This window comes from Aricia agestis, chromosome 5, assembly GCF_905147365.1.
Source record: "Aricia agestis chromosome 5, ilAriAges1.1, whole genome shotgun sequence".
Classification (NCBI taxonomy): Eukaryota; Metazoa; Arthropoda; class Insecta; order Lepidoptera; family Lycaenidae; genus Aricia; species Aricia agestis.
This window is the reverse complement of record NC_056410.1, coordinates 13,374,202-13,496,097: the sequence shown is the minus strand read 5'-3', so window position 1 is coordinate 13,496,097 and position 121,896 is coordinate 13,374,202. Positions and strand designations below refer to the sequence as shown.

At 36.0% G+C, this 121,896-nt stretch overlaps 1 protein-coding gene and 1 long non-coding RNA gene across 2 annotated transcripts; both read right to left on the bottom strand.

The window, feature by feature from the left end:
• Positions 1 to 2,351: 2,351 nt before the first annotated feature.
• On the bottom strand, positions 2,352 to 8,790 carry LOC121727519. Its single transcript, XR_006035685.1, has 3 exons — positions 8,659 to 8,790; positions 4,782 to 4,783; positions 2,352 to 2,362 (listed from the first exon to the last, which is right to left on the bottom strand). It is a non-coding gene; the product is annotated as an uncharacterized LOC121727519 (long non-coding RNA).
• A 4,323-nt stretch (positions 8,791 to 13,113) lies between these two features.
• Positions 13,114 to 65,533, bottom strand: LOC121727489 (protein timeless homolog). Its single transcript, XM_042115370.1, has 23 exons — positions 65,528 to 65,533; positions 53,821 to 54,105; positions 53,543 to 53,726; positions 53,280 to 53,414; positions 52,851 to 53,107; positions 52,327 to 52,524; positions 49,234 to 49,416; positions 48,761 to 49,048; positions 46,291 to 46,409; positions 41,866 to 42,025; positions 38,966 to 39,046; positions 37,461 to 37,570; positions 36,863 to 36,904; positions 32,373 to 32,454; positions 31,892 to 32,090; positions 31,383 to 31,531; positions 28,818 to 28,912; positions 22,887 to 23,087; positions 20,758 to 20,901; positions 17,966 to 18,154; positions 16,282 to 16,478; positions 15,096 to 15,549; positions 13,114 to 13,364 (listed from the first exon to the last, which is right to left on the bottom strand). The coding sequence occupies exons 2-23, from the start codon at positions 54,072 to 54,074 to the stop codon at positions 13,288 to 13,290; spliced, it is 3,798 nt and encodes a 1,265-aa protein (XP_041971304.1). The 5' UTR covers positions 54,075 to 54,105; positions 65,528 to 65,533; the 3' UTR covers positions 13,114 to 13,287.
• Between the last annotated feature and the right edge of the window lie 56,363 nt (positions 65,534 to 121,896).

Sequence of the window (121,896 nt, the reverse complement as noted above, 5' to 3'; positions counted from 1 at the left end):
TGATGATGATGACCTTATACTGATGTTCGGCAAATCTGTGCTAAGTTCGGTTTTCATAGAGGGTGCATATGTAACCGGCATAATAATAAAGTAATGGGTTAATAATTGTTTTTGAACTGCTATTATAAACTTCGTAATATGTGATATTGTGCAATGTAATGCTACGTTGATTTTTAAGTATCAATCATACTAATATTATAAATTCGAAAATTTTCAAGTGTGTTTTGTCTTCAAGCAGAACAATTTAAACACAATTTAATAAAATTTGGTATGTTTAGGTATGGTAATGCTCTAATTAGTATCATGTGACGGGTTACCTCTTTCGTTTCTCATGTTAATGAAAAAAAAGACATGACATTTTAACAAGCTGTTAACACAAACAGACGTTGGTGAAATTGAGCCTTAGGCACTGAATTTATATCTAGACTATATTTTGCTAAAAAACGTACAGTTTTACTAACGATATTGCAACAACTAGAAAAATTAAATTATATGAAATATCTGCATTTGTCTGTACTATTCTAAGGCAGCTGGTGGCGTATCTTCACGGACGATAAGGCGCTGTCCGGCACAATATCTGACACACCACTGCACTGCACAGAGCATTCACAGTCATATTACCTTTACATCCAAAGAAGTGACTCCTATGTCGTTGGCATAGAGGTTATTTAGAACATATTATGGTGTATACTCTGTAAGCGAGGCAATCCGGGTCGAGTCTTAGATACAGGTTGTAGATATTCTATTTTACTACACTGAACACAAGCCTTCCCGTGAATAGAGACACTTTAGCTATGAATATTATAACAGACTGGCATTCGAGATGTGGCTATTTAAAAGTAAAGTGTATCAAAATTTACTTAATAACACAAAATTAGATGTAGGTTTGTTACCTCTTCACGCCCAAACTGCAGAACTGATTTTGCTGTAACTTGGTATGGAAATACTTCGAGTCCCGGGGAAGGACATACCATATTTTTTATGCCGAAAAAAAATTGACGGTTCCCGCGCGATAAACGAATTTTGGCGCTACAGAGTTGCGGGTGGCATCTGTTTGAAAATAAAATTGTTATTATTTAAAAAATACCAATAGGTGCCATTTACTTTCATAAACACAATTTATTCACATACTCGTAAATACTCGTAATACGTCTACGTCAAACGTCAAACAAAACACATCGACCAAATGTTGGAGCACTTTGCTGATTCGAGCGAAAGTTGAGCGCTGTTTGAGCTGGGAGGGCGTGATCCCTTTCGCATTACTTTTATAGACGACCTTCGGCGACCGCCCTATGTAAATGTTATTGCGTCCTCCGAAACACCGCTCGAGGAGATATTCCGAACTCGCCCGCCCGAGATTCCATGAAGTTTTCCACTATTATTGATCATCGGTCGCTGTGATGGAATAAACGAATTGCTCGATTTGATCACGTTTTTCGTAACTTGTGTCTGTTTCTTTGGTGTCTATTAAGATGAAATAAGTAGAAGGAAATATTTTCTTTATACACTACGCTGTGTTTAAGTGGAGCTTTCATAAGGAGAAAACTTTGAAATTACTTATTTCAAGGTACCTTCTTAAAATTTTTGAAATTACCTAACCTCTTTAACAGGAAGCATTTAAGCAGGAGCACAAAACTGGAAGCCAGACTAAAGACTATAGAGATAAAACTACAGTTCACAAGTTATTCGAAATTAATTTGAAAATTAAAACGGTTTTGTTTGTGACGAGCGGCTGGCATGAGTGGCTGGGCGGCAGAGATAAGTCTGCCGCAGCCAGGGCGGGCGGCTGGGCGGCAGGGCGGGCGGCGGTGCGGCCGGTACTAATGAATCAAGTTGGCGAGAGCCGGCTCGCGCCTGCCAAATTCAACTTTTAATTGATTTGACATTATTCCGTTTGTGGCGCCGCCGATTGCGACGTCCCTTTCAATTATAACTCATCTCCCGATGAAATGATCAAATGAATATTAATTCGCTAACTTAAATTAAGTTATTTAAATCGGTAATTGGCCTGTTGAAACGCAAAAGATACTAGTCAAACAGAATTGAGCACCTAATAATTTTATTTGCGTGCTTTGCATTCATTTTATACCAAACCTATATCCAATACATGTTTTTTGATTTTAAGCACCTTGATATAATTGTCATATTAAGCCGAATTCAGTTTCATAACTCTAATTTCGCTTCAAAACAGAATGTCTTCCTCGCGCGTGTACATGTACTCGTATATGCACGAATGTATAGGTACCCTACGATCGAAGCGTCTTTCGATTCGTGAGAATAATACCCCAGGACGCAATCATTGTCGTGATGACGTAACAGTGCGCTATGTCGAGCGAGTTTTCAGCTGAAGTAGACGTTAGCACTTTCGCCGGATAAGGGCGATGGCGTGGCAGTTATTAGACAATATTTCTCGTGTAATCGCCGCGTGGCCACGTGCCCGGAGGCGCTGGCACCTCGCCAGGTACCACTTATGCAACGTTAATTGAAATTAAACACCAGTTAGGTAAAAGGCGATACTACATTTTGTCGTAGATTATTAAACATCCAATATGTAAAGTGGGTTCGGAAAAACCTTCGTAAGGTTGTAATAAAGTAGAAGCCATCGGAATATCGTGCATGTAAATTAATCCGTTGGCGACGGCGTCGAATACTCCACATCGCAACTTTATGGAGCTAGAAATTTCAAGAAAGCGCGCCGGAGCCACATCTTAAACTTGTAAATGAAAAGTTAACTCGAAAGCGTTTTTAGAGCAGATGTGGTCGCGATCGAACCGCTGAAAAACTCCAACTTCCGATGTGTTTCGGATACGTCGTGTATTCGAATTTTGTCTGCAGACGGTCCCGAGTATAAAGGGAAGTAATTTTTTGTTAAAAGTTAATAAAAGTTAAAAGTTTAGATCTCATTTCGAGCTATTCTTGCGCGACTGTCAGAAATACGTGTCGGTAAAATTTATGTTTGCGAATGAGTTCTGTCGTAGTCGTTAAAACTTTGCCTTGCGCTTCGGAAAAGAAAATAAGTTTTTATTAATAGTTTTTATTTCCTAGCAGTGTAAGTTAAACGTGATACACAATTATAATACTCCTAAGTTTTAATAGCGCGTACGCTTTTTGATAAGTATGTTTTATTACTATGTCACTAACTTACAGGAAAATGGTCATTAAAAACCTTACGAACCCTTTAGTTTCCTTGAATACATCAAATTATTATTATTAGATCTATCTATGCTACTTACAGGCGACTGACAAGTGAGTACTATAACGATCATTAACGTAATAGACCGGAAAGATTCAACAATATATTTCATATGGCACGGTACACAACACATCTGGAAGGCAACGTAGAGATGACGCTCGCAGGCGTGGCACGGGGGTAGCCGGGTAGGTCGCAGCCACTAGATACATCAATCTCAATAAAATACGTCACTCTTCTATTATGTGAGCTGAAAACCTTTCTAAAACCTTTTACGTATTTTGGTATTATATCCAATTGATTCATATTGTCTCTATTTGGCGTCCTTATTTTATCAATTTTTGCAACATATTCTTTTTGTCAATGACGGATGATTAATTATTATTATAATTTTGTTTCATGTGAACCGAAATTAACACGCCGCACGTGTCAACCAGATATTATATAAAATACCTAAACGGAAGCAAAAATAGTAATTCCATCAAATTAATAACGTTTAATACATGACATTTAAATAATTTGCATAAAGCTCACGTACCTACACTGAGCTTTATTTTGGATTAATTTAAAATTAATTAAAAAAGAGTAAAGTGTCCAAAGGTAACATTATGTAAGGCAACTCTAAGGAGTTAATACGTTTCACTTACGAAGCGAGAGCTCCGAATTATTTAAATGAAACCTAATTTTATCTTATACTTACATAAAACCCGGGTCGTGGTTAGTAACAAACATTAAGGCCCATACGGAGATAATTACTCGTCGGTATATAATGGGTTTACGGTAACCTCAGAGGGGAACATCGGTTGATGTCTTTCGCAAGCGCTACTTTAATAAATTGCTTTAATGAGGGTTAAGAGAATCGTTTCTGTTGATGTTGAGCATAAATTATGTTAAGTACACCGTACACGTCGTATGTCACTGTGTTCCAATGATACGTGTAAAGGAAGCTTTGGTCTGGCTTGAAGAAAAGCGAATTTTATGATTGAATTGCATATCTGTAGATATGAAATCATAAAATTCGTAGTCTGATATTGGCTAACTGATCATTGACTCTCTCAAATTTCTATATTTTGTTGTAAGGTCTATTTGTAATAAAAACTTAGATAGTAAAAATACATTTAGTCAATAGTCATGCAATAATGCATTGAATGCATGAAATCGTTCCCAACGTCCATAATATGACCGCAATGGTTTTCGCGGTTTTACTAATGGTTTCGGGGTAATCCCGAGCTTACTAGCAGTATTTGTGTGAAAAACGAGAAATCTTTTGAATAACACGTATATTTCGAACCAAGTAATTTAATACCTGTTAATCAAAGTCGTTCAGAACAGAATACAAATAAAATTTGATGATTCGCGTACATTATTACAAACTTGTTTTAATTATTTAATTAATTACGGCTCGCTAGAGTTATGCTCCATAAAGTTTATTGTACGGGAGTCGAGAGGTAGCAAATGTAAAGGCGAGATATTTTGCAAGTAAAATGTCGAAAGTTTAACATCGAGTGTTTTCCCTCTATTTACTTTCCTATTAAACTTTGTTTGCCATCTGTAGATATAGGACGAGATTCGAGATTTATCTTTGCAATACCGCTCTATCGAGGCGGAATTCAATTTGGTTTTTACCTGAATTGCCCGAAGGCATTAGGCCGCATTCGACTAACATATCTAGGCCGTAATGGTTCCAGACCTTTCCGAAAGAAAATGCTGAGTATCTTTTTGTTTTATAAGAACTTACGTGCGTAACTTTGCTCTATACGTATGTTCGCTTCGATATTCGCTTAACTTACATTTATCAAGCCAAAAAAAAAAAATGCTTTAATGTTTTTCTTCTATATTATAAATCGGTTGATGTATCAAAGTTACTTACGTACTTTTGGAATGGTGATATTAAAAGAGGAGAACTGTTAACAAAAAAGGGATTTTTCTGTTTTCATTTACTTTCCATTATTCTTCCGACTCGTTTGTCATTCTTTTCTCAGCTTGACGAGTGTAAAGAAGAAGAATGACTGTTTGTATTTACGTAGTTAAGTGACTGAAACAAAAATAAAGTGATAGCAGAGATTCTTCCAAATCGTTTCCCGCACACATCACAGTCTTCAGTGACGAGTGTGTTTCAATAATACGGAATATGGTGGAATAAGTCTGCTACAATAATGACGACCTCTGTGGCTCAATTGGTTGAGTGTGTGGCAGCTCAAGCCGGGGGTCGCGGGTTCGAATCCCGCCGACGGAACAAAAAGTTTTCATTGTTCCCGGGTCTGGATGTGTATTAAATATGTGTATGATATAATAAAAATCTTAAATATATGTATAGAATAAACGTATTAAATATATTTCCGTTGTCTGGTACCCGTAACACAAGTCCTTCAGGTACTAATTAGCACGGGGCCAGACTGACGTGGTGTAATATATATTATTATTATAATAAATGAGCATGAAACCTTTCTTGTACCTAATGATAGTCTAAAACATAATATTACTAGGGACCCGCCCCGGCTTCGCACGGGTATAAAATATATATCCACTGAAAAAATTATTAAAATCGATTCAGCAGATTTGATTTATATTCATTATTACTACCCATGGCCCGCATTGATCGGTACCGCCGCAAAAGCTACTTCCCGCAATTTTTAAATCTGTAATATCTTCGAAAATATTCATTTAAATCATATGCTGTAAAGGGTCATCTATTTTAAATCAACAATGTATTAATGGTATTTAATTGGATAAGGATTAATGCTGTATTTTTTAAAATTGCTTCGAAAATTAGGCATTATTTGTCGTAAAAAGTAAATAACAAAAAATGTTATTGTCGGATATCCATAAGAGATAGAGTATAGACATACCATCGCGGAGTTTTCTGTAGACCTTTTCATTGTGTACAATACTGGGAACATTATTTTGATAAATCTCGTAGGGTTCAGCCTGCGTTTGCAATGTAAGCGGAAAAAAATGTAATTATTTACGACATCACATTAGAAACCCCTACAATAACAGTATTTCTCCACTATGAATGTTATTATACTTATAGTTATAAACCTTCCTCTTTAATCACTCTATCTATTAAAGAAAACCACATCAAAATCCGTTGCGTAGGTAGTTTTAAAGATCGAAGGGAACAAAGGGACATGAGGGAAAAAATAGCGACTTTGTTTTATAATATGTAGTGATAGTGATATTGTAGTCTGTACCTGTTACAAAATATTATAGTAAACTGAGGGCCTGTTTCACCACTTTCTGATAAAGTGCCGAATAGGCTATTCACAACATTAGGCTATATTAGGCTATTCATCTGTCGAGTTAAGTGGTGGATAGCCTATTCGGCACTTATCAGGAAGTGGCGAAATAGGCCCTTAATGTCTATATTATTTTCATAATATTTATCAGCGACTTTTAATATTATAAATGCTTAAGGGCCTGTTTCACCACTTCCTGATAAGGCTATCCACCAATTAACTTGACAGATCAAGTATGGAGAATCTGTCAAAAAAGTTGTGTATAGCCTATTGGTCACTTTATCAGAAAGTGGTGAAACAGGCCCTTAGTAAAATACATTTAAACGCAGTTTCGAGAGTCATTATTTATTAATGTATAATTAAGTCGAAAACTGTGTGATTAAAGCGTCATACTCGTAGCTCGTAGCTTATGCGGCGAAATACGACGGCCATTCTACGGATTCAGTTCACGGGAATAATGGCCGAATATTAACTAAGGATTTTGTTTTAATAGTCAGATGGACTATTACTACTTAATGAAACACTATGTTATAGATGTTGCCTGTAATAATTACTTGAGTAGTGAGTAATGAGTATATCTACTTCATGTGGTTCTTGTCTATATTCTAAGTGAAGAATATTAAAAAAAACTAGTTTATATAGTGTAGTATTCGCGCGGGACGTACATTTTTCCGGGATGAAAGGTATCCTATGTCCTTTCCCGGGACTCCAAGTATCTCCATACCAAATTTCAGCAAAATCGGTTCAGCGATTTGGGCGTGAAGAGGAAACAGACAGACAGACACACTTTCGCATTTATAATATTAGTATGGATAGTATGGATTAAAATCAAAATACACTCTGACCTAATTGTAAACATTTATTTTGGGTGTTTATTGAAATGGCGACATCGTATTGATTTATATTCACCTCTTTGTTACACGGCGCTCCGAGTCCTTTGTGAACACACCGAAATCAGAGATTTCGTTCGAATCGGGGACTTCCTTTGTTAATTATACGGTGGGGAAGCGCTAATCAGGGGTCGGAACCGGTATTTTTTAACCAGGTTAAAATGCTCTTTAACCAGGTTTTTGGATAAGTGATATCTTCTATCCCTTTCTAGTGCACTATCTAATAGCCAATAGAGCATAACTTGTTTATGTGTGGACAATGGGTGATGGTCGTGGTGTGTGTGAGTGGGCGGGGCGAACATAACCGCGAACGGTTATAACCGGTATTTTGAGCAGTGAGCAATTTCATTTTGCTCTTAGAACAAAACCAGAAATAATTTCGGTCCGTTCAGAGCGGAATCGAAATGAAAACGCTGTTTTGGAAATGTATGGCGTTTCTAACGAACAGGATCGCGAACATTAACCAGGTTTCCGAGCCCTGGCGCTAATGCGTTATATTTTTGTTTACAAATAAACTTGCTTTATAACGGCGTCATTAGTGAGGTAATCACTTACTGAGCTAAGTCCCGCTGAGTTATCGTTAATTTAACACTTAAAACGTTTTTATTCGAGTGGATAATTGCGCGAGGGCGTAATGCCGCACGTTCAGCCCGCCAAGATTGATGACGTGCCGCACACGAGCTCGCCGAATATTTGAATAAGAAAAAGTGAATCCGCGGCGTTACCGGCGCGGGACTATAATCGCTTGTTTTTTGTGAAACGCTTTAATGATTGGGTCGGGGCGTTGTTATCCCGATTACGCGGTATTAAGTCCCATTATGCCGTTATGCGCCCTTTTTCTGATGACCTATTTCGGCTCTGACTTTATAGATTTTCTGTTTACAAACGGAAAATCGATAAAGTCACATATAGTACCAGAATATTTGATATCCGCCAGGATCGCAAATATTTTGATACTAGCCCCTTGTCTAATAGTTTTAGGGAGGCGAATAGGGGAATTTTCGGTAATACTCGAGCGTGGCAGTTTAAGATATGAGAGATACCTTGGACCTAATAGAACAACCTTGTAAAGTATTTAGCTCTATATGTAGTGACGCGCGCCTAGGATATACGATCAGATTGGTAAAAAAAAAATCGATAGTCTGAAATACTCGAGCGCGTCAGATTAAGATATTGGGGGTTGATTTTAGTGTTTTAAGACTAAATTTAACTAATCTGACGATAAGTCCTTGACGCCGCCGAGTTATAGGGTCGCAAACTTGTAAAAAAAACGTTAATCCAGCATTCTCGAGCGCGATTTTTTTATTTTTGATTTTGAAGAATATAATCTAAAACTTACTAAAAATACAAAATCTGCCGGTTTCCTCATGACCGGAAGTGTGGCGGAGCCATTTCGTCTTCCGAAAAACGCGTTGCGGCATATAAGTCGCGAACGATACATTTTACAAAAAAAAAAAAGTTTAAATAAAAAAAAAAGGTAATTTTATTTTACACAAAAAAGGTCTCTTTACATTTTTGTCCAAAGTTAAAACTATTTGACTTGAAGCATCATAAAAACTCAAACTCCCGGTTTTTTGAGTATATATATCTCGAAAACTGAGGGTGTTAAAAAATTTGATATGAAATAACGATGATTAAATTATGTGACTCATGTCCAAGGAACCAACCTTCCCTGTATGATATCCTCCCCCCTACCATTCCTCGTCCTATCAATCTAAAATCTGTTTTGTCCTTTGTAAATACTCCATTTGTTGAAAGGATTATTATTTATGTTCATATATTCATACTAACAAAATAAAAGTGTGAGGTGTATAGTACTAACCCTAAATGTTTGTGCTTGTTTTAGATTTTTCAACATCCGTACGCGTCTCAAATCATACCTTGTTTGTTCATAAAGCCAACCCATCCTAGAGCAGAGTCACATCAACCACTTTGACATTAGCAACTCACTACGGGGCCATTTTTAAATAAGAAGAAGAAGAAGAAATTATGTGACTTTTGTTATATCTCAAAAAATTTTTTTTCTAAATCTTCTCGACAATTTTCGTGGACTCGGAAAGAGTAACTCGTATCTGTATACAAAAGTATTATTAACATGTACAGTTTCATGTATGTATATTATTCAATAGCCTGTTGATCTATCGCTTATAATCTAAGCGATAGATACAACGTTGGTTGTAGATATCTATCGCTTTATTGTCATTCTTAAATTCCCCGTTTTATCAAGGAGAAAGAAAGGAGAAACAGAAACCAAAAAACCTTTCCGGTCAGATTAAGAGAACCCACCAACATTTTTGTCAGATTAAGAAAATATGCTTTCAGGATACCGAGATAAACCTCCCCTATGAAAATCTGACGCGCTCGAGTATTTCAAAAAAACTTTTTTTTTACATTTTCAAAAATTCATCGTAACTTATCGTCACGCCGAAATCGTCAGTTTTTTTAAAGGGCCTACTTAACACCCCTTCCGAAAATCTGACGCGCTCGAGTAAATTTTTTTTTTTGCATTTTTGACTACTTTATATGCCTACCCCCACCACGCAAACCGGCAGATTAGTATACCGATGTTATCAGAGGCACTTGGGGCATACGTAGTATGAATATCTGACGCGCTCGAGAATGCCCAAGTAACTGTTTTTTTAAACATTTTTGAAAAACCGTACACGCCAAACCCACCGCTAAAATGGTTTTTACCATACGAGCTTTTCTTTTCGAAATTATTTTATTTTTCGATTTTGATAGGTCTCGACTGCGCCGTTGAATTACGCCATTTAGGTAGCTACCTCGCCTCCCTAACTATAAAATTAAAGACGGAATTATACATAGCTACTCAGCGGGCGAAGGTATTAAACAACGGAGGTAGTCCGGGGCACTAAATTAAACGGTTAAGTGTGCGAGAAAATATGTAAATTGGAACACAAACGAGGAGATGATATTTCGGGTTCGGCGGTCCGTTGCGGCCTCCAATGTTGCATATTATAATGTAAGAAAAACAGGCCCGCAGTAATCTGATGCGGAGTGAAAAGATTTAATATTCGCCCCTCGGAATTAATCTCGCGATGTTTCTGCTGTTTCACATTACGTCTTTGTCGGGGCATCGAGTTTGAAGCACTTGTTATATTACTTTCGGATTTGAAAGTAAATGTGATTGGGGAGGCGGGGTGGCAAATGTGCCTTTGATTCGCGCTGCAACAACAGATCTCTTTGTGTCCTCGAGACGTATTGACACGACGGATGTAATAAACAAAAACGCTCTCGAGTGACGAAAATAGTTTCGTCACCGCATTTGTGTTACTTAAATATTATCGTTTATGTTTCTTCAGATGCGAGTAAAATTCTTAGAGAATATATAGATGTTTGGCCCCCCTAGGACGGCATAGGACGTTGCCGCCCATAGGCCATGGCCTATACAAAAATCCAGAGGTGAATATAGGCTCGAGAGAAAACTAAAATACCAATATGAAAAACACATTATTGAAATTAATGGTAAATATGCCTTTAAATAAATTTGTACTAAGTACTACCGTAGTCAAATTAGTGATATGCTAGTTAATTTAGTGATGAGTGATGACTATTGATTATAGTACTGTGGGAGTATACATACGTGGCCGGCTGGCCGCCACAAAGGAAGATCTTCCGACCGAGCGAGGTGTTATGCCCGGTCACGCCGAAGCCCACGTGATACATTTCAGCTGTCGTATATGTCGCAGCCAACTGGTTTAAATAGCCGTTCAATCAAACAACTAGCCCTTTGACTGAACAACGCCATTCAATCAAACATCTAGCTTTTTATTTGAATATTTAAGTCGCTCAAAATATTCAACACTACAGCTGATTCAAAAGCCGCCGTGTGATTGAATTAGTTCAGCGCTCACCACCGCGGCGTTAGGCGCGTTTTGTTTACAATATGGCGTCAACTAGCCGGTGTTTTGTGGTTGTTTAAGATATTTTTTGTACATAATATACGTTACAAGTATTATTAAAGAGACAGAAAATATGGGGGCACATACGAGTGAATCAAAATTTAAACTAATATTCGAGGAGAAATTACGGGTAATGAAATGCATCACCAAGGTATTTATTGCAATTGTGTTCAAAATGAGTTAGAATACAATTTAATCTGCTTGTTATCATTACGCTTGTGTAATAATAGCACTAAACTAATGGTCACCTTAGTTAATTTACCATTTAACCAGTTGGCTAAGCGTCATATAGCTGTAGTATTGAACGTTACAGTCAACAAGTCGGCTAAACGACGTATAGCCGTGTGATTAAATGGCGTTGTTCAGTCAAAGGGCTGGTTGTTTGATTGAATGGCTTTTTCAACCAGTCGACTGCGACATATATACCGACGCGCTCAGAAAACTTCGATAGCGCGATGCAGGAATGTTAGGCGAATTGTGGGTACTGCCACAGTACCATATCAGAACATGCATAATAATAAGGTTCCGGGGGAGACTCCGCAATTTTTATTTAATTAAGTGTATATAATTTATATGTATGTTAGTCATTAAGGTATATATTGTATGGGCCTATGTAGCCTGATATAAATAAATAAAATAAATAATATTTACATATTATATAGAAACATTCCACAACACAGCGAAGCAAATGAAAATCTTTGAAAGTTATATTTGAATCGAGAGCAGTTGGTAGTAAATATGTATTCAGTTCTCGTTTAGTAATAATACACAATATTTACGATATTGAATGCATGGTACTGCGATACGAAGTCGGCGAGAAAGAAAATACCGACAAGTGCACCATAAGAGAGTATTGCTATTGGCCGCTCGAATATTGAAATTCCTGCAACGACGCACACCGACTTGTTTGTCTCTATATCGATAATATTCATCATTGGACTCATTTTTATATTTGGTCGAGTTATATTATAAAAAAACTGATGAAGATAGTTTTTTTTTTAATTTTCAGAATCACGTTTTGACTGCACTTTGAAATGCTAGGTATATCTATACTCCACTCGGGCTAACTTGTCGCTAGCGGTCATTGACTCGCTTGCAAAAACTTGTCATTTTCCATATATACCGCGATTGACAATTAAGTGTCAGATATTGTTTATCGTGGTTTTATATGGAAAATGACGAGTTTTTGACAGGGAGTCAACGACCGCTAGCGACAAGTTAGCCCGAATGGAGTATAGTTGTTAGTATTATGTCATTCGAGATCTTTGCTAAATCAAAATTAAAAACAATTTTCCAGATATTACATCCGACTAAGGGCCTGTTTCATCACTTCCTGATAAGTGCTGAATAGGCTATCCACCACTTAACTTGACAGATGAAGTATAGAGAATCTGTTTAAAAGTTATGAATAGCCTATTCGGCACTTTATCAGGAAGTGGTGCTTTGTACCATTTTATTGCATCTATCATATTTTTGCAAATACGTTATTTTTAATTCGAAATGAAAATATAATAAAATGAAAGTACGATACTCTATGAATCCGAGAATAAAAATAAGTATTTTGTTGCTCATTAAAACAAGTATTTGTTGAAAAATATAGTTCATTTCTGTAGCTTTGTCGCATCGCAAATTATGATGACCCAAATAATATTATCGAAATAAATCAATCCGCACGGCGAAAAGTCGAAATTGAAAAGTCGTAAATAATGATCGCGAATTCGGAAAATAAAACTTAAAATATCCGTTGAAATTACACCGAGTTCATAAATTGTTCTGCGCTGACGTCTCCAACAAATTCAGGATATTTTAATAAAATTCAATTGCACTACTTTGAGGATTTATTGCTTATAAATTACAATTTACAATGTATTCCTTGTTTCATTGCATTTTGACCGAAATGTAAACAGCGCTCAGCCTATTATGCGACCAATTTAAATGACACTTATTCACCTCGTAAGAACGAATTAACAGGAGCACAATATTTAGTCGAATTACATTTTTTTTACATTACGATCAAAATGAATCGAAACAGTAAACTTACCGTTTTAGTCAGAGTCCTCGCTGATCAGTCGCATCTTTTTACGTTTTGCCGGCAAAACTACGTCCTCTGCGTCACTGTCATCTAAAAACAAAAAAAATATGCACTTTAAAGCAACTATTGTTGACTGTGTAGTCCATTACGCCGGCTACTAAATGCTGAATAGTGAGTATTTTACTGTCAATAAAATCCTAACGCCATCCCACATCCGAACAATAGGTGACCGATTTTTGTCGGCGCGAAATCAAAAAATGAGTTTTTGGCGACAAAAATGTTTTATAACATTATTTTATTGCATACATGGACGGGTAACATTATTAAATATGTATCCATCAACAAAATATTAAATTTGAAACTTTTTTAGCCTGTCACTACCATATTATTTTATTACAGGGGCGTGTAGACGCAATATCAAAATTAATATCCATCAACAAATAATAAAATTCTCTCTTTTTTACTAAAATATTATTTTATTGGACACAGTGGCGTAAAGGTGCAATGTCCATTAACAAATAATTAAATTTCAAACTCTTTTAGACTGTTACACTCCAAAATTATAATTTTTATACAAGGTCATGTACAATTTCAAAAATTCATCAGCAGATAATTAAATTTACAAACTCTTTTAGATAATGTAATGGATATTTTCGGAAAGTTCTTTTGACGTTACCGAGATAGGTAGGGTACGTTTGGAAATCTGGTCCCGTCAGTCGGTAATCTGCGCTCAGGTGGACGGCGGCGGCCGGCGAGCGCCGGTTCACGCCAAATTAATTCCAAATTAATAACTCCCGAAATAGACAGCCTTTCACTCGCTCCCCAAAAAATCTATTCAAATGACTCTTTTAAATACGTTTTACGCATCGCGTCGCGCTCATTCCGCGACGAATGTATAAAAGTACAACATTATCAAATTTTTGGGAGTGTTTGTCGCAAAAGTCAATATAAAGTATAATATTTGTGCTTTAAATCTAGCAAAGCGGGAAATTGTTGTTTCTATACGTTAACTATGTAGCGTTCATATAATTGTAGTAAAATAATATTCATGTAAATCAATATTATAAAAATATTAACTGATTGATTAATGCACAAAACAGACCCTAAGGCTAGAAACTTAAATTTTCGTAAAGTGTTCCTCTAAGGGTTGATTCAGACCGCAACGCGACGCGTAGATGCATTTCTAAATTTATATGGATTTAACAGATTTCAATTGCGTCAGACGTCTTGCGAATCTGTCAAATCCATACTAATTTAGAAATGCATCTACGCGTGGCGTTGCGGTCTGAATCAACCCTTATTATAGAGGTATAGGCATTTACGAAAGGTTACTTAGTTCTTGCAATCTACGAGCGCGCGTGGCCTTTATTTGTAGTTGTAATTGCAAACATACATTTTCGTTAGTGTGCGTACCTGACGGAGCAGTCAGTAGCGAGCGACCCATGTACGCGTGTATATGGTCACTCACACAACTAAGGGCACCGCGAGCTCGTAGATTGCAAGAACTATACAGGCTGTAACAAAATAAGTAATAATACTTTAGGGTGTGTACGTGTTCCTTGTAGAGAGTTCACTGTGAAAGTAGCAGCGCTGAAAGACCAAATTTTTTTTTCACTTTTTTATGGCGAAACTCGTGACGCTCGGGCCCTTGCCCATACAAAAGTAAAAAAAAATTCGTCTTTCAGCGCTCTACTTTCACAGTGAACTCTCTACAAGGAACACGTACACACTTTAAAGTATTATCACTTATTTTTGTTACACACTGTATAAACTTTAGGCGGGCGAATGCTAGCCAATAAATAAATGATAAATAAAACTTACTAGAGTCATGTTCAGGTAGGCCGCTCAGTATATCTTCAGTGTCGGGCAGATATTCTGTCTGTAGAGTTTTTTTGGCGAAGCTCAGGATGTCATCGTCATCGTTTTCCTCGACTTCATCGATTTTGGGCATTTTGTCGCGACTGTTGTCGTCCTCGGAGGTCGCGCTGCGACTTCGCTTGCGACTATTAATATTAGGAGTGTTAGGAGCGGTATTACTATTGGAATTATTAGGAGTTTCTCCAGTATTAGGAGCTTCTGTAATATTAGCGTCCCGCATCTTACGCAAGTTGTCAAACAAATCATCGTCGTCACTCGATTCCTTTCCATTTTCGACTCGATCGTCGTTCTCATTGGAATCGATTATGAGCTCTTTGTTAATCGCTTTGAGAATTATCTCTCGTCGCTTCCTGATCGTTTCGAAGTGAAGATCTCCAGGAATCCTCCAGTAAGTTTCCTGGGAAAGAATAAACGTTAACTGTTCAAAGGACGTATTTGCGTGGTATTGTAGAAAACATTAAAGATTCACCGTTATTTTTGCGTATAATCATCAAAGCTTTCATAGATTTATCAAAAAGATTGTATGTAACCAAGCGAGTCACTAACATCAAAATACGAATATTATGAATACAACAAAAACATGGTTGTTTATCGTAACTTCCACATCTAAACCGCTGAAAGGATCTTTTAATAAAAATTCTCAGAATATTGTAAATAATGTATAGACTTATCACTATGATGTATGAATACGCGTATATTTTGCGGGCTTTGATATATTCAGTGGATGTGACCGCTATAAATTACTCATAGCCGGTTGCGCCGCCGTAAAGGACGCAGTTTTGCGAACTACCCGCACCCGCGGCGCAAAATATTACCTCCGAATTTATATCCCAACTTGCGCCTACGGATTATTTAAAATTGTAGTCTGGGTTAGTTTCTATACTACGTCTACCGTATGTATGTATAAGTACGGCGGTTCTGTGGATAAGGGTTTTGATCACACCGAAGAGAGTCGCGATCACGCGACGTTACACTATGAAATCAGTGACAACACAATCGTTTCGAAGCGTATTTTGAATTCAGCATATTATCGTCTTGTTTTGTAGTAAATTAAAATGCCTTTAGCGTTTAGAACTATGTAAGTGCATAGGAATATTATGAATTAACTGGCTGAGATAACCGTTCTTACCTGCTCATCTAATGGTGGCATTACACCAACACTCCTCAAAACTTCCTGAAGGGTGTTGCTGTCCATGGCCTCCACACAGGCTCGCGCTATGGGCACCAGGGGCGTGCCGTCGGCTGTGGGATCGAAGCCCTCCGCCTCTTGGTCTAGGGCTACCTCTTCTAAATTCTCTGCCAACCATTCCAGAGCTTCCGTGTAACCTGTAAAGAGCGGTTTAGTTATTTTCTGGAATGTTCTTAAGGTCACTTTTGGGTTTTAAGATAATGTGAAATCTAAGGTTTAATTACACGTATATTAAACGCGCAGAGCAAACGTTTATTCAGTCTAAAAGTGTCATAAACACAAGCGCAAACTTCAGAATATACGGCAAAACATTAGCGCGCTAAAAATGCTATGTGTTTATAGCCTTGTGTTGGCATATTTATTGTTTTATTAATGTTACAAATACACAAAAGCACTCGATTTATTAATGCAATAATTGAAGCGTATGATTACTACAATATAAAATTCACAAACCATCAAACAATCGAAATTCACGGGAGAGCAGTTTGAAGTTTTTGATTCGATTGTTGTTATATTGGGAAGGAATCGTTCACCGAATTCGAACAAGCGGTACTAATTTGAAGTATCCTTCAGTAATCCGGTTAATTCGCTCAAATACTGGCGGCGTTGTGCAACTATGAGAGATTGTTCAATTCGTATTCCAAATTTCAATATACAATTACCGTCGGTTGGAAACGGCGGATGCGAACTATCGATATCAGTCGTATTGTTGCGAACGTTCGGGAATTATTTAGAATAGTGGAAGTTGTTACTTTTATGCCCTACTGGTTGTACATAACTTGTTTGTTGCACTGAGTTTGTTTATTGCGAATTTGTCTAGCTATAACAACTATTTTACTAAAGCATCAAAACATTAAGATAGGTTCAGCGTTCCAAGTATTAATAGCTTACGGCCAAACTCACTTTCCCATTGAACATATTATTTTGTATGGATGTGACTATTAAAGGATTTCTGTAGAATCTAAATTAATAAACATCTTGAAAAACGTCGAAACGTTCAATACATAGAAATAAACGGCTTCGTCGGAAGTGGATCTTGAAAATTCCATAGCCTGTCTACTAAATTCCTAAAACAAATTTGTCGAATTTGAAATTGGAATTTTTCCCATTTTTCACCGGGGCGGGATTGGAAGTGTCAAGAGGTGCTTTCCGCTCGGCGAGTGCTCAATCCTAAATAACGATACATCCATGGTCTAAACCGAAGGCTTGCAGTATGTGGACTTGTTGGAAAAAAAGTTTTTGCCGCATCTCGAGTTGCGGTAAAAAACAAGAACCTAGTTCGACTATCGATATTATGCATCATTTACGCAGATTCACTAGTTTTTCGATCTATTCCTTTTCCTATAAGCCTGTATAATATTCAGGTTTCTTTTGGACGGTTCTTCTCGCTGGAACAGTTCCCGAACCGGTGCAGGTGGAGTCACGTATACTTAATGTTAAAAGTCTTTATCGAGTAAAAATAATATTTTTGAAATTGAACTGGTATTTTCATGAAAATCTAGGCATTTATTTTTTATATTGTAGTTTGCTAGAAAGCAGACGGAATCAAACCAGGAACAAGTTGCAAGTAGAATCAGGGTACAAGTTTTTTTGCCGCATGAAGTAATTGTAAAAAAAAACTCACCATCGTCGACGGCCCGCACGAGTAGTTTGGCAATCTCGTTCGCACTTAACTCTACTTTCTTGGGTTTGGTCCTGCGGTTAGTTTGTTTGGTCGGCTTATGTTTGTTTGTTTGTTTAACTGGTTTAGCGGGCTTGGCGGGTTTAGCGGAGTTGTCACTCTCGTCGTCTGAACTGGACGATTCCGATGAACCTGTTTAAATATAAGGATATTAATAAATAGGCGTAGGCACAGAATATAATATATTAGTAGGCGTAGGTTTCAAAACAATTTGCAGTTTCTTTCATTTTATTTAAAATATGTACTTAATCAAAAAATATTCGACCAAATCAATGCGATATTGTGATTCTTTATTGAGTGGCGGAAATAACGCCCCATATTGAGTTCTATTTATGTTTGGATCAAAACAAATTGAAACGAATTATTATATATTCCTATCACAAATAGTTTTGTTTCTATTGCCCGAATATAAGAAAAATACTACATTATTAAAAAGTAATATTTACTGCAGGAAACAGTAATTTATAATTAACATCCTTCGTGCCTAAGATTAACATACTTTGTAACTTTAACATTCTTAGCAAACAACGAGATTTTAAAACAAGCGACGCGAGCGACCTAGTTTTTAATTATTCACAAAGTTACACGAGTTAATATTAAAATGATATTGACAATGTAATATTGCGCAGTGTATTGGCGCGTGAAACTCGCAATTATTCGATTAGGAAATTATTTTCCTCCTCCGTATTGGAAATATCGAATCGGCAATTCGAATTGTTTTAGACGAGAAAATTAATATGTAAAGCCGGTAAATTATAATTAATATAGAATTTATCCAGTAAACAATAATGTGTTCGCCACAATAATTATAATTTACGATTGTAAACGATCATAAATTATTTCATGTACACAAATACGTATTTATAACTATTTTCAATACAAAGGCACAAAGATGTTTTGTACTATTAATAGACTAGAATGGTTAGTCAAAAATAATAATAACATACAGTAGACTACTTCATAAGATAAATAAATGGCTCTAGCTCGTGACAAAGGCGAAGACATACATTGGGTCGTTGAGCCATTTTAGTAGAAATAGTCCATCTTTATAAATTACTAGCTGTCCCGGCAACGTTGTTTTGCCATAAAATGATTTTCCCTGTTTTCCTGCTTTTCTCTTGAAGTTTTTTCTGATATTTTTTTCTATAGACCTCACGGAGCCCGAGACCTTTCCAACGAATGCAAAACCGTGGAAATCGGTTCGTGCGTTCTGGAGTTATAGCGCCAGGAAGGAAAACCCGACTTTTATATACTGTACCGATTTTTATATATTAGATAATATAACATTATCGATACCGGAAATTTCAACTGTCGTGGAATATGCCCGGTATCGTTATACTGCCCAAATGAGACGCAACACCCATTATAATGTTTTAGGAACTTGAGTTAGCATAACAACGTAGCGTGCATAACGTGCGCGTATTTTTTGTCTGATGTCTAAGAGCGTTCGCTGCGTTGAGCGTGTGCCCGCCGCGGCTGCCTGTCGCGGCCGCCCGCGCCGTGCGCTCGCCATAGCAATCGAGAGACGGCTGACCCGCTCAACGCAGCGCTGCTCTGTGGGATGACATGAAACAAGCACGCCTCGCGGGTGGCCGCGCCGGGCGCACGCTTAACGCAGCGAACGCCCTAAGCTGTGAATGTTAAATCTTTAAGGATACCTTCAAGTTACCCTATTATACGGATTCATACCGTGACAAATGACTATGCTCTGTATCTTGTGTCAAGTGAATTGGATATCCATGACAGTTGTGTTTCTCTACTGCAAGTATTTACACTGTAACAAGTGAATTCGTAGCTCGGTGCTACGGCGTAGAGCCTCTACGCATGGAGTGCTACGCCTTTGATGTCGTGTGGCGTAGCTCGTAGCGCTACGCACTATTCACGGTACGGTACTTGTAGACGAGTGTGGTGCCGACAATCCTTTTACTACTGCGGCTGTTGTTATATTTTTCACAGTATATCATTGTTTATAGCTAAATGTGAAGATATTTATGACGTTAATTAGGCAAACAAATGTTACATTTCATAGTAAGTGTGGGAATTTGCGTGGACGCAAAGAAAGATCTTCCGACCGAGCAAGATAGCTCGGTCATGCCGAAGCCCACCGATGTCATTTCAGACGATGCGTTATTTATTTTGATCTCAGAAATTTCGGTAGCGCGATGCAGCATGTATCGCAAAATGAGCATGATAATTATTTTTCATATATTAATCTTTTATAGTAAAGCAAAAGAAAATTATATTATGCCACACATTTCCTTAATACATTTATTCCAAAACTTTCTTTTATTACCTACTAAAACATCGATAGGAGAAAAAAATCTTTTATAACAAACAGAGCGAACTTTTAATTCAATGTACGTTAAATCACGACCATTAAGTCAAAAGTATCGAGTTCACAAAGTCCATTTCATTTGTGAGGACACGAGTCCCGGGGGGAGAGGGGTATACAGTCTGGCAAAGTTCAATTGCTTGGAACACCGGTTCCCAACCAGCGGGCCGCAGGAGCCAAACATGGTCAGCAAATTTTAATTAGTTAATTTAATTTAAATGGCTTTCCTAGTGAAGAAGATGCAAGCTCAGAAATCACATTTATGTATTAATATTTCTACCAAAGTTTCTGTCGTTATTTTATATCGAGTTTTTGTTCTCTTCATAGTAGCAAGTTAACAAGACAAATATAAAAGTGGTCCCTGGCCTATAAAAGGTTGGAAGCCCCTGGTTTTTAAACTCACGGTTCGATTTATCGGGCCGGCGCGGCTTGCGGCACTCGCGAGCGTCCCCCACCACGCCGAGCGACACGAGACGCGACACGACGCTGCGCCGCGACCGCGAAACGCCGCGCTTCTTCAGCTCCGATAGGATGGCGGACGTTGGATCTGTGTGAACAAAAATATACGTGTAAATGTTAATCGGAAGTTAAAAACTTTAACCCGAGTAGATAAGTAGTACCTAGATGCCATTTACGACAATATTACGAATGCATTGACAACTCATTGTAGGTGTAAGTGGTGTATCCAGCGGGCTTGTAGTGACATGAACACATTAGAAATGCGATAGAATTGAAATACGGACAGTTTTAGCACAAGGCGGCGTATGTTCTACGTCCAACTCTCATAATGTCTATTCGTATTCCGTCCGTAGAAATAAACTTTTACAATAGTGGACGAACTAAACATTTTGCAAACATTTTACAATACCCAAAATCTATACGTGGGAGAGCCATGCTTCGGCACGAATGGGCCGGCTCGACCGGAGAAATACCACATTCTCACAGAAAACCGGCGTGAAACAGCGCTTGCGCTGTGTTTCGCCGAGTGAGTGAGTTTACCAGAGGCCCAATCCTCTACCCTATTCCCTTCCCTACCCTCCCCTATTCCCTTCCCTTCCTTTCCCTACCCTCCCCTAGTTCCTTCCCTTCCTTTCCCTACCCTCCCCTATTACCCTATTCCCTCTTAAAAGGCCGGCAACGCACCTGCAGCTATTCTGATGCTGCGAGTGTCCATGGGCGACGGAAGTTGCTTTCCATCAGGTGACCCGTTTGCTCGTTTGCCCCCTTATTTCATAAAAAAAAAAAGAATCGGGTACACAATATAGTGATTAATATCGGTTCGAAACTAAAATCTTCTGAAAAAATAATTAATCCATTAATTAACAAACTTACTGAGAAAAGTAAAAACTATATCTGAGTTCAATAAATTTTGCAACAAATTTACTGCGAAATAAATGAAAAATAAATTAAATCAGGCAAATTAATGAAACATGGACCGATGTAACCCAAAACAGGTTACCCGGATTCGCACCGTACACACAACATTTCCTGAAGGCCGGCCCTTTGTTAAACGATTTCAGTGATACGAATAATTGCGACCGGTGTACCATCGAAGAAATTGAGTCACAAGTAGTTAGCAGACCTACGTCAGGTGGTCGGACTATGGGGTCCCACACAAAATGCGAATTCACATCTCAACACAATGTCACTTATATTATGAGTTTTGTCGCAGATATTTGCGATGCGATACGAATTCGCAGTTATATGTGGAAGCCCTATGTCAATATAATGTGATTTCTTTAATGTCGGCTGGGTTTGACGTAACGCGACCAAATTACGTAGGTCCGCCATCTGCCTACGAATCAACTTCTCTGATAGTATAATGTAAGAATCGATTTTCAATGTTCGGGCAGCTTCAACCAATAGAGTAAAGACGACTATTTTCTCTATGTTTGTTGAGGCCGTTATATTTTCTTTGTAAATACTAAAGTCAAGTAAAAAAATAAGCCCTTTATAACTTTCAAATTGCTTTAGTTGAAAAAAGTTTCCTAATTCTTTATTCTAGAAACTAGTTTGTGGTAAATCTTCTTAGACTCTTAAAACATTGGATTTTATGAAATAATCAAGGATAAAATAATAACCAGATAGTTATCGCACATTATAGAGCCTAGAGGTATGTTTTTACATAGTAAGGTTCTCCTTTGTTTATATTATAGTTCCATAGTAATAATATTATAAACGCGAACTGTTTGCGAAAATCTTCATGCCGAAAATGGTTTGGTTGGTAGAGATATTTTAGTCCCCGGCAAAGGACATAGGATAGATTCACGCGCGATAAAGGAAGTTATGGGCAGCGTCTTCTAATGAAATATTATTATATTATAGTTTAAAAAAAACGCCTTTTTTAACTATAAAAAAATACAAATTATTGCATTGTCATTGGCTCTTAATACGTATACAAAGTTTCAAGTTAATTAGACTACTGGAAATAGGTAAAAAATCGTGCTCAAAGATTCCGTTACATACATACAGCCCAAGCTAATAAAAGTGCGTTAAAAACTGAAAATTCAAGTGGCAACATAATAAAAATACCTTGTGTTTCGGCGTCTTGCTGCCACAACTCCTTCAACAGACTATCGTCTTCCTCGGTGAATGTGCCTTTGTCCTTTCTCTCGCGGTTGGCGCGTTTCGTCGGCGCGCGGAAAATCAGCCCCAGCTCCTTCAGTTTTTTGATGACGCTGCGCCGGGTTCGCGTCTGGTCGATCAGGTTGTCCAGGATCCAGTCGATTACGTCTGAATATAAAAGAGGTTAAAAAAAACTGGGAAAGGCTTACGTCATGTGGGGTCATTAACGGCCGCACACAGAGACACTTTATAATGATTAAGCTTCAATTAATGAAGAGTTTGACAGATAAAGTATGAGCCTTATGTCAAATATTGTAATTAATGTTCGACTCTGAGTGCGACAGTTATAGTAAGTACTCACATACAATTTTGCTCGATCGAGCAATCACGTACCTAGAGCAAAAACCACGGCTTGGGCTTTCGTCCACACATTCAGCATTGCTCGATAGTTTTATTCTAAATCCATATATTTAATTCCATGGAGCCGGCTAGATGCGAGACTTCGAGCTGTGAGTTTTGCGGTCCACACAGTAATTATTACTCGATTTGGAGAAAAACTATCGAGCAAAACCGCATGTGAGTACTTAGCATTAGAGACGAATGTTTTGTAGCAAACGGTATGAAGGTCAAGAAAGGTACGGGACACTAGTTAAGTCCGGATCACACTTCTTTACAACTGTACCTGTTTGTCATCCCACCTTAAAGCCCTACACACTGTGACGTGATTAACGAAGTAACAATACGGAATCAGGACTGGCAGCGGGTAAGCCGGATTTATCCGGAATCTGGCTCACTGTCCGGCTAAATTACTGTCCGGCTCTGCTAAGCTTTTTGGCCGGTCATGTGGCCGTGCACCAAGTCTAGTGGTTCCCTTTTGGACCGTATTACCATGAAATAAGGTAGTACATTGGTACATCGGATCTGTCTGTCACTGTACATACGCTTCAGATGGCGTTTCCTAGTAGTTTTAATGTCAGAACTAATTACTACTCCATGATAGAGAATTAACCAGGCAGAGTTTTAAATTTTAAAGCTGGAAACGGTTAAAATATTAGTAATACTCGATTGTGATGATTAAATATTTAAAGTTTTATTCGACGTCTGAAACAGACTCCCTGCGTCGAAATAGCAGACTGTCTGCGAAAAATTTTTAAACGTCATGAATATTTAAAGTCAACAAAGGATTTTTATATTAAGTTTATTCTTCTCGTATATTCAAACACGTTGTAAAGACACACGAGCAATCGTTTATTATTCTATGATTCTGTAAAGCCAGAGCAGTGAATGTAGGGAACAAATTTTGTGAAGCTCGCAGCTATTGGAGCGAGTATAATAACATATAAAGAACATTACACGGGACTCGGCAGCGACGAAATCTAAAAGACGACGGAAAATTCTAGAACAAACGCGGGGATTCTCCGACTGAAATAGCTTAGGTATATACCTTAATAACAATACTGATTACCGATTTTTCTATTTCTTTCATGTTAACTCAACGATATAAGTATAATAAAAGTTTCAATAAAGTCAGTCACAATTATTATATTATGTATTCCGAACTTTTAAATTATGCAAGCAAGGCCGTAAAGAATTGAATTTATAAAAGGCACAGGAGAAATGAAATGCACGTTAATTTTCTCTCGATAAATGAAACAACTAAAAATCTACAATTGCTCACATTTCCACATGCAATCAAACCGCAAAGTTCAAATGTAAATCCTAGAATTTAATATAGAGAGTTGAAACGTGAGCCCGCTTATTCGCGCATAAAAGAAAATACCCCGTAATGCCGCAGTTACATTAAAATAATATTAAACCGGGAGCGGCGCGGAAATTGTTATGAATAGAAGGTTATTTTCTCAATTATTTGTGTCGACTCTCGCCTAAAGTACGCGTTCAAAAGCGCTTACTCCCATAAAAAGTATTAAAATATCATCAAATGACATTCCTGCTCCTCACCATCTCCACAATAATACCACTCAACAATATACGGTCTTACGAATTAAAGTAAAAATCTGCCTTCATTAATTTAAAATTGTAATTGGATTCCTTGTAAATAAACTCATATCATGTCATATTATACAAATAATTGTATATTAATTATATATGTGCAAAAAGTAACGTAAACATGGTACGCAATCAAAATGGGTTCTAGTTCACTAGTTACATGGTATTACTGAAAATTTAATGAATCATATTTACAGTGGGGTTATACGCCGTCTGTAGAGGTATTAAAAGCTACTAGATAAATGAAATAAAAACGGTAGTTTTAATTAAAATTTTAACGGGAAGGTTTCTTTTCAAAGTTTTGGCATTCAGTCGGCTCTAAACTTAGCCGATTGAAAATATCAGACAGAGTAAACTTAGTGCTAATTAATTGAAAAACAACACGATCTTAATTAATTACTTCAAATACTCTTTGAGGAAAATATTGATGCTTTGAAATTTTTATTCCCACACCACAACCTCTCGATTAAAAATAAAACATTTACACGGTGAAAAACTATACAAGGTGTGTCACGTGACTTTCCTAATGTATCAGCGAGACAAAGCCCTCCGTACAGTCATTCGTTGTTTTAGTGAGCTCATAATCAGTCAATTTTATTGGGCAATATCATTGAACAATATTTTTGAACAATTTATTTGACAATAAGATTGAAATGCGGGCGCGTTCAATATCAACCCTAGAAGGTCAATAATATTGCACAAGACGTGATATTGCACAATAAAATTAATCGTCTAGGGGCCCACTAAAATTCGTTCATGAAATTATTATAAAGATCTGTATTCTGTTAAGCACTTTATCTATAAAAAAAACTTTTTTTAAATAATATGCCGATTGCCTTCCGTGGCGATCTTATTACCCGTTCGCAGCCCGACACACAACAATAAATACGTCATATCGTGTTTTTACAACTGTAGTAAAAATATTTTTATTCATCTTGCAGTAAAAGCATGCCGTATTTTATTCCTACATGGGACTTTTTTTTTCCTTTTTTAATATAAAATTATATAAGACAATTTGTTAAACTTTATTGCATTACTTTTTGACGACGGTTTTATTACATTAAATAATATCTAGTCGTAAACTTTACTGAATATAATATGTGTGGAGATGAAATAAAATTACACGTATGACGTAAATGATCTTATTATCATTTGCCTGGCAAATATGATCTACTAAAATATATTTTCTAGAAGCAGCTATACAGGGGCCCGTCAAAATAACTTTTTCTATGAGAACAATGCTGAGAACTTAAAAAAATCCGTCCCCAACCCATACAAATTGCCAATCCGGACAACCTGTATAAATGTTGACAACAATTCGCCTATAAAGAAATCGTGAACATATACGTATTCTTCTATGATACGAGTAAGTTAAGCGCTTCAAATCTTGTTCAGTAGTTTATCTCTAACATCAGTTACCTATCTTTTGTCTATAAAATAGGAAACAATAAAATGTTGGTTTTTATATTACGCTTATCTATTGCTTTCTTGTTTCTTTTGTTCTTATCTATCTAATAAATATTTTGTAAGGAAAGTTTTTCAAGTTACGTTTCCTTTGACTTTTGAATTCTAATGTTACAGTAAAATCCGGTCAATAAGACTTTTTTTAAATTGCGTATGAAATTTTTTTACAAATCGAATTAAAAAGAAGGACAACTTGTTCTTTACGTCGATGCAAGGAAACAAGAAAGCGTTAAAATCGTGCGCGAATGACCGAGACAAGGAGCTTTAAGCGCCTGTCCAGATGAGGCGTTTTACGCGCGAAGTCCAGACGCGCGTTTCAATTTTTATTGCATCCAGATACCACGTTTTATACGCGTTTTTACACTACAAACATGGACTCCAAATTATCACGCTCCAATCAATTACGTCCATTTGCAACGGACTCGCGCGTAGTTCTGGACGCTGCAATGGCACCAAGTATCCCGACCATGAAGCTAATAAGCTTCATGATCCCGACTCGCGCGTTATACGGGCGAGTCGAGAGTTCCGCTCATTACAAGCGTTTTACGCGCGAGTAAGAAAACGCGCGTAGGCATCTGGACGCGCTATATGTAGGTCTAGTATCTCGGGTACGCGCGTAAAACGCGCGAGTCTCTCACTCTCGTGTAAAACGCCTCATCTGGACAGGCTCTAAGGCATACTTAATCAAAATGTATGTATATTTATCCGGTGTCTGGGCTTTTTTTAAGATAAGAATAAATTAATTATTCAAATTATATAGATTATTAAACGGAACGCTCAAGAACAAAGGTTAGACACTCCAGTCTGGAGGGCATCAAAATACGGCTTTGTACTGGAAACGCTCAGTGTTAGTTATTTTAATTAACAGTACTAATTGCCTAGCTCTGCGTTAAATGGTGTGATCTTATAACGCTTGTCTAAAGACCTATTCTCCGATAGAGACTAATATTTGTTTTAAACACAAGGTCTGTTATTTATAATAATACATTTAATCATGAAGTGTAGCGCCTCACTGATGGCGAGGTTTCGGGATAGCACCAACACCATCCTGAGGGCGTTTGCGGACAGGTGGGATTCTGCATTGCTCAGACACTGGATTCGGCTTCATGCACCTGTAGGCCCTGTAGCACGGTGCAGCTCGTTATTTAATTAAGTAGTGTCGAGCAATTCAAATTACTTAATTAAAATTAATTTCTAACCCACTAACATAAATTAAGGAAAAATTGTTACTTATCTACTAATAATTCATATGGGTTGTATTTTTTAGCCTGAAATAAAGCATTATTATTGTTTACAGTGACATACTGACACTGACAAATAATTAATTATTTTGGTGTCGATATTAAAATAATATCGACACCAAAATAAATAAATTACATCACATCAATAGGACTTCAACCTGCCACTCACACTATAATAGCATAAAATAGGTTACATTATTTTATCATAAATCGATAAGGGTCAGTTCACATGAGAATGCGTAAATCTATTTTTTATGGCGATACAGGTGGGACCACACTAAGGCCGGGCGCGCACTAGCGGCCAAGCTGCGGCGGCCATCGAGATAGATACCTTAATATGAAATCGCCATAGACGACGCGCACCTGCTTGCCGATTCTGTATCGTACATTTGTGAGTCACTGAGTTAGTAACGAAACGGAGGAGTGAGCAACGGAAAGTCTCACTTTTGTATGCAAGTGAATACAAAAAGTGGCACTTTCCGTTACTCACTCCTCCGTTTCGTTACTAACTCAGTTATTAACTCACAAATGTATGATACAGAATCGGCCAGCTGACCGCAACGCGATCAGCGGCCGCCGGCCACACCATACTTTCGATGGCCGCTAGTGCGCGCCCGGGCTAAGCGTGACTACGGAGGCTACGTAGCTGCAGAGCGACGCGATACATTACAGACAAAGATTCATTGTATATGTATGAGAGATATCGCACTATGAGGAAGCGGTACTCCGCGGCGCTTCATTGCGCTGCAGTGTAGTTAGGTTTGATTTATATGCGTCCGCGCAAACAGCGAGATCTCGAGCGATAGTATGTAACGATTTATTTAAATAAGCCACTACACCGCGAGATCTCAAGCGATATAATCCAGCCTTAGCCGGTTCCTATAGACGATCAATTGTATTGTGCAATATCACGCTTTAATTTTATAGAACAGTTTATTTGACGGTTAGATTGAAGGCGCGCGATATTTAATAGCAACCCTAGACGGTCAATAATATTACACAATACGTCATATTGCGCAATAAAGTTGCTCGACTAGGGGCCGGTTGACACCTAGTGCGGTTTCATTATAAAAATTTAAACTGAACGCTGCGACCAGCAACATAGCGCAGCATTAACTTATTGCAGCATCACAGACGCGTTTTTCGATATGAGCTGACCCGCAAATGACACACAAAATGTACTCACCCTGGTTGGTCTGCGGGTTGGATTGATTTTCCATATACAAGGAGCGGAGTTCCTCTTCCTGTTCCGGGGTCCAGGCGCCCTTGCCCGCCTTATCCCTGCCGAACCTCCATTAATCATAATTTATCCTTTCAAAGAGTATCCTACTTGGAAATTTTCGCTTCAAAGACCGAGAACAAAATCGATAATTCAATTAAAACGTTTTGTTAAGTTGGTTGCGTTTGATAATGTTACTTCATGAAGTTTAGTTACGTAGGAACCCTGTTAGAGTATTGTATCATTGAAATTGTATTGTATCATTGAAATTGTATTGTATCATTGAAATTGTATTGTATCATTGAAATTGTTCCATTTTGGTTGTATTTTTCACCGTCGATTTTATTTTGTAGTAGACGTTAGCAGCATCTTTTTCTTATTACTCGGAACCGTAAACATTTCCGGAATGAAAACTAATATGAGCCTACTGTTCGAGACTCGAGTATCTTCATACCCATGTCAACAAAATCGGTTTAGCGGTAATTGTAGTCTGACAGACAGGACACATTTTCGCATATTTTATAATATCAGTATGGACGCAAAACATACCATTTCATTACAATATTACTATAATATGAAGCTTCATAAAGCTTTGTCCACCGCTCTCGGGAATTTACAATATCTTATGTAAACAGAATTTGAACATATTTTACGATTTCGAATCCTCCATAAAACGGATTTAATAAAAACATTGTAGGGATACTCGAAGTATTAAAGTGAGTAAGTTGTAAAATTCTGCAGCCATTTCGTAGCATTGGCGTTCGTTGTGTCTGCTTTATTACTTTCGAGTTATACGAGATAATTGAGTTCGGAGAAAACTATGATATAATTAATTTGAGACTGTATATTATAAATTGTATATCATATAAATTATGTGAAGCATGTTATAGACAGAAATCTAGTTCTTATGGATACATACAGTAATAATACAGAGGCCGTAGCCAAAGTCAGCAGCAGAAAAGCAGTAGCGTTAAAAACAATGAAGAAATTCGTTATCAAAATGTATGGGATTTGACATTAATCTTCACGAGCGAAATGTCATTTAGCGATGGCTTATGCCAAAACGCATACATTTTGATAACGAATTTCGTCATCGTTTTTAACGAAAGATACTTTGTCTAAGGGGGCTGGACTGTAATAATATTGTATGATATTTTTTTATTTTGGAATTAGTTAAACCAACCACACTCAACCACATAATTTAAACCAAAATTTAAACTAGATAAACAAAGTGATGATTAATATTATGTCTGTTTGTAATTTCAATTTTAAATTCCAATTTAAAAATCCTAATTTGAATTTTTAAATTGAAGTTTAAAGTAAATACTAAAGGCATTATAATTCTACGGGAATTCAAACCCAGCTGTACGCATTTCGAGTTAATCTCATGTTTATGTGAAATTTAAGAGGCTTCCACGTTCAGAGAGCTTCATTATTTGTAATTAAATCAAAGCCGGAACATATACAGTTAAAGGAAATGTACGTTTCAATTATCTTCACAATCTAGTTCGAGCGCAGAACGGAGCGGCGATTAATATAATCGTATATATCTACTAAGAATCGATATAGCAAACTTCTACGATAGTAAATTTCTAAAGCATATCGATGCTTTAGTTTGCTCCTTTGACCGTAAGCCTTTGCAATGGGCATTGTCTAAAAAAAATCACATGTACTTTTTATATTTTTTTTCGTTAAAATAGGGTATTTTAAGAATATAAATTTAATAATTTTGAAATTCATTGGCTAGTTTTTTCTCAATAAATTTTTAAAGTTTCGCTCTGACGTCATCATCGGCGGACAATTGACCTCTGAGTATGTTTAAATTTCCTTTCAATCTTATTTATAATGGCAGGTTCGTCAAATGCAAGTTCTCATTATGTGAAAGCGATGATACGAGAAGCTTACCAAAAGTTCGAAACGTAATGTTGGTCGAATTTATTGCTAATTTAACGCCATTGAAGGTCAAACAAATGTTAAACATATTTGTTCAAAAATATAAGTAACTAATGGGTATTTTTTTCGTTTATATGCAGAAAAACGATCACTGACCTTATTCCTCGAAATGTTTTTGTAATGAGCAAAATTTAAAAAAAATGGACAATCCCCACTATTTAGAGCCAGTAGCAAGTATTTTTCTATTATTAGTAATTGTGAGACTATACACTTATTGCAAAAATAATTATACCAGTATTTTCATTCTCTACATTAAATACTTAATAATATTTTGTAGTTTTTAATTAATATAAAATATAAAACTGTATGGTGAATGGGACGATGGATTAAGATCTTAGGTTTATAAGTTATATCTATAGCTATAAAAGCTATAACATTATACTACTAGTTATAAGATACGTAAGTTAGTATAAAAGTTAGTATTATTAGATACTTAAGTATCTAATAATACTAACTTGCTATCTTGCTCCACCATCTCTTGTGATCTCGGTATTCATTACTTAATAATATTAAGTATAATCTATCATGTTTCTCGGAATTTAATCAGTTTCGACTTTAGAGTGGACCTTAATGGTTTACCTTTGATCGTTATAGAGGTCGTATCCGAGCTCGATCTCGACGGAGTCTTTCGAGTTCTTCCAGAATAGCAGCTCGATGAAAACTTTCCCGTTGGCGGCGGCGATCTCAGCGAATTTCCTTATTATAAATATCGCAAACTTCTCCAGCTCCTACGGAAATATTTTACGTTGATTCGAGAGGTGGATAACATTCCACGAAGGCTAAAGTTACTATAGCTTATTTGTAGATACGACATTAATAATAATCAAAATGTCAAAGTAAATACAGAAGGGGAGTAATAGAATTCCCTTTTGATAAAATATATATGCTAATAATAAAAACATTTTCTACAAAATTAATTTTCATTAAGATAGACATCTTCTATCTTCATTGAAGTTTTTGTTCACTTTTTGCACATCATAGTAAGTACAATAATTATTATTTGCATCTTCTATCTTTTATGACGACGTCGGTAGATATCAAGCGACAGTACCGTATACAGAAACTCAAACACACAAACTCTAACATACCTTAAAATGCGAGATGGGGTTGGCGAGAATCTTCTGGAAGGTAACGAAGAGCGTGGCCTGAAACATCATGGCGGGGCGCTTGCAGTCCCAGGCCACGCGGTGCAGCATTTTGACAATGCAGTGGTTGATGTGAGGTAGGTTCTGGTCGAAGCGCTCCAGGAGAGCTGCGCACGCGCTTACAACTCGTGGGTGGCAGAACCTGCAGATGGTTACTGAGGTTTTGGGTAGGAGTTTTAAAGCTAGTGTTGATGCATAATCAAGATAGTAAAATTTCTATAACAGAATGAAAGTTTAGCAGCACAGTTGGTTACCTTTTTTAATTTCTATTATTATTTCTATTATTTAGTTACCGTATTCTTTAAGAGTTTTTAGTTAAAGAAAATATTAAGTGTATACTACTCTATCAATACCCATTCGAATCTGCTCGTAATTGAGTTGTAACTGCGATAATAATTTATCATAATATATTATATTTTATTACCTTTGTACGAAGTCTTGAAAATCGAAATCAGTTTCCACGACGGCTGTTGTTCTCTCTTCTTCCTCTTCCTCGTCTTCTTCATCTATTACATATAAAAAGTTTTAAAATATTATTATCAAATAAAAAATTAAATTGTGAGTACTATGATATAAAATAATTATTTATTTTTTTGAGTATTATGCACCAAATATTATTGCTTCAGATATGCTTTACAATTTATTACGATAAAATTTATGCAATGCACACTGTGGTGTGGCATACATTAACGACGAAAATATATTCGTTTAATTTCGAGATATTTCCCGTAACGAACTACCTACGGCATGACAGCGTAAGCCGCTTTCAGTCTACAAAGTTATTTAGTTTTAAATAATCTATCGGGGTTTACCTGAGAGTTATCCTCCGCAGCGCTGAGCAAAAAATATATTTAGACTTCGCTTCAGATTCATACTTAGCTCGATTGGAATTAATTTTTAATTAGTTAAAGAATACTATTGGCCGCACTTGGAGACGAATATAAATTTCTTAACGGTAATTAATTAAATATTTTCACATAAGCCCCATACGTATTATCAGCCATACTATTAATTAAAGTGATGTTATCTATATATTAATACGCGAGCGAAAAACTTTGGAACCCTTTTTACTAAAAATGGGGAAACGTAGGTGCATGAAATTTCGCACAGTTATAGTTTATATGGTGCAGGAGTGCATCGAGCTAATATTATTTTGAAATTATGCTTTTATCATACATTTTTTTAACAAAAAAAAAAACATCACACACACTACAATGTGCACACTACGATATTTTGAATGACAAGCCAATACATACACACGAATTATACTCCTTTGTTTATGGTTGAAGTCTACGATCAAATTGACAATGGATTGTTTTTTTTATTAAATCTGAAGATTTTAAACGGGGAGCCAAAAGAAGTAAATAATTAAATTTAAGGTCGAATTTCAACCATTAGGCGATCTCTAGTCATAATAATTAATTATTAAAGGCCCCTGAGTGCGGCTTTATATTATGTGTTATTTATTTCACTTTGTGCGCACCTAAGAATACATGGAATTTCACCGACATAATCTTTCAGAGTATGTCGGTAACTTTACAAATTACTATACAAATAATACAAACAATACAGAATAGTTTCTACTAACTATATTATAGTAACTTTACTTTGAGCAAGTAAGGATACAAAACAGATAGCTTTTTAAGCCTAAAACACTTCAAGTTTGATGTTATTGCCTTAGTAAAGAGCTCGTCGCCCATGTTCTTAAAAATTAATTAGCACTTAGACGTCCAGTGTCCTTTATTATTAAGTCATTACTTAGCGACTCTGAGCGACCGCCTTACTTAACCCTATGACTCGCACTTATCAAACTTCTTTATTCTATATAAATACTTTACCTCCTTTATTATTGAAAGATAAAGAATAGAAGAGACGATTATGATATATACATCAGATTACAGATAACACATAGTTCCATGTTTTGTCTTACCTTAGAAAACTGGCTGACAAGAACAAAACATAAATAGTTATTACTCGATCGCATTAATATTGCGAATCTTTTTAATATGAAAGGTCTCGTAATAATATTATAAATGCGAAAGTCCGTTTTTTTGTTAACTGATGAGGCATTAAAACCGTTTTTGCTGAAATTTGGTATGGTTTACTTAAGAGTCCCGAGTAAGGATATAGGATACTTTTAATCCCGGAAAAATGTACTGTTTAATTAAACTTACTTACAGTATTTTTTTAATTAACGGTGTCATAAAGTCTAGCAAGTCAGGGCGAGCGAAGCGAGCCCTAGTTTATCCCACAACCTGAGTACTTTTGTGGTACACTTTACGGAAAAACTGTCACGCCTATTGATTTGTGCTTTAACATAGTAATTTTTATTTATATGTAGATGTGTTATTAATTATTATTTATTGGTTGCAAGGTTTGGTTACTAACTATATTCAAATTATTAAAATATAAAAAAAACTGCCTTGAAGATTACCACGCAGAAAAACGACGCGAGCCCTCACAAAGCTCGGCTTTTAGCTAGTGTATGAAGGTAACGGCTCATACACGCAACGAGATTGCCTTTACATTTCTCACAATTTATTTGAATTTTCAGAGTTACAATTTCTGACAAGTCACGGAGAAAAAAAGAAAATTGCTTATTGAAGTGAAAACGTTCAAGGATGTTCCCTTACAAATTAATTTTCGTTTCTGAACGACTGCTTAATTTTTTATAAGAAGCCGATGTTGATTCTGCACAAAGCTGCGTAATAATTAGATAATTAACTAATCTATTAAAGATAAGTGGCCTTTGACTGATTGTAAAGGAATACTGCTTGTAAGATGTTTTAGCTAAAAGAAATGTATATTTTAATGCTTTAAAATTAAACAAGGTACAGAGAACGTTTTTTTTTATACAGGATGTAACAAAACCAAGTGATAATACTTTAGGGTGTGTATGACTCCCCTGTATACAGTTCATTGTGAAAGTGACAGCGCTGAAAGATCAGAGAATCTTTATTTTTAACTTTTGTATGGGCAAATTCATAACCCGATAACCCGGGGGCCGGGGGCGCTTATCCATACAAATCACATAATATAATATAATAATTTCTATGGACGCTTCACACCACGTCAGTCTGGCCCCGTGGTAAGTACCTGAAGGACTTGTGTTACGGGTACCCGACAACGGAAATATATTTAATACTTTTATACTATACTTATATTTAAGATTTTTATTATATGATACACATATATAATACACATCCATGACCCAGGAACTATGAAAACTTTTTGTTCCGTCGGCGGGATTCGAACCCGCGACCCGCGGCTTGAGCTACCAACAGCCCACCAACTGAGCCACAGAGGTCGTCATATATAAGGACACATACACACGCTAAAGTATTATCACTTTGTTTTGTTACACCCTGTACATATTATAGGTACTGTGTAGTTGTTTACCTGATATTAGTACATACAGCGTAGCGTGTGGATGTGACGGCATGTGCGAAAAGTTATCAATCGAAATGCGATAATAATTCATGAACAGGCAACATGCAAAATGATACTTGATGATATAGACAGGACGATAATATGGTTATGAATTTATGATTACTAGAGATCGCCCAATGGTCGAAATTCGACCTTAGTTTCAACGACATTTATAGGACTACCACCTATATTCTGTAAAAAAATATTGACTTTATCATATTTTTTTCAACTCTTGTCTCTGGGACTCAGCTAATCTCAGACTGGCCGTGTAAGCATTGTCTTACGGCCGTTCCCAATATTTGATCTATCTCTGGTTTTGCCCTACTAGAGATAGGAATAGCTCACATTAGACATTAGAGACATATATTTTATGTCAATTGTGAGCTATTCATTCCTATCTCTAGTAGGGCAAAACCAGAGATATATCAAATATTGGGAATGGCCGTTATAGTATCTAAGATTCAATAAAAAAAACTATAATCCATTTTCAATTTGTCACCTTGTTGTCAACAGACTTCAACCATAAATAAAAGAGCATAATTCGTATGTACAGGCTTGTCACTCAAAAATCTGTAATTTTTTCCAGTGTGTATGTTGTAGTGTGTGTAATGTTTTATTTGTTAAAAAAATACTAGCTGTTTGACCGAGCTTTGCTCGGTATCCGATGAAAATGACATTTTCTAGAAATGATTGATATATATATATACAAGAATTGCTCGTTTAAAGATATAAGATTCAGAATACTCGCACTCCTTCACCATATAAACGTGGGATTTTTGCGTGGGTTTATAAGTGGGAGAGCCATGCTTCGCAACGAATGGGCCGGCTCGACTGGAGAAATACCACGTTCTCACAGAAAACCGGCGTGAAACAGCGCTTGCGCTGTGTTTCGCCGAGTGAGTGAGTTTACCAGAGGCCCAATCCCCTACCCTATTCCCTTACCTACCCTCCTCTATTCCCTTCCCTTCCCGTGTCCATGGGCCACGGAAGTTGTTTTCCATCAGGTGACCCGTTTATTTCATAAAAAAAAAACTATAACTGTGCAAAATTTCATTTACCTACGTATCCCCATTATTCGTCAAAAGGGATACAAAGTTTTTGGCTCACGTATTAATATATAGATGAAACGCCTGTTTATAGTCTGTGAATACATTGCAAGATGGCGGCGTTAGTTCTAATTTCAGTCACGTGACAGAGCCCGAAACATCTTTGTAGATGTTTTGGGCTTTGTCACGTCAGCATTTAGTATCTATTTGACTTAAAGACATAAAAAGTTCACAAAGAATCCTGTCGTTATATGATGAAAACGCGATAATTTTGCTCATAGTATGATACGACCGAACGTTTAGAATTTTACCTCTAAGTTATAACGTGAATGACCCTTATATCTTTGACATAAAGGTCATGTTAGGGTTATAACTGCGATCGTTATACTTGGCTGGCGGTAGTAATAATGAGTAATGGTATTAGCGCTAATTGACTTACCCGCGCTGTACTCGGAATTCTCATGAGCCTCCTCCTGGTCATCTGCAATATTGTATTGATTTAGAAACCAAATATGGATTAACTTAGTACGAATTGTGTTTGAACATTAATTTTAAGAAGTATGTTAGGAAATGTCAACTTTGGGTAATAGTAAAATAGCTTTCTTGGATCATTTACAAATACTCATATTGTTAAAAATGCAAAAATATATCTGTTAACTTTGAGAAGCTAACAGATACATTTTCGCATTCTGAAGCCGCTGAACCGATTTAGATAAAATCAAGCAAGGTAATTTGGGTCCCGGGAATGAGATACGTGCGGTTACCGCGAGATAAATAAAATTCGGCGCATTGAAGTAGTAGGCAACCAGATGTTGCCTGCCTTTAATGCCTACAACATAAAGTACTAATTTATCACTATTAAATTGCTTTCATATAATATACTAGAATAACCTATTTATAACTATTTGAATTTACTTAAAGTTGCCCCTTGATACAAACATCTTAAATCAAAACATTTGTACAGCTGAGTTTGCTCTATAACTCGGTACTTTAGAACCCCGTCTTATAAGATGAAAGGCAAATATCAGTTAACTTACCTGTCGTCTCTACTCCCAGGTCTGCGCTATAAACGGTCTTGAGCATGTCCAGTTCTTCGTCTTCAGGTATGCCGGGGGAACCGAATACGCCTTCCTCGGGCCACACTTCCCTGTATTAAGATGTTAGATGAAATTAAAATGTTTTATTTCCAAATCGGTTAAAAATTAACAGTTTTAGAACGTCTACATGGGGCCTACCATAATCATTATATTATTTTCCTATAATATATATCCTACTATATTCATATATTAAAAGTAGACATTCAGAGCTTCTATACTTGAATGTCTAGTTAAATGTCTCTACAATCGTTATTACTTATTAGATTTATTTAAAGTTAAGTACTAAAAATTTATACAAAAATTTATATTTTGAAAAGCGCTATTGGTGTTAAGGTAACATGTTTTATGTAATCCAATCAAAAGCGCTTAATTCAGTAGCCGACCATTACAGTCCATTTTCGAATTCATAAGGCTTCCGTGAAACTTCTGAGTCAGAATGTTATAAGGGTTGTAGTTACGTATCACAAAGTAGATTTATTTATTACTTACAATTCGTATATTGAACGTATGACATCAAATTATTATTTAGCACTAGATGACGCCCGCAACTCCGTTGCGTCAAAATTTATTTTTCGCGCGGGAACCGTACATTTTACCGGGATAAAAAGTATCTTATGTCCTTTCCCGGGATTCAATGTGTCTCCGTGCCAAATTTCATCAAAATCGGTTCAGCGGTTTGGGCGTGAAGAGGTAACAGACAGACAGACAGACACACTTTCGCATTTATAATATTAGTATGGATTGCTTGCGACGTGTACTTTCGGTTCCATATAAAATGTAAGTAAGTATACTTAACTACCTTAAGTAGTGGAAAAATTAGCATTTTGTCATGGCTTAAGTTCGATAGAGCTTTGTTTGTAGCCAGTCTCTCTCGCGGCAAAATAAATTTGATACCTGCTGTAAATATAAACTCCCTCTGAGCCACGGACTTTACGGGTCTAAATATAATCCTATCCACGAGTTATCGGAGATCTGTAATAGGTACTCGAGACGTTTGATTCCACAAATATAGAGATTTAAATAAAACATCTCAAATAGTCTTATTGTCGTATAATGCGCGATAAAGATACAAAATTATATTCGTTTTGTAGACTAAATAAATTGGTACAGTCATGACCCAGTTTTTTTTTAATAATGAATAATTGAGGTTCGCGTGATAAACGAATTTTGGCGCAACAGAGTTGCGGGCGTCATCTAGTACATTGATATACGTCAAACAAGCGTTTTGAAACACGTGGCTTTGACTTGATAAATGATAATTATTCACATTTATAAAAAAAACTTGAGAGGTGTCAAGGGACACCCGGATGGAACGAAGTTCACACGTGCACGCCACACGGCTTACAACTATAGCAAAAAGTGTCATTACAACTTTTTCTTAATTTTTTCGCGCGATAAGGAACTTCGTCCCAAAAACAAAAAGTATTAACATCTATGTGATATACCTGGCTGCGCGGAACAGGCCGACAGCTTCAGCGTATTTTTCATCACGCATGAGTATCTGGATCTTCTTCATGCAGTCCCCTCTAAAACAATTAGAAAGGTGTAATCAAAGTACAACAAGACAACAACAGAATTTCATACTTTGGCATTTTGTATAAAGTTTTGTGTTAAAATCTCAATGCGCCGTTTGTGCTGTAGCTGTATATAGTCGGAGACAAATTGAAGACGTGAGTGGATGAAGCGGGTAGGTATAACAATTTGAAAACTGTCGTTTTTTACACAAAATATGGAGGCTTTGAGACCGGAAAAATGATTTGAAATAAAACAAGTGTGGATTCTATGTATAGCTAGATATATTAGCCAGATGATAAAGTAGGTAATTTACAAGGGCAAAATGTGCAATTGCTCTTATGTTGTAAAATGTTAGTTACCCGGTTCATCCACTCATGTCTTCATATTAAGACATCTCTTCACGCCTTATGATTACAATTTATGGTGATGGAAATCTCTGCATACAAAATATACCCATTTTTGTGAAGGACGCCTAGAATCTGTGAATGTATTTAAAAGGACTTCGACCTATCCATACAAATAAAGTTATTTCTGTTTTCCACATTGAGTCATATAAAGTTTGACCGTCCGACCGTAATAAACGTTTACAGTGTAGTTCGTACTAAGTGATAACAGTATCCAAATGTAATTATATTAAGGACGGACCAAATGTTTTACCGTCTAGCCTAACTGGTACAATCAGCATTAAACCTAATAGCCACTTATGTAATAGAATGTTACACAACTCTTGATACCTTTCAGCGGAATAAAGTAACGAAATGTAGGCTTTAGCTCTTATCTCAGCTTTGATAGATGTATCACCATTTTAAGCTTTGCTCTATGTAATCTTTTATTTTGTACTGCAATGAAATTTGACTAAAGTTGTCAACGGTTAAATGAAAAATAGGGTAGCTAGCATCGGAATATAATTATATATTATAATAAGTATATCTATGGACGCTTCCCACCACGTTGGTCTGGCCCCGTGGTAAGTACCTGAAGGACTTGTGTTACGGGTACCAGACAACGGAAATATATAAATTAATAATTTTATACTATACTTACATACATTTAAGATTTTTATTATAATAAACATAATATATTTAATACACATCCAAGACCCAAGAACATTGAAAACTTTGTGTTTTCAATGTTCTTGGGTCTGAATGGTGGGAAGTTGATGATAATGATGAATATTTTTATGCAACGGAAAATTTCCCAGCATATTATTTAAAACGAGTGCGTTTCTAAACGGACACAAAAGCTTATCTACGAAAATATGAATGGTTCAATTCCGTTTTCACAATTTTTGGCACCGGAACAGCTCGAACGGGGCAGTTCAAATATTTACAGCGCGGGAAAATGTTGCCAATCGATACACGTAATACGCCCGCCCGTCATCTAAAAGAAACATCCATTTAATAACTTGTCAATAAAGTATTCGCGTTTGTGCTCGGACTTGAATTTATGTTGCACACAACACATGTCTCTATTTGTTAGGTGAATCATGAATTTGAGCTCGTCGTTCGGTGCAACGAACTGCACAAATGAAATGTGAAATTCCTATAACGACAATATGTGAAGTTTTATTAGACAACTATACTTATTTACACTTGTCTAGCATAAGTTTACTACATTCTATTTCTTTATTTCATTAGACGTTATTTTCTAGCTTCTACATTTTTTTATGCAACGTTGATACAGGAAAATGTGTAGTGTCGTTAAGCGAACAAATGGAATAGGTATTGGATTTATCAATCATGTGTAATGCATCCTAATCCCGCCGAGATTTGCCAACAGACGAGCAATTCCGATACTGCACAACAATATACTATAATATTATGTAATCTGATTGTAAAAATGCAGTTAGTTGATTATAATAATAAATCATTATGTGTTATAGCCAGATTTTATTATCAGCCATGATAATATAAAGAAATCTTGGTATAAATGATGATTAGTTAAAATCTGAGGTGAAATTATTGTTTAAATCATCTTTTTTTATTCATATTAGTTAATAAAAAAGATGATTTAATTAAATTATACTATGCAAGTCTCACTAATTAGGACAACGAAATCCAAAAACAAAAAATATGACTAAACATTTTTTGCTATATGAAATAAAAGTCCATAAAGCTCTGAATCCAGCCCTGGACTTATAAGTAGGCCGTATAGGCCGCGGCCTAGGAGCGGCAGCATCCTAGGGGGGCGGCAGCGTCCTAGGGGGCGCGCAGATTTCGTACAGGGGGCGGCAGAAATAAAGTCGCTTACACTTTCAACTTCTCTGATAGTACATGTACTATCAGAGAAGTTGATTCATAGAACCTGCTTAAGGCTTCGGCCAAACCTACGCGACCAAAGCGACAGTGAAGCGGGAGCGTCTACCGCGCGGGACGTTCGGGTCGGCAGAGCAGGAATAATCTACAGGTTCGCACCGTAGTCGCGCAAGTGTACACACCAGTTTCGCGTTGCAGACGCTCCCGTCCCGCGTCCCGGTCACTGACGCTTAGGTTTGGCCGAAAGCTTAATTTGGTCACGTTATGTCAAACCTATCTGACAGATCACAACAAACCTGTAATTGACATAATCGGACCAATTGACTGCGAATGCGCTGCAGGTGCGTTGCCGGCCTTTTAAGAGGGAATAGGGTAATAGGGGAGCGTAGGGATGGGAAGGGAAGGGATTAGGGTAGGGGATTGGGCCTCCGGTAAACTCACTCACTCGGAGAAACACAACGCAAGCGCTGTTTCACGCCGGTTTTCTGTGAGAACGTGGTATTTCTCCGGTCGAGCCGGCCCATTCGTGCCGAAGGTTCATCTGGCTCTGCCTGAATAATTGTTTTAACTTTTACCTCTGTTCCTCTATAGGCACGTCTGAGGCGGCGTCGAAGGGCGGCGGGAACTCATCCGCCGGGGCAGCCAGCGCCTCGCTCAGATGTTGCTCCACCTGCTCTACGGGAACCTCCTTCGTCGGCTTCGGTTTCGGCGCAGGAGGGGCTCGAGCTGTTTTCTCTAAAAGAAAAGTGTTGTTTCAGTGGGCTTGATACTTTATTTTCAAAATCCAGTTTTTTTAGGAGTAGGTACCTACTTACTTAAAGTCTTTGGAGGATTACAAATAAACACCCTGTAAATGTACAGCAGCATCTCACGTGAGACCTGAATATTAAATTATAAATAAGCAATTCTCGAAACTACTCTTATTCATTTAGATACAGTTTAACCATGTCACTACTCGCGAATTAACACAATAATGGATTTTTATACACATATACACATATTTGTTGTTGTGTGTGTCTGTCATGTGTGTATATAATATTCAGTGAACATAGTTTAGAAAATTAATATTCGCTTTGAAAACTCAACTTGCAGCTAGATTACTTTATGCTTTACGCAGTTACAGAGAAAATGTATTCGAATCGTATGTAAATAGTGTTTCGTCGAAATCACTCGGTGTATGATATGATGTAAACTTTGATACACCGCAAGTTTGGAATACGTTAAGGCGGGACCGCACTAGGCGTAGTGCGGTCCCGCTTTAAGAGGATACACCAGGGGCGAGAGAAATTGAAAATAGGTATTTGAAAATGTATCGCTGTCTCACCAATCTCAAGTCTCCCACCGCAGAGCGCGATAGAGACAACAGGGCAAAAGTTCTAATAAAAGAACAGAAAATCTTCGATTCGTTGTCTGCTGATCCCTTCTCCAAATCTTAACCGATTTAAGTACTTTTTTCATTAAGAATTAAAGCAAGGCTTTAGCCGTGTTCCTATGTTTTTTTTTTGTATATTATAGCCAGTTTTGTTTTCTGGGCGTTTGAACACAGAGGAAAATATTGCCATTTTTTTGGGTTTTTGGACGTTCTTATCTTTTTTAACAATAAAATTATGAAAAAAAGGAAAACATAGGGACATGCTAATAGTGGCCATAGATATTCAGGAAAAAAAATCATAACTCTACCGGCATTATCCAGGGAGGAAACAGGGGACAGGGGTATGGAAAAACGGCGGTGTGGACTCCTCTTAACAGGTGAGCGACGCGACACTTCATTTCCCGTAGTCGTGTCGCGTAGTGCGATTTGGGTATTTGATATAAAGAATATTTGCTGCGACATGTTGGGTTGCACCGCTGTAGCTGTGTAGTGTGGTCTACCTTAACTGCACTGCAGCGGAGCGACGCGACACGTTACGGCCAAATGTTCTTCGTATAAAATTGTATGAGCTAAGTGCGGCACCTCTTTACGGCAGTGCAGAGCTACGCCAGGACTGTCTCACTTCCATACAAACGGCGCGACATCGCCGAGATATTTACCTACTATTTTGGAAAACAACCTAATTTCAACCTTTTGCATTGCGTTTAGCGTTCATAGTACAATAACTGTCTGCCGTCTCGCTTCAATCTGTCAGGGCTGTCAAGCGAGCGGCGCGCGGCGCGCGGCGCGCGGCGCGGCGGCCGGGTGGCGAGCGCGCGAGTCGCTTAGCCACAGAATATAAAAGTGCCAGCCTATTGAGACTAGTCCAATGACCGGACGCTTGCGTTTATCATACCTAAACTCGGGAGCGAAACTTCTGTACCGTAAGGTACTAATTATGTATTCTGTGGCTACGCGTATAGTTTTGTGTCGCGTACGTGAGTTCAAAGCGTCAGTACTAACTACTAACTACTATGGAACGTAGTGTCGCGTCGCTTCGCTGCAGCGTAGTGTCGCCTAGTGCAGTCTCGCCTTATACACGTCGAGAACTATTCGAGTAGTCGGCTGTCGGAACCTACATCAACCTGCTTATCATAAAGTCTGAACTAGTCCTAACAGCTCGGGGCGAACATCCCCCGATATCAACGTCAAAGTGATGAGGGCTACTCGTAATAGGTTAAGAGAATTCATACTTTAGAAACTATATTTTTTTAGTTTAACTAAATAGTACCTGGATGACCGAGCTTTGCTCGGTATAGCAAACACTCATTGACTTCTTGTTAATAACGCCATCTGCTGGTCGTTAAAACAATTAGTTGCGAGATTATATATATATATATATATATATATATATATATATATATATATATATATATATATATATATATCTCTTGTATATTTATATATACAAGAATTGCTCGTTTAAAGATATAAGATTATGTAGAAGTATCTAAGTATAACTAAGTATTTTTTTTTTTTTTAAGTATTTATTCCATTAATTTACAACATTATGTCCTTATCCTAAAAACCGCCAAACTGCATTTCAGTTTGTTGGCGATGAACTAAATTACTTTTTCATATTTGTTATTATTTATATTTTGAGAGTATAATATCATATAACATATATTCCGTGCATATAACAATGATATTATAAGGTTACAACATTAATACATAATTAAAAAAGATATATAAAAATACCAAGTCCTTTAGAAAAGGGAAAAAACTAAGTCCCGATATTCTTGGCTAGCTGATCACAAGCGCTTTGAGAAATTGCATCAGACTACAGGCGCGTGGGCTCAGATTAGTTAAACGCATCCCCAGTCGCTGTAGCGAACGCTAATTATTTGATGCCATGGGAAGACATAGTATATAAGTAACGTAGTAGAACATCTTCATACTACCGAGTACCAACCGAAACGGGTGCACACATACAGCACACTTAAGGTCACAGCACACATCAACTTGCAAAAGGGATCGTAACCGTATCACGGATCACCTGAGTCACCTCGAGCCGTTCAGTATTCCGGGCGAGAAGATTACGTTACGATTCCGATTAGTGTACTTTGCAGCTGGGAGTTTTCATATACCAACAATACTGAACGGCTCGAGTGACCTATATGTGCGATTTAAAATCACTAAAGAATTACAGAACATTTGCATGGGTGCATAATCTATTCTGTGTTGTACGATTTCAAAAAATATGCTGCTGATTTACATTACTGTATACCTTATTGACCCACGACCTCCGAGTCAAGAGCCGCGCTCTATACTACTAGACCACGGAGGGTTAAGCTCTATAGAAGTAATGAAATACATACATTTTTTTGTTACCACGACCATTCTGTTATTAATATTAGGGGTTAATGAGTATGTAAAATGTGAGTGACGAATTTCGCCAACGGATTTAAGTAAAGAAAAGGTCAAAGAATAATAATTTGAATTCTGCCGGTAAATTTTTTGGTTCTATTTTTTTACCTTCCCTCCTCTTTAATACATAAAGGAAATGCATAGAGTACATGATATAAAATCATTGTAATGATTATTTCCGTAATAATTTATAGTTTTAGGGTTTCGTAGCCAAAAAAGTAACGAAAATATAGTCAGTTGCGCAATGGGAATGACAAATGCTTTATCACACATAAGGGCGATCACTAGGCGCTCACATCAGGTGAGGATGGCCTGGTCGTACCAAAATTAAGATAGCATAACGACGTTTCATAAAAACACCACCGCGCTATAATATACCAAGATTGTAACTGTTAAATCATTCTCGTTTCATATAATCTTCACCCGACATCAGATGACATATTCGATATGTTAATTCGGTAAACCTTTGTACAAAGGTTTGTCAGCAATCTATTACGATCGGCAATCGGACCGCCTCTTGCTCGTTCATATTGTGCCAATAATTCGGCTTTGTGCCTCAATAGCTGTCTGCCGGTTACAAGCCCAATTTTCAACAACATTTATTTTCGAAACAATTACGCGATAACCGAAATATACGTCTATATACAGGGTGTAACAAAACTAAGTGATAATACTTTAGGGTGTGTATGAGTCCTGCGTATAGAGTTCACTGTAAAAGTAGCAGCGCTGAAAGAGCAAATATTTTTTCACATTTGTATGGGAAAACTCGTGACGCTGGGGCGCTTGCCCATACAAATCACAAAAAAAAAACATTTGGTCTTTCAGCGCTGCTACTTTCACAATGAACTCTCTACAAGGAACACATACACACCTTAAAGTATTATCACTTAGTTTTAAATTTATACAGGGTGTAACACACCCTGTATAAATTTACGTCTTATCGATATTCGATACATCTACAATATACATAGCATCTGCCAGTAAATCGATTGCTCAGATGCTACAATTTGCTTATATTTTGCAAGTATGTAGGTACTTACAAAATATGATATTCATGCTGCCGGAGTTCATATAATTCAACAAAATTACGTAGGTGCAATATCTGCCTATGAATATTATTTTAAAATGTTTTTTATAGATAAAGTTTGTAAAGATGCAAGGCCCTAGCCACGAAAAATTTGACTTGAACAAAGAATAGTTTTTTTGGACTGAGTTTACTTACTTTTAGGTTTGGCCTTCTTCCTCACTTTCTTTTGCACGACGAGTCCAGTTTTCTTGCAGTAGTGCTCCAGCATCTTGAGAAAGAGATGAACAGTCTCCACTAGATCCACGAGATATGACCTGGGGACAAGCGAATGATATTTACGTACCATCGAAGAAATTTATTCATAGGCAGTTGACGGACCTACGTCAATTAGTCGGATTATGTCAATCTATACTAATATTATAAATGCGAAAGTATCTCTGTCTGTCTGTCTGTCTCGCTTTCACGCCAAAACTACCGAACCGATTGTAATGAAATTTTGTACACATATAGTCTAAAACCTGAGAAAGGACATAGGCTAGGCTAGCTTTTTAACTGGAAAAAAAGGTTGTAAGGGGGTGAAAATGCGTAAAGTTCAAATTAAGTTATTCCAAAAATGCATAATAGATGGCGCCGTGCCGTCTCCTACATCGCACAAGCGCTTACTCAAACGTGTTTCTATAAGAGGTTGTAAGGATTGATGTCCAACTTCGACCCCACTCGGCACTCCCCAGTTTTTAACTCCCTACGCAAGGATAGGGCCTAGGGGCGTTTCAATATAAGTCGTGATCTGTCGACTGGGTTTGACTTAACGCGACCAATTTATGTAGGTCCGCCATCTGCTATGAATCAACTTCTCTGATAGTGCATTTTCTAGAATCAATACATTGTTTACATCCATACTTTATCGTGATAAGTTTTGTCTATTTCAATAATCACGTTTAAACAACTGAAGGGTTTTAGATAATGATGCAAGGATACTTTCCCGACTTAGGATTTTTTAAATTGAAATATGTGTGGCACTTGGGCACTGCCGCGGTAAAGCTATTAACAATAAAGTTACACCATTTCTTGGTTCGGTCGCCGCGCTCACAGGCTATGCAATAGCTTAAAACAATACGTTTCCCACGTATCTTTATTCTATACATCATCATTAAGTACATTTAATTTTCTTAGGAAAAGCTTTTTAAAAAAAACATCTTTATTAAGTTAATTTAACACTTCGTGGCGTGATGTCGACGTCTTTTCTATAATATGAATTTTTAATTCATACTAAATAAGAATTCCAATGAAACAAAGCTTCAGGCTGTCACAAATGTTACATGTATTATTAGTAAAAAACATTAATAAAAAGTGGATTGGACTGTCGCGTCATGTGATACAATCCCAGAAAAATTAATATTTATACGTTTTTTCCAAATTTAAATATGTATGAATTTAGGCGCGCCGCGTACCACAACTCGGCAGCTTTTAGTACTTTAACACTCACGTTAGACCATTTACACATTATGATATCGTATGTCGTTACCATAAAACGCATAAGTGTAAGCAGGACAGGAATATGTTTAAGTATTAAACGAATTATATGTATTACACTTTGCCATTTTCTGGGAGATATCGGGAAAAATTAGCTATTATAATAGCGCTCTTATGTCCAAGGCGTAGCGTTATCGTATCGTTTAATGTGGAAACGCTCATAATATTTAAACATGTTTAAGCAGCAAAGAAAAATATATCCTATTAATTTATTTACATGTGGACCCAATCAATCGTTATTGATCAACTTATAAGCAGGGGCCGGAAACCTAGTTAAGTAGTTAATCTTCGCGATCCTGTTCGATAGAATCACCGTACATTTCCAAAAGATCGTTTTCATTTCGATTCCGTTCTGAACGGACCAAAAATATTCCTGGTTTTGTTCAAAGAGCAAAATGAAACTGCTCCTGCTCAAAATACCGGTTAGAACCGTTCGCGATTATGTTCGCCCCGCCCATTCACACACAACCGCGAACCTCACCCATTGTCCACACATTCAAAACAAATAAACAAGTTTTGGCCTGTAGGCTACTGCCTATTAGATGGTGCACTAGAAAGGGATAGAAGATCACTGCACTACTTACCACGAGTAATTGACCAGGTTAATTTTAGAAGCCCCTCGCATCTCGGTTTCGCTCCAAGCGAACACTTATCCAAAAACCTGGTTAAAGAGCGTTTTAACCTGGTTAAAAATACCGGTTCTAAGCTACTGACAAGTGACGACTAACATTGACTTGACATAACCCGACCAAACTACGTAGGTCTTATATCTGCCAATAAATCAATTTCTGTGATAATCCATACTAATATTATAATTTATACGAAAGTGTGTCTGTCTTACCTCTTCACGCCCAAACCGCTGAACCGATTTTACTGAAAATTTGTATGGAAATATTTTTAATCCCAGAAAAGGACATATTATACTTTTTATCCCGGAAAAGTGTACGGTGTCCGCGCGATAAACGATTTTGGTGAAATGGAGTTGTACACTTTAAACTGAACCCATAACAATACACCTGTTATACATGCATACACACATAACAAGACACCTGTTATACATACATACACACATAACAATACACCTGTTATACAGCATCTATAATAACATGTGTAGACTTAGGTAAAAACTCACCTCGGCATTTTATTCTCATCGTAGTTCAGTATAATCGATAGTATGAACTCCCTATACTCGAGCACATAGAATATATTGCTCTTTAGAACTTTGGCGGAGTCCCTTACGGTGCTATCTGTACACTTGTCCATAGCGAGCAGGGTGTGCAAAAGTTCCTTGTAGGCGCGCAGTGCGAGGTGCAGGCGTCGCACCCAGACGGAGAACTTTTTCTTCTCGACTTTGATCATGTCGTAGTATTTCTCCATCTGCTGCTGCACGTAATGAAACATCGGTACCGACATCGTCTCGCTGGAAAATACACGGTGTTTTAGAATAGAAAGAAAACACGTTTTATACAAAAAATATTAACATTAAATTAAGTTTAGTATTGGCACTAAAACTGGGCAGTTCTGGAAATATTACATAAACATTATATATGGGTCGAATTGATAACCTCCTTTTTTGAAGTCGGTTAAAAAAATATCAAGTATTACCTGACAAGTCCAACTTGGAAATTGTGTCCTCTATTGAACTCCATGAAAAATTTCATTGCCCAGAGATAATAAGACTCATCATTCTGCTGCGCTTTAGCTCTAACAAGAACATCCTTCACATAGTGCATCATTGGATTGTATGAGCTATTTAAAAATTCTATACAAAACTCCTTTAGAAATAATCTAAAATAATACGACATTATGATCAAGAGCGTTGTCGGTTCGTGCTAATATGTTGGTCCGCATGTTTGCGCGCTGTACAAGGTCGGTCAAAAATCAAAATTACTCTTTTCAGAGCATTTTGCACGACCTTCTACACGTGCAGCCTGTGGAACACATACACGCTTAGGGCCTACAACGCTCTCCGTGTCCAGTTTAACAACGCATTCAGAATGCTTCTACGCCACTATGCGCAAACGATGCGCGTCTTTAGTGCGAAGAGTGAGGGGGAGTAACAACAGCATTCTTGCTATGATAGCTAGTCGACTCGATTGTCCATATGTGCGTCACTGCTGTGCCATGTCTAATGGTATGGAGCAGAGGTGATGCACAATGTAGTCAAAATATGTATTATTATTTATTTAAACATAAAAGATAATGTTACTAAAATAATTGATAAGCCTTTACTAACAAATAATAATAATATAATAATATCTATGGACGCTTCACACCACGTCAGGTTGGCCCCGTGCTAAGTACCTGAAGGACTTGTGTAACGGGTACCAGACAACGGAAATATATTTAATACTTTTATACTATACATATATTTAAGATTTTTATTATATCATACACATATTTAATACACACTAGGGTTGTTGAGGAAGTGATTATGAGGAAGAGGAGGAGGAAGAGGAATTGTCACGCGCAAATTTTGAGGATGCGGATGAGGAAGAGGATATTTTATGAGGAAGAGGATGCGGATGAGGAAGCGGAAGAGGAAGCGGATGAGGAAGAGGAAGATAAAAAATTAAAAATACTAGCGGACCCAACCCAAACTTTTGTCCTGTCTGTACTTTGTACATAACGTACTAGGTACATACATTACACAAAAATTAATTAAAATGGCATTTTCCAGTGAACCAAACTATGAATCTAAATTCTAAACCATTCTCAAAACACACACAATAAAGAATCATCAAAATCAGTCTAGCAATAAGGGCCGCGCTACATCGGAATGACAGCGGCGAGGCGAGCGCTTTCAGTGTCATATAAGTATATGATTTTAAACTTTATCTTCATTATTGTAATACATAGTACCGCTTGAGAAGTCTACGGCCGCCCGTGGCCGCTATACTATGTATTACAAAAATGAAGATAAAGTTTAAAATCTTATGACACTGAAAGTGCTCGCGTCGCCGCTGCCATTCTGGTGTGTCGCGGCCCTTAGGCTGTTTAGACACACGCCGCAGCGGCGCCGTTGCAATACTCATCTTTGCACTTCTATGGGCCCTCAGGGAGAAACCACACGGGTGCGGTGCGGCACCGCACCGGCGCCGCGCCGCCGCGCCAGAGCGTGATTGGATACGCGACGCGTATGTGCAGTGTAATTCCTCATAAATTCCTCTTAAATTTTGAGGAAGCGATAGCGGAAGAGGAATTTTTATTTTTATTTATGAGGAATGCGGTAACGGTTGAGGAACCCAAAATATTGCGGAACTTCCTCATTATGAGGAAGCGGAAGAGGAATCCTCAGCAACCCTAATACACACCCATGACCCAGGAACTTTGAAAACTTTTTGTTCCGTCGCACAGTGGTCCGAAATCGCTAAATAGTGGACATTTATCTAAAAGTTCGATTTTGGTGTGGAAAAAAATACCATCCGATAGATTTTAAGAAGAGTAACAATAAATCCTTATTAAGTTTTTTATAAAAATGTATATTTAAGGTGAAAAAATAATAATTACGAAAATGTTGTATGGGAAAGAATCTATAAATAGATTTTTTGCAAAAACTACTAAGTCATTCTGGTTCATTTTTGAAACAAGTTAAGTTCTAGTGGTATATAAGGTTTAGAAAAAAAATTACGAAAATTTACGTGCAGCCTTTTGCAGTAGAGGGGTTCAAAATTTTGAAATAATTTTAGTAACTTTTTAGGTGTGGAAAAAATACTATTCGAAAGATTTCTTAAAGAGTAACAATAAATCCTTTTTAAGTTTTTTATAAAAATGTATTTTTCAAGGTGAAAAAAAATAATTACTAAAATGTTGTATGGGACGGAATCTATAAATAGATTTTTTGCAAAAACTACTATGTCATTCTGGTTCATTTTTTAAACAAGTAAAGTTCTAATGGTATGTAAGGTTTAGAAAAAAAAAAACGAAAATTGACGTGCAGCCTTTTGCAGTAGAGGGGTTCAAAATTTTTAAATAATTTTACTAACTTTTTAGGTGTGAAAAAAAAATACTATTCGATAGATTTCCTAAAGAGTAACAATAAATCTTTTATAAATTTTGTACAAAAATGATGTTTTAAGGCGAAAAAAAATAATTACGAAAATTGTATGGGAATAAAAAAGCAACAATACTTATATAATTATGTATAAATACAAGCATGGATAGCAAAAACAAAATTAAACTAAAATTAACTACTGACTAAACTATTGTAATTTATTTTTTTTCTAAACTTTACATACCATTAGAACTTTACTTGTTTCAAAAATGAACCAGAATGACCTAGTAGTTTTTGCAAAAAATCTATTTATAGATTCTTTCCCATACAACATTTACGTTTTTTTTTTTTTCACCTTAAATATACATTTTAATAAAAAAACTTAATAAGGATTTATTGTTACTCCTCTTAAAATCTGTCAGATGGTATTTTTTCCCACATCAAAATCGATCTTTTTTGCGAATGTCCACTATTTAGCGATTTCGAACCACTGTGCGTCGGCGGGATTCGAACCCGCAACCCCCGGCTTGAGCTACCGACAACCCACCCACTGAGCCACAGAGGTTGTCAATGAGTCTATGTAACTTGATTTAATAATCTATTTCATTTCATTATTTGAGCTATAAATCATCAACTATCCAATCCAAAATCAATTGTTACAAAATGAAAAATATAACATTTGTAAATGCAAACAAAATAAATACCTCACAGCAAAGGCTGATCTCCTTTCCATCATACCACTTTCCACTGGCCGCCTGTTTTTAGGTTTCATATATTTTGATGTTTTACTACCATTAAAGTTAAAATTGGATATTTTGTTCAATGGCTTCAGACTGATCAACTCGTTATCAGATATTGACTTCATATTCTGTATAACATAAGTTCCACCAAATCTTGAATGTCTAAAATAAAGTTCATTCTTAAATCAACCTTGTTAACAATAGATTTCCAGAATCCACGATCAAGGGATTAATTCTCTTAAAGCCATGATCATGGATTCGCGGAAATCTATTGTTATCGAGGTTAAATGTGACCGCTTGGGAGTTGCAGAATTAATAAAAGTTTTAAATTATAATAGCAAAGACATTTCACTATTTAATTTTTGTACATGCTAAAAACTTATTTCACTCATATTTTATAACATACTTTTTTATAATCTGTTGAGTTTGATAAATTAAAAATTTTACATCACAGAAAGGAAAAAAAAAGCAATTATAGTAAACATTACCTTGAACCTGAAAACTGTTTCACTTTGTTAATTCTCTCCTTATTTTCTTTCATCCTCATCATGAGAAGTTCCTGTTCATCTTTCAGTTTCTCATCAACACTTCTCTGTAATGCCGCATCGGCAAGACTTGTCGGATTCTGTTCTCGAAGCAGGTGAGATATTATCTCGAGAATATGCATAAAATATTGTTTCTCATTCTCCGAAGACATATAAAGAATTATGTCTAATATACCAGAGTGGTTCAATGCCCACAATACCTAAAAATCATATTTTTATTGAATGTTATGCTACACTTTAAAATGTTAACAAAACATTTAGCTTTATCATGCTTGAATACAATTAATACAATTAATCAATAAAATTTAAGTGGAATCAAGATATCAAATGGTTCATCTGGGTTCATTCAAAGTACCATAATAAATGTTTAACCTGGTCATGTACACTGGCATCATTTTCAGGCCTTTTCTCTTTGTCTAAGTCAGCAGGAACATGTAGAACATTTCTTATTAAAATAAGTATCCTCTCAATTATGAGGCCTGTATCTTCATCTCTTTCCGACCAGTCCTAGTAATCAGAAAATGCATAAGAAAGTTCATAAATTAAATTGCATGTAACAATAATAATAATAATTAAAGTCACATGTTCAAAAAAGGGCCATTTATGTATTATATATTTAAAAACAAGTTTCTTACTATTTCTAACGTCTTAGCCAATTTCTTGGCAAAAACCTGCCATGTATCAACTTTCGTAAATGTTTCTTCTTTATAGGATTGTAGATGAGATAAAATTTGCAAGTAGTTATGTCTGGCTGCTTTTTCTGTAGGCACTTCCTCTCTATACAGTAGAAGTGCGGGATTTGTGAGGTTAACAATAAGCCTACAACATTAAAAAAAAAACACGAAGTTGGTTAACAATAAACTGTATTCAATAGTATAAGTACAATAAACAAATATTTGTAATGACAATTTACCTTAAAGTAACGTCGAAGAGTTCTGAATTCTCCCAGTGATCGACCAACATGGGTAATAGATCTGTTTGTAAAACTTTAGTTTGTCCAAAGTGTCGACGTATTTCATGATCTTCACCATCTCGTCGTAGATACCTGATTAAATCTTTTACTGTATTTAGTGTAAAATCATCTATCATATACTTTCCAGTCTTTTTGTTAATCGTTCCTAGAGCATTACATGTAGCTGATAGTTCCGCTGATAATAAGGAACTCATCTTGATATAGTTTGTTCTCACACACACTACACTTAAATTATAAGATATCTTAACATAATATTATTAAATAATGTATTTGTTATAATTTAAAACCATTAAAAAATAAAATCCACAAATAAAAAACAAATCTAGGTTTTGACAGCTGCACATAAACATGAAAGACTTCAAAAAAACCCGCGAAATCGCAATGACACAATTATTTTTTTAGGTTGTGCTGTAAACGAACTTGGCATAATCCAATAAACATCCAGCACTGTATAATAATTTAAATATTCATTATTCATGAGAGCAGAGAGCGTCATATTATTTATATAAACTTGTATACTTTCAAATTTTTAAAACTAGTTTAAAATTTTAAATCGTTGAGCAGTCACTGACCAATATGCTCAATGCATTGACTTATCAATTCTTGAGATTAGCGCGTTCAAATAAGCCATTTCAAATAATTTTCTCCGTTTTTTCCACACTTTCCTCTATTTCTTCGCTTCCATTAGTCTTAGCGTGATAAAATATAGCCTATAGCCATTAAATGGGCTCATTAAATGGGCTATCTAACACTCAAATAATTTTTCTAATCGGACTAGTAGTTCCTGAGATTAGCGCGTTCAAATAAGCCCTTTCAAATAATTTCCCCCGTTTGTTCCACACTTTCCTCTATTTCTTTGCTTTTATTAGTCATAGCGTAATAAAATATAACCTATAACCTTCCTCAATAATGGGCTATTTAACACTGAAAGAATTTTTCAAATCGGACCAGTAGTTCCTGAGATTAGCGCGTTCAGGTTAGTCCTTTCAAACAATTTTTCCTCGTTTTTTCCACATTTTCCTCTATTTCTTCGCTCCTATTAATCTTAGCGTGATAAAAATATAGGTATAGCCTTAATATCCTTCCTCGATAAATGGGCTATCTAACACTGAAAGAATCATCAATATCCGTTGCGTAGTTTTAAAGATTAAAGGGAACAAAGCGACTTTATTTTATAATATGTATAGTTATAGATATAGATTAGTGTACTAATTAGCGTATAAGTATATTAGCGTACTAATAGTCATCATAATAATTATGACTGCTTTTAATAGCCAATGGGTAGGTACCTATGTAAAAAACGTGCTCACAGCCTTTTTTATGGCATCCATTACACGTTAGGTTTTGCTGTCAGTTTTACCACAGTCATGGCTGTAACTGATGGATAACCTACCGTGTAAGAGCGTGACAGATGCATGAATTTGATTGACGAAAATCTGGATATCTTGATTTGTGCTTCATGCATCCATCAGTCACGAATCATGCAACCATCAGTCACGAATTTTGAGTGAGTGTTGTCACATCTGACGAAATAGGAAAAAAATTCGAAACGTACCTATACCTACCTTTGAAAATTTTGGCTTTGACTGACATCAAACTGAAGAGAGTGACCGTCTAATACCATTCGTCAATCCAACACTCATCAGTCACCATCAGTCAAACATAATTCATGACTGACGGAATTGACTGTCGCTTGCATGAGCGTGTAATGTAGCAATTTTGTGCTACCTGGGAAGTAGCCGTACTTACCCTTTGGGTAGATATACCTTATTTTTCTGTTCTGAGGTAGATAGGTACTCTCTAACCATAGATAATACAATATATCTCCGTCCGTCCGTCCGGGTCCGACTCGCACTTGGCCGATTATTTTTTGCCATTTTTTTCTCGATTTCAATAAAGGTAACAGGTAGGCATTTGAAATAATCACAATCTTATAATAATTTACAGGCATTTAATTACGTAGATAATAATAGATATTGTGTTTGAGGCAGCTCATTTAAATTAAACGTACTCATCTTGCTTTCGGCTCCAAATTGATATCGGTCCATGAACAGTCAGCAGGGCCTCCCTAAGGGCTACTGGCGCCTGTGTGCAAAAAAAGGATTTTGGCGCTCCTTTAGGCAAATTTTTTGGGACCTTGGTGTTGGCTCCCTTAAAGATGGCAATTTGGCGCCCCTAGAGGATGGCGCCTGTGTGCATTGCACACATTGCACATATGGCAGCGTCTCCCTGATAGTCAGAGCCCATTTGATTGGCCATCAGCCAGACAGTCGGTGCTAGAGCACGCGCACTCCCGGCTGGCACGACACCAATGGCTGAGATTATCCCCGTCTAATGGCGATGGCAGGATTATTGCGTGTATTGCACATAATACCGTTAAATATGGCGACCGGCTAGACAGGGCTCGAAGGCAGGTTATTTTTATTTGTTTAGTTCACTGTAACCTATTGTGGAGCGTTTGATTCTTATCGTGACTATTAAGTGGACTGGGTGGAACATGATTCTTGATGGTAAATTATTCTTAAAATATAATAAGAATCTGCTTTGAAACGACTGAATTTTGCTTCTCTCTGTTTCTCAGGTTTGAGAATAGGCCAACTTCATTCGCACAAAACAACGTGTATGGTAAAATACGTTTGCCGGGTAAGCTAATCAGAATAATTATAATATGCCTACCAAATACTAAGATAAATAAGCAACGAGCATCACGCATGACGTATTGTGACTATTTTTTGGTAAAATACCTAAATGGGGAGCTCGGTCATTCGTCACAGGCATTGTTACTGTCACAGGGATGTAATCAAGCTATCTATCACATCACCCCTTGCAAGAACGAAATAACTTCTTGGGTGGAACCCTCCTGGAACCGCATTTAGGGGTTAATAGTTTTACTATCTAAAACAAGGCTGTCAATCTTGAAATGTATCGAGAAGCTATTTATTTTTATCCCCAAAGTAAGAAAAGTTAATGCAGGTACGAGAATTATTTATTGAGTATAGAGAGATCATGCAGCACTAATACGTTTATGATTTACCTTATTATAGCAATAAGAAGATGCTTTAAATAACTCGTGTCTGAGACAAGCCGAGATTGAGTGCAATCACAAATTGAGACTTTATTTTTAGTTCACTAAGAATCAATATTGCTGTAATAAAAATATCGCCATCAAAGCGAATATGACCCAAAATCTCCACCGACTATTTCTCTCGGCCGACGAAATAAACTACGTAGCTACTCATGGGTAGCCATGCGCGATCTTAAGCGCTCCTCATTTTTCTATAGCCGAAGGAAAATTGCTGTCGTATTTCCGACTCACATGTCCTTAAGCCTGAGACAACTAGATTATCCGTGAGGAAACGAAACGAACACACGCGAACATCAATCTCGAGGCGTGTCACTCGCAGTAATAAAAATATTCCCATTGCAGGATATTTCATTTCAACAGTGGGGAAACGGGGACGTTAGTAAACACAAATTAGCCCATAAAATATGGCTAAAACGGTCTCATTTATTTCAGATAGCGCTGTTTTAATGTTGGAACAGAAGTAATAAAAGCAATTAAAGAGGCATAAGTAAAAGTTAGTCGCGGTTTCGCAGCCTTCGCTCAAAGTTTGCCCAATTATAGTAACTACGAGGGATATGTTTACTTAATTTATTATTCTAAATTGTAAAATGTTATGTTTTTGTTAATTTGATATTATTTCAAAGATATTATTATTTTAATTACTTACTGCCACTATAAAACAGTTTTATATCATTAACCGATTTCCAAATAAGCAGGAGGTTCTATATTCCGCTGTGTATATATTTGTTGACTTTTGTTGTGGACACAACGATGGCAAGGGTGGCGAACATATTTTAGAAAGTTAAGTAGTGTATTTCTAAGATATTGTTAAAGTGAAATCGCCACATGTTCGGTCCCTTTGACTGTATTAGGTTCGTTAGTTAAAATACGTTATTGTGTTCCTTAAAAATTAGTAACGAGTAAAGCTGTTTCTCTTAAAAAGTAATAAAACATTGTCTTTGTCATAACAATAAAATATAAAGGATATTTAGGAACAGACGTTCGGCAATATCTGAGAAACTAGCGTGAGAATAGAATTTTAGAAAGCTAGCAGATGCTTAGTCTATTGTCTACGGTACGGTAGATTTATTTATTTGATTATTGGAATATGTGTAAACTACAAATAAATAAAGACTAGGCTATCGTATGTAATATGGGACACCTTTGGGGTTAGATACGAATGTGATTAATTATTAAATGTGTTATAGTATCTAGCTATACGTTTTGAGTATAATAAAACGTTATGTATTCTTGTGTATTAATTGCCGCGATAGTAATTGTCGCTATGAGTATTTCTTGCCACGTATTATGTAATTCGTACGTTTGGAATCAGAGGGCAAGAAATACAAATAATGTGTATTAGTAGATGATTAATTAGTACACATCTGAATTAGATTTAATTTGTATAATGTATATTAATCTAAGACTCTGATCTGTGAGTCATGATATTATGTTACGTAGATTAAGAACATAATATCATGGTATTGAAATTGTTGTATTGCATATTATGTATTGAATAATTATTGTGTGTGCAATTTGTATTATGTAGTGCACAGTGCCATAGTAATGGGTAGGAAAGAGATAGGTATACGCTGAAATGGTATCTCCGCGAGATAGAAATAAGGCGGGGGCTTCTGCGTATATCCTCGCACCGGGATAACTGGGCGGGGTCTTCTCCCTCTGCGCTAGCGCATGGCGGGAGTGAAGTTGAAGCAGTGCACAAAGTTTAATTTTAATATAATAAATCGAAGTGAAGAGTTAAAAGTGAATTAATTTAAAGTCATCAAAGCTCAAATATAGATATATAAATATCAACAAAAATCATACAGTCCACAATATTGTCTGGTCCTTCGAGCCGGATGAAGAAGAACGAGCTGCTGGTTAACCAGGAAGAAAACCAGCCCTTTAAAGTCAAAAAAAAATAAAAATAATCAGCAAGTTTTCGCCGGAAGAATAAGAAGAACGAAGTACTTGCCAGTGCCAGTTTACCAAGTTGAAGAGGTTTGAAGCAACGGACGTCTAGCGTTGTAACGTTGAATCCGTCGAACGACAACGTCGATTCGTTTTGCCGTTGAGTCCACGCAACGTCTGTGTGCTGACTCCGCAAAACTTCATCCGCGTCGCGAACAAGCGAGGAAGCGTGTAATGGAATAGTCATCGCAACACCGAACGGTTGCACTACGTGACGTCGAGTGCGTGAAAGACGCGTCGGTGAATCGCAACGAAAAAGCGTGCCGATTATCGACTCACGTAGCAGGATGGTGGTTACACGCAGCCAGGGAAATGCAGCGGGTGCAGAGGAGTGTCAAGACACAAGAACGAGCAGGTCGGAATGTGAGTACCTGCAGCCGGGTGCAAGTAGAGCAGAATACGAGCGTCTACGCCCCGGCATAGAAAAAAGCCCAGTACCTGCGACAGTGAGCAGGAGTGAGGCGGAGCGCCGTCTACGGTCACCGACGCAGTCAGTGGCCTCATACAGATCAGCGGCTAGCGTCAGAACAAAATTGCTACTAGCAAGATTGAAAGCCGCTGAAGAAATGGCAGCTATCAAGAAAAAGGAGCTGGCCATTGAAATGGAACAGTTGAAAATTGAAATGGAACAGTTGGATATTGAAGAAGAACGTGTAAAGGTGCGTTTGGAAAAAGAAATAGCAGGCATTCTACGTAAGCAGAAAAAAATGCTTGAGGACGTGGCCACGAAAGAAGATCGACCACGGGTTGCCAAAACAAACTCGGTCGCCTCACGGGGGGAGAAAGGAAGCCAAGAAAATCAGCAAGTGCAGCAGTTAGCAGAGACAGTCGCTGCTCGAAATGAATCAGATATCGAGCAACTGGACGATGTTATCGGACGAACGGCGCGACCTCAGTCTCTTCATAGCGACCCGCCAACGTTTACCAGTTCGATAACCGATTGGCTACCCCCTTAGGCCTCGTATGGTGACACAACACAGACGTATAATGTGTTACAGGCTGGAAACATACAAAGGCTAAGGCGCAAAGCAGAACCTTGCGGACTCGAAGTGTGTGTCCGTCCGCATCACAGCTCTCAGCCTGCTGAGCTGCAACAGAGGGCACAGGAATCCCAAGATGCACCTGAAAATGACAAGATCCTGCACGTTATCGAAAGAACGAGCCCAATCGAAGGCGAAGAATTACTACAAGAGAAAAATTCTGAGATGGAGGCATCGGCCGTCAGTGACAGACCACGGGTGAAGAAAGAAGACCAGCAAGCCCTGGAGATAGTCACAAGGATTACTAGCCCGACCCAGGAGCGATCTGAAGCTGGACTCCCATGGCGGCAAGATGACAAGAAGATCCCTCAGCGCTATAAAGCAACTCTCCAACGGAAAAGCGCAAAGAAGAAAAATAATGTTGATCCTGCTTTCGCCGGTTGTTATTTCAAGCGGCGCAAGGTGAAAAAGTTTACGGCTAATTTGGTACCCCGACGCGAGGCGCGAAATAACGAGCGACCAATCCAGCGTGGTGACGTCAGAAAAGTTAGCACGTCACCGCCACGCAACACCCGGTACGAAGAAAATCGCCGAGGACATCGCATTGGGACCAGATGGAGAAGTACGGCCTGCTGTCGTCCAAACACGAACGAGGACTTCCGACGGCCTGGAAGGACTCTGGTGCTACAGGGAGGAGAGGCTACGCAAGCTGCGCCGGGGGGAGAAATGTTGTGGACACAACGATGGCAAGGGTGGCGAACATATTTTAGAAAGTTAAGTAGTGTATTTCTAAGATATTGTTAAAGTGAAATCGCCACATGTTCGGTCCCTTTGACTGTATTAGGTTCGTTAGTTAAAATGCGTTATTGTGTTCCTTAAAAATTAGTAACGAGTAAAGCTGTTTCTCTTAAAAAGTAATAAAACATTGTCTTTGTCATAACAATAAAATATAAAGGATATTTAGGAACAGACGTTCGGCAATATCTGAGAAACTAGCGTGAGAATAGAATTTTAGAAAGCTAGCAGATGCTTAGTCTATTGTCTACGGTACGGTAGATTTATTTATTTGATTATTGGAATATGTGTAAACTACAAATAAATAAAGACTAGGCTATCGTATGTTAGATACGAATGTGATTAATTATTAAATGTGTTATAGTATCTAGCTATACGTTTTGAGTATAATAAAACGTTATGTATTCTTGTGTATTAATTGCCGCGATAGTAATTGTCGCTATGAGTATTTCTTGCCACGTATTATGTAATTCGTACGTTTGGAATCAGAGGGCAAGAAATACAAATAATGTGTATTAGTAGATGATTAATTAGTACACATCTGAATTAGATTTAATTTGTATAATGTATATTAATCTAAGACTCTGATCTGTGAGTCATGATATTATGTTACGTAGATTAAGAACATAATATCATGGTATTGAAATTGTTGTATTGCATATTATGTATTGAATAATTATTGTGTGTGCAATTTGTATTATGTAGTGCACAGTGCCATAGTAATGGGTAGGAAAGAGATAGGTATACGCTGAAATGGTATCTCCGCGAGATAGAAATAAGGCGGGGGCTTCTGCGTATATCCTCGCACCGGGATAACTGGGCGGGGTCTTCTCCCTCTGCGCTAGCGCATGGCGGGAGTGAAGCTTAGACGTATAAATAGGCCGGTCGACGTTGCGACGTGGCGTTGTGATAGAATAGTAATTGGGCATAGGACTCATACGGCAACTACGACTCCAGAAACTCTGACGGAACTTGGTCAGAGAACACCATTCTTATCGGACGGATATAAATTGCTCCGATAGGTCAGATTACGGGTGTAACGAGTATAAATATTGAGTAGTCCGCCCTTTGCCTTGGTACAGTGCACAAAGTTTAATTTTAATATAATAAATCGAAGTGAAGAGTTAAAAGTGATTTAATTTAAAGTCATCAAAGCTCAAATATAGATATATAAATAATATCAACAAAAATCATACAGTCCACAATAACTTTTGTAAAACAAAGATTTAAAGTTAGGTAATGAAAAAGAAAATCGATATTTTTCAATCTGATAACACCATAGGCTTTTTCACAAATTAACAGATTCAATTTGAGATTCGCTATCAGTTTATTAGGAGGCACTGACGTTGCTGACTCGCTGCACAAGTCAGGAGGGTGACTGTGGCATTATTTTCCCTCGCGAGGGTGCGACTCCGTAGCTGATGGTCGCATAAAGATTTACTAAATCTGAAATAGGGATCATGTTTCAGTAAAATGATTAATAACATTGCTCGGGTGGAAAAATAGCTCCTCATAATATTTTGTTCTGGTTCTTAAGTTTATTGCTCTTAATTTTGTGTAAGTTTTGATGTCTCTCACTTGCTTTGTACCACTTTTGGAATTACCACTGATTCCAATCTCACGAGGTACCGATAAACAATAATAATCCCATCTTCATATTCAAGGTCCAAATACACGCTAGGATATTATCGTTAGCCGCACAAACTTCGAACAGCAAAGTCCAAAGTACACATTTCTAATTGAAATTGTAGAGATAGTGAATAATTAGCTGAAAGTTTGGATAGGTAAGATCGGATTAGCCAGACATGAGGGCGTCCCCTGTAAGCCCGCGTAATACCCCAGCGTCAAGACTATCTAATCAGGGCTAGAGACAGTTCGAGACGGCGGCCCTGTTAATAACGAAAGTACTGCCATTGTAGTTATTTAGAAAATTAAACACATTTCGTTGTCACTTGCTTTATGCTATATTTCTTGATAGGTTAGCTTGTAGGCCTGGCATAGACTTGTATCTTCTTTAACATCTTACACACCCCACTCTAGCTTGCGTGACCCCTCTACACCGAGCATATATCTCACCATCTAAAGATATCGAGTGGTTGGGTCTCTCTGAAGATATTGGAAAGTGTCAGGTGTGCAAGCTAATAGATAGTTGGTTCATTGATAGACAGATAAGTCAATTAATTAACTGACTATCTTATAGTTTACTGTTAGCTATTATGATGACTCGAGGAACCCTGGCTCGTCAGACTGAGGAGCAACTCCGTCTGACACTTCAGGAACTTAAGGAGTGTAAAAATCAAAATGAAATATTGCTTTCTGAACGCGAGGATCATGAAAAAGAAATGTTAAATATTATTAAAAGAAATAGCGACTTAAAAATTGAATTGAATAAGTTAAACATAAATTATGAGGAATTGTGTCAAAAGAATATTCAATTACAAAATATGGTGGACAGCTTCGACCAGTGTAGGGATGAGTATGAGGAGGCCCTGAGCAACACTACCATGTGGAAGAGGAAACTCGATGAAGCCCATACACAGATTAAGTCACTTGAAACCGAAATTCATGAACACAAATCCTCACAAACACAAAACTTGTTCCAAGAAATGTTTGGGAGGGATCCTAGTATTATAGAGAAAGATGTCACAATCAATAAGAATACTTTATTACCAATAATAGATTTAACGGGTGATGACAGCATACCTTCCTACACATTTCAAAGCAAAAATAAACTAAAAAAATATATAAAAATTAATAAATGCATTAAAAAAACCAGAAAATTATTAATAAATAATAAGAAAAATATTATTAAACTAACGAAAGTTGCAAAAAACAAAATCTTAATAAGGAACAAATATTTAGCTAGTACCAAGGAATTGGAAAGTACGATATGTTCATATGAGGCAGAGGTATGCAGTCTCCAATCAGAAATTACATATTTACATGCCTCCCTCCAATCTGTTACTAAAAGATATGAACTGGCACAACTGGAAATATCTAGTCATATATCAGCGTTGAACACTTTGCTTGAGGAGTCCCATTATAATGAAGAAAGACTTAAGTCTCTATTACTAAACTCATCATGCCAATGTAAAGTAAACTGTTCATCGGATATCATTAATCTTACTATGGATGTGGAGACTCATTCCAAACCCTCTAATATAGAAAACTTAGATGCATCATTGGCCTCAAGACCAGGCTCAATCAATATTTACAGCGATGAGCTGGGTCGTGGTGTCGGAATGCAACTGAGTAAGTTGTACGAAGGACAGTCAGTATGCAATACCTGTATGCCGGGTGCTACATTTGAACAAATATCAAATAAAGTTTTAAGCATTACTCACTGCCCGAATACTACATTAATAATATTGTCAGGGAGACGGGGAAATGTCAATAAAGATCAATTGGAAAAGTATATAGAATCACTAAGTTTACTTAAAAATGTAAGTAAAGTTATCTTATTTACATTTCCCTACATAAAACGGTTGCCATGGGAAAACAAATTAAGATATAAGCTTAATAGCCAATTGTATAAGGCTGTTAATAATAATTGTATATTATTGAATGAAACTGAGAATAAGATAAACATTATTGACATTAATAATATTCTTAATTATAAATTATGTAAGTTGACATTAGATAGATATTTTCTATCATTTTACTTTACAAGACTTATAGCAAGTACGCTATTCAATTTTTTATTTTTAAATTCAGCCAAGAACTTGGCTAGTAGGACGATAACTGCTTCTGTTGAGCAGTTTGGTCATAATGATATGACATCTAATGACAGCTTGGAATATGTTCCAAATAAAAATAATTTAAATTAGACTATAAGACAACAGAGGATGTCTCTAGCACTGTAGATCTAATTCAAAATAGTAAACTTAGTTCACTTACGCTGGTGCATCAAAATATACAAGGAATGTCAAATAAGGAACTAGAAATTGATTTATTTTTAAATAACAATAATGTAGATATTTTATGTATTACTGAACATTGGTTCAAGAAAAATGAAATAATGTTAAATTATAGTATGCACCAGCTGGCAAGTTCTTTCTGCAGAGAAAAAGCCATAAGAGGTGGTTCACTCATACTAATTAACAAGAATTTAAAATATAAAGAACGTAAGGACTTAGTGAGCCTCTCTACAGAACGAACAACTGAAATAGCCTGCGTAGAGGTGGGAAACTTTATTATTATATGTGTATACAGGCCTCCACTAGGATTATATGATATATTTGAAAAGGACATGGAGATTTTATTAACAAAAATAAGTGCATCTAACAAACACATTTTACTTTGTGGTGATTTTAATATAAATATTTTAGACAATAATTCAACCACTGTTAGATTCACTTCTTTGTTAAGATCATATAATTTGACAAATTTGTTTTATGAACCCACAAGGATCAGTGGCAACTCTGCTACATGCATTGATAATATTTTTACCAATATAGACTCCTTAAAGAAAGAAGTCTTAAACATACTAAGCTCTGATCACTGTGGACAACGAGCTATTTTCCCCATGAACAAGAATTTCAAAAAAGTATGTAAAAACAAAAGTACTTGTATTCCAATTAATGATAAACGTATTGAGAAGTTTAGGGGTGAAATTATATCTAAGATTGGAAATTTAGAATATCATAGTAGTCCAGATATGACATTTGGTAATCTTTTCAAATTAATTAAAAACCATTTTGATACTACCTTCACCTCTAAGACAGTTGGAAAAAACAATAAGAGTAAATTTAGTGAATGGGCTACACCAGGTATTATGAAAAGCAGATTAAAACTGTATGACCTTTATAATGAAAGAACTATAAATCAAAGTGAACACTTTATAAACTATGTAAGATTATATTCAAAAATATTTAAACAAGTCTGCAGGGCTGCCAAATCTATTCACATTAGAAATAAAATTAAGAATTCAAAAAATAAAGTAAAGACAACGTGGCAAATAATAGCAAGTGAAACTGGAAGAGTCGCCAGTCACAACTCAGATTTTAAATTAAATATAGATAACAAAAATATAACTTCCGACAATGATGTTGCGACTGCTTTTGAGAAATTTTTCGCTGACATTCCAGTTTCAATTACAAGTAACCTAAAGGACTCTCCTGATGATGCTATATTGTTACTTAAAGAAAATGTAAATGAATGTGATATCGACTTTAGATTTAAAGAAGTAGGTCCTGAAGACATTTTAAAAACTTTCAATTTACTAAATATTAAGAACACTACTGATTTGTGGGGCCTATCAATGAAAGTTATTAAATCTATAATCGATGTTATCGCGCCCTACTTAGCGACTATATTTAATGATTGTATAAAAAGTGGCGTATTTCCTGATCTAATGAAACACAGTAAAGTTTTACCTCTTTTTAAATCTGGTAGCAAGTTGGACCCGTCTAATTTCCGACCTATATCTATTTTACCGACATTGAGTAAAATTTATGAAAAGATAATACTGAATCAATTACTAACGCACTTTAATATAAATAATATTTTACATAATAAACAATTTGGATTTACAAAGGGACGGTCTACTACAGACGCAGGCGTTGAATTGATCAGTAGTATTTTTAATGCCTGGGAGACGTCGCAGGATGCTCTAGGAGTTTTTTGCGATCTCTCAAAGGCCTTTGATTGCGTGCAACACAAAACATTGGTCAGGAAACTCTGTCACTATGGCATAAAAGGCACAGCACTCGCCCTCCTAAAATCGTACTTGTCAAATAGAACTCAGAGGGTTGAGATAAATGGTAAAAAATCTGCTGGTGCAAAAATTGAAATGGGGGTCCCACAGGGGTCTATATTAGGACCCTTCCTGTTTCTTATTTATATAAATGACCTGCCATTCTTAATTAAAGATAAACATGGGATAGTATTATTTGCTGATGATACATCTCTTACATTCAATGTCAAACGGCTTAATGCGTGTTATGACGAAGTAAATAATGCTCTCTCAAAGATTGTACATTGGTTTAGTGTTAATAATCTTTTACTTAATAGTAAAAAAACAAAATGTATTAAATTCAAATTGCCCAATGTAAGGCAAACGGAAACCAATGTGCTTTTAAATGGTGATGTTATGGAGCTAGTGGATACAGCTGTATTTTTAGGTATTACACTAGACTCCAAGCTTCAGTGGGGCCCTCATATTGCTGGGTTGGCCGACAGACTCAGTTCAGCAGCATATGCAGTAAGTAAGATTAGACAATTTTCAGATGAAACAACAGCACGTCTAGTGTATTTTAGTTACTTTCATAGTATTATGTCCTACGGCATTTTGCTGTGGGGCAATGCTGCAGATATAAATACAATTTTTGTGCTGCAGAAGCGAGCTGTGCGGGCAATCTACAAGTTGGCCCGTAATACTTCACTTAGAGAAAAATTTAAGGAAACTGGAATCTTAACTGTTGCTTCTCAATATGTCCTATCAAATGTATTATATGTTAAAAAGAATATATATCAATTCACGACAAAATGTGATACCCATGGGAGAAATACTCGTAATAAACATAAGCTTGAAATTCCGGTGACTAGACTTACTAAAGTCAAAAATTCTTTTAAAGGTCAATGTATACGCCTTTATAATAAGATCCCAGAAAGCGTTCAAAATCTCTCAATTAATAGATTTAAAAAAGTTGTTAAAGAACGTTTGTGTACCAAAGCGTACTATAAAGTTACTGATTTCATGAATGATAGTACGCCATGGGAATAAGGTCGCCCCCTGCAGAGCTGTTTCATTATAATATGTATAATAATTGTACATTCGTTGTATTTTATTTAGTCATAATGATACTGTTATTTTATAATATATTTTTTGTAATTTTCCATCTTTTTAGAAAAAGATGGCCCCGTGCGAGTTTCTTACGCCGGTTCTTCTCGCCGGGTTAGTTCCCGAACCGGTGGTAGGCATCTGTGTAGCCCCGACGTTCAGAGAATATTTGAAAAAATTTATTCTGAATAAAAAATTTTGAGTTTGAGTTTTTTGAGACTCGAGAGGGTGACGCTAAGTCTTATCTGCGCTTCCGATGGCTCGACTTACGTTTAATTGTTCAAGTTTTATTGTGCCGCCCGCCGCCCGCCGCCCGCCGACTCCCTGATGCGCCTCGTAATAAAGTTATCGATGAAATTCCCATCATGTTTTATTAACTACCCATTTAACCTCGCTAATTGCATTAACACGTAATGAATGGGTTATTTAGTAACTTTATTAACTCCTTGCACACCTGTATAATATTACGGCTGCTGCTGCTGCCGCTGCTGCATAAAAAAGTGTTCACATTTTTACTTTGTAGACAAAGTAAAACACTTTATGAAACCAAGTTCAGAAAAAATCTCGCTCGAACAGTCCAGTATATTGCCTATAAGTTTTAGGGTTTATCGCAGGGTCCCTTTCTCTAGCGCAGACTGATCGAGCTCGTAGACAGTTATTACGGACACTTCGACCTATTAATCCTGAAGGTCTGAAAAGGTTCGAGCAGAATTCGAAAAATCATAAAATACATCTGCGACAAAGGATAAAGTGGCGCTTGAGATTTGCAATATAGTCATAAGAACAGACCGGTGCCTTGAACCTCACTTGAACTCGCCTCGGGAGAGCTGAAAATAAATATGAGAGCTAACCATCTAATTCATTTTCTCATAACTGAAGATATCATACAACTAATTTTCATTAAAATCAAATTAAAGAAGTTATATAGTGATATTCGTAGGTCAAATATTTGTTGTTATTAAATTATTATATGGCACCGCAACTTCCTTACACTGAAATTAATCAACGTATCAAAAATCTATTTTATCTTCATACCTTTCATCTAAATCGGTTAAGCCGTTTAAGCATTTAGAAATTTCTGACAGACAGACATTTACAATATTAATAAGGATTATGATTAATTTGATTCATTTTTTTAACCTCGTTCATCAAACGAGTTTTAACGAATCAAGTAGGCGTGTAAGTGTGTACAGCTTGCATAATTACGCTCAACATTAAATTTAAATAAAGTTTAATATAGTAAGTAAATGTAGCAAAAAGTCGGCTCTGAAGTTAACAAGTCGTGTTCAAAGTTTATGTTGCAAACGAAGTTTTAACACGAGTGACCTACTCGTTCCAGCAGTTTTTGATAATTTTATGAACATTCGTAGAGATATAAGTAGATACTTTAAGTAAGGAGACGGATAGTTATAAAACCATTAGACAAGTCCTTTTTTATAAAAATCTGATATATTTTTCTATGAAGATTTGTGTCTTAATTTGGACTGTAGATATGCATAAATACACATTTTATTAAAAAATTGACACAAGCAAAATCTAAGTTTCCAACAACAATTTTAAAGGATCTTACTGATTGAAAAGTATAACATAATCTAATACAGCGCTCAGCAGAGTGTTTGAATGGAACGTATCACACATGAAAGCGGGGGAGGCTATCGGTTTTTGCTACGTGTTGTAGCGGAGAACAATTCAATTTACTTTTATAGCCGGTGGTGATCCCCTCCAACGGAACAGATTCGCTGTCGGAAGCTAATCATCACATCTCCTTGATTCGCTATCTCTCCTTTGAAGATTGCCTCGAATCCCACGCGAATAGATATAAAGCATACAACAAAATTTCAATTACTTCTTACTTTTCACGGTGTTCTGCTTTAAATATAAAAAAAAAGAAAATTGGTAGCTGTAAAATTTGGTTAAGGTTCTAGGAAAATCAATACAATGTTGAATGTTTATTATATAAATAGGTCAGGATGAAGACTTCACGCGGGTGTTACAATAATTCTAGTAACTGTATATTAATTATTATATTATGCTATGATGTTTTAACCACATTTAGGTTAACTTAACTGTAACATAATTTTCAATAAAACGACGTTTAAACTATGGACCACCGTAAACAATATTATGCTCAACATTAAATCCCTGTCTCGAGGTGTATCTGTCATGTTTACGCAGTAGTTAGGAAGTTTTTGCCCGCAGGTAAATCTCTTCAAGTCCCGCGCTAAGAAACCACTCTTGAAAAATGATTCTCGCTCGAGCTTTTATGGTATTTTTCGCGCAACTCGCCTAACTACAATTTTCTCAATTTACTCTGCTTACGAGAAATGTGTAGAGCTTTGCTTGCAAGGATTCTCGTACACGTCTCGAGTCTACCTATTTATTTAACGTCGGCACGTAGCATTTTTCAACCTTTTCTCAGGTTACATTTTACCTATGTAACGCCGCAAGCTGGCATGCTGAAATTAAATAGTGTAATATGCTTTGTTTCTAATAGTTAGGGAGGCGAGGTAGCTAAATGGCGTAATTCAACGGCGCCGTCGAGACCTATCAAAATCGAAAGATAAAATAATTTCGAAAAGAAAAGCTCGTATGGTAAAAATCATTTTAGCGGTGGGTTTGGCGTGTACGGTTTTTCAAAAATGTAAAAAAAAAAAACAGTTACTTGGGCATTCTCGAGCGCGTCAGATATTCATACTACGTATGCCCCAAGTGCCTCTGATAACATCGGTATACTAATCTGCCGGTTTGCGTGGTGGGGGTAGGCATATAAAGTAGTCAAAAATGCAAAAAAAAAAAATTACTCGAGGGCGTCAGATTTTCGGAAGGGGTGTTAAGTAGGCCCCAAGGAAGCTCCCTTTAAAAAAACTGACGATTTCGGCGTGACGATAAGTTACGATGAAATTTTGAAAATGCAAAAAAAAGGTTTTTTTGGAAAACTCGAGCGCGTCAGATTTCCATAGGGGAGGTTTATCTCGGTATCCTGAAAGCATATTTTCTTAATCTGACAAAAATGTTGGTGGGTTCTCTTAATCTGACCGGAAAGGTTTTTTGGTTTCTTTTTTTTTCCTTTCTTTCTCCTTGATCTCAGTCTGTATTACATGTTTATGGCAAATTCCTCTTTTTGCTTCAATTCTTCACTTCGTTTTGCTTACGGTACATCCAAAAAACAATTTGAGGATCAACAGGCTATTGAATAATATACATACATGAAACTGTACATGTTAATTATAATACAGATACGCGTAACTTTTTCCGAGTCCACGAAAATTGTCAAGAAGCTTTAGAAAAAAAATATTTTTTGAGATATAACAAAAGTCACATAATTTAATCATCGTTATTTCATATCAATTTTTTTTAACACCCTCAGTTTTCGAGATATTACTCAAAAAACCGGGAGTTTGAGTTTTTATGATGCTTCAAGTCAAAAAGTTTTAACTTTGGACAAAAATGTAAAGATACCTTTTTAGTGTAAAATAAAATTACCTTTTTTTTTTATTTAAACTTTTTTTTGTAAAATGTATCGTTCGCGACTTATATGCCGCAACGCGTTTTTCGGAAGACGAAATGGCTCCTCCACACCTCCGGTCATGAGGAAACCGGCAGATTTTTATTTTTAGTAAGTTTTAGATTATATTCTTCAAAATAAAAAATAAAAAAATTGCGCTCGAGAATGCCGGATTAACGTTTTTTTTTTACAAGTTTGCGACCCTATAACTCGGCGGCGTCAAGGACTTATCGTCAGATTAGTTAAATTTAGTCTTAAAACACTAAAATCAACCCCCAATATCTTAATCTGACGCGCTCGAGTATTTCAGACTATCGATTTTTTTACTAATCTGATCGTCTATCCTAGGCGCGCGTCACTACATATAGAGCTAAATACTTTACAAGGTTGTTCTATTAGGTCCAAGGTATCTCTCATATCTTAAACTGCCACGCTCGAGTATTACCGAAAATTCCCCTATTCGCCTCCCTAACTATAAGCACGATCTTTCAGTTTAGCTCTCCATGTATTGCAATATTAACTACCAAAGTCGTTTAAGCCTAACATATCAAAAAACCAATTTCAGTGCTCGGGAATGGACAGCAAAACTATGACTCGCTCAGCCGTGGCCCGCCATACTGAGGAGCAACTTCGTGTGGCCCTCGCAGAACTAAAACAATATAAGGACCAGTGCCAAATGCTGTTAAGGGAGAGAGATGATAATGAAAAAGAAATGCTATCTGTATTACAAAAGTATAAAGAGTTAAAATTAGAACTTAACAAGTTAAGCTTGGACTTTGATGACATTCAGAAACAAAACATGGAACTACAGAGCATCGTCGACGGCTTCGACCAATGCAGGGAGGAGTATGAAAACACTCTCAAGAACTCGGCTAACTTAAAAATCAAACTGAATAATGCTGAGGACTATATTTTAAAGCTTGAAGAACAAATCCATGTTCAAAGTGCCACCCAAACACAAACTTTATTTGATGAACTCATTTGTAACAAAAGTAAGTTTGATTCTAACAGAAAATCATGCAACGTTGACATTTCTACTATTGATTTGACCGGTGACGATACATTACCACTGTGTAAAATGAATAGTAAGAAAAAATTAAAGAAATATATTAAAATCAGAAAGTGCATCAAACAATACTGTAAACTGTCACTGAAAAATAAAAAATATATAAATAACTAATCAAAACTTGCTAAAGAAAACCAAAATTGAATAATAATTTGCTAAATTGTAAAATTGACTTAGAGCAAATTAAATGTAGCTATGAGGCCGATGTATGCAACCTTCAGGCCGAAATTTCAATACTCCTCGCCTCCTTGGATAATTTGAAAAAGAAATATGAATTGTCACAGCAAGAAATGCAGGGGCATATATCAGCTATGAATGATCTGCTCGAAGTGACTCATTACAATGAGGAGCGGGTTTACTCTCTATTGAGGGTCAACGGCTTCTCAAATAAAACAGATCTCTCTGTCTTAAATAAAGTAGCAGATATATTATGTTCCAGTCAGAAGGTGCACACTGAATGCCCAACACACATTACTTTGTTCAGTGACGAGTTAGGTAAAGATTTGGGTGTATATTTGAATAGAATGTGTATCGGACAATCTATCTCTAATTTTTGTATGCCCGGAGCTACATACAGTGAAATTTTAAAAAGGGCCTTAACTATGAATTATTGTCCGAATACTACATTAATACTTTTAGTTGGGAGGAAAGGAAAGGTAAATAGGAAACAGATGACTGAATTTTTGGACCAGTTATTTAGTATTGAAAATCTTAAAAAAGTTATCTTGTTTACTTTTCCTTAGATACAAATGTTGCCAAAGAGTGATAATAAAGAAAATTTTGCTAGATATCAGCTGTTTCAGGAACCTACAACGGTCCGTGAGACTACAGCCACTTGTATTGACAACATATTTACTAATCTTATTCCTGATAAAAAAGAAATAATTAATAAGCTAAGTTCTGATCACTGTGGACAAATAGCTTCTTTTAATATGAAATGTGACAGTGACGCGAAGAAAAATCTTGTGTTTATTCCTGTGACCACAAAACGTATTGAGCAATTTAGAAGTAAATTAAATTCAAATATCCATTTATTGGATAGGTCACATAGCTCTGATGAAGCTTTTAATAAATTATTTAAGGTGATAAGAACTCAATTTAATTCAATATTTACTTCTAAAACAGTTAGAAACAGTAATAAAAAAACTAAATTTATTGAATGGGCAACAAAAGGGATTAAAATTAGTAGAAAAAGATTATATGAACTATATGATGAAAGGTGTATTAACAATAGTGAAGTATTTAAAGCATTTGTTAAAAACTACTCAAAAACCTTTAGAAAAGTTTGCAAAGCTGCTAAAGCCCTGTACATAAAAAACAAAATTAAACACTCTAAAAATAAAATAAAAACAACATGGCAGGTTATAGCTGGTGAGACTGGAAATGTATCCTGTCGCAGCTCTGATTTTGAACTATACTTTGAAAATAAAAAGATTACTAATGATCAAGAAGTTGCGACGGTCTTTGAAAAGTTTTTTGCTGACATTCTGGTCTCAACGACTAAAAATTTAAATTCTTCACCTGAAGCTGCCGAAAAGCTACTCAGAGACAATGTAAAGGAGTGTGATGTCAATTTTAAGTTTAGAGAAATTAACCTCAGAGATATTATTGATACCTTTAAATTGTTGAATATTAAAAATACTGCTGATCTCTGGGGCATGTCTACAAAAATTATTAAATCAATAATTGATATCGTAGCTCCTCATCTAGCAATGATTTTTAATGACTGCATAAAAAATGGTGTTTTTCCTGACTTAATGAAGCATAGCAAGATTGTTCCTTTATTTAAAGCCGGGACTAAATCGGATCCCACTAATTTCAGGCCTATATCGATTCTACCGACCTTTAGTAAAATATTTGAAAAAAATATTTTAAAACAATTACTAGTGCATTTTAATTCAAATAATTTGCTGCACGATAACCAATACGGATTTACTAAGGGTCGATCCACAACGGATGCTGGTATAGGACTTCTTTGTAGTATTTTTGAAGCTTTGGAGGAGTCGCAGGATGCCTTAGGTGTATTTTGCGATCTCTCCAAAGCCTTCGATTGTGTTGAGCATGCTACATTGATCAGGAAACTGCGCCACTACGGCATAAAGGACTCTGCTCTCAGCCTTTTGACTTCTTACCTTAAAAATAGGACTCAAAGGGTTGAGATAAATAGTAAAAGGTCCAATGGAACCAAAATAGAATTAGGTGTCCCACAGGGATCTATCTTAGGCCCATTTATTTTTCTCATCTATATAAATGACTTACCTTATCTAGTAAAGGATAATAATAATGAGATAGTGCTTTTTGCTGATGACACTTCACTTATTTTTAAAGTGAAGCGACAACAGTCGAACTACGACGAGGTAAACAGTGCTCTCTCAAAAATAGTACATTGGTTTAATGTTAATAACTTACTTTTAAATTCTAGTAAAACTAAATGTATAAAGTTTACTTTGCCCAATGTTAGGCAAATCCAAACCAATGTAGTATTAAATGATGAGAAGATGAATTTAGTAGATAACACTGTATTCTTAGGTATTACACTTGATAGTAAATTACAGTGGGGTCCTCACATTGCTAATCTAGCGGGTAGGCTCAGTTCTGCAGCATATGCAGTCAGAAAAATTAGAGAAATTTCTGACGAAGACACGGCACGATTAGTATATTTTAGTTATTTTCATAGTAGGATGTCATATGGAATCCTTTTATGGGGAAACGCTGCCGACATTAATACAATATTTGTGCTGCAGAAGCGAGCCATATGTTCTATTTATAAAATGTCTGCTTTAGAATCTCTGAGAGATAAATTGAAAGAAATTGGTATTCTAACTGTTGCTTCTCAATACATTTTGGATAATGTAATATATGTTAGAAAAAATATAAATAAATTTAAAGTTAAAAGTGACATTCACTGCAGAAATACTAGAAATAAGCACAAGCTGGACATGCCAGTGATCAGACTTAGTAAAGTCAGTAAATCTTTTAAAGGTCAATGTATACGCCTTTACAATAAAATCCCAGAAAACGTTCAAAATCTTTCCATTAATAAATTTAAAAAAGTAGTCAAAGAGCGTTTGTGTGCCAAAGCTTATTATAAGGTCAATGATTTCATAGAAGATGGCACATCTTGGGAGTAGGATGGCTTCTTGCAAGGCTACTTCTACATTATTATATTATGACTTACAATTATGTATGTTGACATTGTATATAATATTAAGTTACAAAATTGTAAACTTTATTTTAAAAGAACAATCTTTCTCTCACTTTTTTGGTAAAAAGTGGAACCCGTGCGAGTTTCTTACGCCGGTTCTTCTCGCCGGGGTAGTTCCCGAACCGGTGGTAGGCATCAGCTAGACATTCTGAAAAAATTTGATTCAAATTTACTCAGAAATAAAACATTTTTTATTTATTTTTATTTTATTTTATTGGAACGGTGAATAGATTTTTTTTCTTTCACTTTCAAAATAATTAACGTAAAATAATAAACCGTACTAACAGTAGAATTGCTGACAAGTTGAACTGTAAGTAAGTCAGCTAATAGGCACCGCCAGCGTAGCAATAACCCAAAATACCGTAAATCCCACCGCATGCCGTAAATTTGGAAGTGGATTTGAAACCAGAATTTCAGACCGAAATAGTCTGCGACTATCGTCAATTACAATTCATTATAGCCCCGCAGACAGGAGAGGTTGTTGAAAATGTTGAACAGTTGCGAATTAAGACATTATGAGACCACGAGAGACGGAAACTGTTAAACTATAATGAAGTTGATGTTGCCCGTAGCTTCATTCACGTTAATACAATATCGCAAACGTTACACATTAAATTTTCGGGATAAAAAATAGCTGTAAACTGTGGATAATTCAATAAAAAAATGTTTATAAGTTTTTGTTTCGTAAAGTTTTAGTCGCAAATATTAGGGCTCATAGCATAAGATTCATACAGTTTGTTTAATTTATGTTGTGTCTACGTCCTACTATACCTGTAGGTTTCGTGATATGTACTTTATATCGATTAAGTTGCGGTCAGAAGATGAGATAGATAACTACTGCAACTACATGCATGTAATATGTGCCTTAGTCTTGAATCCTGATGGATATGGTTGAATATACATTAATATGTTAACAAATTCTACAATGTAGGAATGTAACATAGTTGTTATTTTAATATAAAACTATACACAATATGGCAACCAACATTAAATTCCATTTTCATATGAAATAATTCCTATTCTTTAGCACGTGGGCTTAAACTTTTAGCGTCGTCTTCTGAAAGAATTAGTCGTATATAAAAGCCATTTCAATGGAAGCAGGTGTTTTAGTGTCACGTTTTTCGATTTGTTTACCGTTTTCAACGTTGAGTTTGATAAAGGAGAAAACGAAACATATTTAAATTTTCTTTATCTCCTTATTCTATTGTGATTATGTGGAGCGTTGAAATTCATTTCGGTACATTTTAAAATTAATGAGATCCTTTTGTTGCGTGGGAAATTAATTTTTATATAGATTATGATTGTAAAATGTTTTAAGCATGAAAAGATTTTGAGAATGCATAAAGTAGTTTAAGTGACAAAGATAAAAAAAATGTGATTCAATGAGTAACATAAAAAGTGACTCATTAAAAAACCTTTCTAGGGTTCCGTAGCCTAATGGCAAAAAATGGAACCCTTATAGATTCGTCATGTCTGTTTGTCTGTCTGTCTGTCTGTCCGTCCGTATGTCCGTCCGTATGTCCGTCCGCACTTTTCTCCGAAACTATAAGAGCTATAAGTTTCAAACTTGGATTCTCTACTTAGATTAAGTCTGTGAACCAAATTAAGATTTTGATACAAAAATATAAAAATATTAAAAATTTAGGGGTCATAGGTACAACTGAAACAAAAATATATTTTTTTCATCTAACGCGTGTGGGGTATCTATGGATAGGTCTTTAAAATCATATTGAGGTTTTTAGTATCATTTTTTTTAACCTGAATAGTTTGCGAGAGAGACTTTTCCAAAGTGGTAAAATGTGTCCCCACTCCCCCCCCCCTCTAAATTCTAAAGTAAGGGCATGATAAGTCTAAATAAGATATATGATGTACATTTCTATAAAAACTATCAACGAAAATTGATTTGAATCAGATCTAGCAAGTAGTTTTTTTATACGTCATAAATGGTAAGCCTTAATTTAATTTTAATTTAATGAACTGAAATATAAAAATAAATCACAAACCTTTTAATTCCATAAAAATAAACCTAATTGCTGTTGCGGAACCCTTTATGGGTGAGTCCAACTCACACTTGGCTGATTTTATAAATCATTTTGTTCGGCCATGAAACACCAACTGCGTACAGCGTAGCACTTTCGTAGCGCTCTCGTAGACTTGCGTAGCGTACACGTAGCACATCCGTAGCAATCGTGTAGCACAATGGAAAATTAGTTTCATTTGTCCCAAGCACAATCCATTATGTAGATGTAAAACCTGATGTAAGTTTATTGGGGACGGCGTCTGATCTCTGGTCGTATGTAAATTTTATCGCCGGAGCGCTGCGGTCTTCGCGGCCATCGACAGCCGAAGATTTATCGCCACAAAATGCCGCGTGGCGAAAAACCATATATCTATGTGCTGTAAGTAAATGGAAAATGGCCATACTATTTCGTATTGTATTTTGTGTCTGTCTGAAGTGGTATCACCGAGTACATTTTGAATTTCTTTCTTTGGAGTTTGGACATTTAGTTAACCAGAAGCTTAGCAAAAATAATCCCGTAAAAAAAGACTTCTTGGCTAAACCCTAGTTTATAGAAATTAAAACTAAACCAGCCTTTATAAGATATTAAAAAACTGGTTATCTTAAAATAGTCTGCGCCACATAATACAAAATACTTGATTCATACATGAAGGTGATTTTATAAACAAACCCCACAAAGTTGTACAAAATTACGCTACCTTTATATGAATTTATAAAGTAGGAGCTCACGGGTCCTCTTTATTATTAGCATAAATCTGTGCAAACTGTCTCCGTGATAGAGATGAGGTTTAAAATACTTTCTGAAGGTTCTTTACTAAAGTTTTATACCATGACAACTAATGCAGCTCTTTGAAGACAAAATATGTTTAAAAAAATCATAAGCTATAAAAACGCTGTTATAGACAACATTTTTACGTTTACTAATAAATACTCATGGGATTAATTATGACGAAAGTATAATAGCCTTGTTTAAAAATTAAAGTGCGGATGCAACCTGATGTTCCATATTTTTGTTAGGAGATATTTTTACATTAAATAATATATTTTTGGTAAAATAAGAACTTTAAATTACTATACACATAAGGCACTTTCCGCATAGTCTTAACTATATTTATTTACTAATAGGTCAGAGTCATTAATTATTTCGTAGAACTCTATTCCCTTCCCTACCCTCCCCTATTCCCTTCCCTTCTCATCCCTACCCTCCCCTATTACCCTATTCCCTCTTAAAAGGCCGGCAATGCGCCTGCAGCTCTTCTGATGCTGCGAGTGTCCATGGGCGACGGAAGTTGCTTTCCATCAGGTGACCCGTTTGCTCGTTTGCCCCCTTATTTCATAAAAAAAGGGAAACGATTCCAATTCCAGTTACAAAACTAAAAAAAATCTTTGCACAAAAATCAGAGCACTTTTATCCCATTAAAAGTTTAATTCGAGTAGGTAATGCGAGCAAAATCCACTTGACAGACATCCAGAGCAACCTTTTTGTTTTTGACTTTCACGCGTGCTTTTATAAGCGTCTTTTTTACGAAAAAAGTAGCAGCAGTTCCACCAGAGTGCACACTCTGTGGTTTTTCCATTCGGTAAAAATATGCGACTGGGAGTGAAAATCCGTCCTACCGGAAAAATCGACAGTCCCCTGTTTGTTGCTGAAAAAGAAATTACCGTCGAAATACATTTCGTTTTTAAACGTCCATTTTACGTTGATACAACAGTTTCATCGAATTACCGTAAAATGCATCATAAAAAGGATCTTGCTGCAAAAAATATTTGCTAAATAGATCAAAACGTGCGGCGTTAAACGAATAAAGGTCATATTTGCTTAAAGCCGCGCGCTGGAATATAGCCGATAAGCCGGTGGCACGGCGCAGCGCTTTTAAAGTTATTCTATCGGTCAGCCAGGTGTTGTCCCCCCCCCCCCTCCCCGCCCCTCGCCCCGAGCTAACAAACACAGGAAACAATGAGCAAACGTTATTTTTATTGCCCGCAACTTTGACTTTGATCTTAAATCTATCTCACGACCGTACATTTTCCGGGATGAAAAGAAGCCAATATGTCCCTAACAAGCGAGCCACAATTTATTTCGGGGCCAAATTTTATTACTCTCCGGAGAATTTAATAGATTCAATTGCTTCGAGCTTTGCACCTGTAATCTTGCCGAGATAGGACTGTGATAAGATCACACGTATGTAGTCTAGTTAGTAGTTACTAGTACATTAGACTATGAGATCACTCGGCACTAGGGTTGCCAGTTCGTAAATTTTAAACAGGTATTTTGAAATCAAGAGACATTAATATGATGGCAAGAGCAAATATGTATCAACGTAACATAGTATTGCTAAGTCCTAGTACAATTCTATTTTAAACAGGAACGTTATTTAAATCTAAGTATTATTCGATAGCGGCAACCCTGAGTACAATATACTGACTACTTAGTACATAGGGCTGCTGCCCGCATGTTCGACTGTCCTCATCACGACGCCGCACGTCAGGGCTGTCTGTCCGGCGACCGCAGCCTCTCCTATTATTTATCTAATCCCATATCCACTGCACCGACGTACACTACCTTAATTAATTTAAAGATATTCCGTTGGTATGTGAAAGAAATTCTAAAATAAAAAAAAACAGTTTGTTTGTAAACTGTTCATATTTTTTGTAAAAGAAGAGAAAAAATCTTAAATAAGATTTTTCGTATAAGATGACAAATATTCTCGAACATGATGCTAAATTGTGAATAAAAGTATTTAAAACTGCGCAAAGGTAACGAACATTATATCCGTAAAGGTCAGAGCGGCCGCCCCCTGTTTGTCCGCAAATATTTACAATCCATTACCGACCAACGCGAAAAATCATGTAAAAACAACATCACCACTCCACGCCACTCTCACGCGCGACGTCTCTACACGTCTCTACTAGTTACGTACTGTATACTGTTAACGACCTCTGTAATATCTTTCGAGAAACTTAATTTTAATAAAGAACATCGGAGAAATTAAAATAATTTAAAATGTGCGATGAGAGAAATCTTTGAATAGGCAGATGTCGGTACTACGTATTTTGATTGGGTTATCACTTACTCCAATAAGTTATTGTAACAGATCACGAGTTTCATTGATTTGACATAACACGACCAAATTGCGGAGGTCTATATTCTGCCTAGTAATCAACTTCTTTGATGGTACTGTAAGCTTGTAACCTAGAGGTAGACCTCTACTAAAACAATTTCTTTGCTTTGTTTGGATGACGATGTTTCCATGCCTCCAGATTTATTCAGGTTTTCCCAGGAGCCTGTCGCCAATAACTCGATATCTCGTCTATATTTCACCCGGGGCGTTTATATAATATAGCAGATATAATATTGAAGGCTGTGAGGCTGTGGCCGATGCCTGTGTGACCTAGTTCTGCTAAGACTGGTCGTTGACACCGGAGCTCCACGATGGAGGGTCTTGTTATCTTTTTTAAAATACAGGTTAAAAATAGTCTAGCGACGTTGTTTAAATTGAAACTGTCCAGCACCTTGTTAAAATATGTCTAGGTAAATGTGAATTTTTGTAAGTAGAAAATTTCTAGCGCAAAATTCAGAGAATTCATATTTCGGAGCGGAAAAATTAGGTAAAAGTTTTGCATTTTATTTTTATAACAAACTCTAATTACATATATCGAAATCTTCATTTATCAATGGACTTATTTCAATTGATAAATGAAGATTGCATTGTTGAGATACCTCTTTAAACGAAGATTGCAAAATTTTTTTACTACTGACTACTCTAATTACACATTTGCGGTGTTTTGCCATATAAAGTATTTCACCCATAATATTATTTTATTGAAGTGACTAAATAAGTATGGCACCCTGGCAACGTCCATCGCTATCCCGTCGCACAAACAATGGTCGCCGTCAGTCTCGAGTTGTAATAATTTGCTAATATTTATTCAAATGCATTTATCAATATAAAAAGTAGCCAGTAGCCGATTCTCAGACCTACTGAATATGCATATAAAATTTAGTAAAAATCAATAGAGCCGTTTCGCAGGAGTACGGTAACTAACATTGTGAATTGTGACAAGAGAATTTTATATACTTATAAGATAAGATTACTGCGAGTTAAATTTTTTAATCCAATTACTATAGTAATATTAATTCCCCTCCAGATATCAGTTTCACCTAATTTTCCTCCGACAGGTTTCCGCGAACGAATTCCAAGTTCCTGGTAGTGCATTTTACCATAAAGTCCATAATATTATGTTGAAGTTCTGATGATAATATCAACATAATATTTGTGCTTCAAAAGCGAGCTATACGATCTATTTATAAAATGTCATCCTATATTTAAATTTTTAAAGAAGTAGAAATTCTGACCATAATCTCTCAATATATTTTGCACAATGTGTATGTATGTATGTATGTGTGTGTGTGTATGTGAGAGAAAATGTAATTTTCAAAAATTCATTGCAGGGACACTAGGAATAAGCACAAGCCTACCGATATAACCTGGCTTAGCGAAGTAAGCAAATCTTTCAAAGGTATACAATTAAATATAAATCAATGCTTTACAATTAAATCTTAGAAAAAGTCCAAAATCTGTCAATCAATTAAAAAGTAGTTAAGGAACGTTTGTGTGCCTGGTACCTCTATAAGGTAAATTATTTTCTAAATAATAGCATACCTTGGGAAAAATAGGCTGACAGACTATAGGCTGCTTCTATGCAAATTTAACATATTTTATATTACTGTTAGTTATTATATTATAGGACATTTTTTTTTTCATCTTTTAGGTAAAAGGTGGCCCCGTGTGAGTTTCTCACGCGGGTTCTTCTCACCGGGTTCGTTTCCGAACTGGTGGTAGATCTCATTTAGACGTTTAGAACGTCTAAATGAGATCTACCACCAGTTCGGTGCTGCACCAGTGTTAATTTTTAACAGATTTAGGCAGCCCCAAAACCTACAATAAAATTAAACAATATTTTATTGTGCAATGAGATTGAGAGGCGCGGCAATTGGAAAAAAATCAATATTAAACCTAAACGGTCAATAATATTGTACAATACGTTATATCAACATCTACACTAATGTAATAATAGGTTAAGTTTGGTTTTTGTTTGTCTCCTACAAAACCAAACTTCCTACCTCTTTAATCTCTGAAACTGGTCCGATCGCAAAAATTTTAACACCTATCGAAAGTTGGCGTGTTCCTGAGTGACATAGGCTATATTTTATGTCTAAACAGTTATGTTTTTTTTTTTCTGAAATTATGTCGTTCATAAAAATTCCGGGCGAAGCCGCGGAAAAAAGCGAGTTCAACAAAAAAATTTATCGTCTAGACTTTAGAGGCCCGCAGAAATAAAACATATTTTTCATTTCGTTTCGTTTCGCTTCTATTTTCTTCACTTCACTTCGTTTAATTTAATTTAATTAACGGCCAATAACATGATTAATGCGTTACATTTTTAACTCTAATCAAAATAATTACAGAGAACCATTATATAATTATTGTAGTTAAAGGTACAGTAAAAATTTACGATAAAATTCAATTTATAATTAGAAACTTTCGCTTGGGACTTTTTACATTGTAAGGAAATAACTCCATAGGGCATTAGTGAAATAATTATAAAGTTAGTAATAAAGCAACTAGGTCATAATGTCCCTTAAGTCCTAACTGTGTATATAAATGGCGTTTTAGTGCTCCGCCAGTAATAGTGCATGCACACAGCCCGGATTAGCTCCGACTTTATTTCAACTCCGATGTTACATTATAATATAATGCAAAGTTATTATTTACTGAAATCTATACTAATACTATTGTCTATTAGTAATATTATAAATGTGATAGTGTGTCCGTCTGTCTGTTACCTCTTCAGGCCCAAACCGCTGGATCCATTTTGCTAAATTTGGTAGGAAGATACTTTGAGTTCCAGAAAAGGACATGGGATACTTTTCATACCGGAAAAAGTACGGTTCCCGCACAATATACGAAGTTTGTATAAAAATAATATTATTTTAAGAGTGTTTCCATTTAAAGTACCCAATTTAATTTGTTGATATTATACAATTACCAAAATTCAAATCCTCTACTTAAATATGAAAGGTGTTATCCTAAAATGTTTTGGACGAATAATAAAAGAAATGAACTATAATTATTTAATTTTTCAAATATCACAATTTATTAATTCACGTAAACTGAAAAATAAATCGGTGTCATTAATGCAAATAACAAAATAAACATAATCTTTAGACTCAAACAGGAAGAGTGATAGAGAGATTAAATATAGTAGGCGTTTTTAACTAAGAAAAATATCAACACGTCATGACGCTTTATCTAGCATTTACACAACATCGACGTGTGAAGTAACGCCAAGCCAAGCGTGAGCGGGGCGCGTTGCTGCATCATGGCCACAATGCGCGGTAATTGCGCACGACGTGACTCGCGTGACGACCAGTGTGTCGACCGTCGAGTGCGTCGAGTCACGGGTCAAGTGCGTCCACTGTCCAGTGAGACGAGCACTGTAACTCTAACACTGTAACTCGGAGTTATGTGACTTCAGAGAGTGATCCTTATGTAGTTGGCATAAAGGCCAAGTTGGTGTTAAATAATTGTGAACGCTCTTCGGCAGTGTCAAGTACGAGTCAGTTCGTAGTACTACTGTGCAATGCTCGCGTTTCATACAATAATAACGCTTAATGATCTATGGTCATGCAAATCACTGCACATAATAAGATACTTGATGAATGCTAAATTAATAGCAAGGATTTCTAAGCCCTAAAGCTAAATTTTAATCTGCTGAATGAATTTTATCTCGCATAATATAATATCATAGTTTTAAATTAGCTGCTTACCAAAAGTTGCTTACAGGTAAACGAAAATTACCTGGAATTAAATGTTTCAAAGGGTGTTTTTGCGAAACATGATAATTTCCGATAACAGCATGTTAAAATGCTTTTAATACAATATGTAAGTATCGCACCGTAACAGACTTAAATATGATTGTGTTCGGCTAAATCAGCTTACCAGCTAAAGCACTATTGATTTTGCTATTTGTATCACAAACGGTAACCACCTGGTCGCGTACTGGCCAGCGAAGAACATTGTTAATTTTAATGAACCATGTTTTCAATTAAATTCGGTGTCATAAACGGGTTTGCTTTGTTTTGGCAGTTCAAATATAATTTTAAATAATTATATTGAGTGAAAGATGATGCTCTTGTGTTCCTGTGAATTAATGAGTCCCCTATGCTATAATATAGTCGACTACAAGATGTCAGGGACCAAAATTTCCGATCAATTCCGACAGAATTTAGTTATCGGTTGGCGATTGAGCCCACAACGCCTGAAAATACAATTATGCACCAACTTAATTTTGAACTAAGCGAGAAAGCAATCTATTATGCCCGGGCATGTGATATCTACGGCGATCCATGCGATAAATGGATTAAGTCACCATTTAATAGCTCTATCTGAGCTTGATGAAACAATACATAATATTGATTAAGTATATACAATTATACAACCTATGTACGTACGTTCGATCTATAATGTAATACATAAGTACGTTTTGATGAATTGTTAGATATTAGAATAGGATGAATAATAATTAGTATTGTCCCTTTTGCTTTCTGTTAAAAATCGTTTTGAATTATCAGGGAAAAGTACCCGTAGACCTAATTTACATCGCGTTTGAACGATAAAGGAGGCGATGACGCGAGAGGGACAACGCCAGAAAATGAAATTATTTAAGAATCCATCGAGGGAAACACGATTTTAATTGAAAAAACGATCCTAAAATTATAATATATTTAATTTCTTACAAGATACAATTCAGATACAACTTTGAAAATATATTATTACGAGCTTTTGCCTGCCGCTTCGCTCGCGTTAAGAAGTATTATTATATACAAACATTCATCCCCTATTTGAACCTCTTGGGGTTAGAATTTATCAAAATCCTTTCTTAGCGGATGCCTACGTTATAACATCTACCTGCATGCCAAATTTCAGCCCGATCCGTCCAGTGGTTTGGGCTGTGCGTTGATAGATCACTATGTCAATCAGTCAGTCACCTTTGAGTTTTATATATACAGATCACAAATTCAGCTGCAAATGCAACTGTTATGTTCTCAGTATCAAATTAAGGTTTATCTTAGTTATTTTAATGATTTTTACATATTACTGCAGTGCGGACCTGAGACAAAATTTTGGATATTGACTGAACGTAGCGATCTGCATTAAATTTAAAGTTTTAAATTTGAAAACACAGTTTGATTCACTTTAAGTATCATTGGAGTTGGCAATGAGGTTGGGGGATCGTGCCAAGTTTTGAATCGATGGAATTTGTAGTCGCTACGGGCCGTGACGGACAGACGGACGATGGACGTGGCAGTGTTAAGCGCTACATACTACATACTATTGGCAGGTATAATTTTTCTGACTATTGACAAATGCACTGATATTTTTATGGGGTATCTGAGGTTTATCCATACTTATATTATAATTTGGAAAGTGTGTTTGTGTGTCTTTCTGTCTGTTACCTCTTCATGCCCAAACCGCAGGACCGATTTTGCTGAAATTTGGTGTGGAGCACGGAGCTAATACTAAGTTTTGTATTAGGAGTCTTCGGAAAGGACATAGGATATTTTTTATCTCAGAAAGTGTACGGTTCCAGCGCGACAAGCAATTTTTTACGCGCGCGTTATCTAGATAACGCGCGCGTAAAAAATTGCTTGTCGCGCTGGAACCGTACACTTTCTGAGATAAAAAATATCCTATGTCCTTTCCGAAGACTCCTAGAATGCTACTAGTAGCATAATGAAACTCAAAACATTAGTGCGACCGTCCCTTATGGTCGCGCCACACCGGAATGGCAGCGGCGCGGCGAGTACTTTCATACTCGATTTACACTCGCGCGCGAGCCACGAGGCGAGCCGCGAGACGCGCCGCGAGCCCTGAGTGTAAACTCAAGCTCGCGGCACGTCTCGCGGCGCGGCTCGCGTCGGGAGCGATTTCCAAAGGAGCTCGAGGGGGACGCGAGTTTTGTGTTAACACTCGCGCTTCGACGCGAGCTGCGAGGCGCGCCGCGAGCCGAGCCACGAGACGCGAGTATAAATCTCGTATCAGTGCTGTCATTCCGGTGTGGCGCGGCCCTAAATGTTATCTTTAATAAAGTTTCTTTAAATTTATAATAATTCTGAATTTATTGTTAGTAAAATATATCTGAAAACATTCAGTATTCAGTTGACGCGGAACTTCAGTATTTTTACAAGTATTCGTTGTCCATCAACTATGCTATTGTTAATGCCCGTATTAATGGCGGGCGGCCCCCGCTCGATGCCTGAGATGAAATTAATTTGTGAGCCCCTGTTTACTCTGGGTATTCGGGAAGCTTGGCGGCAAAGTGGGGCTGCTACCATGAAAATAGAAATCAAGAGAAAACAAATAAAATATTCAGTGCGTAATTCAAGGTAAAGGAGCGGAATTAATTCTGGTATGAATATGATTTAATTTACATCATAAACACTCGCTTTGTACGTACCTAATTAAGCAATCTGTGCTATTTATCGCTATTTATATCGATACCAAAAATCAATTTTTGTGTGCATTGAACACTGTCAACGCTGCGGTTTTCGTAATAAGCTTTCACATAACGCCTTTGATATAGAATTGGCCAGCTGGAATTTGCCAATATTTTATTTGAAAGGGCTTATTTGAACGCGCTAATCTCAGGAACTACTGGTCCGATTTGAAAAATTCTTTCAGTGTTATATATAAGATAGCCTATTTATTGAGGAAGGCCATAGGCTATATTATTTATTCTATGACTAATAGGAGCGAAGAAATAGAGGAAAATGTGAAAAAAACGGGGAAAATTATATGAAATTGCTTATTATCTTAAGATTCTCAAGAACTACTGGAGCAATTTTTATGTTATATGGCGAACATGAAGAATAGAAGACCACTTTAAGGGACATAGGCTATTTTTTGCGGAAAAATGTACGGTCGTGTGAAATTCCTAAATTACGCAACGAAGCCGCGCGGAACATCTATATATAATAAAATCGTAGGAAATTCAATGCTGTATATTGAATATTTTTGTACAATAAATAATACTTCGTGTGTGACGGACGTGATCTACTATACTAACGCGGACGAAGTCGCGGGCAACAGCTAGTATTTAATAATTGATGAACGATTGTATCCGGATAGCAACCGGATAGTGGTTTTACTCATAACGATGCTAAAATTTTGCTCATTGAATTATAATAATATAATGTAACATTTTCAATCATGGCAAGTAGGAATTATTCATAAGTTTTTTTTTTTTATGAAATAAGTGGGCAAACGAGCAAACGGGTCACCTGACGGAAAGCAACGGGTAATAGGGGAAGGTAGGGATGGAAAGGGAACGGAATAAGGGAAGATAATAGGGTAGGGGATTGGGCCTCCGGTAAACTCACTCACTCGGCGAAACACAGCGCTAGCGCTGTTTCACGCCGGTTTTCTGTGAGGTAAGTTCCGGTATTTACAGCAGACACATTGGTAAATTACTTGTAAAGTGCCCATAGATTTGTATAAATGTAGTTAAATGTTTACAATAAGCTATTTAAAGAGAAATCTTTATATGTGATTAGCAACCATTATAATTAAATCATACAGAGAAACACGAATAGGCATGTCAGCAAACGTCTGGGATTATATGATAGAAATATACGAGAATTGTAATAAAACAAGGCAACGTATGACAAGCTTTCGTTTCCACATAATAGAATCAACACAGCGCGCCCGACAATGGTTGCGTTATGAATACCTAACGACACATTAGCCCGCATATGTTGAGAGCCTATTAACTATACAAACATTTGTCGCCCGGGGTTAAATCAACGGCTAAGAACCCCACAGGACTTATGGGGGAAATGGGGACACGACTTCAAGGTATTTGTCGTAATGCTCGTAACATTGAAATACGCTTGTTTGTTTCTCTGTTTGTTGATATTCGGGGCTTATCATTTTGCATGTTAAGTTACGATGCGATACCTTTTTTTTTCGTTGGGGAAATGCGTTTACGCATCCCTGGCAGTCTGGGGAGGGCTACCGGAGTATGTGGGACTCCCTGGGGGCGGAGGGCTGCGCCCGGGCATACCCACTAACACCCCAACGGTGTTCCTGCTCTTCCGCTTAAGGCAAAGCCACGGGATACGCGGAATACACAACCGCGACCCTGCCAGCGGATGCCTCTATAGGCTACCTGAAGAATTATAGTAAGTTCAAGATATTTGTTGTAACGCTCCTAAGGGTTGATTCAGACCGCTACGCGACGCGAAGATGCATTTCTAAATTTATATGGATTTGACAGATTCGCAAGACGTCTCACGCAATTGAAATCTGACAAATACATACAAATTTATGCCATGCCATACAAATTTATGCCGGCATATGCCGCGCCGCGCCTCGCCTCGCCTCGTTGCGTTGCGTTGCGGTCTGAATTGACCCTAATATTACTGAAGTCGATTGTCTCAGCAATAATTGCACATAGATAAATGTCCAAAAAATATAAAGTTGTAGGAAACCTTCTACACATAGAGCATACGAACAAGAAAAAATACACAGGAGTTAATTTAAAGTTTGTAAAATGTAGGTTTCTGGTACATTAGGAGTGTAATGCGTTGTTGCGAAATAGGTGGCACCAAACAGCACAAGTTTCATACGGAGTCAGGACTTTGCTACTTTGAAACATTGTAGATTTCTCTGCGATAGTTAGTGCTGTTCAGAACTACAACGTACAACATGAAATGTATACTTATTTCAAATTAAAAGTTTTAAAACTAGGAAAGAGTGTGTCACTACAGCTATATCATACAATACCTACGAGTAATAAGAGAATGAACTTAATGAGAAACAAAGTTAATCATATTCTCTTATTATCCAAAATACGTGGAAGCTTGATAAATAAGGTTACTACTGATATTATTTGTATGCCAGGCTCTACAAAATTATAACGCAGAATAATATTGAATGTCACGCGAAGTAAAATATGAGTCCAGGTGGTCCATTGTCACGTAACTTTCGGATCCTGAATGTACGGCTTATATCGCTACGAGTATTATTTAGTTTCTTCACAAACATAATAGCGAAATCAGATACTTTTTTTTCCATTGATATACAGACTACAGTTATAATTTATACAGGCTGAGGCTTTGAATAACATATGGTAATTTGTGTTTCTATTGTATTTCAGGATAGAGGAGGCTTGGGATGCTTAGGAGGCTTGAAATGTGTTCTTAATTATGATTCATACAAACTAAAGGTACCGTTCCGAACACCGTGGCAAGTGACTGCGACCGAAAAAAATTCAAACAAAAAGCCACTTTATGACATAGGCTATAAGTTACATTTTGCACCACGCAATTACATAGCAGCGTTGCATGGGTCGCTACACCAATGTCGGTAGAAAATGATTCCCAATCTTTTTCAGCCCGCGGCGCACTTACAAGTCTCAATATTTTGTCACTGCGTCCTACTTTACCTAGCTATTAAAAATATACATAAACTAGATGTCCCGCGCGGCTTCGCCCGCGTAAATTAGGAATTTTACGGAAACCGTATATTTTCCCATAAAAATAGCTTATGACCCTACTCCCTTCACTTGGTCTACTCTATATCTGTGCCAAATATTGCCATAAAAATTGGTCTAGTAGTTCGTAATTTCTAATATTTCCCCCGGTTTTTCACATTTTCCTGAGTTTCTTCGGTCGTATTAGTCTTAGCGTGATAATATATAGCCTATAGTCTTACTCGATAAATGAGCTATCTAATATTGTAATAAGTTTTTAAATCGGACCTGAAGTTCCTGAGATTAACGCGTTTAAGCAAACATACTCTTTAGGTTTATAATATTAGGTAGGTATAGATTTTTTTAATTATCGCTTGATAACCATCATGGGACGATGCATGGTATAATATGGTAGTGATGCTGATGATGATGATGATGATGAAGATGATGAATGTAATTTGCATAGTAGCATATGCTTTCCGTTCTTAAAATAATGCCGAAACTCCCAAACTTGTATCTATAAAGAATCAGGAGTTCTCTCAGCACCTTTCGAACCATAGTATGCCAGCTATACCTCGGTGCAAAATGTTACTTGTTGGTAGCATATGCTTAGAATATTTCTCACGAAACTGAAGTCACCACATGTTTCCCTATTCCCTCGATTACTTATGGATCCTTCATCAGATCACCACTTTTGTGAATATAATACCAAATTGGGATGATACCCTATATTCCAAAAGAAAAATTTTGAAAATCGGTTAACAAACGGCGGAGTAATCGTTGAACATAAGAAAACAAACATAACACCTCCCCCATTTTGAAAGTCGGTTAAAATTGTAGCCTTTGTGTTATTCTGATGTAGTAACCTATGTTATTGTAAAGTTTCATTCAAATCCGTTCAGTAGTTTTTGCGTGAAAGAGTAACAAACATTCATACATCCACACATCCATACATCCATACATCCAAACAAACTTTCGCCTTTATAATATTATATTATATAATTGGATGCTGTTAAGCATTGGTGTGTCATCCCCATCGGACTAGTTTTGAGTAATCGGCGTTTTAAGTTTTTTTGGAATAATCTTTATTTTCTGCTTATTTTAAGCAAAAAAAATGTTATTATGCGGTATAATTTTTTTGTTGAAATGCGTAGATTATGATTATGAAAAAAGAAATTAATTTTACATTCGTTTTTAAGAGAAAAAGTATAAAAATGGTTAATGCTCTATTGCCATAGGGCTTATTACATGTAACATTAATGTCCTATTATATAAAATTACCTCGTCACGCCCACACCGTTGAACCGATTTTTCCAAAATTTGGTATGGAGATACTTTGAGTCCCTAAAAAGGACATAGGATCCTTTTTATTCCGAAAAAATGTACGGTTCCCAGGCATTCAATAAAAATTATTTCTGCTTATACCGCTACATGGATTTCAATGATATTTGGTATGTAGGTACGTTATGTGTCGGGAAAGGACATAGGATACTTTACATCCGGGAAAAAGGTACGGTACCCGTATGATAAACAAAAATGATTTGCGCCTAAACCACTGAACCGATTTTGATGAAAATTGGTGTGCACATACTTTGACTCTCGTGAGAGGACATAAGATAATTACTGTCTTAAAAATATACGGTTACCGCGTTATAAAGTTTCCTATTTTGTGCCTAAGCCGCTGAACAAATTTTGATGAAACTTGGTATAGAGATACTTTGAGTCCCGGAAAAGGCCATAGGATCCTTTTTATCTTAAATAAAATGATTTTTGCTTATACCGCTACAATGGATTTTGATGATATTTTGTATGCAGATATACGTTATGTCTCAGGAAAAGACAGAGAGATCCCGCTTCTTCTTCCCTTCCCGCACTTCCCGCAGAGAGCTCTTATATGTATTGCGCACACACTGGCCTGGTTTTATTGAAACCGGCCACCGCCACCGAAACCGGTGTAGCAGTTTTTAGGGTTCCGTAGCCAAATGGCAAAAAACGAAACCCTTATAGATTCGTCATGTCTGTCTGTCCGTCCGTATGTCACAGCCACTTTTCTCCGAAACCATAAGAGCTATACTATTGAAACTTGGTAAGTAGATGTAGTCTGTGAACCGCATTAAGATTTTGATACAAAAATTGAAAAATTATCAAAAATTTTAGGGATTCCCCTAGGTACAACTGAAACAAATTTTTTTTTTGTCTAACCTATTCGTGTGGGGTATCTATGCATAGGTCTTCAAAAATCATATTGAGGTTTCTAATATAATTTCTTTATAACCTAAATAATTTGCGAGAGAGACTCTTCCAAAGTGGTAAAATGTGTGTGCCCCCCCCCGTCCCTCTAACTTCTAAAGTAGGGGCATGATAATAATTAAAAAAAAAATATGTACATTATAAAAACTACCAACGAAAATTGGTTTGAACGAGATCTAGCAAGTAGTTTTTTTTTATACGTCATAAATGGTAAACCTTTATTTACCTTTCATTAAATCAACTGAAATATAAAAATAAATCAAATACCTTTTTATTTCATAGAAATTAACCTTATTGCTGCTGCGGAACCCTTCATGGGCGAGTTCAACTCGCACTTGGCCGGTTTTTATGTATTATAATTACCAGCATTGGACATTGGGCATAATTATTGAAATACTCGTAAGTCTAATTAAATTATTAATCTAATTGCAAACTAAAATTAGAATACATTTTATACATATTCTTATTTAATTAACTTACGGGTAATTTCAGATGCACAACAATTACTTCATCAATCTGATTAATTTGTAATCTGATTAAAATTACTAATTACTTTTTGCCCAACTCTGCACGTGATAAACTAATTATTTCTACATTAACTACATTTAATCAAAATCGGTTCAGCAGTTTAGACGCAAATTAATAAAGTTTATTAAAACCGAACATTTTCCATGATAAAAAATATTATCCTATGTCCTTCTCCAAAACCTTATGTAATATCTACATATACTCTATATCGATATCATAAGCCAAATTCATTTTTGTTGACTGCGCGGGAACCGTACATTTTCCGGGAAAAAAGTATCTAATGTAATTTTAATTGATTAAAAGTCTGCATATAAAATTTTATCAAAATCGGTTCAGCGGTTTAAGCGCAAATCATTTTAGAAACATAGTACATAAATGCTATATACAAAACCTCACTTACAGGAATAAGCATTAACCATCTTTGTACTCTAGAATATGCTACAGTTGGTTTTCAAAAAAATGGATTTCACTGTCGTAAACCTTATGTTATAAAGAACAAAACTGCATTAATAACTCAAAATCCGATTTTATGTGGAATGAAACACTAATGCTTAACAGCAGCCATATTATATAAGTAGGATAAACACCTTTAATGATTATAGTTAGGTTAAGCAGGTAAATAATAATTAACAAATAATAATTAATCATCTACCTGCTCTGTATAATTGTATTTTATAATATTAGTGGTTACGGATAATGATGCCGTGGCGCACAGTTTGGGAACCTCTGGCCCATAGGCCAGAGGAAAGCCACTTTATGACATATCATAAAGTGGCATTTTATATTTTAATTTTTGTAGCCCGTGATCGCATAAGGCAAAGATCAAAAGTCACCTTAAGAGCGTTTGTGAATCGTTTCTAGTTTGTTGATGCGGATTATCTTCACTTTGTATCATTTATATTGAAAGTTAATATTATGCTCGTACATTTTTATTAGCTTTAGAGACATGGAGTGCTTAATATACCAAAAATTGTGGGTGGAAAAAAAATGGAAAATCAAGTCCTATTTTTCCATTTCACAATCATTGTAACTGTAGAAGATATATAGGTAAATAATATAATATTACGTGAAATACGAGACAAATTATTTCGTGCATATTATTTTTACACTGAAAAAAAAAACAGACTTCGCTAAATCCAATAGCGTAATGTGTTGCAGAAAGTTAAAGTACGGAAAGTCAAGGTATCGTCCATAATATTACTTTTGGCTTTTATTACGTAGTAATAAGGTTGACAAGTGCTAGCAGGAGTGGCGCCACGGCCCAGCAATGGCCGCTACATAACGCACGAGTGCCAAATTACCTGCCAGCTTCCTGCAAGTTGCTGGAATATTTCGGAACTCATAAAAAGTACGCTCATATCGTGTTTACCTTATTAAATGTCAAAGTTAAACATTCTGCTGCAACAGGAATAATTTGCAACGAAAGATCGCAAAATCCGCGTTTATAAAGCCGGTTACATAATGCAGTATTATTTAACTTTATTTTTATTATATTACATTTCAGATTTCTCCTTTGAATTTTTAGAATACACATCAGCCTGATTCGATCCTGCACGTTGGTCTAAAGACCAATCACGATTATTTTTTTCTATTCCTAAAAATCTTTTATTTTCAAGGTGAAAAGAAGTATCACTAATCATGTAAACAGTACTATTATAATTTATACGTGAATACTGAATATTATACACAGTCATGAAAACAATTTTGAACTATAACACAAACAAGGAAAATACTCTATAAAAATGTATTCTTAAAATAAAACTCGATAATACGCGCATCATTTGATCACAATATTGGAATTAAAAAAAATATCTGATATTCTTTGAGTTGGCATCTTCATACATTATGGAGCCGCTGCTTAGGTCTAATAAATCGTCTACCAGTAAAATAAAGAGGTCGGTTGGCTGATTCGCCGTTATTGAGAAGGAGAGCGTGCCATAAATCCATAATATATTGTTCACTCAGGGTCTAACACAGACGGATTACCCTGGGATGTGGGGGGAACTCGATCGGTTCGGAGTGTTAGCTCAACCACTTACAACTCTACTTACATAATTTTTAACCTCCGACAAAAAAGAGGAGTGTTATAAGTTTGACGTGTCTGTCTGTGTGTCTGTGGCATCGTAGCATCCAAACGGGTGTACAGAGTTTGATCTAGTTTTTTTTGTTTGAAAGCTGACATGATCGAGAGTGTTCTTAGCTACAGTTCATCATCATCAGCATGCTCAGTGCTGGAAAATCGCGGTTCACCTGGTTCGTGAAAGGCCGATTAGCAACTTGCTGTCGTTTAGTGGGCTTTATATTTTGCATTCAAGTTCCTGATATTTATGAATTACAACACATTAATCGAAAGTTGACCTGGTGCTGCAGCATCACCTGGTAATCAATAGGATACCCAACTCTTCACCAACTTACAGCAGGGGTTTCGTGTTTGGGCTCATTTTAATTGCGACAACTAGTAAGACGTAGATAAACAGTAAACATTTGCATGCTGCTGCTGCGGCATCACCTGAATTCTAAAGGAGCCGAGCTCCATATAAGCCCAAAGTGGAGGATACACGTTTGGACTTATATTGACGGCCTCTTCCAAGAGGACATTCATAGATGGTATTCATTGGGATATAATCTCGTTGATAGGAATTATTCTGCACTATAACCAACATAACTTTAAAAAGCATGAAATAAATTTAAATTAAGAAATTTAAAAAAAACCGCCAAACAACTTTAAAAAGTAATAAAATAATATTTACTGGTTTAAATAATGCCTAACTTGTGTTTAAGTAATATTTTAGTCCTTAATTGTTGTCAAGGTGTGTCAGGAGACCGGTAAAATATGTAGATGTTTGATTTCACATAACATTATAGTTTAAAGTCAGTTCACAACGAACCGAATCGAGACAATCAGTGACTTGGCGATACTAAATGTAAAAGTCGCTATTGGCATATATTGATCCCCCGACACACCGTGACAACAATTATGGACTAAAATATCACTTTACATTTAGGAATTATTTAAACTTAAAGTAAATATTATATAAAACCCCCCGCGGGTTTTTAAATTTCTTAATTTAATTTTATTACTACTATAGTTCAATAATATAAGGTTATTTTGGTGTAATAAATATAAAAGTTATCTTAAAGAAATAATGATTAACAGGTGGATCATTTGATTTCACCTAATTTTTAAAATTAAAATAATTATACACCAATTTTCGTTAAGGTGCCCGGCACCGGCAGCATTCGCTTGTAATGTAACGTTACAGAGTCTAGCATTATACATCAGTGAGGGAGAAAAACCGAGCAACAATACGCACCTTGTAATAATACAATGGCTAATATCTTGATACAAATTGTAACATCAATGCTACGTGACAGTAAAGTCAACTTGCTATGTAATGCTCAAAGTCGAATCTGTAAAAACGTCTGTGAAACATTACACGTGAATGATCGCGGTGACGGAGCACCATTACAAAAGCTATGTTTTTTTTTTCGTTACAAAATCTCTACGACCGCTTTGCTCTACGACCGCGTAGCGCTACGACAGCTTAGCTCTACGACCGCGTAGCGCTACGATAGCGTAGATCTACAAGGCCTGATAGACGTACGAACTTAAAGCTCGCGGGTTTTAGGTTCGCGAACTTACTTACTCAGCTCGCGTCGGTGACTCACGAGAATCGCTCACACTGGATTACCATGCCCCCAGGCTCGCGGTTCGAGCGTCGAGCCATAAGTCCGCGTCACCCTTTTAAGGCAACGTAGCTCTACGAACGCGTAGCGCTACGACAACGTAGCTCTACGAACGCCGTAGCGCTACGACAGCGTAGCTCTACGACCGCGTAGCGCTACGTCAACGTAGCTCTACGACCGCGTAGCGCTAAGATCACAGTCGACCACATGAGCTAAATAAAATATAAACAAATAACGTGACAAAAGTCCCAATTGAAAATTCAGAGTTTTTACTTAGACATAAATCTATAAGATCTGATTTACGCCATGAAAGCAATTTAAGTTTTCCTAAACTGTTGATTTATAAATACCATATAGTTTATAGTTTTTATTTACGAAACCCAAACAACATACTAATTGAGTTGTATCTTTATTTTATTCTTGAGAAAATAAATGTATCAGGTAAAAGTAAAGTTATAACTGTCGAAGTTTTTCAATTTATTACTTGCGGAGAAGTAAAATACATTCCTATTTCTAGTTCTGTGAAAAGTTACTTTAATATTTTGTATCGAAATATATTTTGTTCATTGTGTCCTTGTAATTGACTTAGTTACTTTGATCTTATAATAGTTTCCTTTGTAATATTTTTGTGGATGTAGCAAAACTATTTTTTAGGTTAAGACAAAATATTTCTTCTCATACTGCTATTCTTTACCATTAAACTAGTAGATTAATTAAACGAACAAATAAGAAACAAAATAAGCTGTCAAAAACTTTTGACTCAATTAAATCCAACAAAAGAAACATCAACGCACCGTGAAATACAATTTTAATTATTATTTTTTCACTACGGCGCCGGTGAAATTATACGCTGTGAAAAACAGAACGTCTCATTACATGACAGCTGCGCGTCAATTAAACATAAAATATGGTCCTTGGAGGTTGCCCCCTCCCCTCCGCCCCGCACCGCCCCCGCGCCGCGCCTCTTGAGCTCATTAGTACGCCACTGAATGTACAATTTGTTCTGAAACAGACACCGATTGTTTCGGCGTCGCCGCCCGTTAGATACTTACTCTTAGATCGCTTTATACTCATTAAACTCTTCAGCCTCATTAGCCAGGTAACTCGGATGCTGGATTTTATGCTGTATAAGTATTCTGTTGGTGTGCACACAATCTTTTTAGGGGTACACAAAAATTTTGCGAGAACCAAAAATTTGGTTGTAATAAAATTTGCTTAGTATAAATAAAAACTAGATGGTATAAATATGAACTACAATAATAGTACATACTAGTTTTAATCTAATATATAAAAATTAGTCGGGTTTTCCTTCCTGACGCTATAACTCCAGAACGCACGAACCGATTTCCACGGTTTTGCATTCGTTGCAAAGGTCTCGGGCCCCGTGAGGTCTATAGAAAACAAAATCAGAAAAAACTTCAAGATAAAAGCAGGGAAACAGGGAAAATCATTTTATGGCAAAACAACGTCTGCCGGGATAGCTAGTTAATAATATAATTCTACTTATTTTATTTTAATTGGTCCAGTTATTTGCAATCCTATCCAAGGTTTATCAAACTCACTCATTACTTTCACCGTTATTATTTAACTTGTGAGCAGTATCAGTACATTCCTGGATTCGGCAGATTAATCAGCTAAGCATGAATTTGTGAAGATTTGATAAAGATTTAATAATAAATTACATTTTTTACTGTCAAACACCTAGGTGAGTTATTTGGCCGCAACTTAGTATGTAATATCAATTTTGTGTCGTGCTGGAATTGTACTATCAGAGAAGTTGATTCATATGCAAATCGGGGACCTAAGTAGTTTGGTTGCGTTACGTCAAACCCAGCTGACAGATCACAATTAACTTTGAAATGACAAATTCGACCAAATAACGTTGGTCTGTCAATTGCATAGGAATCAACTTCCTCGATGGTACATTTTTCCAGAATGATATTATGTTATATCCTATTTCGGTATGATTATAGACATACAGGAAGACAGTCAGGCACACTTTCGTATTTTATATTATGATGGTAAAAGTACATTTAAATTTATGTATTCGGTGAGTGTTGTCTGTGGGTACTGAAGGGCGCGGATTGGCGTGCTCATTATAAGGATTTTATTTACATCGAGCGCACTCGACGACACGCGGCGCAAGGACTGTCATGTAATTACACCTACAGTTTTCTTTGCACATTTTGTAAGACATGTTTCTACATATTTTTTGGCCCATAAAAGTAACATTGTATACTACATACATATTAAATAAGTGACAATAATTGAGGGTGTGCACGTGTCCATCGTAGAGAGTTCACTGTTAAAGTAGCAGCGCTGAAAGACCATTTTTTCTTCACTATTTTATAGGAAAACTCGTGACGCTGGTGCGCTTGCCTATACAAAAGTAAAAAAAAAGTCTTTCAATGCTGCTACTTTCACAGTAAACTCTCTACAAGTGACACGTACACATCCTAAAGTATTATCACTTAATTTTGTTACACCCTGTATAGGTGCCTTCGCAGATGTCTGCTTGAGAATTAGCGTTATAGTAAATGTAGTAAGTACTCTAAACATTTCTATTTTTTAATATTTAGTTGCCGACAAGGTTATTTATTTAATATTTTTAATATTCTTATGTTTTGATTTACTGTGTTTTTTATTTTTTGATACTATCTGTTGTAATGTGGTGTATGTGTAGTTGTTGCTGAATAAAACTACCACCTACGTGAGGTTCCAAAATTTTTTAATGATTCAACGTAGCTATAGATTAAATTGTTTGGCATTTTTATTAGAATTACAAATGTATGTAACATAAGAAGCATACACCAAAATAATTATTGCTCTACTAAATATGGTGAGTGAAGTCGGCTAGGCGTTTGTCGGGAGCCATCTCATCGCTTCCGCTGACAAACGCGATATCTGCTAATACGGCGTGAATTACACAAACGTCTCCGATAGTGAACACAACACGGCATTAGAAGATTTCCGACTCGAATACATCAATGTCAGCGGCCGACGACGTATCTGCGCACGTACTGGACGTTCGGTAATATTATTTTACCTCGAAGTTTCTTTGAGTGTAATTCTTATGTCGTTGAAATAAGGTCATGTTAGAGGTATAATAACTGCGAACATAGTGTAGTGTACGCCGTGCCGCCGTGCCGCCGCGCCGCCTGCCGCCCGCACGGTAATACGGCCTCGCTCCACGAAATTTATGTTGCGGTTCGAACATGTCTAGCTTAAGCTCGACCTGCCTCCTGAAGCCGCACGATCTAAGTAATTCGAACATAGTCCTTATTGTTCCATTTTGACGTACATTTTGGATTCCCGCCTAATCCGTAACGGGCTCGCTCGGATTTAAATTTCTTAGCGCGTGAAACTTCCAAATTAAAGTCAGAAGTAAGTTCTCCTTTTGTTCGTGATGTTTGTTCTCACCAAATCCCTTTTGAACGAATTCTAATCTAAACATAGCTAAACAATAGGTGAATTTTTAACTCATTAATCTTATCAGATTCTTTTGTTGTTGTTAAATCTTAATTACGATAACAAATATTTACACTGTATAGTGTACACCTTTTGTCCGATCATCTAGTAAATTTTAGTTCTTTTCGAGTTCCTTACACTAGTTTTACTCGTTGGTTATTCACGACTTGATAATAGATAAGCACCTAATACCAAATTTTGCTGTGTTTTCTAATAAGTATTACGATCCCCGAAGACGATTGACTTAAATGAAATTGATATTTATTTAATCATTATATATTTATCTGATACGAGCTTTTGCCCGCGGCTTCGCTCGCGTTAAGAAGTATTATAATATACAAACTTTCATCCCCTATTTAAACCCCTTGGGGTTGGAATTTATCAAAATCCTTTCTTAGCGGATGCCTACGTCATAACATCTACCTGCATGCCAAATTTCAGCCCGATCCGTCCAGTGATTTGGGCTGTGCGTTGATAGATAACTATGTCAATCAGTCAGTCACCTTTGAGTTTTATATATATAGATTTGCCTAACGGAAAACACGATTCACTTATTTTGACTCGATAGTTATATTTTTCGAAATTATGAATCTTTCTAGGCTTTCCAACAAATATCTTTTACACTTATTGAGTTACTATAATTAAATAACTTGCACTACTACAATCACACACTTTATAAAATAATGGATAAAGGAAATATTAGTATTGTATTTAATTTTTAAGTAATCATCAAATACATTTTTCGGACTTACCTTTACTTTCGTGCTATAATGCGGGAACCGTTGTTACGCGATACTGTTCACTATTATCTGCAGCGTAAAGCACAATTCTCGGTGGCACGATTCATAGAATCATTATATCACGATTGGAGGATAGCGGGGTGTGATATTTCTGACAGCAGGCTCTTAACTAGTTACGCTATTCCGAAAGTACTTGTTTAAAAAGTTTTATTTTATTTAAAATATAAACTTTCATACAGTTCATCATAAATCGCTGTTGCAACACTTATCTCGCTCAAATTGATCATAAAAATCGGTTATAATTGTGTTCATTTAAGTTGATAATAATTAATTAATTAGAAGCAAAATTGCAGTGTTATAAAGCGAGGTAATAAAATAAATGTATATTCCTGCTCCCTTGAGTCTTAATGTAGCAAAAATTTTACTCCAGTCTCTTCCTTAATAATTATCTAAATTAAAAATGTAGCTGAATTATTTGCATAGCTTAATGTGATGTTCAGTGAACAAGTTCTAAAAAGAAATGTTCAGTTGAAAGAAGCGCCGAGGACGAGTTTCGTTTAAGTAATATTAGTCCCGGAGTAACAAGCCCTACAAAATTTATTAAACTTCAGAAAAAATATTCAAATTATCTCTGTCTTTCACGAAAGAGCTCGTCTAAAATATTCGCTCCTAAAATTTTAGGTTTTATTTTTACCTTTACAGTTATTGAGCTGAATTAGAATTTTAATTAATAAGTTTTCAAAGAAGTTCTTGGCGTGAAAATTTTCTGATTTTCTGTATCTATGTACAAGTTATGGGTAAGATATTATATGGAAACGCTTACTATATGTATTGAATAACAGAGAGGAAGGTGTAATAAACTTGCCATCAGTCAAATACAGTTACTTTACCTGGCGATTAATTACAATGGCCTTAACTCACACGCTCAATTTCATTTGCTAGTTGTAATAAAGTGAGGGACTCCAGTACACATTACTGCTAATTAGGCCATAAACATCCAGCAGAAGTTATAGGATTTAAATGTATTATACAATTTTGATTACATATATCATATAACAGAAATTATACAAGTTACAAAACTGTAAGTTGTACGTTAATTTCAATAATGATTTTTGTGACAAAGTAGCTGAAATATATTGAATAAAAAAGGGTTGCAGTACAAAAATGTTTAAAACAATGACTTGAAAATCAAAGCACGAATAAAATAACCATGAATACATTTTGGTATATGTATTCATGGTTATTTTATTCGTGCTTTGATTTTCAAGTCATTGTTTTAAACATTTTTGTACTGCAACCCTTTTTTATTCCCTATATTTCAGCTACTTTGTCACAAAAATCATGAATACATGGTCACCGTTTTGGAATATACCATAGTATAAAAGAACTGATAACTAAGCGGGTTAACACCTACTCGCACATTTGGGTCGGCTTTTACCACCTCCCTAAAAAATGAAGTTTTATCTATCCGGAGTAATTACGTCCGGGAGAGCGAGCGGCGCGGCGGACAGGAAACTCAGCCAAGACACTAGTCAGAAATTAATTCTATCTCAATTTTCTCGTATTTTCCTACGTCTGTTTAACCGTGCAAGTTTTAATTGCACCAAACTTGAGTCGATCTCAAATTTATACGGAAAAATAAATTAACTCTAAATTCAATTGAAGTAACAATGAGGTTTGTTAAGCACCTGCTGGGCGTGGGTGCTTTATTCCGTTAATGGTTTTAGAATTTATTCGGGTTCGCACTCAAAATTTATGATATTTATTAGAAAATATTCAGAGCTGAAGACAGAACCTCCTCCTTTTTATAGCCTGCTGAAAATAAAATAGAAATTGAAATGACCATACACTTTAGCTCCAAGGTGTTAATTCTATTACATAATAAATGATATTACATTAGGAATATTATAACAATGTGCTTTGTGGATACTCTGCGTACGCAAAACCTGATATTACCTGGAATATCTTTACAATAAAGGCATATTGAAGTGTATTATTCCATTGTAGTCGGTTCCGATTTCATCAGAATGGTATTAAATAAAAAACTTTCGGGGTCGAAAATATATTTGGCGAATCTGAATTTATTTAAGACTACTAAACGTTAGAATAACATTTGTGTTATCTTTAACAATAAATTCATAAGTAGGCTATTCAATTTTGATACAAGTAGTTACATTATTATAACACAAGGGACTTTTTAAAATCACTATCTATTTTACGGTGATGAAAATTAGAAGATCGATTGATAATGATATAAGAATAATTGTATTATTAGAACTATCAAGCTATATAGATAACTACCTAAAAGCCGAGCTTTGTGAGGGCTCGCGTCATTACACCTTGAGTGATTGATAATAACACATCTGCATATAAATAAAAATTAAGTTATGTTAAAGCACAAATCAAAAGGCGTGGCGTGACAGCTTTTCATTAAACAAATAATACGTCTCCTTAACTACGTTACGTCGCAACGATTAAAAAACATTAAAAAGCATTAAAATCTCGAACGGCGTTTAATATGAAAAGTATAAAATGTTCACAGTGGCGTCAAATTGAAACAATGAAATATTCTGAACGTGGCAGTGGTGGCAGTCTACGCAAATGACGACTAATGGGTTAAATTATAAAGTATGAACGTGGTGACAATTTAAAAGCTCCGGTGAAAAGTCCGCTGTTAAAGATTTATTCCCGCATTGTTGTGTAGAGAACGCAGTTAAGCGGCCTCTACACGAACCTGTCCGCCGATATTTTTTTTTCAACTATAAATGATTGAAACTTTAAACTATAGCGTAAATGAAAACGAAACTAAAGAAATGCATAACTATCGCTAAAAGTCAATGATTTGATTAGATTTTTAATCCAACCATTTGAAATGCTATTTTAGTAATTTTTATTTCGGTAACATTTTTTGAATAATTATTACTTAGTCAAAAAAATACATTATATTAATAATTTTTCAATCAAAACACAAAAAAATACGATGCGTTATATTTTGTTAACATTTTTAGATCTAAACACGACGTGCAAGAGGTGCGTGTGATGGCGGCGTAACGCTCACAATACAACTTATATAGCCATTACTGGAAAAACTCTCCTGAATAGATGATTTCTCTATTGTTATGTTTATAGTAGATTTGCTATATTTATCGTTAAAAGGCTGCTCTCGTATTTTTATTACGTACCTTTTATTCGTTGACTGAATAAGGATTTTGATTATATCAGAAAATAGTATAATGTTTTATTACATTTGCCTGTGGTAATGGTGCGTTTCTTGGGGTTACATTTTATTATATTATAAAAGTAATTGGCTATTTACTTTTATGTCGAAACGTAAAACTATTTTCCCGTATTATTATAATTTTATGAACGAGTTCTGTAGAAATACAGTTTGAAAGTGTACTAATTGAAAAGTAATAAATTCGAATTACTTAAATAACATCATATTAATATTCACTTTAAGCGCTGGCGGACACAAGGGCTTGACTGAGTCGCCGGCTGCCAATCCAGAAGCCAGATCTCTTTCATTGAACATGAAAGCTACTTTATATTAATATTTTCATTCCCGCGTAGGACAAAATGAAGAGATAAACTCATAATATCTCGCAGCTGCGAATTCAATAATCTTCAACTCATTAATTGTAAGTACCTGCAGGCATGGGCGTATATAAGGGGGGGGGGGGGCCTGCGGGTCCGGAACCCCCCCATTACTATCCATCTTACTTGTGAAAATAATTAAGTATTATACTGTGGAGCGTATTACTTTTTTTAATAAATAAGAAATAAATATATTCAACATTCCCATATTCAAATTTTAAAAAAGACTTTTGATTTTCTAAACTCGTTACCTATTTGCTGCTGTGGAACCTTCACGGGCAGGTCCAACTCGCACTTGGCCGTTTTTTATGTTAGGGACCCCCCCCCTTACCAAAGCTATACAATATACGCCCGTGCCTGCAGGATCTGAGCTATGAATACGTTTCCTGCATTGAAAACAAACCTGATACGAGCACGTAGCTTAAAGTTTAAATGACGGGTAAACTGTTATGCATGTGTAAATGTAATACTACTGAAACTATCTGTGGATTTATCTATGCATATATTTTGATATTAGCGTAAGAGCGAAATCACATTGTTCTGTTGCTTTGCAGTGCGACACCGCTGCAGCGACGCGGCGCTGTTCCGGCGTTTTATGATATATACAAAATATTATGTTTTGATGCGTGGTTGTACGTGTTTTTTATGAAAAAAAAATTATAGATGAAGCTGAAGGGTTGGTGACGAGTTGCTATGTCAATATCTTATATTGTTGTGCTCCCTCACCTGGAACATTCGCTTGTAATGTAACGCTACAGAGTCGAGCATTACATCAGTGAAGAATGAGAGCTGAGCATAACAATGCGCACCTTATAATAATACTGTGTGTAATATCTTGATACAACTTGTAACGTTAAAAGTAGAATGTTACATTACACGCGAATCCTCGTCAGTCAGAGAGGTAGTAATGTAATGCTCAAAAACAAATCTATAGTGATACATTACAAGTGAATGCTCGCGGCGAGCGAGCAACTTTGTGTTAACACAAGTGTTAACGTGGGTCATCACAACGCTTCTGTATGACATACAAAACGTTACACCGTTTCGACAACGAAACGCACGGGAGCAATGTGACCTCACTCTGATGTAGCAAAATATATAGTGGATTACGCTATTTGATATTTACCTCGGAGTAAATATAAACAAAGCCATAAAGTATAAATAATAGTGACGTATATCATTCTGCGCGCTCAAATGACCGGAAAGTCCCGATAAGTCTGAGCCTAAACTGCCAGAATATGTAGCCGCAGTCACTGAACACTCCGCCACTATATCACAATAATTCCCATAAAAACCTTACTCAAACGATATAAACGAACTATCCGAATAAAAACGTCAAAACGATCGAAACGTTAGATTGATAGGAATTGCGCTGTTTACGGGAGTGGGTGTCGTCATAATTAGATTAAATTTATTAACCGTAAAGAGGCAAATAAAATAACTTTATTTAGTAGGCCGCGACCTAAGGATCCGTGTCAAAGAATTTTGCAGGTTATGTTTGGGTATCATAATCAAATTGCGGGACCAAACAAAATAAAGCTTCAAACAGATAAATGTTGAAATTGGAAAAACCAACATACATATCTGAGAGGATCAAGAGGGTTGTAATTGACGTGCGACTGGTCGGGAGTGTCCGTGACAGGTCGTGTGTGACGTGTCACGACCCCACGCATCTCCATCCCCCCGTAATCAATAATTTGCATCCGATTAAACAAATTCCGATATAAAATTCGTAACGCGCCATTAACTCGTTTACCTGCGATTGCACAGTAATATTTATTGACACGTGAAATTTAAAATATTCAAGCATTTCACGTCGAATAATGTAATAGCGCCGATAAAGTTACAATCCTTTAATGACCTGAATGCTCATGTATATATCGCTTTTGTTACTAATTTCAACCTCCAAATAAATAATAACTATTACTGTGTCTTTGCAAATAGTTATAAAATTTTTCCTAAGCAAAAAAGTTTTTATATCGCCTACATTTTTTTCAAGATATTCCCTCCGGACATCTGGACATAATTTTCTCGGTGCTAGCACACTCTAGATTAAAAAAATTAACGCTTGGGAACAAAATTTTTCATCCAAGATAATTCCATGATTGTTTGAGTGAAAGTAATAAAATATTGTGACACCTCGAGGCGTTAGGTATAATGTACCTGAATGTTGGTCGATGTTGGTCGATGTCATAAAAAATTCATGCCCGAAGGCTTCGGCTTTGTGTTAAATTAGGTTAGAAGTTTCAGGGACCGGAGCAAATGTCGGTACTACTTATGCCTGTTATACTATACGAAGCTTATACACTTTTAAACTTATATTTAAACTATCTTCATTTTTGAAGATAGTTTAGATATAAGTTTTACGCTGTACTTTCTCTTTAGAAAGTACAGCGTAAAAACATTAAAATTGAATTGTTTGAGAAGCTAATCCCTTTATTCCTTCATTATTAAAATCTACATTGTGTAAAAATATTAAAGTAAAACAATATTTTGTCCTTGTCTATCAAGTCATTTTAAGTGTTTAAGATAAGAACAAAACATAAGCCATGTATATATTATAGATATTTAAGTCTCTATATACAATGTGGATCTTTTGATAAAGGGGGTTGGAGGATGTTAAATGGGCAATTGACTGCAATAGTTCTGTACCAAACAGCCCAGCTAGCCGACTTAATCGTCACCCGGTCAATTATAAAGACATACGAGGGGCCGTCCACATATTCTCAGCTTTGTCTGTAACGCGCTAACGAGTCGCGACCTTCGACCTCAATTACGACTAGTCTCTGATTGTAATGAATGTTCCGAGTAGTAATGTCTGTGTTTTTGTAGACAAAAGCATCAATCGACTTTCGATGAAATTAGTTTTTGTCCCACTTAACTCTAACTTGATTTTTTTTGTCTTACTTACTTCAAGTTCAATTTTTTGCGAGCTATATGTTTTTTCTCAACACAAATGAGTATTGGCTCAGTTTTGAAAGTTCTAGTGTGACTTATGTAAATTTAATCTTAACTCAGTTGAGCCAACGACTCGGAGCGGAACATTAGTGAGATCTCATTTGCCGTAATCAGCTGTAGCTGCCGTCCGTCACACAGAGTAATTGCAAATGAGCTGGCTCGATCCCGGCAAGTATTTGATCTAGGACTGAACCTTTACTTTTACGTTTCTCGCTGTTGATTCGTGCTCAAAATGTAGTTCGTTTATTTTGCACACAAAATTCTAAGTCACTATTATAAAGGTAAACTTAAAGTTAGTGGCTAGTGAGTTCTTTGTTACTTAATTATAAAAAGAAATGTGTAACAAGAAGTAAAGGCGGAAATTCTTAAAAAAGTAGGCACGGATTGTGGAGGCATGACGATGAAAACGTATGTTTAAATTATTTTAGCATTTTTTTCAATGACTATCACAATATAAGTTTGATCAAGTGTCAAACAAACATACATTTTCATTCGTGATATTATTAGGAATTATAATTTTATATAATATTGTGTAAACTACCAGCAAACTACCAGCTATTCGTGTGACGTGGGTGAGACGGATGGGTGGCGGTTGACGGCGCCCTCCAAATATCCCTGTCAATAATTCGTACGCGACCGGAATACTTCAGCTAGAACTCCCATATAAACCACGCTAAGTAATGGTACTAGAGCAATTCCATTAGAGGGTTAGATACCAATCTTAATAACATTATAATAATAATAATAATAATATCTATGGACGCTTCACACCACGTCAGTTTAGCCCCGTGCTAAGTACCTGAAGGACTTGTGTTACGGGTACCAGACAACGGATATATATGTAATACTTTTATACTATACATATATTTAAGATTTTTATTATATGATACACATATTTAATACACATCCATGACCCAGGATCTTTGAAAAACTTTTTGTTCCGTCGGCGGGATTCGAACCCGCGACCTCCGGCTTGAGCTACCAACAGCCCACCAACTGCGCCACAGAGGTCGTCAATTAAAGTGTAAATACTACTAAAATGTAGCCTTACAAAGTGAAATATCTTACCTAGAGGTAAAAAAATCGGACAAGTGCGAGTCGGACTCGCGTATGAAGGGTTCCGTATCATAATAATTCTTCAAGCCCCATAAGAGCACCGGTGATCGTGACAACAATAGAATACAATAGCATTTCCTGGAAACTGTGATCGAAGTATAGCAGAGATAGGCAAAAATCGTGTTTATTTATGGGAGTCCTCCTTAAATATTTATTTTATTATTGATTATCTATATATTAATACGTGAGAGAAAAACTTTGTAACCCTTTTTACGAAAAATGGGGAAGCGTAGGTGCATGAAATTTCGCACAGTTATAGTTTATATGGTGAAGGAATGCATCGATCTAATATCATTTTAAAATTATGCTTTTGTGGCCTACCTTTATTCATTTTATATTTCTTTATTTACATTTTTAGATTTTATATTTACAATATTTACAAGCACATAATATACACTTTCTTATCTATATTTACAATTTTACGTATAAATATTTTAATATTTTATATATATACATATTTTACATATTTACAAATATATATATTTTATTTGTTATGTAAACTAAATGTATACCAGATGGTCGATATCGATACGACAAATTATCGATAGCGGTTTATCGAGCAGTGCCTCGCACTATCGATATAACCGGTCCCGCCGGAGCGGCGCGCGCGCATGTTTTCTAGAACCTCCCCAGTCACTCCCTGATACTGACGCGGAGCGCATGTCACTCGCTTGTTCGCCGCAGCTTAAATATTTCGCTAAATCACTATCCTGTGCTTGAACTCTTAATATCATTTCGTGCTATATCATACTGTGCTTTTTCATCTCCTGTTCTGCACCTTCTTTCGAACTATTATATAGATATGAACCTAGTGTATGTGCTTGGACAATATAACCTGCTGTATCAGTAAGTCTAGATTTTCATTATATACGGACCTCATCGCATACCTACTAGCAACCCATCATATCCATACTTTTATCATATATATTTTTAACAAATAAAACGTTACAAGCCTATACATACGAATTATACTCTTTTATTTATGGTTGAAGTCTGTTGACAACAAGTTGACAAATTGAAAATGGATTATTGTTTTTTTAACGGCCAGTCTGAGATCAGCTGAGTCCCAGAGACAAGAATTGAAAAAAAACTATGATGAAGTCAATATTTTTTCCAAAATATAGTCCTAATGTCGTTGCAAGTAAGGTCGAATTTTGACCATTGGGCGATCTCTAGTTGAATTAAAAATACTATTAAGTATTATGTTAATATTTCAAGTGCAAAATGTGAAGCTATTATTGATATAGAGCAAAAAAGGTCCTAAAAATCACGTTTATTGTATGGGCTCTTTTATATTTGATTTATTTTGTTTCTAGTAGTTGTTGTTATAGCAGCAACAGAAAGACAACATTATATTATTATAATCTGCGAAAATTTCAATTTTCTAGCTATCATTCTTAACATACAGCCTGGAGGCAGACAGATGGACAGACATCGAAGTTTTTACCCGTCGCGTTTTTGCCCTTTGGGTACGGAACCTTAAAGCTTCAGAATTTGTAACACAAAATGTATGTCAGAAATAATATTAGTCCATTACATAATACGTAACGTGACCCAAGGAGCTGCGGTGCCCGGACAAGGTTCAGAACACTATTAAGACACTTGTTATGCACACAGCACACGTACACATCGCGGCAAACGGAAAAATCCAATTAACTTCATACGAACACTCGGAGGCAACTGCGCCTTCCCGACCATTCTACTCGGGGTAACGACTATTTCAAAAACATTAATGGAATAACCTCCCACTTATTACTTCTATAATGTTATCGAATGTTTCACATGGAGCCAATAGTTGTTCTAATTAGTGATGTGACTTTCAAGTAAGTACTTTAGTAATGGTAATTGTATTACAATATCTATACTAATCCCATACTAATATTATAAATACAAAATCTGTCTGTCTGTTAAGTATTCACGCCAAAACCACTGAATCGATTTTGCAAAAATTTTGTATGAAGATACTTTGAATACTGGGAAAAGACATAAAATACTTTTCATCCCGGAAAAGCGTATGGTTCCACTAGTAGAACAATAATGAAGAAACTATACAAAAGCTGTTCTAACTATTATCAAATATACGGAGAAAATAACAACATCGTCCTTTTTGTGAACTGGAAATTAATTTGCTAATAACCGTCGCTTTTATGCGCAAAGTAGTTGAATTACAGCGTTAGTTAACTGCTGAACTAGGGTAAGTAGGAGTAACTTACACAAACAACTCGCGATAAGAAACTTCGGTCGCAGCGCAGCCACGCTATTTGACAATACTTAAGCCCTATCAGATGCTGAATTGTTCCTTTAATTAACGCCAGATGTGGATTCTGCGATGTACTAGAAAGTAGTTTTGCTTCTACGCTAACTGTTCTATTGTGAGCTGTTCTATGATTAAGCAGTAAAGTCGTCTGTCATGAGCGAACTCTATCGCCAGAACAGACGCCTGTCTATTCTGCTAAAGAAGATGTCGTCTACTATTGCTGCACAATAACGCGGTGTTAATTATAGAAAAACAAGCGGTAAAACGAAACAAAACTAAAGTACTCAATATATTCAATACGTTAACAAAATATTAAAAATATTACTTTAAATATAGTTCAGAAAATAATATGGTTAGATTTAGATAAAATTTTAACGCATAAACAAATTCTTCACTTCCAACCAGAAGGGAGGGAATAGAATTTGTACATGAATAATTGAAAACGTAGGTAAAAGGCACAAGTAAAATCGTTATCGCTGCCCCTTTGGGAAATGAGGCAATGGAAAAATTTTGTTCGACCAGAAAAATTTTCTCTCATCCTTTGACTGGAAAACGGATTAGGTGGTGATGTTTCTGTGACATTTTGTATTCCTGTACACAATAAAAGGTACATTTTATGTAAATGTGAGATGTCTGCTCATTTTTAATTCATTATTCAAATAGAAAGGCATTGGATTTTATAACAAAGAGGTACACGTCTGATTAAACGTCATTGTGACTCGTTTCATTGCACGAAAAACTTATTATGTAAGCCTGTAGCTTACAAAAACTCGTAAAACTTCTGGCGCATCGTGTTAGATCCTGCATAGTAATTTTTCCCCCTTCTATCTTGTAACAATAAAAACAAACAGCAAAAAAAAATAATATAGTAATATAAGCGCTCGAAAGAAACTCTCGACTAATACAACCTGCAAAGTAAACGGTTGCTGTGAAAACTCATACAACTTTCCACTTAATAAGAATAATGCTGGGAGCACATATTATGTTAAACAAAAACGCATTACTACAGAAGCAAATGTCTTCGCTATTATGATAAGAGATTAGCCGCCGCAAGTAGCTCGGGCTCTACAAACGTTTGCCCTCCCGTACTCGGCGGTGTAGCCCGCAACTCCCTCATTTGCATTTGCAGTCTGCCCGCCCCGGCTTATACTGAATTTTGTCTGCACATTGTATTAACACCTACTCCACTACTCCCCTTACCTTAAATATGTTAAATCTCGCTGTAGCGGGCTTACGTAAAAGATTAGAACTAAACTCGTCTAGGCGGAAGATGATTTGTAATTGGCATACATGTGTAAGAATGTAATTCCAGCGCTTGAAGTAATGATTTTAGACATATTTTTCATACAATGTTATAATGAGATATCCAGTAATAATTATTATTATGAAGCTGGGAGCACGGCAGTGCTCCAGCCAAGCTTTTTAGCAAAGGCACGGCCGTAGCATACTTTTCTCGAAGCGGTTCGCAGCTTTTTCACACCCCCTTTATCTTCGATATTAACAAAGCTAGGGATTTAGAATTTCGGTCACTAGGAGCAAGTATTACAACTAGCTTAACCTCCAAATTACATAACATTTCGATAAATAGTTTAATAGTTACGGATGATCAAAGTTACTACATTTTGTCACTCACTGACTGACATATCATCAAAATTCTAAGGTACTTCTAGCAGACTTAGAACCTTGAAATTTGGCAACAAGGTGGGTCGTTATCCATAATGAAAGGAAAAATTATGAAACTGGCAAAGCGCGAGTCGGACTGGCGTACATAGGGTTCCGTGCCGTAAATTTGTATGGGAGCCCCCCTTAAATCACAAGTTTATGGACTTTTTATTACTTATTATTAAAGTTGAAATACAATTAAGTATTTTCTGAAATTTTCAAAAACCTTACTTTTACCATTATGGATATAGAGCAAAAAAGGGCAAAAAAAACGTGTTTGATGTATGAGACCCCTGATTAATCATTTATTTTATTTTAGTTGGACTATTAGCTTTTACAGTTTTACATAATTTGTAAAAAAATAAAATATCTAGCTATTGCGGTTCTCGAGATCTAGCCTCGTGACACACGGACGGACGACAGATAGACAGCGAAGTCTAGACTCATTAGGAATAGGCTCCCGTTTTCATCCTTTCACCTTTGGGCAAGGAAAACTGAAAAGTATAATATAACTTTATTAAATAAAAGAAAAGATTTTTATGTTTGTGGCTTTGCAAGAACATTAAAAATGAGTTTCGACTTCATAATAATTATTATTCCCGAGCCACTATAATAATTATGAAATAAAGAAAACTATTGATAAATTCACTGAATGTTGATTTAAATTACAAAATAAGTTGAAGGCTTGGCTTGAATGTGATCTGAAAACTTTTTACGATACATAATATTATATTGCATGGTCGTGCAATATTTTGCTTGGCTCCCGTTAAAACGGGAGCCAAGCAAAATATTGTTTTATGTTTAATGTTTTGGTGGGATCATAATTTATGATTGCATGACACATACTAGTGCAAGACAAAACATTGATTCTAGTAATTAAGTATTAAATATGAATGAAAGCTGGAACACAAGGGTAAAAAATATTCAAATAGTGTAATTTACCCGGAATTATCCTTTCAATATGGTCCAGAAACAATGCATTCATTAATCAATGTCTTAACACAAGAAATATTGTTGGTTTTCTTTTTACGCATATTACCTATACTTATCAAAATATAAGGAAAAAATTTTTTTTCTTCATCATATTTTTTGTAATTATATAATGTTTTTTCCTTATAATAAAACTAAAAAGCTAAGATAATAAGTTTAAAAATATACCACCTATCTACTTTTACAAAAAGTTAAAATAAAATAAAATATTAAGTATACTAGCTATTTGACCGAGCTTCGCTCGGTATTCGATAAAACACAAATATAATGATATTTTCTAAAAATGATTCCTAGCTAGATCGATTTATCGCCCCCGAAACCCTCTATAATATACTAAATTTCATGAAAATGGTTGGAGCCGATTCTAAGATTCCAATTATATATATATACAAGAATTGCTCGTTTAAAGATATAAGATTTTCTAAAAATGATTCCGAGCTATAGACTTATCGCCCCCGAAACCCTTTATACAGTGTGTAACAAAAATAAGTGATAATACTTTAAGGTGTGAACGTGTTTCTTGTACAGAGTTCACTGTGAAAGTAGCAGCACTGAAAGACCAAAATTTTTTTTCACTTTTGTATGGGCAAGGGCCCGAGCGTCACGAGTTGCCCATACAAAAGTGAAAAAAAAATTTCGTCTTTCAGCGCTGCTACTTTCACAGTGAACTCTCTACAAGGAACACGTACACACCCTAAAGTATTATCACTTATTTTTGTTACATCCTGTATACTAAATTTCATGAAAATCATTGGAGCCGATTCTGAGATTCCAATTATATATATACAAGAATTGCTCGTTTAAAGATATAAGATGTATTTTTCAGCGACCGTTAAATTTAAATAAAAGTGAAATAAAGTACCTATTATAGAATCACAAAGTATTTACTTAAATTCAATTTAAAAATTCACCAAGTTTGCGCTTCTTGAAACTATTAACATAAACTTATATTTACCAGCGAAATCTCTTACTAATAACTCTTACAATAAGTTTGCGATTTTCCGCTTTTTAATAGTTTTGCGACCAATCGAGAAACTTATGGCTCACTTTTGTTAAATTTAAGCTTCAATAAATCTTTTGAAATATACAAAGTTTCTAAAAGAAACACGGCATTATACTTTTGCAATTCAATTAAATATTTATAAGTATTTAAAATAATACTCTCAGCTTACTTAAACAGGGCCATTTTATTGTTGTTAGACATAAATAGTTAATATGATATATTTTTATTTATTTATTTATTTATTTAAGGTCGTTTTTAACAACAAAGGTCATTAACGACCACAATAATAAACAATAGAATACAATCGAACTTAATATACTTAATATGATATTTAATACTTATTACTTATGATATTGAATGTACCGTAACTTCTTGGTGGAAATTCATATTTTGACAGTAATAATAATATACACTTTTCATGCACTTTTTCCACTTTTATTAATTAACAATTATATGTTTCACACGACCGGTTTCGATAAAATCACCTGATGATGATTTATGATTAAAATAGGTAATAAACCGAATAATTCTAGCCAACCCTACTTTGCTTATGTTGAGATCAAAATGGATTGAAGCGTTCTATAAGCTACTGACATAAAAATAATTTTACCCCACAATAATTATAATAAAATTATAAAAATGATTGTAAGCTTTTTAGTTAGAAGCTGTGCGACTTAAGTTAGCACAAGCTTTAAAGCGCTTATCTTGATGCCTGACCTTTAGCGAGAAAACCTTGTAATTAAAAAACATGAAATAGAAGCGGAGGTCGTAAATGGCATCACTGAGACCGTACAAATTCTTAAAGTCGGCACGTAATGTTATTTGATACCGGATTAATAATTTTATTGGCAGTTTAAATATTATTATAAAAAAACTTAAATATGAACGATATTGATTGTTCCAAAACATAAAGTTTTCTAATATTTTACTCGTTTTCGTAAAGCGTACGTAGTTTAGTTGTTTGTAGTTCCTACTCTTTTTAAATGTCTCAACATATCACTAAACAGAGTTGTAGATTTTTATCGACATTCCTTTAAATAAAGATTTCGAAGTCGTGCAACATAAATTACGTAAAATGGCCCCGGCCAAAACAATATATTCTGTTCAGAGTCAATATTCAACCGTTATATTTTACCAAACGTAACGTTGGCCCTTTTGTTCCGGGCGAAAAGCACGGAATTAAGGAGCATTCATGGTATTTTTTTCATTCATTTAACACTCGGCGAATGTAAAATTTGTAAGCATAATATCATAACCTTTAACGGCTCCGGCGCGGTGTGGCGGTCGAAAGCTGTAAAATGTGCGCTTATTGCTCTGTTTTAATTACATTCTTCGCACTTTGCCGTTCACTCGATTTATTGTCTTTTTTGTAATATTACTTCGGAAACGGTTCTATCGAATATTCAGAATTGAATTGTCTTGTCTGTAATTAATTTGCAAATATATTAATTAATCACTTATCTTGTAAGAATATAAGTGGAAGCTCTAATGGAAGATCTCCGACCAAACGAGTCAGTAAACTCGGTCAGGCCAAAGTCTTGGTTTAGCTTGGATAGTGCGGTGCGATTCAATATTTTGGTGCTTACTTAATTGATTCGCCACAATATTGTTGAAATAAAACCAGTGCTACAGATTATTATTAGTATTAACATTTATGTGCCACTCTACTTAAGCTTTTATACGGTAAATAGTATATTTATATTTTATGTCTACCTGTTTTAGTTATTAATTGCATTTAATTTTAGGTACAGCGCTAGTTGAGTTTAAAAATTATCTGCAATGATATTTTGAAGCTAAGTAAATATATATAATATATATGCACCTGTACTATGCCATGTAACAACATGGCATAGTACATGTGCAGGTGGTATTAGCATTATGCATCCAACTTTTAATACTAACATTAAAACTATTTCCAACTACGTCATTATAAAGCTACTCTCATGAAAGGTTTCTGGAAAATATTGTTCCACAAAAGCAGTAAAACTATGAAGCTCCTGAATTTTACGGTCCAATATACTTACTTAAAATTGCAAAACTATTGACGACTTTACTATTAAAGGCAAACGATGAATATTCATTAAAACATTATTTTCAAGCTAAAATAAATTGGTGCTTCCCACTCAAATTCTAAATAAAGAGTGCCAAATATATTATACGTAATAACACAAAAAATAAGCGCAGCTGGGTAAAACTGATAACACAAGCCTCTGGTAAGTCGTTTTCCGAAAACAAAGAAAGGCCATTCTTAAAGAAAAACGATGCCACCTTTTTGAATGATCAAGGCTTCAAATTATGTGAGCCGCGTCTTGAATACTAAATGGCGAAATTGCCTACGGTCTGAGTGAAATTATCTAAAATTACGGTTACCGAACCAATTGGTCCCCGTCAGTCCCCCGTTACAAAAGTAGCTTCGGCGGGGATTCTGTACAGATCAAACAAAATTTTTCATTTCGATTGAGGAAAAATTGTCCCTATTTCAAAAATTAATACGTTTTTAGAAGTGTTCGCCATGAATGAATCAATCACCTATTTATCTGTAACATTACTTTTTTAAGATATGAAAGTGAACAAAAATGGTTAATTTTTTATTATATTATATAGATAGGTATATCACAATAACCATTTCCCATTTTTTAGTAAGCAAACAAATATGTAAGTATATGTAATTACTTTAAATTTCAACAATACATTTTTTCACAACAAATATTTATAAATAAATAAATAGTATATTTGAAGACCACACGGGAAAAAAAAGGAATGTCAAAAAAGTACAATAATTAAGAGAATAACAGTTTTTAAAGTTTGAAAGTCTATATTTCTTTCATTTTAGACTCTTGTTAACATTTTATTATGCTTTGCACGTGCTTCTAAAACTTGATTTGTTTAAGTAAGTTTTAAGTTATGGTTCAGAATCTGAAATTAGTGACTAAACTCCATACAAAAAACCATGTACCTATGCCATTGACATTCCTGGTATTTGCATTGCATTGACATTCACTATTACAGCTCAATTATAAAAAGAACATCCATACTTCCATACTAATATTATAAATGCGAAAGTGTGTCTGTCTGTCTGTCTGTTACCTCTTCACGCTCAAACCGCTGAACCGATTTTGGTGAAATTTGGAAAGGAGATACTTTGAGACCCGGGAAAGGACACAGGATACTTTTTATCCCGGAAAAAAGTACGGTTCCCGCGCGATAAACGAATTTTAGCGCAACAGAGTTGTGGGCGTCATCTAGTTAGAAATATTTAACATTTCTGTTACTTTTATAATAAATAAATATATATATATATATATATATATATATATATATATATATATATATATATATATATATATATATATATATATATATATATATATATATATATATATATATATATATATATATATATTTGACACGAAGTTCACCGGGACAGCTAGTACATATATAAAAATGGATTTTCAATTATGTTAGTAACGCTAAAACTCGAAAATGGCTAAACGGATAGCTAGTACATAATATTTTTTTTTTTTATGAAATAAGGGGGAAACCCAGCAAACGGGTCACCTGATGGAAAGCAACTTCCGTCGCCCATGGACACTCGCAGCATCAGAAGAGCTGCATGTGCGGTGCCGGCCTTTTAAGAGGGAATAGGGTAATAGGGGAGGGTAGGGAAGGGAATAGGGTAGGGGATTGGGCCTCCGGTAAACTCACTTACTCGGCGAAACACAGCGCAGGCGCTGTTTCACGCCGGTTTTCTGTGAGAACGTGGTATTTCTCCGGTCGAGCCGGCCCATTCGTGCCGAAGCATGGCTCTCTCACGTATAAAATATGTCAAATAATTATATTAAACATAATATATTTAGCATTTTTTTTTCATATTTTGGCTTTAACTTCTTTAAAACAAACAATTAACAAAGTGTCAAATGACAACGACTGTTTTTAAAGTTTGACGCGCGGACATAACCGTTTTTTGCCATGTTCAAACAAATACAAATATAACTATAACAGTTGACTGCGATGATTTTACCGAATTCTGATTTTTATAATAGAATCTTTCCCTGAAAAGCTAACAGATGGCATTAAAAAGTCAGTTTCACAAAAAAAGGTGACATTCTTTGTTTTTCCCGTGTGGTCTTCATTTATTATATCAAGTGCTAGTCTCATCTCTGCTTCTAATTTGTAGAATCACAATTTTCACATTATAATATTATGTAATGTGGAAAATATGAATGCAAAGAAAGTAATAAAAGTATAACACGCGGCATAGAAGCGGAAAGGGTTTTGAATATCCTTTTGAACTTTATTTTATCGTAGGGCGCAGGTATCGGGAAAACCAATCGGCTTACTGTAAATTGAAAGGACACCATCAAAGTGTTGGTACCTAAATATCGGTCGTATACCTCCATCTACTTCCAAAATATTTTTTCGTCTACCTGATAGATTCCACGAAAATTGAATTAAATTGCACACCTATTCAGGTAATTGCAGTTTGCCAAATAAAAATCCTAAATGTTTGTTCTAAAATAGGAGGAGGTTACCACACATTTGTATATTATGTAAATTTCAGTTTAAAATTGTGAAATAGGTACCTACTTAAGTTACCCTTACCCCATGTTCATCAAACGTGGTGGAGAGCCGTCACACACAAGTCTATAGAACACACACACACACACGCTTAATAAATGATTAGAAATGTCAAGTGCAGTTTTAGGTTCCTTTCAAAGCTACATATTGTTGTGGTTGGAGCTTATGAACGACTTTTCGTTTGCGCGCGGCATGGAGCCGATTGGTCCGACCGCCAAAATGGTCGCTACAATTATGTATAAGGCGCAACCACAGTATTGTATCTTTTGGTATCTGGCAATACTTGCGATACTGTTTATTAACTAAGTCGTCGCCAAGAATATGATATACCGACAGTAAGGCTTTAAAGGTATGTCGACTAGGTAAGCCGACAGGTCCTTATTGATCTCGAATTTTATAATTATTGTGGTATAATGATAACAGCTGTTTGATTGTTTGTTTTGCTTTAGATTTTAGACCACAGATATAGATCATGATAGATACCGCATACTTCGCGTGCCATATCGCGCTCCCAAACGACGAGCAATGCTCGTCTTTCGAAAGTTTGTTCTTTAGTCTGCTATCGGAATCGGACGTCAATCAGAATTTTAAAAATGCCTCAATGCCTAAAAGTGCCGTATTGAGCTGTATAAATTCAAATAAAAACGTTGGCCTAGATAATGTGCACTTTTCTTATCATCGGTACGCGTGTCACAGTAGCTATAAAAAAGTGGCACGCTCGTTTTCATACAAATGGTGCGACATGCGGTATCTGTCATGATCTATGTTTGTGTTTTAGACCATAGTATTTTTTTTTATTACGATTTTTTTTGTTACTTATTATATTACTGCCAGCTAACTTTAAACTTTTACTTGGTAGTTTTCGTCGGGAGCCCCATTTAGCTCCATCCTCCAAGGCCGTAAGCCAAACAAAGTAGAATCCATCTCTTCGATATGACAGTGAATAACAGCGCACGTATCATTTGTCAACGTCACCCACTCATCGCGAGCAAAACACAATTTTATAAAGACGTCCTTGTTTTCGTTACATGGCGGAATTTTTTATCATCAACTTTTTTATTCGAATGTTATTTGTCAATTTGTGTCTCCGAGGAGTAGAGGACCGCGAGAAATTCACCTTTACGAAAATAATGTAATGTTTTGGTCGTCTAAAATTATTTCGTGTGCCCTATTATGTGTAGTATTCTTTTCGTCGTAGTATTCTTATCGTTAATATGCTTGAAATTGAAATCTTTGAGGTACGTGAAACGATAACGTATATCATGATATTATGGTACTATGTAAAAGATAGTAAATTGGATAGTCATAATATATGCCTCGTGCATAATATATTCCCGTGCAGCCGGTCGCGTCACATAAATATTGATTCCCGTCGGGGGCAGCGGCAGGCGGCAATCCACTTATCCCACCGATTCCGAGCCCTGCTTAGCTTAGCAATTATGCATCTCATTGAACGCCGACAAAAAGAAAAACCGCCTAAACCTCGGGAGATAGACGCGAAAATCTAAAAGTTAAATCGCAAAAACTCTTCCCTCGCTCATTTAAAAAAGATATATCACATTTTAGCGGACACGATAACTCCTTATTTGAAACATAAGTAATGTAAAGGTTTTGTTAAGGCGGAGTTCATTACGGGCTCCGTTTTGTGGTTGCGCGAGACTGAATTCTCGTGCCGTATTTTGAATTCCGAATAGAATGAATAAATAAAACCGACGGAATTTAGAATGAGGTTTCTAGAAAACTAAATGAAGTACTCACTTAGAATTAGGTAGACGAAGCTGCCTTAAGAATGTCGCCAAATTTTTATTTATTCACAAGCTACTTACTCGATCCTATCGCGTGTCAGTCAAATTTTTGTATAACAATCCCACCAAAAACATAAATGTAAAAATGGAGAGCCAAGTTCAATACAAACATTATTCTTGTCTATGGACTTCGCCGTAAAATGGATGGAGATCTAAATGAGTGCCAAGTTCTATGGAAAATGGAAATATGTATGTATAGGAACCAAATAACATTATGAACAAATAAAAAAATTCCGAGCAAGGGTAGACAGTAGACACCTTAATCTTCCCAGTTCAAGCATACATAATATTTGACTATATTCAATCGCAACCTTAAGGGGCTGTTTCACCACTTCCCGAGAAGTGTGGGATATGCTATCCGCAACTTATCTGGCAGACACGTCATCTTTCAGATAAGTTGTGGGTAGCCTATCCTAAACTTATCTGACAGATCCTTCATCTGTCAGATAAGTTGTGGATAGCCTATCTGAAATTTATCAGGAAGTAGGGAAACAGCCCCTAAGGTTTGTTGAGTATCAGTCGAATAAAACAAAGAAAATCCAAGCGAATGGAAACAGCAGCTACCATCAGGAGGCATTGGGATAACACGGTATAACACAAATGTATTTCCAACCATTAACTATAAGGTACAACTTATTGTGCGGAGGTTCAGTAGCTATTATTATAGCTGTCTAACAGACAAACCGAAAGATGGACGGACGGATGGACGGACGGACGGACGGACGGATGGACGGACAGACGGACAGACGGACGGACGGACGGACAGACGGACAGAAGGACAGACGGACAGACGGACAGAAGAACAGACGGACAGACGGGCAGATGGACAGACAGACAGGGATTAAACGAATTCTATGTATTTTCCCGGGACTCAAACTATATCTCCATACCAAATTTAAGGACAATCGGTACAATCAGTTTGGGCATGAAGAGGTAACAGACAGACAGACATACTTCATAAAGTCACCTAGGCTTCTATTAATTTCATAAAGTTTCTTCACTTCACAAAATATAAATATTTAGGGGGAGCTCCCATACAATAAGCGTGATTTTTTTGGCCTTTTTTTCTCAAAATCAATAATGGCAGCCGGTAGGCACTTGCAATATTCACAAGATCTTTAATTATATTTTTACTTTCATAATTTATAATAACAATAAAATAAAATAAATATTTAAGGGAGGTCTCCATACAAAACACACAATTTTTGCCTAGTTTCGCTCTGTCCGACCCGCGCTTGAACGATTTTTTTTTTGTTTTTTGATTTTTCCCTACGCTTACACACAATTACCGAGCTGGATTCTAAATTTCAGTTTTCTAGGACATCTGGAACTGGATTAGAATTTTGATCTACAGGTCAGTCAGTCAGTCAGTGATAAAAATGTAGATTTTCAGACGTTAATATCTTAATAACCGTTTGAGCTGTGTTTATGAAATTTTGATCATATATTTATCTCA

Bases quoted from the DNA above. Each gene is read 5' to 3' on its own strand.
- LOC121727489 (XM_042115370.1), bottom strand. From the start codon at position 54,074: ATGAGTTCCTTATTATCAGCGGAACTATCAGCTACATGTAATGCTCTA. The intron at 49,049-49,233 runs GTAATACTTGAT...TGTATTTTCCAG, and splicing joins TTCCAAGTTGGACTTGTCAG to CGAGACGATGTCGGTACCGA. The intron at 20,902-22,886 runs GTATTTTTATTA...TTGTTCACACAG, and splicing joins GCAAGACGCCGAAACACAAG to ATCCAACGTCCGCCATCCTA.